At 46.7% G+C, this 144,179-nt stretch overlaps 1 long non-coding RNA gene across 2 annotated transcripts; it reads right to left on the bottom strand.

Annotated features, from left to right (window-relative positions):
* Nucleotides 1-24,652: 24,652 nt before the first annotated feature.
* On the bottom strand, nt 24,653-121,913 carry LOC144799017 (uncharacterized). 2 transcript variants are annotated; one of them, XR_013603728.1, is made up of 3 exons: nt 121,827-121,913; nt 121,690-121,736; nt 24,653-24,676 (listed from the first exon to the last, which is right to left on the bottom strand). It is a non-coding gene; the product is annotated as an uncharacterized LOC144799017 (long non-coding RNA). The 2 variants fall into 2 exon arrangements; XR_013603727.1 differs by lacking the exon at nt 24,653-24,676 and adding an exon at nt 121,574-121,604.
* Nucleotides 121,914-144,179: the final 22,266 nt, after the last annotated feature.

Here is a 144,179-nt window from a genome sequence, read left to right as displayed (position 1 = left end):
TAATTTTTGGAAAAATGTATGGTCTCAAATTAATTCAATTTTTGATTCCAGATGCCCTTTTTCTACTTCTCATGTGTTTTGGGTAGCTATCCCTATCTGGGCAGATTGTGATTCTAACACAAACATAATAGACTTATTGTTAGCAGTTGCTCTTCAACAAATAACCAAAAACTGGAACATTTTCCAAATTATCCTATCAAGCATGGCGGTACGCTGTTTGCTATAACCATAGATTAGATACAACTTTTGTATACCCTATTCACATGGCAACAAAATGTTCGAATTCATGGTTCCCTATTACATTGACCCAAGCACCGAAAGGAGAGCGAGCACAAGTTGCGCTGCGCATTCAAGCCAGCAGGTCAATAAGCCCGCCTGCACCCCGGGGAAGTTCGTAATTAAGGGCTCAAAGGTACTTTATGACCTTTATCTAATTAGGTGAGCCAATGTCGCACTCACTCATGCTTTGACAACTCCCAGCCTCCACATTTTAAGGTCCTGAAGAAGGCCGCCCGACCCTTGAGGGCAATTTTATGGGGCTGAAACATGTCATCCGTTCACATGGATAATTCAGTGTGTTAGACAAATAATTTGTCTTCCTACGCACAAAACTGTTTTTACTTGCCTCCATTCCGAACTGAATAAAGGTAGAGCTCAGGTAATGCGAGGTTTTCCTTTTTTAACTCAACTCACTTGAGCAATTCCACATTTTCATCACTGAGCACAACTGTAATATCCAGTGATTTTTTTCCTTCTGGTGGAGGAAAGCATACGAGAAAAGAAACCCAATGATGATGCTGTCACGTTTTTAACAAGGCGGAGAACCAAGATATATCGCCTCATGGACTGTGTACGTGAATAAGGGTTTTTATTGAAAGACGGCAAGTACATTGAACCCTGTTTACTCATATACAAGTGATCCACTCCTCTTTTGATATTTTTGTAATACAACAATGAAGTTGAATGGATCACAGCTCCTTCTTCCTCCCTGTTAGAACTGGGGGTCTCTAGTTGGCAATGGTGTACACCTTTGACCAAATAGGGACCCTTGCTTCTACGTCAGGAGAAGGGGATTACTCTACTAGATAACCCCTGCTCACCCCCTTGGTAGCTTGGCACGAGCAGACAGGCTTATCTCAGAGGCAGTGTGTTAAGCATTTGTGAATATACACAGTAATACAGTGAAATTACTACAGATGGACACCACACAGGTTTTATCAAATTAAGTATTCTTTATATGGACTTAATACAAGACCACAAACAACAAAAATCCACAATACTATACTTAAAGTTGACTTAAAGATGATAAAAGTTGCTTAGTTCAAGTTGATGATAAATGCGACACAGTTCTCAACAAAGTACCTGGATGCGTCACGCAAAACAAACATAAGGCTCGCAGAGTGGGAGATGCGTCGGTTCCATGATCCGGGGGAGAAGATGCGTCGGGCCTCACTGCTTGCGCAGAGTTGGGGATGTGTTGTGATCCTTACCAGTGCGGAGGTGATGCGTAGATTCTTATCCTACGGCCTGGTTGTGATGCGCAAGATAGCGCCTCGATGTGATGCAATACTCTGGGTGCGATGCGAGAAGATGGCGCCCTTGATGCGACAATGCGATGACGATGCGTTTACACCCTGGCAGCCTTGCGACGACTCTGTACTTTGGAGCCACGGCAGGTCCTGCAACACGTTCCTCCGCGGATGCGATGGCAACTCTCTCAATAGCGTCACGCTTCTCACGTGATGCAACAGCAGGCAGCTTTGAGGAAGACGCGCTTCCTGGGAGATGCGGCGGCGGCATGCTTCTCCGGCGATGCGATGACTTCAGCTGCGGCGGCGACACGCTTCTCCTCGTTTTGTCGTGCTCCCAGTTCCCAGCGACACGCAAATGTCTGTAGATAGAATTCCAGCAAGGAAATTCACAGGGGGAGCTGGTAGTGAAGTATTTTGTCCTTGAGACTTCAGCAGGAGACAAGAACAAGTTCAAGCCCTTGGAGAATATTCTGTAAGATGATGAAAGTCCTTAAAAAGTTCCTTCTCCTTTCCTTGGCAATGAAGAAACCACTGCAGGCCAACCCAGCAAACAGCACACTGGCAGAGGGGCAGTCAAACTCCTGCAGATTCTTTGGTTCTTCTCCTTGGCAAAAGGTTTGTCTTGTTCCCAGAAGTGTTCTAAGGTTCTTGGGTCTGAGTCCCAATATTTATACCCCAAAATGCTTTGTTCTCTGAAGGCAGAGAGGCCTCTGTCTAGTCCAAACCAGTTCCTGAGCACTTTGTTTACAGGATTCCTTCTTTCCTTTCACAGTGCAGGGCAGAAACATCAGACACCTCAAAGGAGGTGGAGCCAGCACAGCGGAGGGAAGGCACAGCCCTGGAGCACTTTGTTGACAAGATTCCTTCTCTCCTTTCACAGTGCAGGGCAGAGACATCAGACAAGCCACAGGAGGTGGAGCCAGCATTGTAGAGGGAAGGTCCAGCCCTATTCAGGTCCCAGGTGCAATTCCTTCCTCCCATCTAGATGCAGATCTATCTATTTACCACTGGGCTGCCCCAGCCTGGCTCCTGAAATCCCCCAGCCCTGTCACTCACAACGCCAGACAAGGAATACACAACCTAGCAGAGGCAGGCCTGGACAGTTAGACAAGAAAATACCTACTTTCTAAAAGTGGCATTTTCAAAACTCAGAATGTTAAAACCAACTTTACTAAAAGATGTATTTTATCATTCGGAGTTTAGGCATATTAAATTAAATTTCTACCATGTTCCCTGAGTCAGTTAGGATTATAAGATGTAATAATCTAACTGGCCATTCTGGCCCATGGAGAACAGGTAGCCTTGCAATAGTGGAAAACGGAAATGGCTGTAATTCACTATTAGGACATGCTACACACACGAGGGCATGTCCTACCTTATACTTACAATGCAACCTGCCCTTGGGCCTACCATAGGGGTGTCTGATATGAAGAAAAGGGAAGGTTTAGGGACTAGCAAGTGAGTGCACTTCCCAAATCGACATGGCAGTCACAGACTGCACACAGACCTTGGAATGGCATGCCTGAGACACACTTTACAAGCTGCCTCTGTGGGTGGCACAACCAGTGCTGCAAGCCCACCAGCAGCATTTGATTTACAAGCCCTGGGCACACATGGTGCACAGTTCTAGTGTCTGACAACTAAATTAAATAACCCAATCACGGAATCACTAATCAGTATATCAATTTAACCTAGGGAGCACTTGCACTGTGGCATTGAATAGCAGTGGCACAGTGCCCAAAGCATATAACCAGCAAAACATATCAAAAACAGAGGAGGCAATCAGTAAAAATGGAAGGGAGACTCACGCCAATGATGCCAAGTCTAACACTCCCCCTTTTTGATTAAATATACCTTTTACATTGTTCATTGATGCTAGTGCTAGGCACTTATTCTCCCTGAATCCAGTGCAACAAGAAGTCTCTAAACCTAAACCTCCTTGACTTTACTCATGTTGATATTATATTAACTGATTATTTTACATTTTGCATAAAGATTTTTACATGAATTTTAACCTTTTATTTGCACCGATCAATTTGCATACCGTTGTCATTTTCTCTTTAAAGTTATGCTAAACTTATGCATTCAATTACTTGGATTCTTAGTTTTAACTTATGTGATTATTTGTTGTTCTATTGTCCTTTGTACTGTTGCTTTGACGTCTCTCAATAAAGTTCTTTTTGAACTTAAAAAAGGAATTTGAAAATTAACTTGAAGATGAAGGTGCTGACAGAGTAAGACTTCAACAGTAAGGCTGACGGCCAGGTGGGCACCTTGAGGTGAAAGGCTAGTGTTGGGACGCGAATGTCCCTCCATGGCTCCGAGTGTGCAACGACGAATCCTATGGAATTTTTGATACATTTCATTTTGTCTCTGTGTACACAACATGAAGCGTGCACATGGATGGCCCAGTTTATGATGTAGCCGGGTTCATGCACACCCTCATTAATCGAGTGTGACTACAGTCAGCTCACTAGGGTGTGTCCAGGGAGAGGCAGTGCCTCTCACTGGGCAGACACTTGCGTTAATATGCTCTACTAGCCTACCCTTTTTTTCAGTCCACCAGCCAGCAGTACCTGGTTGCTTCGCAGCATACAGTTGTGTGTCACATATGTCACACGTGTGTACATGGTATGTGTGTAGCAGAATGCGTAAGCAATTTGTTGTGGACAATGAACATTTTGTATTTCATATTTTGAGCGGATATTGAAAATGGTGCATGAATAAAGTCTGCCAAATACGCAATGTATCTTTCTTTGTTCGTTCAATGTATTCCAGTAGTTGTTGTGATTAGACAGATTCTGTGGTGTGGGAGGACAGGAAACTATCTTTCACATGTAGTCTCTAGCCATGCTCTGTCTTTAGTTCCTCCTTCAGCGTACAGGAATTGCGATAGGACAGGGAGGCGTTTAAGGGAGGGGCTTAGTTTTGTTTTATTAAAGAGGGAAAACAGCTTGGTAGATTGTGCCTGAGGGGGATTCCAGAGGTAAACCTCAAGGTGTAACTACTGGGACAAGGAAGAGAGACACGGAGTAATGAAGATTACTACCGGTATGTAATCCAAGTAATATGGCAGCTTAAGAAGATGCGACCAGGCAGCCGCAGCAGCTGTGCACCTGCTCTGTGAACTGAGCCTTTGCAGAGAAATCAAGGTAAATGGGCCCACCGAAGCCAATAGCAAAATGAGACTGTCAATTTGCACATACGGTCCTCCCCTTTGGCATCTGCAATAACGAAAAAGGCACAGCCGGTGTAAGAGAACTAAAGGACTAAACCCTAGGATCATATCCAGAAGCTGAATCGCTCAAAAACCTGAAGCGTTGCATGTTTATTTCCTGTAATTGTTCGCATATCCCAATACTGTAGTGTAGCGTAAGGTAGTGCTATAGGTAGAATAAAGCAGTTTCTCTTATTGAAGATTTAGTACTGGCTTACTAATAGATGTATTAAAAGTTAGTTTGTAAATTACTGAATACACCAACTCCCCCAGAGTAAGCCCTGTATTGCTCACCTCACTACCGTGAGAGTCAAATGCTGAAGGGGTGACTTGGTGCGCTATTTTAGTTCACATAGTAAGTCAGCCCTACGACATCAGAGGTAACCAGATTCAATTCCTGGAATTCGGGCCCTGAAGCTCTCAAACTAGCTCCAACGCCAGGGACGCGTAAAGGATATCGAACCGCCCTGAACTGGTCAGACACGGTCGCTCCACCCGCTCCTAGCCATCCTTGTAGCGCTTCCACACTCTGTGCCTGACTGTGCCCCCGATCTCGCCTATGGTATCATATTTGCTGCTGATCGTATTTGCTGCTAAATTTAATTTGTGTGCCAGCCTGTGCATCGCGTATTTGCTGCTGATCGCATTTGCTGCTAAAAATAATTTGTGTGCCAGCCTGTGCATCGCGTATTTGCTGCTGATCGTATTTGCTGCTAAAATTAATCTGTGTGCCAGACTGTGCTTCACGTTTCTGCTGCTGATCGTATTTGCTGCCTGAATTAGTTTCTGTGCCCCGATCTCACCCTGCATCACCTTGTTGTTGTTTGGTGCCATTTTGTTGTCCCAGCCCGTCTCTCCTCCCCGCTCCCAGCCGCTGCTCCCCCGCGTCCCCACCCCCGCTCCCTACAGCACCTACAATCGATCCCCTCCCCACTCGCCACCCCGCTCCCGCCTCCCAGCTACTCTTCCCTCGCTCCGCCCCCTTCCACTCTCCACTTATGACAGATGCGGGTTCACACGCAGTGCGCGCGCCTTATGCGCGCCGAAGGCGCGCCAAAGGTAAGCCCGTCTACGCCCGTCCGCGCCTGGCCCGCGCCCAGAGCCAGACCCCCTGGCCCCCGTAAAAAACACTCCATCCGCCTTACGTACGATGCCACAACCCTCACTGCATTCAACACCGGCCGACTACCAGACTGCCACCAAGCCGCCCCAGGACGCGCCCATGGACCCTTCACCTGCCAATCCTGCAAGTTCAGCTGCATCAGGTCCCATACTACAACCAATAACGCCAAACAGAGCGCAAACAACAACCACCTGAAGTGCATCCTGCTCAAAACCCGCTCGATCCACAGACACGCCATTGAACTATGGAACCTACTTGACACCACAACTCCGGACGTCGCCTTTCTCACGGAAACCTGGATGAATGCCTCATCAGCGCCCGACATCGCCATAGCCATCCCGGACGGTTACAAGATCATCCGAAGGGACCGCATCAACCAAACAGGAAGAGGCATCGCCATCGTCCACAAGAACTCCATCCGCATCACGACCAGCGCTGATGACACCCTCACAGCCGCCGAACATCTCCACTACCAGATTCACACCGACCCCAAGACTACACTTAGAGGCACCCTCGTCTACAGACCCCCAGGACCCCGCACACAATTCAGCGAAGACATCACTGACTTTATCAGCCCACACGCCCTCTCCTCCGAGGACTACATTCTCCTAGGGGACCTCAACTTCCACATGGAAAAGAACAATGATAGCAACACCACTACCCTTCTGGACAACCTCGCCAATCTTGGACTCAAACAACTGGTAAACACCTCCACCCATTACGCCGGACACACGCTCGACGCAATCTTCTCCTCCAGCAAGCACATCTCTTTCAATCACGCCACAGAACTCCACTGGACGGACCACAGCTGCGTCCACTTCAACTTCAGAAAAACCACGACACACCACCACCCACAACAAGTCCCCCGCAGAAACTGGAACAAAATTATCACCGACCAGCTCACTACAGCGCTAAACCAAATCCCTCCCACCAGATCATCGAACCCAAACCATGCAGCTATCAATCTCGCACAATGGATCACCCGCTGCGCTGATGAATTAGCACCCATGAAAAACCACCACAACAAGCCAAGAAACAAAAAAGCCACCTGGTTCAATGACGACCTCAAAAACTCCCAAAAAAACTGCCGCACCCTCGAGAAAGCCTGGCGAAAAAATCCAACCACAAACAACATTACCGCCCTTAAGGACGCCACCCGCAAACACCACCAGCTGATCCGATCCACCAAGAAATCAGCATTCAAGGATCGACTCGACAACAACGCCCACAACAGCAAGGAACTCTTCAGCATCGGCAAAGAGCTTACCAACCCCAGCTCCGGCACCAACGACATCACCCCCTCTCAAGAACTCTGCGACTCTCTAGCCTCGTTCTTCCACAGCAAGATCGCTGACATACATATCAGCTTCGGCTAACAGTCCACCCCCCTCACCACCGAACTGAAGCCCCCCACCACCACCCTGTGCGCCTGGACCCCAATCAGCACCGAAGACACCATCCACTTGATGAATTCCATCCACTCCGGAGCACCAACCGATCCATGCCCCCACCACATCTTCAACAAGGCCGTCATCGCACCCCAACTCCGGGACATCATCAACTGCTCCTTCAACACCGCTACCTTCCCAGAAAGCTGAAAACATGCCGAACTCAGTGCCATCCTGAAGAAACCTACAGCAGACCCCACCGAACTTAAGAACTACCGCCCCATCTCGCTCCTCCCATTCCCTGCCAAAGTCATAGAGAAGACTGTCAACAACCAGCTCGCCGCCTTCCTCGAGTCTAACGGCTCCCTCGACCCCACACAATCCGGCTTCCGAGCAAAACACAGCACCGAGACCGTCCTCATCGCAGCCACAGACGACATCCGAACACTACTCGACAACGAGGAAACATCTGCCCTCATCCTCCTGGACCTCTCAGCAGCGTTTGACACGGTCTGCCATAGCACCCTCGTACAACGCCTCAGCAACGTCGGGATACAAGACAAAGCATTGGACTGGATCATCTCGTTCCTCGCCGGAAGAACCCAAAGAGTCCGCCTCCCCCCCTTCAGGTCAGAGGCCTCCGAAGTCATCTGTGGAGTACCACAAGGATCATCCCTCAGCCCCACCCTCTTCAACGTCAACATGAGCCCCCTCGCATCCATCGCACGCCAGCACAACCTTAACATTATCTCTTACGCTGACGACACACAGCTGATCCTCTCCCTCACCAAAGACCCAAACACCACCAAAACCAATCTACACAAAGGGATGAAAGACGTAGCTGAGTGGATGAAGAACCGCCGCCTAAAACTGAATTCAGACAAGACAGAAGTCCTCCTCCTTGGATCATCCCCCTCCGCGTGGGACGACTCATGGTGGCCTTCGGCCCTAGGCAGCGCGCCAAAACCTACGGACCATGCTCGCAACCTAGGATTCATACTAGACTCCTCCCTCTCAATGACCAGACAAGTCAACGCCGTCTCATCATCTTGCTTTAACATCTTACGCATGCTCCGAAAGATCTTCCGATGGATCCCCACCGAAACAAGAAAGACGGTCACCCAAGCACTTGTCACAAGCCGACTGGACTACGGAAACACCCTCTACGCCGGAACCACAGCCAAATTACAGAAAAAACTCCAACGCATTCAGAACGCCTCTGCCCGACTCATCCTAGACATACCACACCACAACCACATTTCCAGTCACTTGAGAGACCTTCACTGGCTCCCCGTCAACAAGAGAATCAAGTTCCGTCTCCTCACCCACGCACACAAGGCCCTCTACGACCTAGGACCCAGTTACCTCAACACGCGCCTAACCTTCTACACCCCCACCCGCCATCTACGATCGTCCAATCAAGCCCTCGCCGCGATCCCACACATCCGAAGAGCCACCATGGGAGGAAGATCATTCTCCTACTTAGCAGCCAAAACCTGGAATTCTCTTCCCACCCACCTCCGCCTTACACAGAACCACCTCTCATTCAGAAAACAACTCAAAACATGGCTGTTTGATAAATAGCGAACCCCCTCCCTCAAGCGCCTTGAGACCCTCTGGGTGAGTAGTGCGCTATACAAATTTTGACTTGACTTGACTTGAGACTGCTCTGCCCAAGCTGGCACTATGGGCCTCACACATCAGATGAACAATCTGATTGCATGAATTCTGTTGGGCACCATTACTATAGGAGGAATGAAAGTGTTTATTTTCATCACCAATAGCACCGAACAATCACATGTGCAACCCCAACTATTTGCCCTGAGCCTAGAAGGATTTACTGACTGACAGTCAATGAAGGGGATCACACATTTCTTCCTAGCCTTAGACCACTCATTTAATGAGGACATCACCAGCAAAACCAGGTGTGCATGCTATTTGCTTTCCCCCTTGAATAAAAGCTACAGAATGTTCAATATTATTCCACATCATTTGCTTTTTCTTGCCGCATAATAAACAAAACACCTCTCCACTTTTAAAGTTCACCAGCCACCACTGCCATGTGCTGCAGTGAGGGGCCTCAAAAGAGTGTAATTTTGCAAGACACAGGAAGGCGTGGTGCATCTTTATTGGGCTGTGTAGTACAGAAAAAGCATAGGTTAAATGCGAAGCTGTTATATGTTTCATGGTAATGTGGGCTACTTTGTACCGAGCTGCCAATTCTGAGGCCTGTGTCAACCAGAGGCTGATTATCCTTTAGGTGCAGAGTACTTTTTTGATACAGTTGGCTCCCAAGGGACCCTTAGCATGGCTGTCAGGGTTAAGATAGTAAGGGAAAGGTTACATAATTATTATTCTGGCCTGGCAGAGGGTGTAGATATATAGAGGTTGTGTCAGACATACCTGCATGGAAGACAAGCCCTCTCTTTGTACTTCTGACAGTGGTAGGACTTCTCATTAAAAGGATAAAGACTGGCCTAGGTACACTGGGTGCTCAGATTCCCTTCATCATACTATCCTTGTTGTAGTGAACTACACCACTAGCTAATCTTAGAAAGAACTAATGAATCTGAGATAGCAAGTCCTCAGTGCATCTTACTCTTGTTGAACTTTCCGTAAAGATAATTTCTTAGGAAACCAAAAAAATTCAGGTCCAACTATATGAAAGCCAAGAGTGTGGGGTGAATTAGACTAACCACATTGTAGCGCCCCTGGAGCACTTCAACAAAATGCCAAAGAGCAGAATGTATGCCCCAAGAAACCCTGGAGGAAGAAGTGAGAAATATCCAGGCCATGTAAGCTTTTCGTTTATTGGCAGGTACCACAAAATGGAGAGGATATCAACCCATTAAAACCTTTGAGCATTGGAGAAAGAAATCAGAGATTGCCACCAATGACCTGAAGGATAGCAATAACTAGAACACCTTACAGACAGCAACAGCAGGTGTGTGCCTGCCAGCAGCAGCAGCCTGGCGACAGATGTGGGAAAATCTCAGCAACACCAATGGCATTTGAGATGAGATGGTGACAGCTGCCACAACTCATTAGATAGTGTGCCCACTATCCCACGTGCCCATAGACTGGCAGGGTGCACGGCCAGAAATATAGACAGTGTCCGCCAGCCCCGCCTGAACACAGACAGGGAGTAAAAGACAGCGTGCATCAGCCAGGACGGTAGACAGTCTCTGCCATCCCCGCCTGAACACAGACAGAGTGTAAGGCAGCGTGCATTGCCAGGACGGTGGACAGAGTCCCCCAGCCCCACAGGAACACAGAGAGTGTAAGGCAGCGTGCATAGCCAGGAAGGTAGACAGTGTCCGCCGGCCCCACATGAACACAGACAAAGTGTAAGGCAGCGTGCATTGCCAGGACGGTGGACAGTGTCCACCAGCCCCGTGTGAACGCAGACAAAGAGTGTAAGGCAGCGTGCACAGCCAGGATGGTAGACCGTGTCCGCCAGCCCCGCATGAACACAGACAGAGTGTAAGACAGCATGCACAGCCAGGAAGGTAGACAGTGTCCGCCGGCCCCGCATGAACACAGACAAGGTGTAAGGCAGCGTGCATTGCCAGGACGGTGGACAGTGTCCACCAGCCCCATGTGAACGCAGACAGAGAGTGTAAGGCAAAATGCATAGCCAGGATGGTAGACAGTGTCCGCCAGCCCTGCATGAACACAGACAGAGTGTAAGGCAGCGTGCATTGCCAGGACGGTAGACAGTGTCTGCCATCCCCGCCTGAACACAGACAGAGTGTAAGGCAGCGTGCATTGCCAGGACGGTGGACAGTGTCCACCAGCCCCGTGTGAACGCAGACAGAGAGTGTAAGACAGCGTGCATAGCCAGGATGGTAGACAGTGTCCGCCAGCCCTGCATGAACACAGACAGAGTATAAGGCAACATGCATAGCCAGGATGGTAGACAGTGTCCGCCAGCCCTACGATCCCATAGCCAGGGGGTGTAAGGCAGAGTGTACAGCCATACTGCAGTTTTCACCAGCCAAGAATGCCCATTGCCACCACAGTGTAATCCTGGGACTGTACTCACACAGTAAAGTTGCGCACGAAAGCTGTTCTCGCCGCCCTCTCGCTTTCTCTGGTCTCACCTTAGGCTCCAACTTTCACTCCAGGAAAAAAAAAACAGCTTTCACGTGAAAAAGACTCCACAGGACAGCAAGTGACAATTTTTCCTAGGGGAAGTACTGTAGGCAAGGGGTTGAAAAACAAAGAGCTCCATGGGACCGGGCAGCCGCCTCCCAGCATGTAGTGGCACCGGGCCGCGCAGCACAGCCTCCCCGCTTCGGACACCACACCCCGAGGTGACTCAACCCGCCGTCCCAAACTGAAACATAACATCAGGCAGCAAACATATTACTCTGGCTTGAAATGCTCCTTCTGCCTGCTAAAAAGCAGTAGTATGGCACCGTGGTACAAGAGATGTTCCACTGTTGTGCTGCTGGGCTGTGCTGCTCCCGATGCCGTGGGAGATGCATCGCGAGCAGCCCTCCACCTGCCATGAGCAGCCCTCCACCTGCCGTGTAGCAGCCCTCCACCTGCCGCAAGCAGCCCTCTACCTGCCGCAAGCAGCACTCCCCTACCGCGAGCAGCACTCCACCTGCCGCGAGCAGCACTCCACCTGCCCTAAGGCCATGACAGATGCGTGAGGTCACAACTCTGTGCCACCCTTCTGCAGGGAAGGGCGGGCGAGACAACATAATCTGTATGTGCAGACAACAGGACAAACCTGACTCCCGAATCCCTTGTACCACAATGCTTTTTTCTTTTAAAATATTATGCCCCTACATTTTCCTTGCCTCCAGTGTTTCAGATGCCTTTTCAATGGGTTCCTATTCTAAAAGGACCATAGCTGCCAATGTCATGCGAAAAAATATTCTTATCCTAGTGAAGCTCTTCTTCTTTGCTTCCGCTCTGTATTCAAGTCTCATTCCTTTCCAAGACTGATGCACGTGTCCACAGGCTGCTCTGGGTCTTCCTTCTTCTCCTTTACCACTATTATCCATTTCAGCTGCTGAGAAGGATGGAACTCCGAGTTCTGACCTTGTGTAGGCTTGGATAATGAATGTACTTTTAGAATTATTCTCGCAGTTGAGCCTGTGATATCACCGCATCAGAAATACCATGTCTTGGTGAACAGCAGCTTGGAGGACCTCAACTGGACTCTAGGCTGGTTTTCTTTTTAGATATGGTTGATAAGGATGTGGAGGCTTGCATTTCTGTCCCACTCATGATGGCCATAACAGGTGCTGCAGATCAGATCTTAAGCGGGCGCACATTGGATACCCTCTGGTCCTTCTGTGGGTGACGTACCTTTAATGGTTTGAACTGAAGGAACTCAGCAGATGACTCAGGTGAGACTCAGTACTATCAGTATCACAAGGTACTTCCATATAATATACCTCTCACTTTCCAATTTGATGCATGGCTCTTGCTGACGACAGACTGAAGAGCTGTGCATGGCTGTGAAGGACCCCACAAGAACACGTGCATATTTGCAACTTTTCCCTGGACTATTTTCATGGTTGAGGGATGGGCAAACATGCTGGTAACCACTCTAGCTGGGATCTTCATGGAATTTGGAGTGGGCTAACTAGAGAACATGGAAGAATCCAGCAAGATTATTTCCTTAGAACACATTCAAATAGACATGGAAGTTGCCGACATGGTGGCATTCAGCAAGAGTGGATGCGCTACATAAGGGGCCACAATGAGTCAGCAGGATTTACCCATTTTCATCTCGAGATCTTCCCTGTCTGCGACAAATCTGCAAACACAACATATTCTGAAATCTCCCAATACAATTCAAAACTCCTGTGTGGAGCACTACTCTTTACTCTTTACGTACTTGGTTTCACCTACTGTCATCCTGAGGTCCTCAGGTTTGTGGTCTTTCCCTCTGATGTTTCAATAGGATGCTGTCTCAAGCACCTCATATACTACTGCTGCAGACACTACAAATTTAGGGACTGTGTGGAACTGCCACAAGGATCCTGCTGCTCTGGCCCCATCTAGGTACCGGCAGGCATCTGTGCATTCTGGCTCCCTTCTTCTGTTGTCTTTCCCACCCATTGTGTAGACCTTGGGATTGGTACGGAGAATTTACGAAAGCAGTTATATGAGAATTTGCCTGCATCCTACAAAGCCTGGTGGCCTCTTCTCTATCTCAGCAGTTATGGATGCTCTTTTAGGGTTTCCCCTATTAGGTGCCTGGGAGGGCAAAAGTGTATTAACATTTCATTTGGAAATCCCTCTCTGTTTCAACATCTATATCTCCCGGTACAGGTGCTCGTCTCTGTTCATCTGTCCCAGTATCTCAATGATCGGGTACTCTTCTCCCAGGCCTAGGACTCTCTGGTGCGGTTTATGCCACTGTGTCTGCAAGTGTGTATCTATCTCTCTCTGACCCAGTGTTGGCTTCCCTGTGTCTCACTGGGAGTTTTTTGTAATCCCTTTGTACTTTAGTTTGTCTCTTCTTTCCAGTGCATTTATGTCATAGTTTAGGATTGCCTGTCTCCCTGCCAGGTGAAACTATGTGGGAGTTATTGCAGACACTGTTTGTGTCAATGAAGTACCGGGTTTTTAAGAACCCCGCGGTGCCAGGGGACACACCCAAAGACTTCGAGTACTCCTGTCTCAGACTACAGAAACACAGAGTCTTCTTGGTGATGTCAAAGAACTTGTTTCTTGGCTGCAGCCAGTAACAGGCATCCTAGAAGTACAACACAGTGTATGTTCTCAGGAGACTGCTCCTCTTTACAAAGCTAGTCATCCCTTTTATACCAAATATTATGCTCAGGCAAACATTTCTTATTTACAGTTGACCATTCACATGTTTTCACGACAAAGAAAAAGCAGAATCATGATGACAAGCCCATATTTCAGTTTGTCCAGCCCACAATCAATTACCCGGCAAGGCCCAACACTTTTCATCAGATATCGGACGGACCCCTAATAAAAACGGGCACCTCCTCATCGTAAAGCAAACAGAGACAGGTGTGTGTAAGATTAGATATAGTTGTGTATAATAAAGAGTTTATGGCATGTTGTGGCTTGATCCCTAATCTCGTTCGGCCACTGGGAAAGAAACAGGCTGAGCGGGTTTGGCTTTAGGCGACGGAGTCAGCTTGCCCAGGTCACACAGGAGTCAGCAAAAGGTGTACGTGTCCATGGACTCGGTCGGCCTTAGTCATCGGCCTATGTGAGGGCAACCACAAAATAGCTGCCGTACACAAAATGGAACCTGAGGGTTAGGAACGGAATCCTTGATTTCAGGGTGATCTCGTTACTGGAATATGACGAAAAGACTTGTATATAGTATACTCGTCATTCTCGGTCTGCTGATACCAAAATCCTCATGATACGACGATGTTTATGACACGGGTCCAGAATTTCAGTACCACAGGCCCTCCTTTTGCCCTTAGATAGGCAATTAACCTACACTCACGCTAATCTGAGTCCAGGTCTATATTCATAAAATCATTGAGATGTTGCTGTAGCATCATCCTATTACTTAGTTCGTCCCTCGATACGGGTTTCCTTACACATGATGTAGCACAGAGACCACATACAGTAGGAGCACACTGTACGCACAGACAGAACAGAAAAAGAATGGCTAAGATCATCCCAATGACCATCAGAATCTTCCATCCCCAGCGGATATTAGTTCCCAGAACCACCCCTTTAACGACCAATCTCCTTTATCCACATGAATAGATTCGGAGATCTTATGCAGTTTGGAAATGGCCTGGTACACTGTTGGAGCATTATCTGGAATGAAAATACAGCAACTCGATTGGATCACTTTACATACCCCACCTCGGTCTGCAAGTATGATATCTAGCGCAACTCTGTTTTGAAGAGTCATAAGACGATCCGACTGGAGCTCAGCAGTCAAGTTACTAAGGGCACCGGCAGTTTCAACTACGGTGGACTCAACCACCCTCGTCAATTGCCTTATGTTCCTGCTGTTAACCATAGGTCCCCAAAACGGCAGAAAACCCTTCAGGAAATCTCCCAATTCTTGTCCTGCAGTGTCTTCCTTATTGAAGACACCTCTAACTACCCTTGTCTTGTGGTAATCTGCCGCAACTGTGTAAGTGGGAGGCAACAGGAACAAAACAAAACATGTGCCCGAGAAGTCAGGGGGCAACCATGTGTATGCTCTATCATAACAGATGAAATAGGTACCCTTAGCTGCTAGGAACAAAGGGGAAGTCTGGGATGCAAAGACGTATGTCTCATTGCAGATACTCTTCCCTAGCTGAGCGAGGGGATTCTTACCATCACCTTGCAGACAGTAGTGACCCTGATGGGGTACAACCCAAATCGGGGAGGATCTTTTTGCTCGCTGGTTCTCACTCAGACTAACTCCATATCCGGTTACGTTCCATCCAATATACGCTAGTGTCCCATCTCTCGGGATAGTCTCATAGGAAGTAGCTTCTCTAATCCTATCTACTATGCCCTTAACTAGAGCACTATTCCTTGGATTATCTTTTACAGACGTAGGGGGTGGACTTCACGAGCATAGATGAACATCGTTCTGTATGCCCATACAAAACCATTGTAGCCGAATGGCAGGACCAGATAAGGGATACCTTTATCAGTAGTATGAGACATAAGACCACACACCCAACAGTTAGTCGTGTTCACTACTAATTGGTGTTGGTGCAAAAGCTGAACGAAGGCGTTATTGATAAACTCTAATCTTCTAACGGACTCATGTTCAGGCAAAGGGTGAAAAGAATGTGAGGGAACAGTAGGAGGAGGTATGGGCTGTGTAGTGGGTGCAAATGTCACTCGAAAATAAAATAAAACATATCCTATTAAAAACATCATTACACTAAGCAACATGAAAATGCATAATATCAAAAAACTTTTCCTTGTCATCATTATACACATTTTGGCTTTAAAGTTCATCTCTTTGGCAGGTCTCTCCATCTCGAAAAACTCCATCCTCTAACCTTGCTGCTCGCGGAGGTAGGGTGTTCCGTGCTAAGGAATGCGCCTGTCAGTCCAAGGGAAACGCCCAAGAACCAACCAGAACCGTCGACCTTGTGTCTTCGGCTTGCACTCCAAAGACTTGTCGTCCGCGACCCTACAGCTGAACCCGGATGGTGGTTCGAAAAACAAAAATAAAAAAAGTTTCTCAGATGAGAGAGCTGCACTTTTCAAAAATAGCAAAGAAAAGGAATTTGTTTATTTGTCCATAATTCTTGGCCTCAGATTATAACGGCTTTTACTAGGTAACGTCTGTTCTTGGAACAAGAGTTCAGGCTCGGTAGTGTCCAATCGAACTGAAGATGGCACGGCGTCTTGCAAAAGATCGTAGCTTTCACGCTCAGAATTTGTCCCAATTAAACGTGCATCGCTGAAAGGCAGAAAACAAGGGAACAGTCTCAGTCTCAGAGTCAGCAATACCCTCCTGGACCCACCGGTCGTACGGCAGAGGCAAAGGGACCCTCTTGCAGTGTACGCCGTGGATCCAGTTCTTCTTTCCTTGCACTCGCACTGCCGATCTCGTTGACAACAGGACTAGGTAGGGGCCGATCCAACGGGGCTGGTCATTCTTTGTCCGCTGGAAGTTTTTAATTAGGACCCACGATCCAGGATCGATGATGTGTCCTGGGTCTTCAGAAACCTGAGGCAAAGTATTGTGAACCTGTTGGTGTAAAACACGCAATTTAGCCGTCAAATCATATAAGTAATCAAGCAGTACAGGGTGTTCAATCTCACTGAATTTTGTCGGCCTTGGCACTCCCCATATGTTGGCCGGGCGGCCAAACACAATCTCGTACGGACTAAGTCCCACTCGTGAATGCACAGTCATTCTTGTCGATAAAAGTGCTAATGGCAACGCATCAGGCCATTTAAGACCAGAGCTCGCTTGTATCTTGGCCAGTTTTAGTTTTAACGTGCCGTTGTAGCACTCTACTAGTCCAGCTGATTGGGAGTGATTTGCAGCATGAAACTTTTGGCGTATACCTAGCCCTTCACATACTCTCTTCATCACTCGACCCACAAATTCACTCCCATTATCACTCCAGACCATTCTCGGAAAGCCAAATCTCGGGAAAAATTCTTTGACAAGGGCTTTAGCTGTGGATAAGGCAGTATTGTCTTTCAGGGGATATGCTTCTACCCATCTCGAAAAGGCACAAACAACAACGAGTACGTATTTCAAGTTGTTGCACCTCTCCATGTGGATGAAATCTAGCTGCAAAACCTCGAACGGATACGTTGGAGGTGCAAAATGACCAGCTGGAGTTGGAGTTCACCTACCAGGATTGTATTTCAGTCAAACCATACAATTCTTGACCACATTCTCTGCACACTTAGGAATTCCAGCATTTTGCCATACTGGAGCCAACAACTTACAGATCCCTTTCACACTGATGTGAGCCATTCCATGCGCCATTTTAACCACTGCAAGCACGTATGCATCGGGTAGCAACCATCGCTGATGCTCTGACAATTCAACCCAACAACCATTCGAGTCTAATTTACCCGTACTCTCTCTCCACACACTCAACTCTTTCTCTGTAGCTTCAGCTTGAATGGACTTCACACTCTCTATCGTATCTTCACACATTCCAACGTCACCAATCCATCTTGCAGGGCCTTCAACATACATTTGACTCATCACATCTCTTGCTCTTTGTTTTGCAACCTCATCAGCAAACGCATTACCACGATCGACATCATCGGTAACCTTCTTGTGTGCACTGCATTTTACAATCGCGACTTGCAACGGCAAAGTAAGTGACTCGAGAAGCTCATTCACCAACTGACCATGTTGTATCTTGGCTCCATGCGAAGTCAGGAACCCACGCTCTTTCCACAATCGTCCAAAACTATGGGCCACACCAAACGCATACTGGCTGTCAGTATATATAGTCACTTTCATTCCTTTTGATAACGCACACGCTCTCGTAAGTACAATCAACTCTGCTGCTTGGGCTGAATTATGTGGGATGCGTGCAGCTTCAACAATCGTATGCAAAGTCGTAACAGCATATGCCGCAGTTGTATCACCATTCGGAAGCTTGAAGCATGAACCATCCACCCATAAGGTACCATCACACTTCACAAGAGGAGTGTCCCTAAGATCTACTCTCTCTTTCGTTTCTTCCTCTGTCTTAAGAAAGCAATCATGCTCTTCAGAACCATCGGTTTCTGCTACAATCGGCAACAACGTAGCTGGATTCAACGTGTTGCATCTTTTTATGTGCACATGACCCGCTAAAAGTGTCAACTCATAACCTGACAATCGAGCACTAGTTAAGTGCTGTGTCTTGGTCCTGTTTAGCAAAGTGTCCACTGCATGTGGAACCATTACGATCAATGTGTTGTTCATCACCAAACCAGCAGACTGCCGAATAGAAACAGCTGCTGCCGCTGTAGCTCTCAAACAACTCGGCAAAGCTCTAGCTACCGGATCCAAAGTCGACGAGAAATACGCGCATGGACGCTGCTTGTCCCCAAAAGACTGTGTCAACACTGACAACGCACAACCTTTTTTCTCATGGACATATAGTGCAAAAGGCCTACTGTAGTCGGGGAAACCCAACACAGGAGCCGAACACAACGCATTACGCAATTCGGAAAAACTTTTCTGACAATCTTTAGACCACGGAAGGGGATTTGGCGTATCTTTACAGGTCAATGCCACTAAAGGTTTGGCCAGCAGGGAAAAATTTGGTATCCATTGTCTGCAATATAACGTGATACCCAAGAAAGCACGCACTTCTCTCTGTGTAATTGGCACACTCATTTTTGCAATTGCCTGAATTCTTTCTGGGGTCAATCTTCTTCCCTCCTTCGATAAGAGATGACCTAAGTAGGTCACTTCTTGTCGACAATACTGTAATTTTGAAAGAGACACTTTGTGATGCAGATCAGACAAATGACGCAACAACGATAAGGTAGCTTCTTTACAAATCTCTTCAGCATCTACAGCGATTAACAAATCGTCGATATACTGAATAAGTGTAGCACCATCAGGTAAAACAATCGTATCAAGCTGTGTTTTTAAAGCCTGACTATAGATTGACGGACTCTCACAATAGCCTTGAGGAGCGCGCTTGAACCGGAAGCTTCGGCCTCCTAAACAGAAGCCGAAAATATCCCTACTCTCCTCGGCAATGGGAATGCTGAAGAAAGCATTTTTCAAATCAATGACCGAGAACCAAGTGGCTGAAGCTGGGATCATAGTTAATAAGGCAGTGATATCAGGAACAACCGGAAATTGTGGCACAACTATTTTATTCACCTCTCTAAGATCGATCACAAATCTGTAAACGAGTGGCTGAGAAGAGTCAGTTCGTTTTAGGACAGGCAAAACAGGGCTATTGCAAACATTACCTCTTGTTTCTTCAATCACATCCTTTTCAATCAAATCATAAATGATCGCTAACAACGCCTTTTCACCTTCATTAGAGATCTTGTATTGGGAAATGTGCGGCATGTTAACATTTGCCTTCAACGTCACAACATATGGCGGTATTTCCAGAAGACCCACGTCATTAGGACCAGTAGCCCAAATGGAATCAGGAAGAGATGACAATTCTGTCGGAAGTTTATCCTTCGAAAAATACATTGAGGAGACCACTTTCCTACCTAGTGTAAGTTGTACTCCCGAAGGAGAACAATACAATGTCGCGTACAATCTTTTTAACAGATCCAATCCTAACAAGTTCTCACCACAACCTGTCGTCAGAATAAGGGGTGCTTCGAATTCACAAGGTCCAACAGACAGAGACATAGGACTAGAAATCGGGTTCCTAACCGGGGCGCCATAAAAACCTACTGAAACATTCGTCTCGCCAGACAAAGGTGCGCCAGGGAGTTTAGAGTGCATAATAGAACTCTTCGTAGCACCAGTATCCAACAGAAAAGGCTCTGACACACCTGATGTAATCACCTCAACATAAGGTCCACTCTGATCTACTGGAACTGAAACAACTCCCTCTCTTTGTCTATGGCTGTCCTAGCAATCATCACCTTCCATATTCTCACTTTCTGCATAGTAGTCATCAGCATAGTACTGAGTCGTCCTACCAGAAGCTTTATTCTGCTGATCAAAACTATTCATTGAATTTTGTGGGGGAAAGGAACGTGCGTTCTGGGGGAACCCTCCACGTCCTCTACCTCTAAGAGCTTGTGGAACACCTCGACCTCTTGTACCAGACACACCATTCATATGCTGTAACAAAACAGGGCAGCTACTTTTAAAATGACCCTCTCCTTTGCAATATGCACACTGATTAGGACCTACGGGAAAACGTGGTTGAGAAAACTCGAACCTTTGCGAGTTCCTCTGAAACTGTGGAGGATGCTGATAATCACGCTGACCATTACGAGGCGGATACGCCTGCTGTAACAGAACCTTCGTCTTCAATTCTTTAGTTTTCTTGTCTGCTCTATCCTTCTCATCCTTATCCCTATTTTCATAATACTGTGCAGTAGCCAATATCTGCGCTGATGAGGAAACGGCCCAAGAATTCTCTGAATCTTTCAATTTCTTACATAATTCGGGGAGCAAATTGTGCACGAATTTGTCAACGAACAACCGCTGACCACCTTCTGTACTCATGTCTTGACCACTGTGGTCGATAAACGTTTCTTCAAACCTAGTGAAGAAATCGGACACGGTTTCCTCCTTCTTCTGCTTACATGCAGACAATTTATCCCAATTTACACGCATCGCAGGCATTAAAGTCTTCATGTAAGTAACGATCTTACCAGGGAGTTCTGCTACTAAAGGCTCAGGTTTAGCACTGCCTACTTGTCTGTCATTCGCAGCACTAATATTAGCCCATGTGTCACCTAACTCTTGCGTATGATCTGTATGGCGAATCAAACTCCATAATGGCTGTGGAACCACATTTCCAAACAACATGTCTACATCAGCTAAGTTCATAATACATGAGTCTGCAGTCTGTGATAATTCCTTATAGTACCCTGCAGGATTTTTACGGGGGTCAGGTAAAGTCTGCTTAAGAGCCAAAACTTCAGCTCGCTTCCACGGAACATGTACCCAAACACACTGAAAGTGAGCCGGTACAGCATCAATATTATGAGCGGCATCAGCCTGAACAGCTTCTTTCCATACCGGAGGAACCTCTCTCATTGGGTACTGTCTCGCTTTCCTCCTAACAGAGGGATCAGGCTCAAACAACGATCGAGAAATACCCTCATTCCAAAATGACAACAATGTCGCAACTGCCCTCTCAACATCGGAACCCACAATCGTGCCTATCGCAAACTCGAACCGTACACGGCACAGCTCAGGTGGATTGGGCTCCAAATCATTATCCTCCAAATCCTCACAAAGAAAAGCACACATTTTCTCGAAAACATATCTCTGCTTTGGTGCTTCCCACTGATGGAAGACATACATAACAGACTCTAGCTCATATCTTGTGGGGTCAGTAACCCATTTATGTGCCAAATAATCCAATGTTTCCTGCTCTCTAGAGTCGGGCAGTTGACTACGCAACTGTTTGTGCATTGAAACAGGGGTCATACTTGCTGCCCCAAAGAGAGGAGATAGAAGACTAGCAACAGTATCAGTCATTCTCTGTCGAACAGAAGGAGAAGTCGATAAAAGAACGGGGGGAAAAACAGAGTGAGGCAAGGCATACGCAGAGGCAGACGCAGAGGTAGTATCAGAAGGAATATCAGAAGAGGTAGTCGATACAGTAGGCAAAGTCATAGGAAGTAAAGGTGGAGCAGGTAGCACAGTCGGCGGCCCTTGAGGAGGCTGCGCCGTAGCAGTAGGAGCCAACTGATGAGGAGCTGGCGGCTGTGGAAGAACCTGAGGCAAAACAACCGGAGGTTGCACAACTAAAGGTTGTGGAGGTGCTGTAGCACTCTGCGCATAGGGGGGTGGCGAACTCAAAAAGTGAGACATTAAAGGGTCTTTCTCAAGTTCTTTTGCTACATCTTGCTGAAGAGGTGGCAAAACTGGGTAGCATTTATCGATCGCCATTTTACGTTGCCTGTGCAACTGTTCACTCGCTTGTTCTTCTTCATTATCTTTAAACTGTATAGCAGCTTGCATTATCGAGATACCCTTTTCTCTTTTATTTTTCTTTGCTAATTTAATTTCTTTCTGTTTGGCTTCCTTTCGCCATAGGCGGAAAGAGTCAAACATCGCCGGCCGGGCTTTCTTCTTAAAAAGTCTAACCTCTAAATTATCTAAAACTTCCGTGTCAAAACTACCATATTGGGGCCATTTTAGGACACCATCTTTCCTAGTGTACCTAACCCATACTTCATTATACGTGATAGGGTCCACGCCGTGCTTCACATAGAGCTCATAGGTTGGAGTTCCAATCGGAGGAACCGGACACGAGTCCTCCAATTGGGAATCCCTATCATAACTACAACAAAACAAATTTCCAAGTCTGCTAAGACCAGGCATCTTCGCTCACTAGTCTAGCATCAAACTTCAAGGGAATATCGAATACGATAGTCTCGTGAATACACAAGTCCCTCGGCTTTGGTACTTGCAAGTTCCAAATCAAAGATCCCAAGGGGATACCCAAAAACTAAGAACCAAAACTAAGGACTGGGAGACGCTCCACTCACACTTTACTGAGGTATCGATGACGTCACCAGCAGACTTGTCTATCGTCTCGCTCTACAAATCATCAAAGGGTCCAAGACAGGGCGATAGTCAGGGCAGCAGTCCTTCGTAGCCGTTGGGAAGCGGGGAACCTCGCAGCAAAGACTTTCGGACCACGACGACATACAGGGGTCGATGAAGTGGTTGGCCTTCCTCCAGAATTTCACACGAAGCTCCTCACGAACCTCAGGCTTGGACCGGTACCGCTGAAATCGCCCCACGTTGGGCGCTAAATGAAGTACCGGGTTTTTAAGAACCCAGCGGTGCCAGGGGACACACCCAAAGACTTCGAGTTCTCCTGTCTCAGACTACAGAAACACAGAGTCTTCTTGGTGATGTCAAAGATCTTGTTTATTGGCTGCAGCCAGTAACAGGCATCCTAGAAGTACAACACAGTGTATGTTCTCAGGAGACTGCTCCTCTTTACAAAGCTAGTCATCCCTTTTATACCAAATATTATGCTTCAGGCAAACATTCCTTATTTACAGTTGACCATTCACATGTTTTCACGACAAAGAAAAAGCAGAATCATGATGACAAGCCCATATTTCAGTTTGTCCAGCCCACAATCAATTACCCGGCAAGGCCCAACACTTTTCATCAGATATCGGACGGACCCCTAATAAAAACGGGCACCTCCTCATCGTAAAGCAGCCATAAAGAAAGGAACAGAGACAGGTGTGTGTAAGATTAGACATAGTTGTGTATAATAAAGATTTTATGGCATGTTGTGGCTTGATCCCTAATCTCGTTTGGCCACTGGGAAAGAAACAGGCTGAGCGGGTTTGGCTTCAGCTTTCCCAGGTCACACAGGAGTCAGCAAAAGGTGTACGTGTCCATGGACTCGGTCTGCCTTAGTCATCGCCCTATGTGAGGGCAACCACAAAATGGCTGCCGTACACAAAATGGAACCTGAGGGTTCAGAACGGAATCCTTGATTTCAGGGTGATCTCGTTACTCGAATATGACGAAAAGACTTGTATATAGTATACTCGTCATTCTCGGTCTGCTGATACCAAAATCGTCATGATACGACGATGTTTATGACACGGGTCCAGAATTTCAGTACCACATCTTCCTCCCCTGGTGTCAGTGTTCTCTTTATTCAGCTGCAGGCAAATGAATATGACAGACAAGGGACCAAATATACTAGGTGCCCCAGATGTGCAGCAGGTATTTGCACCCGCTTCTTGCACCACCAGGGCACTTTGGTATTAGAGAAGGGCCGCAGATGCTTTGGCAGCTCCTTCTTTCATAAAGTTCACAGTGGCATCATCACAGGAGGATGTTCCCTTATTTGCATGGGAGCTTGTCCCCACGCAAATGAGGAAAGACCATACCTTTGCGCTGTATTACAGATGTGTGGGTGTGTAGGAAAAAGAGCTGTCGGGAGAAGCCTGGACTTTGAGCCACATAGAGATGGTGCACAGTCAGTGCAATCTCTGAGGGTGTCCTTGTATGGGAGGTACGTAGGTGATTTGGGAACTCCCGAGCACCTCATGGTAGGTGGGTGTTTCACTCACTGCACCTGCCAACAGTGGAATCTCTGCTCCCTGAAACTTGCTCAGTTGAAGGTGGATCAACAGCTTCAAAGAGCCGGTCTGTCTTTCAATAATGCACTGCTCCACGGGAGGCATGGGTTGGCAGCTGAGCTAGGGCAACAATTTCACTGTAATAGGGCGGACTGCCCCAGCGGAGCCATGTGCACCCCGTTAAAGGTGCACCACAACGCAGGTCAGTGAAAGGGGCCGTCTTGACGCAGAAATGGAGCTGTGGAGAAAGGTCAGTGGGTGAAATCAAATCCACATTGAAGGTGACCAGACACACAACTGGTCTCACAATACAGGAGTAATAACCATCCTCCTGACTTCATACAATTCAATGGAGTCACTCAGTCCCCAATGCAGCCTGTAGAAGCTTCATGGGAGTGTCACTCAGTGCCCTTCACAGGCTGCAAATGCTTCATAGGAACCTGATCCATTTCCCATTACCAGGTGCTCAAGCTTCCTCTAAGCTGAACTCATTTCCCATCAATGGCTACGCACGATTTGTCTGAGCCTCACTCACCACCCCCTTTCCAGAGTCTCGCTCATGCTGGTTCAGTAGCTGAGAAGCTCTCGATATGGATTCCTTGGTGACAGGCTCACGATGTTAGCAGTGATCTATTATTTAGAAATATACTCACTTTCTGGGAGTCACTCGCACCTCAAATCTGTCCCCTTTAGAATGCACAGTCCATAAGTTGAGACTGACCAATGACCGTACTTTGTTATTGTTGCTTCTCTTTCACAAACAGCCAGAGTACTTCAGGTAGGAGATGGACCGCTCAAGGAGGACCTGAAGCTATTGGATCTAGAACATTTCAATCCGGAGCTGAAAATTTGGATCATGTTCATCTGAATGGGTAGTTACAGCTATTAGATCTAGTGCAACTTAGTGGTGAGCTGAAGCTACTGGATCTTGTGCAACTTAGTGGTGAGTTGAAACTACTGGATCTAGCACAGCTCAATGGGGAGTTGAAGCTAGTGCATCCCAATGGGGAGTTAAAGCTAGTGCATCCCAATGGGGAGTTGAAGCTAGTGCATCCCAATGGGGAGTTGAAGCTAGCGCATCCCAATGGGGAGTGGAAGTTAGTGCATCTCAATGGGGAGTTGAAGCTAGTGCATCCCAATGGGGAGTTGAAGTTAGTGCATCTCAATGGGGAGTTGAAGCTAGCGCACCTCAATGAGGGGGAGGGTTGAAGCTAGTGCATCTCAATGAGGGGGAGGGTTGAAGCTAGTGCATCTCAATGGGGAGTTGAAGTGCATCGCCATGGGGGTGTTGAAGCTAGTGCATCTCAATGGGAGGCTGAAGCTAGTGCATCTCAATGGGGGGTTTGAAGCTAGTGCATCTCAATGGGGTGGTTTGAAAGCTAGTGCATCTCAATGGGGTTGTTTTTAAGCTTGTGCATCTCAATAGGGGAGTTTGAAGCTAGAGCATCTCAATTGGGGGTTGAAGCTACTGAAGTGCACCTCAACGGGGGTGGGGTTGAAACTACTGGAGTGCACCTCAACAGGAATTGAGGTTATTGGATGTAGTGCAACTTGGTTTCGGAGGTGGACCTACTGCAGCCAGTATAGTAAATAGGGCAATACAAAAGGGGATGATGGACAGAGCGATTGAGCAAATCAAACACTCACCCCCAGTCAAATGATCTGGGTTTAATCCACCACCATTCTTTAACTCACTCAGCCACCCCAGTTCAGACATGGCCATATGCAAATCAGTCTGACCCTGTGCATCATGGGAACAGTCCAGCCCGAACTGCCAAGCCATGTCTTCCCTGGACCGGAAACAAGCAACCTGGGACCGGTTTCAGATTCATAATCCTCATCAGCCAGGCTATCTTGAATCCAGTGGCCAAGTGAGCAAGGGACTCACGTCTGAGCATACCCTGCCACACTTAGGGCGAACAAAGCGATACAAAAGGGGATGATGGACAGAGCGTTTGAGCAAATCAAACACTCACCCCCAGTCAAATGATCTGGGTTTAATCCACCACCATTCTTTAGCTCACTCAGCCACCCCAGTTCAGAAATGGCCATATGCAAATCAGTCTGACCCTGTGCCTCATGGGAACAGTCCAGCCCGAACTGCCAAGCCATGTCTTCCCTGGACCGGAAACAAGCATCCTGGGACCGGTTTCGGATTCATAATCCTCATCAGCCAGGCTATCTTGAGTCCAGTGGCCAAGTGAGCAAGGGACTCACGTCTGAGCATACCCTGCCACACTTAGGGCGAACAAAGCGATACAAAAAGGGATGATGGACGGAGCGTTTGAGCAAATCAAACACTCACCCACAGTCAAATGATCTGGGTTTAATCCACCACCATTCTTTAGCTCACTCAGCCACCCCAGTTCAGACATGGCCATATGCAAATCAGTCTGACCCTGTGCCTCATGAGAACAGTCCAGCCCGAACTGCCAAGCCATGTCTTCCCTGGACCGGAAACAAGCATCCTGGGACCTGTTTCGGTTTGGTGGCTGAGTGAGCTAAAGAATGGTGATGGATAAAACCCAGATCAGTTGACTGGGGGTGAGTGTTTGATTTGTTCAAACGCTCCGTCCATCATCCCCTTTTGTATCGCTTTGTTTGCCCTAAGTGTGGCAGGGTATGCTCAGACGTGAGTCCCTTGCTCACTTGGCCACTGGATTCAAGATAGCCTGGCTGATGAGGATTATGAATCCGAAACCGGTCCCAGGATGTTTGTTTCCGGACCAGGGAAGACATGGCTTGGCAGTTCGGGCTGGACTGTACCCATAAGGCACAGGGTCAGACTGATTTGCATATGGCCATGTCTGAACTGGGGTGGCTGAGTGAGCTAAAGAATGGTGATGGATTAAACCCAGATCAGTTGACTGGGGTTGAGTGTTTGATTTGCTCAAACTCTCCGTCCACCATCCCCTTTTGTATCGCTTTGTTCGCCCTAAGTGTCGCAGGGTATGCTCAGACGTGAGTCCCTTGCTCACTTGGCCACTGGATTCAAGATAGCCTAGCTGATGAGGATTAATAATCCGAAACCGGTTCCAGGATGCTTGTTTCCGGACCAGGGAAGACATGGCTTGGCAGTTCATGCTGGACTGTTCTCATAAGGCACAGGGTCAGACTGATTTGCATATGGCCATTTCTGAACTGGGGTGGCTGAGTGAGCTAAAGAATGGTGATGGCTTAAACCCAGATCAGTTGACTGGGGGTGAGTGTTTGATTTGGTCAAACGCTCCGTCCATCATCCCCTTTTGTATCGCTCAGAGAATAGTAAATAGGGGCTGGATCCACTACACCTGGTGGGATGAGTATTTGTTCAGCGCATTGCTAAAAGGAGGATTTATGGAAGAGCCCAAAATGTATGTTTTCTAGGACTTCAGTCAGATGAGATCTGAATAAAAACTACAGGTCGAAATGACACCAAACCATCCCTAAGTTTCATGCTACCTTTTCATGGTTTACGAAGCGATACTATATAAGTACAGATAATATGTCCACTTATGTCATGAAATTGCATTTTCTGCACTATTTTTGGAATGTAAGAAGTGTATATTGTTCCTTTATCAGAAATGTAAAAATGTTATCATACAAAATATTTTGTCCTGTACTCTTCTTGAAAATATTTAGGATGATATATGTTATTGAATTTCCACACCTCTAAAGCAGATGCACAAATGTTGATGAAAGAGACCCACAGGATAATTGTTTGGCTTTATTATATCAATCCATGTTCTTATGGGCAAACAAAGTTGCCCGTGTGTTCTTTCCATGCCACCATGAGACACTGTTACAGGCATTAGTTCAGTTACCGCATGTGAAGATGACAACTCCCTGAATACATAACTGTTAATTCATTATACTGATCATGCCATTTACAGCCGCACCTTACTAGGGAAGGGTGGACCATGACAAACTACCTCTGTAACTAGCATGTAGTCTCATATATTGTGTGACATGGTTCAACAGTCCAGGATTTTTAGGCAGAATCACTTTAAGGAGATTTTTAAGCCAATAGGCCAGTGTTAAAAACAAGAGCAACCGGCTGTTAGCTTGAACAAGCATTTGCAATGCAATAGGTCTCGCTTTTGCAAGAGTTAGTGCTATTGGTGTTGCAAATGACTATGTCTTTCACCTATGTGTTTTGGTTTGGAGTGTAATGGATGGTTGTAGTTTGTTGTGGAATTATGTGGGTTGTATTTCAATTATCAGTTGTGGTATGATATGTACATTTGTGGTGTTTTGGAGGCATATGGTGTGTTGTGGAATTGTGTTGTGTATTTGAAATAGATTTATGTGGAATTATGTGATGTTTTTGTAACACTGTAGAGATGTATTGTTCGCCATTCAGTGTAATTATGCGTATTGGAACTATGTGTTATGGTGTGGAGTGCATTTCTGTGAATTGCTGGTATGTGGCAAAGAGTGCATTGATGTGGGGTGTATTCATATTTTATTGAGTAGAGTGCAGTGAAGAGTAATTATGTGGAGCTGAGTGGTATTATGTAGAATGTAATTATATTGAGTGGTGCAGAGCTGTGTGGCATTGAATTGTGATGTGTGGAATTATGTGGCATGGTTTATAGTGGCACGATGTGGCAAGGTGTAGAGTAGTATTTTATGGTGTGGAATTATGTGGTTGAACATGGATCTCTAGTGGCATATCTAGAGAAGTGTGGCTCAATGGTTAGAGCAGCAGACCCTGATGCAGTAGTCTGGCTGGGACCAGGGTTCAATCACGCCTCGGCGGGTCTCGGGCTCAATTTCCTCGGACCTGATAATTCTCGCCTCGGTGCCTATTCTGATCATGAGCCCCACTCTGCACCTCTGGGCAATAGCTTGCTTAATCTCTACAAGGGCCCCAACAACGCTGAGGATGCCTGACTTCTCCTTGGGGGTGCCCAGGAGTGGGCTCCTCACAGGGAAAGGCCAGGAAGGGTTCCTCGGCGGTATTCGTACAAGCGCCGAGATGCCTCCGGGTAGTCGTGCGCTATATAAGTGCGTATTTATTAATATTATTATCTTGTGTGGTTCTAGAAATGGCTTAATGGCTCACACCAGCGACAAGAAACCCTGTGCGGGGATACATCTATTGTCACCAGTGTGGCTCTCTTCAAGAAGATTATGGGATCAATAGATGCCAAAGAATCCAACAAGTAGAGTTTCCCTGTGCTAATCCATGCAGTGGTGTAGCAAGGGGGGCGATCCGCACGATTTTTTTTTGGGGGGGAGAGCATCACCAGCACCCCCCTTCTCCCCACCCGTTCTTAGTCGCAGCCGTGGGGCATTAAAGGCAAGGAACCCCACAGGCAGCAATGTGCCTAGCTACCCCACTGGGTCCATGCCTTTTTGAGGCTTCAGCAGCTAATGTTGCCAGAGCCACCCTCAAACGCAGTCACAACTATTTGTAAAAGAACGGTTTCCTTTGGATAGTTAGTTCTTAGCTCGCCCTCCCATATGAAAATCCTCTGATGAGAATAAAAGTAAGCCTTCAATGTTCATGACTGCAAGGAGCCCCATGGGCTCCTGTCGAAGCTTACTGAGCAGGTGTCTTCTCTGCTGGGCTTCAGCAGTAGCACCAGAGAGCTCTATGCCAATAGGCAGATGAGGTAACCGACACCTGTTATCAAAGGGTGTAGGCGTACGCTCATAGCACTGTTTCATATACCCGTAATTACCAAACTGTAAGTGCATCTGAGGACGTATGAACTTGGAGCCGTGCTGGGCGCGCAGGCCAATGCTTTAAATGTGCCACAATACAGCACCCAGAAAAACATAAATGACAATTTACAACACAGTTAGCAGATCTGAAATTAAAGGGACTTGAAGTAGTTTTGGTAAGCGTGTAGATTTTCTTATACGTTGCTACCCAGAGCCTCACACCAGCTTCTGCATTTCTTAGCTTGGGATGAGCCTGGTTTAAGATACTTTCATCACCATCCAACTATAACATCGGTAAACCCGTCCGTACTAGTATAGAGGCTCAAATTCACTAGTCTAAAACGGTCTTGAACAGTGTGTGCAGATAAGAGAACATCAAAATAAATGTTATTTGGCTAGGTTCCTAAAGTTACGACAAGTATACTTGAGACCAGGTGGCGATTTAGAGGATACCCGCTGGAATTATGAGGCAAGTGAGGACCAAATTATGTGGCAGGGATTACCAAATTATGTAGAAGAAAAGACAAAATATGTGACATAATTCAGCACATTTGGCGATTGTATGACCTCATAATGTTGTCATTTTTACACGTTAACACTATCTGGAGAAAGGTTTTACTCCATTAGTACCAGCCCGACACCCAAACACTGCAATCTACAAAAGAAAGATTAACAATCAACCTTTGAGAAGGGCATTCTACTACCCCACAACACCTGTTGCTGCGTTTTTAGTAACTTTTGATCTGTTGGAACTAGAAACATTGTTCAAATCTGCAGATTACGCAGCAAAATGATGAATGATGTGGCAAATGCTGATAATCCATAATTATGAGGAAACATCGAGGCTGAAAAGTTGCATAATTCCAGTGGCCCATCAAGAGTGATGGCCATCTGAGGTGAAATTAAGCCTTAATAAACTCTTATTATATTTGCCTATATAGGGTTACATAGAGGCCCAGATGCATCAAGGTAAAATCCGCTCGCAAAGGGGCAGATTCTCAGAACCTGCCCCTTTGCGACCGGTATTTTTGCATTTGGGATGCATCATCCCAAATGCAAAAATCGCAAACTAAGAATTCGCTAAATTGCGATTACTTGCATTTAAGGAATCTCAAATTGAGATTCCTTAAATGCAATGCATCAAAGTTAAAAAAATTAGCGATTTCGCTAATAGGAGTAGCAAATTACCATGAAGTTCAACTTCATGGTAATTTGCAAAAACTTTGAAAAATGCACATTTGTGCATTTTTCTAAATTTTATGTTGCGCACACACATGCCCTAAGGGCATGTGTGTGCGCAACATATGTGCACAGATCAATTTCAGGGGTGCAACAGGGTGTCCTTTGGACACCCCTGCACCCTTGAAATCGCATTCTCAATTTGCGATTCGCTAATTGCGATTCGCAAATTGAGAATGTCTTCCCATTCATTCCGTGGGCCTCTAGGCCCATAGGAATGAATGGGGAGGTATTCCTTAATTGCGACTCGCAATTTGCGAGTGGCAATTAAGGAATTTTAAGAAATCGCTATTTTTTGAGCGAGTTCTTCTTGCATAGCATTTTGCTATTCCTTATTAGCGTTTCCTTATTTTTCGCTATTAAGGAATCGCAAAATGGATGCTTGATGCATCTGGGGGAGAGTCTATATTTCAGCTGTTAAATCCAGAAGTTGGCATTACACTACACTAGACCGAAGGGCTGGCAAAATCATGACATGTGCCCAGTAACCTGAGCATGAGGATGTGAAAGAACACAAGGAAACTGGCAGTTCTTTTGAAATTTAGTTTGAACCAAGTCTAATTACGTGCACAACCTTGGAGATGGCTTCTGGTAAGAAAAGCTGAAGGGGCAATTCTGGTGGGACCTGCTTCTGTGCAAGGCTTGTAAAGACCTGGTCGCACAGGGATGCAAACACCTAAAAGGACAATTCTGTCAGGAGTACACTGTTTAATCATATTTTTTAAACTACCACCATCATGTACAAAAATAATAGGTCTGCCCTGAGCAATTGTGAGGTCATTTTTGTTTATTTAATTTGAAAACCTGCAATATGGAAAAACAGTGTGATAAATATATAAAATAAAGGAACATTCCAGAGCCCAACAAAACAGCACATGCACTGAAGTGTACTCCTTCTCATGCTCCTGTGCACATCTGATCAAACAAAATGCTCTCATTCACAGCGCGGACAGCCGGTGAATGAAGTGGGATGACCAACTACCATGTAACCTGAAGTCACGGGGCAGTAGATGAGCTGTACAACGAATGGGAGATATGCAACTATACTTAGCAGAAACCTTGCTCAACCATTAAATGACAAAAATCAAGGAGCAGCTCCAGTGGAATTGCTAATGGTATATAAAGCAAGTTGGGCAAAAATGAACAGCTTTTCCATCCATAGATCGAAGTGAGCTTCTCCCGGTTTGCACACTGAAAGTCTTTAGACCTGAAGCGCTTTGCAATTTCTGGCTCCAAAGGTGGGGAAGGAGAGCACTGTGAGGTTTTGCTAGCTGTGGGGATGCCACAACACCTAATCAGCAAACTACATTTTTATAAGCACATAAGCTGGCACTGGAGATTAGAAAACAGTGAGGGAGGTTTAAAAGGGGGGCCAAGGAAGGTCGAACTATTGGTACTCCCAGCTCAGATCTTTTGGCCCTACTTACGGTTTGAGAAGGAAAGGGCTTTTACAGGTTATTTTGTAAGAAAATAAGTGCCGGGCTCTCGTCAGGAGGCAGCTTGCACAAGGCAATTTCTCCTGATAGCACCACCTAAAACAAAAAAGAAAGTGGTGCGAAAATGTGGTGCAATGGCCAGAGCTGCCGACCTCGGAGCTTGGGATTGAAGCTCGAGGTTCGGCCTCAGCTCAACATTAGCAGCTGAAATCAGTGGTTAATTTGTTTGTATGAGATGCTCTTTAACTTGAGTCAACCTATAATAGAAATGTCTGCCTGTTGCCTATTCCACTCGTCTGCAGCAAGCCAGCGTTGTCTTAGGGGCCAAAGCAGAGGAGTCTTGTATGCAACTCCGAGACCAGATGCCTTTAGTTGAGACAGTAACCGCCTTGCGGGTGTATGTGCAGTGGAGGGTAGAGGGCGGGGCGGACGGGGAGGAGGAGGTACGGAGCAGTTTCAAAGGTATACTGCGATGCTTCGAGAAAAAAACACAAAGCTACATGAAGAGCGTAGATGGGGGAGGGAGGGGAAACAAAGGAGGAAGCGTAATATATGTGAATGATTAAAAAAACAAAATTGATTGCGCCGCGCGCAACGCGACGCGTTGCTACCATTATTAAGTATGTGACATGATTTCTTTAATTAAGATAGAGCCTGTCTTGCGGGCGTCGGTGTAGCAGGGGAGAGAAGGGGGAACTGAGAATATTTTAAAGATGTGACGCGATGCTTCTGGTAAAACAAGCTCTCGGCATTGCGTGGCGGGGGCGGTGAGCGGCTTCTTTTGAAGTCTGATGCAGATGTGTGCGATGTGCACACGCCCGGCTCACATGCACTGTAGGCAATCCGCCTTTGGGTGCATTTTTTAGAGCCCTTACTTAAGTCTCGCTGAGAACATATGCGGATTCGATCAGTGAGACCTAAAAAGGACCAGATGCTGGTACCAGATGTAACACGGGTCCCTCCTGGTAGTTAAGGTTACCCGGACGCCCAAGGCCAGGATTTCTGGGCTCAATTCTGAGCAAAGATATTGCCACACCCCGAGAAGCAGTGACAGTCAACAGTAAACCAAAAAAGAGGTTTCTTTACTAGACCTGAACTAGACGCGGACATAAAATGTAATGAGATCATAGGAGACTAGTTGAAACCAGTTACTGGTACTGGCCAGCATCCCACAATAGGAATATGCGATACCAGCCAGACACCAATTGTTTGCATTCCAACCTGTATATTAGACCAAATTACTGTGTTAAACCTAGCAGCATCAGGTTTGTTTTCCCCAGACTTTTTGCCTTACTCCTCCTATTTTTGATGAATTTGACTTTAGAACTCTAGCACTGGTTAGCATTTGTAAAATACACAAACTGCTTGTTCTTTCTCCTTTAAACATGTTGAAATTGGCTAACACTCAATTGACACATTTAAATGTACTTGTAAATCTCTAATAATGTGGTACTACATGTATACAGGGCCTGTAATTTAAATTCTACTAGTGAAATGAAATGAAATGGAAAAGGGTTTTGTTAAGCGCAGCTGCTGCCCTGAGGCGTCCAGGCGCTAGAGAACTAGGTTAGTACCCTCCAATGAGATCGGCCCAGGGGTTGGCCTGATTTATTGAAAAGAAAAGTTTTGAGCCGTTTGCGGAAGGTCATCAAGTTAGGATTAGATCTTAAATGGAGAGGGAGTGAGTTCCATAACTTGGCTGCGTTGTAGGATAATGACCGACCTCCAGCTCTGGGTCCCCGGACCGGGGGAACTAACGCCAAAAAGGCGTGGAAGGAGCGAAGCTGTTTGCTGGGCCGATGAGGGGTAATCAGAGAGTGACTGATTGCTGGGCCAGATTTCCAGTATGCTTGATGGGAAATTCACATGGACTTGAACTAGTGCGCCTGCAGCACGAATTGTGCCATCCACATAAGTAGTCCTTAAAAGCAGTCTCAGGCCTCCTATTGCTGCCTGTGTGTAGATTTAAACTGCAATTTCAAATTGGCAAAATAAACCCATTGCCAGGGCTAAATCTCCCTTTTTAATACATACATATTTGTCACCCCTAAGGTAGGCCTTAAAAAAGCCCACAAGGCAGGGTATAGTTATCTTAAAAGGCTGTACATTTACTTTTTTTATGTTTTACATGTACTGGAATTAAAAAACTCCTACATTTGTATTTCACTATTGTGAGGCCTACTTCTCCCATAGGATAACATTGGGTCACCTCTTTGTATTTGTGCATACAAACTGATAACTTTTAACGGGGAGCTAGTAGGAAAGTCTAGTTTGTTCTCTAGAGAATTGTAATTTTCTTTTCCCAACCTTCAGGTGCCTGCAGCCTGTAACCTGGGTCACGTGACTAGGTGTTGCTGGAAGTGGGTCTTTGTTTATTACTCCAAGACAATGAGACAAATACATGTTAGCAGGATGGGCCGTCTGTCAGGATGAGTGGGAGAGGAGCTCTGGGAAAGTCAATGGCCGCCGTAATAAATCAGTCTCTCCTGGACTAAAATGAAATCACTATTTCTTAACAGAGAACAGAACCATGGGTGGAAAGGAGGCTACAACACTTCCTCACCTTGGAGAAGGAACTTACTAGTAACCCAAGGGTCTATGTTCTACTCTGTCAAAATGTTTAGAGGAATTGGTACATTTAGCAGCTGCAAAACACGAGATTGACTAAATCACAGAGGTTTGTATCGCTCCATTTTGAACTTTGGCAACAGTTTATAAATTCACACATGGGTCTATAAGAGTATACCTGACCACTATTTGGAAGGGGCATGCCTAGGGCTTCCTTTCCAAACAGCCATTTGGTATGGTATGTATCAATGTTTGTGACCAAAATCGGTTTGCAAAACACTGACATTTTGCCAACTCCCAGTATAGTGTGGTAAACCTTTGACAAAAGGCATAGGATCCCCTTGGTCGTGTTCCCCTTGTGAGAAGTTGGCCTGATATGCAGTGCTCACTATTCTAGTGATCACTATGTATCAGTCCAAACAACCCTTATTGATGATTGGTTGTAAGTCAACCTTATAGACCAGCTATCCTAGTAGCATGGATGCGAGCAGTCTAAGGCTAAGACTCTAGAGGGCGTGTTAAGCCAGCTGTTTTACCATCACATTACCCCTTGAACACCAAGTGAAAGGACACCACACAAGTTGTTATGAAAATAAATGTATATTTATTTCTAACAAGTCTACCCTGAACTCTTTATGAGTCAGGGAGCTAAGCACAATACAAAACTCTTACGAAAATACTTTAAGTCGCACAATTTACACAAATGCCCTAGGGGCACGAAAAACCATATACACAGTAAGTGGAATGCGAACTTGCCAGCAGGTAAGTAGTAATTTTCTAGACTCAGGAATCGCTAGGCCTACAATTCTAAACACTGGGATTAGATGCAGGAGGCCTGTGGACGTCGTATGCAGAGTGGGAACTCTCACGCGTAAGGCGGGAAAAAGTCTATGGAGGCTAGCAGTTGCAAAGTTACTGTTCTCGGGCGAACCCGACTAGGTGGGTCGAAAACAAGAGTGGATCCGAACACTTAGGGTGTTGGACTATGCTGGAGCACCGGAGTACTCAGGTTACCTAGCCCAGGGGCTGCGGCTGCATAGGGTTGAAGTTGCGTCAGAAACCCTCGTTGAAGATCCAGGAGCCTGAAGAAAGAGTTGCTGGCAGGCGGCCAGTGAAGAAAGTTCGGAGTGATCCAAGCCTGGATCAGGGAAGAAGAAACCTGTAAGCAGAGGGGACCAAGTTCTGAATCACTAGCCAGTGATTTGAGTGGGCACCAAGATGGCACCGGACGAAGTCACCTCAGCCAGGTGAGTGGGCGCTGCTGGGCTCTGCAGTCTCTCGGACCAGGAGGCGTTGTCGGCGACCAGGATGGAGGTGCGCGCTGTCCCACGAAGGTACTTGCTGTCGGCGTCGCTGGACCCAGGATTGGGCAACAAGTCTTGGCAAATGCAAGGCCCACGCGGTGGACCTAAAATGGCGTCTTGAGTGGACCAGGAGGGTCCAGGGTGCTCCTCTTTTGGAGGGGAGCAAGGGCTAGTCTGGAGCAACCAGACCAGCAGTAGTTGTCGTCGTGGAGCGTCGTGAGGGGGCCACTAGCCAACGGGCAAGCGACCTGGACAACGCGGTGAGCAGCAAAAAGCAGAAGGGCCCCACGCCGATCTCGTGGATGCAGGGGGGCTGAACTTCGGTGCTGGAGCTGCTCAGGGTCGGGGCTTCTCTTACCCCAAAGCACTCGGTCGAGGGTCACTCGGGAGTCGTGCTGGGCAAGCGTCGTGTAGTCTTGAAGATGGCTGGTCCCTCGAGGTCTCGTCACACCCAGTGAAGTAGTGTGGCTCACTGGTTAGAGGCGGCAGACCCGAGAGCAGAGGACGGCCCGGGACCAGGGTTCGATTCCCGGCGCGGCAGGTTTCTGGACCAGGGTCAGCGGACTTGATAATTCTCTCGCCTCAGTGCCCACTCTGATCAGCGATCACACTCGGCAACTCTGGGCATTAGCTTGCCTCATCTTCACTAACGGCCCCACCAGACCGCCGGGGATGCCTGGTCTCACCCTGGAGATACCCATTAAGGGACCATCTCTCAGGGAAGCCAGGAAGGGTTTCGCAGCGGTCGAAGCGCCTTGGGACCCTACGGGTAAGTAGTGCGCTATATAAATGCCTATACATTTACATTTACATTTACATTTACATTTACATTTACACCCACGAATCTCAGCGTGACTGATGATGCAGGTAGAGGTCAGAGGTGCCAGGGAAGCCGGTTCTCGTCGAGTTGGGCAGTCTTGATCCGGAGGAGAGACTGGCAACAAACCGCGATGCTTGGTTGGTGCCTGCTGCTGCAGGGTGACTACTCCTTAGTCACAAGGGAGAAATCTTGAGAAGAGTCTTGAGTTCCTTCTTGAAGAAAGTAGTTTCAGGATTCAAAGATGATCTGATTTGGAAGGGGGCCAGTTCCTACCTTTATCATGCAAAAAGGGGCTGGCACGCGACTAAGTCCTGCCCTATGGGTGGGACTAGGAGGGGGGTGGTTACACCCCTCTCCTTTGGCGGGCTTTCCCCAGGCCAGGGGCTGGAGTGCCCCTGGAACTGGCTCAAGCCGGCCTATGCACAGTGAGCACCGGGGTGCCACTTGCAGTCACCTTCCTCTAAAGCCCTGCCTACCTAGAATACACAAAATCCTGTCTGGGACGGTGCTGGCACCGCCCCTGGCAGGAAACCCTTTGTCCTTGCCTCCTGGGCTGGGAGGACTCCCAGCAGCAGGAGGGCAGACTTGTGTCTCGGTGGCAGCATCCATTTTGTGGAGCTAAGGCTCTGTTTGACTTTAACCGGGGTTACAGGCTACATACATGTCGTCCCTCTAGAAGGGTGGAATGCTAACCCCGTCGCCAGAATTGGCGAGGGGTTAGTATTCCAATTCGTATGACACCTTACTCGACATGTTTTGATAAAGCGATACCAGAGTTGGCATATAACCGCGAGGATTATAATGCACTTAAGAGTATATGGTATGCGATATCATGGAAACGGCTAAGGGATGGATCCCGAAAGCCGCAGACAGGCTCAGTTCATGCCATAGCACTATCTCACACGATTCCAAGCACTCTGCCTTCAGGATTGTCAAGGCCTGCCATAGGAGTGACTGATAGGAGATCTGTGTGTCCATTTTAGGGTTAGATATAGGTATACTATATCTAAAGCAAGGGGTGATTACACCACCTTGCCCCAGCTGTCAAGCAGCCAGTTGTGTCAGTTTTGGATGGCCAGCCAGGGGTGGCATAATACATGCTTCAGCCCCTGGTAGGCCCTGGGTACACCTATGCCCTGGATACCTAAGGTATACTGTACAGGGTCTGATAAGGTGACTCAGTATCCAATTGGATATGTACCTAGGGTACATGGAATCCATTTTAACAGAGAGAGCAGTGGGCCTGGGGTCCTGAATAGCAGGGCCCCAGGTCAACTAAGTCAGAAAACCAGCAACACCAGGCAAAAAGTTGGGGGCAACCATAGTCAGGGATCTACCTTCCTACATCCCTCTGTTAATGAGAAGAAGAAAACAAAAGTTTTTTGTGGAACAGGAAGTGATCCAGGGGACCGCTGTCTAACCTGAGAAAAACTTTCAAAATGTTTTTATTAATATACAGCCCCTTTTTCCTTTAAGGAAAACAGGCTGCATTTACAATTTATATTTTCACTGAAAAAACGAAGATTACAGGGACATTACAGTTAGGCTCACATTTACTCGTACAGCAGTACTCAGCAGTTATAGTTGTCCGAGTCATCTGTAACTTATGCCCTTGTAACACACTGCTTATGACCTCACATATTACATCACTCATGACAGGGTCAGTGACATCACTTATGACATCATCCACTGAACCATTCACACCCCCATACAACCTATCATACACATCTCACACTCACACACTGACAGACCCATACAACTACTGATAAACGGCCACTCGCTCAATCATAAAGCCACTCATATCGGCACTGACACGGCCATTTACTCACCTAAACAACAACTCAGATAACGACACGCTCACTCATACAACTACTCACACACCCAGTTCTTCAACTATACATCCACTCACAAGCCCATTTTAATCAGCACTGACACCTCTAGGGGTTTCTGGACGCTGTGGATGCAACGTCAGAATAAAGGTCAGAAACGAGCAAAAAGAGGCAAAATAGAGGGCAGAAGCGAGCAGAGAAGGAGAAATACGAGCAGAGGAGGAACCAAATGAAGGTAGCAACGGGTAGTGGACTGCAGGCAAGCTGGACAGGAGGTCCTTTGCAGGGGTGAGCTGGCCAGAGGACCTGGTCTTTGGGTTCCTGCTGCGTCCTCCATTATGTAGGTCCTGGTGGGGGAAATGAGCAGAATAAAATCAGGATCAAGCAACAAGCTGAAAGTGCCAGAATAAAGGGTAGGAATGAGCAGAAAGAGGTAGAATAAAGGGCAGGAACGAGAAGAAAGAGGCAGAAAAACTAGTAGAGTGGGCACAAAACCATAGTCAGCAGAGGGTAGCGGACTGCGGGCAAGCTGGACAGGAGGACCATTGCAGGGGGAACTGGCTGGAGGACCTGCCATTCACTCACCCATACAACCTCTGAACACAGCCTTACACTCACCCATACAACTACTCATATACCCACCCACATAACTATTTCATACCATTTCACACATCCATACAGCCATCTGTACACCCGGATACTCACCCATATAGAGACTCACACAGACACAGACTCTCCAATGCAGCCACTCACATCATAACTTACTTAACTAAACACCCTCTCAAACAGCCAAACACATCCATACAGCCACTATTCTGCCTTTCAGTCACACACACATAAAGGTACTCATACACCTAATCACCCACCCATAAAGCCACTCACTAATACAGCCACTCACTCACCCACCCAGCCATACAGTAGCTCACATACGCTTTATTCACCCATACACACACCTAGTTACACACCCATACAGCCACTCATACACAGATTCATAGTCTCATAGCCACTCAGATGACATATGTTAGAAATAGTATCACTCATTAGTAGTGATTTAACTTCTACAGTAGCTGACTACATATCAGAAGCATTAACAAAACAATTTCACTTACTGGATGAGGTCATCAGTGATATCACTGACCGTCACGTGCGAAGTAATATGTAAGGTCACAAGCAGTGCCTCACGGGGCGTACGTTATTGTTAGCTCAGGTAATTATGATTGCTGAATTTTAATGGTTTTATACGAGTGCAATATGAGCATAACTGTATAGTTCTTGTAACCTTTGGATTTTACAGTGAATTTTTATGTTTTTGTGTATTTTAATACCCAACTGTAACCTTTGAGAGTGGGTGTGTGAGTGGCTGTATGAGTCTGTGCGCCGGTACATGAGTGAGTGGGTTTATGAGTCTGAGAGGATCTGTGAGTGGGTGTATGAGTGACTGAGTGGGTCAGCGAATAGGTGCATGAGTCTCTGAGGGATGTGTGACTGGGTGCGTGAGTGTCTTTGTGAGTCTGTGAGTGGGTGCAAGAGTGTCTGAGTGGGTCTGTCAGTGTGTTCATGCAAGTCTGAGTGAATGTTTGAGTATAAAAAATGTTCTGCAGAATACGCTAATCTGCTGCGAAGAATTAACACAGGAAACACTTTTTTTACTTCCCCTTGTTCCTCAGCCCCAGCTTTATGGATTGCCCTGAAACTTTCCATGCACAACTAAATCATCTGCGCACTCTTTGGGAAAATGTTGTGAAGATTTGTCAAACAGCGCCAAAAATATAGGCAAGTCAAAAAATGCTTTTCGTATGGAAACATGGTCCTAACTATAACAGCCTACTGGCGATTGCCAGTAGGTAGTTATACATTTCCTCCTACTGGCAATAGCTTTTATGTAGTTATAGTTAAGACCAACTTTTCCCATAGACAAAGCACTTTTGTTTTGCCAATATCTTTGGTGCCGTTTGACAAATCCTCACGAAATGTTCAAACTAGTTCGCCACTAACTTTAGCTGGCGTGTGGAAAGTTTTGGGGTGATTCGTGAAGCAGGGGGTGAGAAAAATGGGGGTCCCAAAACAGTTTTCCCCCATGCAGTGTCTATGGGGATTTTGAATTTTTAGACACGGCTACTGTCCAACTGCTGAACGGAATTACACCAAATGCAGTCAGGTAGGCGTGCCACCTCCAGGCTAGCACCACCCCAAAGGTGGGCTACACTGAGGTGGATATGATTTTTCAGAAGTTGCAGTCTTTGAGATGGCATATTTAGGCATTCTGGGACTGGGTTATGCCCACTTCCCACAGGAATTAGCCATATAGGGGGCATAGTGTCCCCATTGGCTATTTTTTATTTTTATTTATTTTAAAGGTTTTATATAGCGCTGGCTAGACCCGGAGGTATCAGAGCGCTTTACATGAGCATCAGATCGTAGTTACAGGTTACATCGTTACAAAGGTTACACAGTTATTAGAGCATGGCAACATAGTTACTTGTAAGATCAAGATAAACAATAAGCACAAATACGAAAAGGGAAAAGCAAGCAAGGGGAAAGATTCAGGGGAGGGAGAGGGAGCTGGGGTAGTAGATAGGTAATGAAGGCGGGAAAGAGGAGGGGAGGGTGAAGGACATCACAAGGAAAGAGGAGGGGAAGGGCAACGGGGACACTAACCGGTAGACGAGTCAAAGCAACATCCAAAGTCCAGTAAGCTGTGACCACAGGGGAAGTGGTATCACTTCCCTATCTCTGTTGTGGGAGGCTCCCTTTATGCAGTGGACTCTCTCAGAGGGGTCGCTGAGACTCCAGGCCTACATACTGGAACCTTCCCCAAAAAGGGGAGAGGGAGTGCTTTGGCAAGGGGTGCCATACCATACCTCAGCTGCGTGTGGCTCCCTTGGCGCAGTGGAGTCTCTCAGTGGGTACGCTGAGACTCTAGAGTATAAATAGTGGATCTTTCCCCAACAAGGGGAGAAGGAGTGCTTAGTCAAAGGGCACAAAGGGCAGGGGGCTAGGCAGACTAGCAGGTAAGGTGAGAGATTCAGGGGAGAGAGGATAGGAGCTAGGGAGGTAGACAAAGGGAGAAAGAGTACTAAATGGGAACAAATTTAATTAATGAGTTATTATATAGCGCTGGCTAGACCCGATGGAATCAGAGAGCTGTACATGAGGGACAATAATGTTGCAAATGACATCAGTTAAAAGTTACATAAGTATCAAGAAAAGCATTTAAAGAACATAGGGGAACAAGGTGAATGGAGCAGGAGACTAAGGGGATAGGGTAAAGTGGTAGGAGGAAGGCAGGACGTAGAGACGAGGGGAAAATAGTTACAAAAGATACCAGAAAAAACTTTTTAGGAGCATAGAAGAAAAGGAAAATGGGGTGAGGAATGGAAAGGGGGTGAGGGCACAAGGGGTAGTGTATAGATACAGCGGAGAGACGAAGGGAAAGTTTGTCCAAGGTCCGGCTGGGTAGGTGACGGCTGAGGGGAATCCTCGGTCCATCTCCTCTTCAGCTTTCAGGTAGGTCCACCTGGCGTCGGTCAAATGGCTAGGTCTCAACAGAAAAACATTAAAGGGGAAGAGGGCGAGAAGAAGGGAGTGTAGAGGGGAAAGGGGGTGGGGTGAAAGGGTAGGAGGGGGAAACGACAGAAAGACGAGGGAAAGTCAGCCCAAAATCCGGCTGGGTAGGTGACGGCCGAGGGGGAATCTACAACCCATCTCCCCTTCAGCTAACAGGTAGATCCACCGGACATCGGACAAATAGTAGGGTCTGTATGGTCAAGGGAAGGTTCAGAGTACATGTCCAGGAGGGAGAGTAGGATCAAGGTCAGGTGAGGGATGTGGTTAAGCTCAGGACGCTGACCCTCACCCTCAGGAAAACTGTGGTGGGAGCTCTGGTTATTTCCAGGGTGGACTATTGTAACGCCCTGTACATAGGAGCCGGCGAAAGACAGCTCACCAGGCTCCAGTCAATCCAGGACACAGCGGCCAGAGTCCTGCTCGACCTTCCCAAAAGACATCCCACCTCTAAAGCCATTCGGGAACTTCATTGGCTCCCGATTAGGTGCAGAATTCAATTCAAGGCCATGTGCTTGGTTCATAAATCTCTTTACGGAAACTCCTCCAAGCAGCTCTCCGGCCTTCCTCCCGTTACGTGCCCGCACGCGCACTTAGATCTGGCTCCCTTGACTTAATTCAAATTCCCAGAATAAAAGGAGCCCGTTGGGGCAGTAGATCTTTCTCCTATCAAGCCCCTAAGCAATGGAACAGTTTGCCCACCACACTGCGCTCAGAAAAGAACTTAGCCAGGTTTAGAAGAGCCTTGAAGCCCTGGCTCTTCCTGTCGCCGTAAACTCTCTTTGCTCCACTTGTGTCCTATAGCGCCAAGACGCCTCGGCATAAGAGCGCTTTATAAATGCTTCAGTCAGTCAGTCAGACCGGTTCTATTGTCCGGGAGCATTAGAGCATTGTGGAGAGACCGACTGAGGCTGCCAACTTGAGGTCAGGCAGGGGGGTAGAGACCTTGGTGTTAAGTTCAGTCGGTACCCGAAATTCCCAAAGCATAGGGGGTGTAATCTATGGCATGAAGCGGCAGGAGGACGGGGCCAGTGTCCGTATATCTTCAGAGGGGGTGAGTGGCAAATCTGGCGTGGCGTCTCCAGAGTCATTCTGCAATAATCAGGGAGCCCTCCCGTTATGCAGCCCAATCGAGCATACAAGCTCCTCGCGTACATAATTACATCAAAGAACAGGCGCAGTAGCACATAGAGCGAGAATTCTATTCTGCACCAAATTCATAAGCCTAAATCTAGTAGGCCACAACTCCTAAACATTACTTGCATTAGGAAATAAACTTAAACCTAGTAACATAACCTACAGTAGGGAATAGATCAAACCTAGACCACAGTAGAAAACATAAGACAGTAGGTAAAACCTAGTAAGCATAAAAGCACATCTATAAACATAAATCAAGGTGCATAAATCACACTACAAACATTAAATTTCCTAGCGCCTTTAAAAAGTACACTAGGGTCTTGTGCCCTACAAACCTAATAGTTCCCTGGGCCAACTGGCCATCTATAAGGGGCTCAAATGCCCTCTGTCCAAAAAGTCAGGGCGTGCTGCCAATGCAGCGACAGTCAAGGGGGGTGCACTTGGCACAAACCTAAACGTGGCAGCTGCCCACTACTAGCTGGGCAGCTGGGAATCCTCAATGAAGGGCCTAAATGTTGCAGCTGGCACTAAGTGCTGCGCAGCTGTGCAGGCCAAGGTAGGGATGGGCAAAAGAGTGTGTCTCACTCCTGGAGTAAAAAGACATGTCCCCTGAAATAAAGAAGAACCTAAACGGTGCAGTCAGTATTTAAGGGAGTGTCTGGCACCAGAGAAGCAGCTTGTGACAACCTAAGAAGAGAGAGGATACTGAAGAGCCAGAAATGCAGAGAGGAGAGAAAAAACTGCTGACCTGGTAGCAACTCTGCCGGGTTGTCTGCATCTCTCGTCAAAATCTGCAACAAAGTGGACTAGAACTGCAGCTTTTGACTCCAGAAGCTTGGGAGGACTGCCTGCCTTTGATAAAGACCCAAGATCTCCCGTGAACAAAGGACCTGCTCTCCTGCACCCTGCAGGAATTCTGAAGCACAGACTCTGAGGCTTCCGAAACTGTCAAAAAGTGACACCTGAAGCAATCAATGCATCAGTCGCCCCCTGCAACAGCTGAAGTAGACCTACGGGGTCAACAAGGTCCCCCAACCCTCCAGAGCTCGAGAAAATTGTGAATTCACCTCTCATGGACACCCTGATGCCTTGATTTACCACTTATGTGCTCCTCAATGCTGCTTGCAGCCTCTGCACACAGCCCTCTCCCCCCTCGAATGTGACTGCTCTGTGTAAGAAAACCCGATGCCTAAAGCCACCTCTGCATCTGTTGCCACCGGGCTGTGGAGAAGAGGACCCAAGGTGACCCTACGTCCCAGTAGCATTGCAAAACTTCAAACCCCAACTTCAACCTGACTGGCCTCCCAGCCAGAGCATGGAGCCTCTTTTCGCAGTGACTAATCTCCATTGAAACCCATTGGCTCCCGACTCTTTTTTGCACCCTGCACCTGGCCGCCCCCATGCCTCTGGTGGTGTACTGCTGGTGCTGCCTTGGACCTTGCCCACCTCTCCTCATAACTCCTGGAGTTTGGTCCTGAAGTCGCTGTACTGTATCTGTTTGCAGAAACCTTTCTTCCTTCCATGGGATAACATTGCAGAACTCAAAAATTGCACTGTGCCCACTTTTTGAACTGAAAAAACTTATATTTAAAAACATGCTTACCTGAATTATTATCCTCTGATGTCTAAACATATATAAAGATACCTGCTATTTTTATAAATTGGTGTGAACTCCTTCTTGATTGGTATGGGTCATTATTTGATCATTGTGTGGATTTGCATAGGTCTTGTACTCCTCCGTGTTAATCCCAAGGCTGCTAGACCACACTACCCTCTAACAGAGCACTTTGGGATTGCATAGCAAGCCCCTGTCCACTCATATGGGAACCCCATGACTCTTTACACAGCATATCAGATTTCTGATATATCACACAAAGAGCCAGCTTCCTACACCTGTACTGTCCTGCGGTCAAATATCTTGCAGTTTTTAAACTTTTCCCGCTTGCTGTTTATCACAGACAGGCAACAGAAGCCCTGCTGTCAAAAAATATCCCCCTGGAGCCCTGCGGATTCTGCCAGTGTCCCTCGCCGAGGAAGCTGCTCAAGTGTAACGCAACAATACAAGTCCAAGGCTGCGATTTACAACATTCATCGCTAAGTTGTACAACGTTCTTTGCTCTGCGTGAAAGTACAGACCTAAACACCACCACTATTATCAATAAACTGGAATGGAGATGGATTCCCGCAGTATTTGGGTCCTGAAGCGGTTAGATCTTTATGCAGCAATCAAAACCTTCATCCAGACCATCCTGAGATGGCTGAACCAGATTACAAGGCCCTGCTCAGAGTTGGTTTCTTTCTTTAGTTTGTTTTGTTGTTTGGTAAAGCGCTTATTTGAGATAGAAAGCCGCTTCGTGGAGCTGTTAGTTAGACAGAGTTTTTTTTTTAGGTCTGGCTGCAGACAGCTTCCTTTGACAGAATGACCTCAGGCCATCAATTCTTCAAATAAGCACAATGAGAAGCAATACAGAAGAGTCTGCTTTGAGCCTGCCCCTTCCATCCACTGGTTTCCATGCCTTTTGCATGGTTACCATTGTTGAGTGCGGCTCTCCACCAGGCCACGGCATTTCGAAGAAGGTTGCATTGTCCCATTCGTGTTCCCATAGGGCTTGGCATCCAGTGTGCCTATTGTTAAACTGCAGATATGTTGTGTGTATTCTTTTATATATTAACTTTGCTGAAACAATGGCAGTTTAATTTCGATTTTTTTTATTTTACAGGGATATTCATTTATTGTACTTGCATGTTCACCAGCTTAGCGTTCCTATCTTAACATGTTGGATTTACTGCTATTTTTTGCTCACACAGTAAAGATGAGCATGCACGCGGGCTCTCTAAAGATGCATTGAAAATAGTGACTTTGTCAGAAGTTTCCATTAAGAAACATTTTGCCGTGTATGCCTTTTAAGTTTACACTCACAATGCAAACTTGCTCTTCTGACACCTTTTCGTAACAATCCTTTTTCAGAATCCAGTTTCACCCTAATAATAAAGAAAGTTAAGCGCCCCTACTCCCAGCTTTAAAATAGACCAAGATGTTGCTTGGTTATGGAGATTTTCCCCGTACAACAGCTGGTGGTAAGACAGTCACTGATCTGTTATCAAACACTTCCCCCAACAAAAAGCCAGACTAATTGGTTTTGCCAATGCCCTTTACTACTGCCGACCCCTTTGCAGGAGCTGAGGATGTCAATAAAGAAGCATAGACACCCCTGTGTCTGGCAGAACAAACAAGCACTAGTCGCTGCGAAGGGGACCCTCTGCCTTGGTGCTACTGCACTTGCTGCCAAATTTATAGCTACACCCCTGATGGCTCGGTCCCTTAGCAACAAAGTGGGTTCATGGAGAGATGTGAACCCCTCAGGGAAGGGAAGGCCTAGGGGTAGAGGCCCACAAACGTCGAGGAGCATTGGCACTCCCACCCCTGGGGGCATTGGCACACCCATTGGTATACATTTCCACCTATTCCTTTTCCCTTTTTCGGAAAAACATTGCACAGTGTTACTTCCTGGCTAAACACGTGCGTGGCATCGTTCCCATAGAATTTGTAAACTGAATTTGCACCTGCGGTTACCAGCTGAAGTGGATTACTACCCATCTCGTAACGAGGCCCAAAGAAGAAAGTTAGTCCAAATGTCCCGTGATAGGCGCGGGAAGTCTAACTCGTCACTTTTATTTACGGTATTGTGGTCCGTGCTTGAAATGAAAGTGCAGAAACTCACTCACCCATTCAACCCCACCACCCCACCCCACTATCTGTTTGCTGTTGATACATTCTGGGTGCTTCCCCCTTAAAAGTATGGCGCCCCGGCAGAGAAGTGAAAGCACTACCTCATTAAACATTTTTAGGTCTCGTCCTATTAATCGCGCAAGCGATAATAGGGTGAGAGTATAGAGGCTCATCCAAGCTCTGAAACCATCGCAGATTACGTCGAGTGCATGTGCACATGCACGCGCTTTTTAGGTTTCGACCTGGCGAAAAGCTGCACAAGCAGCGTTTTGCGCAGGCAAAAAACTTTTGTGAAGAGTATGTAGCTTGGTCACTGCCTCTCACTTCCATTGACTAGCTCCATAAATGGAGGCTAGCCATTGGAAGTGAGATCTGTCCGTCACGGTCCGAGGCGATTCGTGGGTGTTCCGGCGATCTTTTTCTCATCCTGCCCATTTTCGCACGTCATGCGGCTGTGGGCGTGTGTTTTTTGGGGGGTTTTTCGGCATCTTTTGGCCATTTTGGACGTGTCTTTGGAAGGGGTGGGCTGCGCACTGAGGCCGCTGGCCGATGTGAAACCCTAGGACATTGTCATGTGCGAGCCCGAATCTCAATAAAAGAATATTTTTTATAAGAAATAGAGTGGGGTTCTGACTGTGTTATGAGTGTGTGTGTTGGGGGGAGGAGGGTTGATTTATTCGTATCCCCCTGCTTCGTCGCAGCTGAGATTGAAGGCTTGTTTAATTGAGTTGTCAAAACAAAAGTTCTCCTCAGAGAGAAACAGTGATACACCGGTAGGTACCATTAGTATATTTTATAGCAGCAGAGCCGGCTTTTGGCATGTGCGAGCTAAGCCCCGGCACAGGGGCGCCTGTCTTCAGAGGGGCAGCGGAGCTGTCTGCATTAATGGCATGCAATTAGCAGCATCTGTCTGACTTGGCTGAGGCTCCAGTGATTCAGTTTGAAGTGCATTTATTCATTTGCTAAACCTGTAGCAGGTGACCCCCCCCCCCGCTTCCCTGTCCTTCCATCTCCCTTTCACATCCTGCCGCCACCCCCAACAAACAGCTTGGTACCAGTGTGAAGAAAGCTGAGCTTTGGGTGATTCGTGTGAACTCGAGGAGGTGCAGGGGTGTTTGTGTTTAGAGGCTAGACACCACCGTGATCCCATCAGTTAGGAGCTAACCTGTGAATATTGCGAGGGTGAGATAGGTCTTTCTGTATGGCCGGCTCTGCATAGCAGGCTAGGAAACCCCAGGTATTCCCATAACTGTGACTGCTCGAGCAAAACAGACAACCATGACCCACAGGAAACAAGAGCAAGCAGCAGCAGCTCTCTCTCTCACATAAACAGCGCTTACTTGGGGTTGGACGGTATCTGCTGAGTGACTCCATCTTATGTGACATCATCAGCCAAACCTATCTTTTCAGCCAGATAGTTCAGTGAGCTAAGTGCTCACGGTTCACACCCTTTGTGACGTCCAAGTAGCAGGTTTGGATCACGGCAGGGCTGACTCAGCGTGTTATCCTTCAGAGGTAGAAAAGTGGGTAATATAGTACCTGTGATATGTGGTAAATAAATAACTAATTACCGGTTCTATTTTTCAGGATACTCATATAAACAGATAGCTCAATAAATAAGAGTCAGGATTCGAGGTATCTTGAGTCACAGGCTTTAATCAGGCATAAAGGACAGGAACAGGACAGCCTGCATGGGAATAGGATGGCAGCTGCCGGGGGCAGGATCCGGGAATAATGCGCTAGCTTTTAGTAACAAAACATTAGTATATATACTTAAACAAATACATTACATTCAATACAGTAGGCGTAGCAGTAGGCGTGGCTCGTAGCAGTCGCGAAAGATAAGGGCAAAATGATGTAACAAGAAGGCATGTACAGGGCGTATACATAGACATGTGATGTAAACGTAACAGAATATGTCATAAATGGGGCGGGAACATGGAGGGGGCTACCTGAGCAGCTGGGACCTCTAACCTAGTGGTGCGCGCAAACGGGCAATGACGTGTTACCAGGGAGAACTGAGGGCTATGACTTCTGCGCTAGAAGAGGAGACTAAAGTCTGGAGTGTCAGAGCGACATGTACCCAGGGCCTATCTGGTATCTGGTGTTTAGAGTACATATTGATAGAATCCAAAAGTTATCAGGGCAAAGGCTAATAGACACTAAGACTGGTGCGTGCATAATTCTACATGTGTTGCGTGTGCTAGGAATATTCTATGAATATTAATACAGTATTTCTCTTACATGGAGACATAAAGGCTAGACCATGACGGAAACTATTGATGCGATTCAGTAGCTCAGGAATGCAGAGAAGGAGGGCTGGACTGATAACTGGAAGCATAACATACTCTTGGCAGACTGAGAGGCAGAGCCAGGCCGGGCCGGGCACTGCGAGGCATGAAGTAAGCGAAGGGTCAGGGATACAGGTGGGGGCTGTATCGCTCCTCGGAGAGGGTTCAGGAGACAGGAGCTGAATCTGAGTCCGGGCCCTTTTGAGGCCTAGAAACGGGGACAATTCAATGAATTAACGTGCACACTGTAAAATGTGGCAACGTAGGTTTACATAGGCCTAATATTCGTTGTTTTCACGAAGACTGGAAACTGGCATACTAGAGATGGACACAACTGTAATTGCGTCTTTAATCGATCATAGGGGAATACATGCATATCGATCATGCACATAAATCATAAGATGGGGAACACGTAGGCACATACAACATGGCAAAATTTACTTTTCCACATTCCCTCCTTGTGCCCTACGTTTCCATCAGGAAACATCAATATTCATGATACCATCTATCATTTCATATTGCATCATTTGCTCGTCTCGAATTGTCTTGGAACGGGATTTAGGACTAGGAATACAAGAGGTAGCACAAATGCCGCAAATCGCAGGGCCACATTGTATACAGAGGCAGCAACTGAATATGATCATTACTGCAATACCTAGGAATGACAATACTTTCCATCCCCAGGCAGATATGATACTCCAGAGCCAACCGGACCATGTCCAGGTGCCTGGATTCTGGTGTAACTGATGGGCAATTTTATGAAGTCTGGTTATAGCTGAATAAACAGACGGCGCGTTATTAGGAATGAAAATGCAGCAACTAGATCCGATGACTCTGCATGCTCCTCCTCTATCGGCCAGTATGACGTCAAGAACGAGACGATTTTGGAGCACGACAAATCTCATAGCAGATTGCTCTTCGGTTAAGTTACCTAGAGCAGAAGTAGTCTCATTCACTACTGCTTCAAGGGTTCTGGTTAACCTACGTATTAACTTACTATTCTGGATAGGTCCTATAAAGAAGAAGAAACCTTTATTGAAGTCTTGATACTGTTCTAGAGTAGTTTCAGTTTGATCGACAATTGGGGACTCGATCTCCCTTCTATGTCTGACGTGTACTAGATGTGTGTTTCTGTGATAATCAGATGGGGCTAGAAAAACTGGTGGCAGTAGGAAGGCAATGTAACATGTTCCATCCCAATCGAGGGGCAGACGAACATATGCGGTCTGACCACAAACAAAATAAGAATGACGTGAGGCTTTGAAAATAGATTTCCCACTGTCACTATACTCGACAGTAGTAGTACAATCACTATGTCCTACATGTGCGGAACCATTCTTTCTGACACATAATTCGCCTTTGACTGGTAGTACTGAAATAGCAGGTAAATCTGGAGTAGTATCAGACTGAACATTCAGGACCATGAAATTCGAAGAATAATTACCTAAATCATATACTTCATTTTCTAGATCTAACCCTGTTCTATGGGAGAGACCTTGCTTGTCTGGGAAACATGTTCTATTCAGAAGGGACATATCATTGGAGGATGATGTTAACGTGGACCATGCTCCACACGAACCATTATGTGAAAATGGATAAGGAAAGAGTGGCAGAACTCCCTTCGGTGTCTGGAAAGGGAGGAGTCGACCACACACCCAACAATTAGTGGCATTGCTGGTCTGGTGTGAATAGTGTAACATTCTGATAAATGTGTTATTTCGCATAGCAAGACGATAAGATAGCTCGTGAGGAGGCAGATCACTAAATGTGTGCTCTACTGTAACATTAGAACACTTATGTACATGTGAAACTGGAAAACATAAATGTAAAGCATAACTTGTGCAGGTAACCATAAGACTCACATATAATAAAAAACTTAGAACAATGATACATCGTATAGAGTTTTGACTAACTCTCTCACTATGGGGGTCTATCTCATACATGTCAGAAACCTGTCTAACCGTTTCACCCGAGAGGGACTTAGACAATTAAACTGGCTGACCTATTTTACTAGACCTGAGTTTCAATTTATACTCCTGTTGCGGAGTTTTCTCTAACAGAGGAACTTTAAGTTCAGAGTCTGTTTTTAGGCAGTCTGTAGGAATGAGGCAGTCCTTAGCAAAAGTCTTTTCTGATAGTCCATGGAACTTCTTGATGTGGGACAGATGGACCCATCCCTTCCTGCCCTCTAGTTTCACTGCGGTCCTTGTTGTAAGCAAAACGATCCGGGGCTCCTTCCAACGGGGCTCCAGTGGACTTGAACGATCAAAATTCCGCACCAACACCAGATCGCCTGGAATGACTTCATGCGGTTTAACCTCGGTGTTGTCTGGAAATGCGGCGGCAACCTGTGAATGACAAGAGTGTAGGGCAGACATCAAGGAAGCTAGGTAATCTGTCAGCATATTACTGGAAACATCTGTAATACTGCGGGGTCTAGGTGTACCCCACATGTTTGGGGGGCGGCCTAATACGACCTCATACGGGGACAGACCTGATCTGGAATGTGCAACCATCCTCATGTAAAATAAAGCAACTGGCAGGGCAACTAGCCAGTCTACACCTTTTTCTCTAGATACTTTTGCAATGCGGATTTTCAGAGTCTGAATATGTCTCTCTACGAGACCGGCTGCTTCAGGATGGCGCACACAATGGAACTTCCACTGGTACCCTAACAGAAGGGAAACATGTTTCATAAGCTCGGATGAGAATGGCTGGCCGTTATCTGAATACACGACCCTAGGGAGTCCATAGCGGGGAAAGAATTCACGAACCAACTGCCTGGCAGTGGTCGCGGCTGTGTAATCTGGAACTGGATAAGCTTCTGTCCACCTGGACAAAGCGCATACAACTACGAGGACATACTTGAAACCTCGACATCGCTCCATCTGAATATAATCCATCTGGAGGACTTCAAAAGGGTGGTCAGGAGGTTGGAATCCACCTTGTTCCACCGGGACACTTTTACCTGGATTGAACTGACAACATATCATACAGGTACGGACTTTCTGCTTGGCTGCAGCTCGTAAATGCTTGTTGAACCAAAGGTTCTGAATACTGTCTAACATAGCTTTTTCTCCTAGATGTGCTGGACTATGTGCGGTATTAATAATGACTTGAACCATAGAGTCGGGGAGAAACCATGTGGCTTTTCCCTTCGTCAACCATCCTTGATCTGTCTGGACCCCTCCTTGTTCGGACCATTTCTTGATTTCTTCGGGAGTAGCATGTAACTGTATGTCTATGACATCTTGTGTAGGGTCCTTGACTGTCATACAAGTAGTCTGATCTGGAGTGAGTGTCTGTGTCGTGTTAACTGGAATGTCTGGGGTCTGAGCTGTAAGCTTGGCTGTTCGATCTGCTAGATCGTTACCTTGGGAAATGATGTCAGTAACTTTCGTATGTGCCTTGCACTTCATGATAGCGATAGCTGTCGGTAAATGTATTGCATCTAACAGAGCTTGAATGAGGAGACCATGCTGAATCTTGGTTCCATGAGAAGTCATGAAACCTCTCTCCTGCCAGAGCACTCCAAAGTCGTGTACGACTCCGAATGCATAACGTGAATCTGTATATATGTTTACTTTCAGGTTCTTGGCACGTATGCAGGCTTGGGTCAGAGCAACTAGGTCTGCTGCTTGAGCAGACAGGGTGTCAATACGATGTGTTTCTATAACGTCGGTGTCAGTAGTCACTGCATACGCGGCTACTAGTTCTCCTGTACTTGTTCTCATACATGAACCATCCACATAAAGTGTCAGGTCGGGATTAGGTAATGCAATATCTGTCAGGTCTTGTCTTGGCTTAGTCATGGTGTTAACAACTTCCACACAGTCATGTGTGGCAGGATTTGAAGTAACTGACGGTAACAGTGTAGCAGGATTTAGAATGTTGCAGCGCCTGATTTCTATGTGTGGCTGGAACAGTGTCAGTTCATAACCTGTTAAACGTGCAATTGTCAAGTGCTGAGTCTGTGTTCGGTTTAAAAGAACTTCCACGGAGTGTGGAACTTGTACTGTCAGGGAGTGTCCTAACACTATGGAATCACTTTGTCTGATAGCTAGAACTGTGGCTGCAACTGACTTGAGGCACGCAGGCAGAGCCTGGGCCACTGGATCTAATGTGCTCGAGAAATAAGCACAGGGCTTGTATTGTCCTGCTTGATCTTGTGTGAGAACAGATAATGCAGTACCATCACGTTCTGTGACAAAAAGTGTAAAAGGCTTACTATAGTTCGGTATTGCTAGAACAGGTGCTTGACATAAGGCTTTCTTTAATTCATTGAAAACAAGTGTATGTTCCTGGGTCCAAGGGAGGACAGTCGATACGGCTGCCTCCTGTGTCGTTAACTGTATCAGTGCCTTGGCTACAAATGCATACTGAGGAATCCATTGTCTGCAATAAGAAGTGAGGCCAATAAAAGCTCGTACCTCCTTCTGTGTCTTGGGCTGCGGAAGACTCGCTATTAACTGGATACGGTCTGGTGTCAACTGCCTACCCCACTTGGACAGTAAGTGGCCTAAGTAGATCACTTGCTGGACACAGAATTGTAATTTGGAAGGGGACACCTTGTGCCCCTGCTCGGCCAGAAAATACAGAACTGTAAGCGACGCTCGCTCGCAGTCACGTTCAGAACGGGCTGTGATCAGTAGATCATCGACATACTGGAGCAGGGCAGTGTCAGTTGGCATGTGAATATTGTTGAGTTGTGTCTTAAGTGCTTGACTATAAATACTAGGGCTTTCTGTGAAACCTTGAGGAGCTCGTGTGAATTTATAGCTCCTTCCATTTAAACAGAAACCGAAAAGGAACTGGCTGTCTGGATGAATGGGGACACTGAAAAATGCGTTCTTGAGATCGATAACTGTGAAAAACGTAGCTTCAGAATCAATGGCTGTTAATAGGGATGAAATATCTGGGACTACTGGATACTGAGGTATGATACATTTATTAAGTTCTCGAAGGTCAATCACTAATCGATATACTGGAGGTACATTTGGATCAGTACGTTTCAAGACTGGAATGATAGGAGAATTACATACATTGGAGTCAGTTTCTACAACCACTCCTTGAGCAATAAGCTCGTCAATAATTTTGGATAAGGCTGCTACAGCCTCAGGTGGCAATCTGTACTGTCTGATTCGTGGCAAAACTATACCTTGCTTGAGAGTCACACGATGGGGTGTGATGTGTATATAACCAACATCAGTTGGACCTTGCGCCCATAAATGCTGTGGTACATTCAGTAATCTTGGATCAAAATCACGTAATACATAGTGACCTTTAAAGTCTCTGAGAAACAAACAGACTCCTTCTGGGGAACAACAAATTACTGCACCTAATTCTTTTAATGTCTTAATGCCTAACAAATTTTCTGGACATGATTTCGTAAGTAACAAATCAGTAGTTCGGGACAATGGACCAACTTCTAGAGTAACTGGTTTTGAAATTTCATTAACAATCGGCTTTCCTGAAAATCCAAGGGAAACATTTTTAGAGCCTGAGAGCGGAGCCCCTGGAACCTCGTCATGACTGATAGTAGTCCTACTTGCCCCTGTATCAATCAAAAACGTTCTGTCTTTCCCTAATACTTGACTGTGTACATAGGGACCCTCTTGATCTACAGGTATCTCGATGAGAGGCAAGCCTACCTCCCTCTCTAGGCTGTTTCATGAATACTGTTGATACTCTGGATACTCTGACTGGGCATACTGATACATCTGCTGTGTAACGTGCTGTGTTGCAGCGATAGGCTGCGGTGCTGGAACTGTCTGTTGTGCATTCTGTGGTGACTGAGAAGTCTGTGAAACTTGTTCTTGTCTAGGCGGACGTGGTCTTTCTTTAGTCTTACCAGTACCTATGTTGTGTTTCAGAACTGCACACTCGTTTATAAAATGACCTGGCTGTTTACAATAATTGCAAGTCCCTTTAACGGGAGCTGCAGGATGACTGGCTTGATTCGGACCCCTCTTCTGACTGTCTTGTGGAACAGATTGTGCAACTAATACTTTCATTTTTGTGTCTTTCATACGTCTTCTTTCGTGTTCTTGCTCTTCCCTGATTCTGTTCTGGTGATACTGGAGCATTTGTAGCATTTGGGACGGAGTATTAGCTTGCCAACTACTTTCGACTTTCAATACTCGATTTTTAACTTGTGGGCTTGAATTCTCGACTAATTTGGTAACAAAAAGATGAGGGTACGATTCGCTACCTGTTTTCAGACCACTGTTAATAATAAAACATTTTTCAAATCTAGAATAAAAATCACTAGTGTCTTCGTCTTGTTTCTGTTTACAAGCTGAAATTGCATCCCAATCTTCCTTTTTCGTGGCTAGTAATCTTGGCAAAACCTGTATCAATAACTCGGGCAATTCTTTAACTTTACCCCCTAGACCGGTACCTGGTACTCGTGAATTATCTTCAGCTTCTAGAGCTGTCCAATCTATCTTTTTCTCTCCCACCTCCCATTCTTTTTCCTTGAGTTTTTCATATACCCCTGCGGGCAACAGGACCTTTAGCATTTTAATGATATCAGGATACGTGTATTCTCCCATACGGAGCATGTCTTTTAATTCTCGATGGAACCCTGCTGGATCTTTGTCGTGACAGGGAATTAACTTTTTCATCTCTAAGAGTTCCATCTTGGTGATAGGGGTGTAAACAAATACTCGTTCTAGATCACCACCCGTCGTCCTAACTGGGTGTACTTCTCGTAACGGATGCTGTCTATCTATGTAAAATGATTTACTTTCTGGAGGTGAGACATGAACAAAATGCGGATTCAGAAACGTTCGGTATTTGTGACGTTGTTCTAGAATGATACGAATTAAATCGGTACCTAGACCTCTCCATCTGTACTGAAGTAACTCGTTCAGTACATCATGTAACGGACCTGGATCAGAATGTTGTCCCTCATACAGTGTAATGAGGTGCTGGATCATATACATACCCACCAGTCGTTGCTCGGCTGGGGGCAATTTCAGAAACATTTGTGCCACTATTTCGTCTGGAAAAGTGGTAGAATCAGTAGTCGGACTGCTGATCGGGCTAGTTCTTGTTCATGCATGGTACTAAGTTCACTATAACCGATTCGTGATTTCAGAATGTGATCGGTAGCTTGAAATACTTGCTCAAGAGAACCTGGTTCTGGTGCTGGAGAAGGGAAAACTTTCTTGTGTTCTAGGCGTGAATGTCGGTCGGGAAGTCTAGTTCTACCTACATACGCTATTCTGGAGGGATTATCGTCGGCTACCTCTTCATTAGAAGAGTCGTCTTCTTTCTCCGTTACTTGTGCTGCTTCTCGTTTCTCGTGTATCTTTATTATTTCCCTACGAATTTTCTTGTACATACTCTCTATACAGTTCTGTGTCTTGTGTCTTCCCTCGGCTATATGGTCACTCCACCTGGTCAGGACTTTCATTTCTTCCGGATCTTTATCCGGATAATCTTGTTCTCTTATTAAACAATTAATTAGAAACTGTTGGACCTGGGCCTCTTGGCAGGGTCACCCCTAAACTTTTTGCCTTCCTCCAATACTCTCTCTGACCTGTTTTTGTTGGTTTAATGACTCTGGGCACTTTGCCACTGCTGACCAGTGCTAAAGTGCATATGCTCTCCCTGTTGTAAAGTGTACATGTGATTGATGTCCATGATTGGTTCATTGGATTTACTGTTAGTCCCCAGTAAAGTGCACCAGGGGTGCCAGGGCTTGTAAATGCCAATACTGCTAGTGGGCCTGCAGCGCTGGTTGCGCCACCCACAGAAGCAGCCTTTAAAATGTGTCTAGGGTCTGCCATTGCAGAACCTGCGTGCAGTCTGGTACTGTCATGCTGGCTGGGCAAGTGCACACACTTGCCGGCCCCTAAACCTTCCCTTAACTTCATATTAGTCACCCCTATGGTAGGCCTGAGGGCAGGGTGCATTGTAAGTATAAGGTAGAACATGCCCTGATGTGTGTGGCATGTTCTAATAGTGAATTACTACCAAATTCGTTTTTCACTATTGTAAGGCTACCTGTTCCCTTCTAGGCCAGATGGGCTGCTGGAATTATTACACTCTATAATCCCAGCAGGCTCAGGGAACATGGTAGAAATTCATGTTTAGTATGCCTGAACTCAGAATAATAAAATACTTCTTTTAGTAAAGTTTATTTTAATATCCTGTGTTTGCAAATGCTACTTTTAGAAAGTTAGCATTTGCTTGCCTAACCATTTCAGCCCGCCTCTGCTTGGATGTGGATCTGACTGTCTGGTGTGTGTGAGTGACAGGGCTGGGAGTTGACAGGTAGTGAATAACCAGATGACACCTTAGTGGGTGGTGGGAGTTTCCCCTGAATGATGCATCAGGCTGTGCCCCTGCCACCACAATGCTGGCTCCGCCCTCCTGGGGAGCGACTGATGACTCAGCCTGCACCTGGCCCAGGAAGGACCGAAGCTTGTAAACAAAGTGCTCAGGCCACTCCTGCCCTCTCAATGCCGGCTCCGCCCCCCTGGGGAGCGGCTGATGTGCCTGCCCTCACACTGAATGCAGAAGTCATAAGTACCCACAACAAGTACTCAGAGACTGGAGCAGTTATGCAGAGGCCCCCCTGGCTTGCTAGAACAAAAGAAACTGGGTATAAAAGTAGGAGCCCTGCTCCTTGTAAATTAGATCCTGTTTGTGCTACAAGAGAAACTCTGCCCGAAGAGAAGGACCTGGAAGGACTACAAGGAGGAGTGCTGACTCTGGCCTGTGTCTGGTGCCTTGCTGCCAAAGGAGAGGAGAAGAAAAGACTACAAGAGACTTTTGCTTTATTTTGAACTTTGTGCCAAACTCTGCTAAAAGATCTCCAAGGGCTTGCTGCTGAACTTGCCCCCTGACCAGCGCTCCAGGAACAGTGAGCGCTAACCCCTGACCAAGGCATCTGCTGTGTGGGCTGCTTATCGCTGCAGCGCTGTCTGAGGAAGACGAGAGCATCAAGCCCCCTGCACACCGTGACCGTGGGTGAGCAGATCGCCATAACAACGTGAAGCCCAGCCCGCCGCTGGCCTGAACACCGTGACGGCATCTGCACCTGGCCCCACGAGAGCAAAGTAACGGAGGACCCGTCCGGTCCCAGCACCGGAGTCTACTGGGCACAAGCGCCGTAGATTCCCCCGCAAAGACGGACTGCCGCCCTTGTCCTCTCCCTCGCTATCAGCGCCTGGCCTGCTGCCCCGCTGAAGGGACATCACCGCGACCGGCACTTTGGCTGGGTACGTCCCGCACTTGGGGACCGTACTGCCACTGCGCCACACCCAGCCGCCGCCGTCAGGAAGACAGAGAAGACGGAGTAAAAGGACCTGAGCCCCCATCGAGCACCGCCGCCCTGGGTGACCCGTGACCTGCTGCCTCGAGCCGCAGCTCGCATCGCCCGTCAAGGAAGCAACGCGACGTGGGACAGCTCCCCCTTCAGCCGCCCTCTCCGAGGATCACCACAAGAAGTGAAAGGTACTGTCTTTGCCCCTCCGCGGCGCGAGCGTCCTGCAATCTGAGCTCGCACCGCGCGGTCTGATCTCAGGCACCCCGGGAGCCTCGCAGCTGCTGTTTGCTTGGCAGCGCGAGCCGCCCCAGAGTCAGAGGTGCGCTCTGCTCTTGGCCCCCGAGGCCCCGCCTGACGCTTTCCGAGGCCCGCGGCCCCCTCTCCCCGAGTCGAGCCCCGAAGGGTGACTCATTTCGAAAGCGGAGACAGCGGGAAGCGCCTTGAAGCGCTATAAGACACTGGAACCTTTCTAAAGCTGGGCAGAAGGCCCAAAAGACCGCATTTATTCAAGAACTGTGCCTTTTTCATAAAGAGTAACTGGAACCTGCATTTGAAGTAACCAAGACTGTATTTACAAGCCTGCTTGAGATTTATATAAAGAACATATATTTTTACAAATACAGTTTGGTGTCATTGTGTGGTGGGTTGGTGGTGTTGGTGTAATATTGCAAATGTTTAACCCTACATGCCCCAGAGATTAGCCTAAGACTGCTTAAGCCACACTACCTAGAGGGTAAGCAGAGGTTGTCTTGAAGGTAACCCTCAGCCCTGACGAGGAAGAGAGAGGCCCTGCTTGTCGCCAGTGTTGCACTGCGCCAACCAGAGACTCCCCCTTCCTACATTGGTGGCAGCGGTGGGATAGCGAATTTACATTTGCAGTGTTCATGCCTTAACTATTGACCATTGCACAGTGATGACAGTCCAGTAACTAAGCCACAGACTTTGTTTTTTTTTGGATTTATGATTTGCGAGAAGAGATCTCCATGTGTTTTTGAAGTCATGCCTGTGTCAGTGAAAATGGAAGAGGCAACATCCATTTCTTCTATTGACTGTGATTGGGAGAAACTAGAAAACTACACCAGGAAACAGCTCAAGAGGTTCTGCAAAAATTTGAACATTTCCATGACCGGACTCTCCAGAAGGGAGCAGTTCCAAAAGGCGCTGAGGGCCTGGGTCAAGGCAAGGAATGCCCCTGGAAAGGATTTTGAATTTGAGCATGCAGAACAGCAGCTGGAGGGACCCCTGACTCCAGAGTGGAGGGGTGCAACCTCCCCATTGGGTAGCAGTGTTTCTGGCCGAGGTCTGTCGCCAGAGGAGCTGGCGGACAGACAGGCAACCCGAGATCATGAAATGAAGTTGGCAGAGCTGAAATTGAGTTGCCAACTGGAGCTAGAATCTAGGAAGTTAGCCCTGGAAGAAATGAAAATGGAGCTTGCGCATGACTTAAGAATGAGGAAACTTGACTTGGAGCTCGAGGGGCTTGAGGCCAGGAGGGCTTCAGCCCAGCAACAAGAAATGTGTGTAGCTCAGAGATTGAGCTTTGCTGAGTTGGAGGTGGAGTCCAGCTCAGATGGTGGCAGCAACATTCAGGTATCTAGTGCAGACAGCATAGCGCGCGCACCTAGAGGTATGGCACCTGACTTGGAGGGGGTTAACATACACCAGGAGGTTCAAGGGCATGAGGTAGCTCCAGTAGTGCGCAGCGTCCCTGAAGGGAATAGGGTAGCTGGCGTAGGAGTTCATGGTCCTAGTGGTGGGAGGGATTCCCCCATGGTTGAGGTCCTGGTGGGTGAGTGTAAGGACCGCCCAGAAGAGTGTGGGTTGTGTGACAGAGACAGTTCGCTACTGTCTGGCCAGTCTCAGAAGAATGGTGTGGAGTATGTGTGTGAGGCGCTGGATGGTGAGGTGAAGGATAATTTGGTTAACCCTGCTAGGGGGCTGTGTAATCCAATTGTGGGAGAGCATATTGTAAGTCCCAGTTTTCCAGAGCTATGCCAACACCTGTTTGAGAGTGAGTTCTCTGACCCCAGGGAGCTCACATTGGAGGCAGACCTTGTGGTGGATTCCAGAGGGTCTGGAGAGGCATTGGGGTGTGATCCTGTGGAGAGTGTCTCAGGTATCTTCCAGCCCAGAGTGGTGGAAGTGGCGCAGAGTAGCCCAGCTAGGTCCTGTAGTAGTGAGATGGGTGTAGGGCCTCACGTCCTGTCCTTAAGGGGAAGGAGTGAGAATGGGTTTTGTCCCGGTAGTGCCCAACCTCAGTCTCAGAGCCTGGATGGTTCTTTAAGGGAACACCAGGTGGGGAGCCTAGGCTGTCCGGATGAGTCACCCGCTGAGGGGGATCCCCCAGTGGCTAGAGAACGTGGAGGCTCTGTAAACAGGGCTCCAGTAGTTCTGGTGACTGGCAGTACCACTCCAGTTGGGAGGGTGCAGAAGTCCAGAAAGAGGGGCGAGAGGGGGAAAGAGTCCCCAGTGGAAGAACCAGTGGGTCAGGGGCCAGCCAGCAGGGCTGCGTCCCCAGTGAATGACCAGGGGGACACCACTTCTGTCCTGGGGGATCTTCCCGCACTGTCAGAGGGACAGGGGTTGGGAGATCTGCGCCGGGCAGACTGTCGCACGACACATGAGCTATGTGCCACCCTCAGGGGGGGGCAGGCGTGCTCCCCGGAAAGTCCTGGTGCGCCAGGCAAGTGTTCAACTGCAGGGTTGGGTCCCTGAGTTGAGAAGCCAGGGTCAGGTGTTGTCTGACCTGGAGGGCAGGACCACTGTAATCAGTGTCCTGGCCCATGTCGCTTCTAGGGGTACCACTCCGGTTGGGAGTGGGCAGTACTCTGGAAAGGGGTGCAGAGGGAGGGAGTCCTCGCCTCTGACCCCGGGTCAACTTGAGGGTTTAGACCCTAGGTTTAAGGGCCAGGTGCAGGGTGTCCCCCCTGACCTGGTGCCCCAGTTGCAGGATAGCACCCCTGAACTGGTGGGCGAATTGTGCAGGTCACCTGCCACAGGTGCCCTGACAATTCTGGAAGGGGGTACCACTCCAGGTGGGAGGGTACAGAGCCCCAAGGAGGAGGACCGGGTGTGGGAAAGGCCACCCCAGTCTTTGGTACAGCCGCCTGGTACAGACCTGGGGCTGGTGGGTCAGTGCCAGGATGTCATACCTGACCTGACAGGAGGGAGAGTGGACAAAGGGTGCCAAGCACCTGGGGCTACCGCCCCCCGCTCTCTGAGGCCACAGAGGTTTGAGAGCCCTGAGAGGCATGAGGCCTGGGTCTCAGCCCTGACTACTGTCAGTGGCCACTGTGATTTGATGACTGCCTGTTGGGACACACCTGGGAGCGAGTTAAGGTTCAAGGCTGCACAGGTGGTGTCCCCAGGGGAAGAGAAGGGTGCCCCAGGGATTGGCTTGGTGGACCCTGAGAGTATGAACAGAGGATTTGAAGTAGGTGCAGATTGGCGTAGAACTGGAATGTGCCCCTGCTGTTGCGGGCCAGGTCCAGGTTCTATCGCCCAAAGCAGGGAAGCCCATCACAGTGGTGATTGGTCTACCCTGCGTTTTGGCTGGAAGGGGGTTGTGTTGGACCTGGGCCTCTTGGCAGGGTCACCCCTAAACTTTTTGCCTTCCTCCAATACTCTCTCTGACCTGTTTTTGTTGGTTTAATGACTCTGGGCACTTTGCCACTGCTGACCAGTGCTAAAGTGCATATGCTCTCCCTGTTGTAAAGTGTACATGTGATTGATGTCCATGATTGGTTCATTGGATTTACTGTTAGTCCCCAGTAAAGTGCACCAGGGGTGCCAGGGCTTGTAAATGCCAATACTGCTAGTGGGCCTGCAGCGCTGGTTGCGCCACCCACAGAAGCAGCCTTTAAAATGTGTCTAGGGTCTGCCATTGCAGAACCTGCGTGCAGTCTGGTACTGTCATGCTGGCTGGGCAAGTGCACACACTTGCCGGCCCCTAAACCTTCCCTTAACTTCATATTAGTCACCCCTATGGTAGGCCTGAGGGCAGGGTGCATTGTAAGTATAAGGTAGAACATGCCCTGATGTGTGTGGCATGTTCTAATAGTGAATTACTACCAAATTCGTTTTTCACTATTGTAAGGCTACCTGTTCCCTTCTAGGCCAGATGGGCTGCTGGAATTATTACACTCTATAATCCCAGCAGGCTCAGGGAACATGGTAGAAATTCATGTTTAGTATGCCTGAACCCAGAATAATAAAATACTTCTTTTAGTAAAGTTTATTTTAATATCCTGTGTTTGCAAATGCTACTTTTAGAAAGTTAGCATTTGCTTGCCTAACCATTTCAGCCCGCCTCTGCTTGGATGTGGATCTGACTGTCTGGTGTGTGTGAGTGACAGGGCTGGGAGTTGACAGGTAGTGAATAACCAGATGACACCTTAGTGGGTGGTGGGAGTTTCCCCTGAATGATGCATCAGGCTGTGCCCCTGCCACCACAATGCTGGCTCCGCCCTCCTGGGGAGCGACTGATGACTCAGCCTGCACCTGGCCCAGGAAGGACCGAAGCTTGTAAACAAAGTGCTCAGGCCACTCCTGCCCTCTCAATGCCGGCTCCGCCCCCCTGGGGAGCGGCTGATGTGCCTGCCCTCACACTGAATGCAGAAGTCATAAGTACCCACAACAAGTACTCAGAGACTGGAGCAGTTATGCAGAGGCCCCCCTGGCTTGCTAGAACAAAAGAAACTGGGTATAAAAGTAGGAGCCCTGCTCCTTGTAAATTAGATCCTGTTTGTGCTACAAGAGAAACTCTGCCCGAAGAGAAGGACCTGGAAGGACTACAAGGAGGAGTGCTGACTCTGGCCTGTGTCTGGTGCCTTGCTGCCAAAGGAGAGGAGAAGAAAAGACTACAAGAGACTTTTGCTTTATTTTGAACTTTGTGCCAAACTCTGCTAAAAGATCTCCAAGGGCTTGCTGCTGAACTTGCCCCCTGACCAGCGCTCCAGGAACAGTGAGCGCTAACCCCTGACCAAGGCATCTGCTGTGTGGGCTGCTTATCGCTGCAGCGCTGTCTGAGGAAGACGAGAGCATCAAGCCCCCTGCACACCGTGACCGTGGGTGAGCAGATCGCCATAACAACGTGAAGCCCAGCCCGCCGCTGGCCTGAACACCGTGACGGCATCTGCACCTGGCCCCACGAGAGCAAAGTAACGGAGGACCCGTCCGGTCCCAGCACCGGAGTCTACTGGGCACAAGCGCCGTAGATTCCCCCGCAAAGACGGACTGCCGCCCTTGTCCTCTCCCTCGCTATCAGCGCCTGGCCTGCTGCCCCGCTGAAGGGACATCACCGCGACCGGCACTTTGGCTGGGTACGTCCCGCACTTGGGGACCGTACTGCCACTGCGCCACACCCAGCCGCCGCCGTCAGGAAGACAGAGAAGACGGAGTAAAAGGACCTGAGCCCCCATCGAGCACCGCCGCCCTGGGTGACCCGTGACCTGCTGCCTCGAGCCGCAGCTCGCATCGCCCGTCAAGGAAGCAACGCGACGTGGGACAGCTCCCCCTTCAGCCGCCCTCTCCGAGGATCACCACAAGAAGTGAAAGGTACTGTCTTTGCCCCTCCGCGGCGCGAGCGTCCTGCAATCTGAGCTCGCACCGCGCGGTCTGATCTCAGGCACCCCGGGAGCCTCGCAGCTGCTGTTTGCTTGGCAGCGCGAGCCGCCCCAGAGTCAGAGGTGCGCTCTGCTCTTGGCCCCCGAGGCCCCGCCTGACGCTTTCCGAGGCCCGCGGCCCCCTCTCCCCGAGTCGAGCCCCGAAGGGTGACTCATTTCGAAAGCGGAGACAGCGGGAAGCGCCTTGAAGCGCTATAAGACACTGGAACCTTTCTAAAGCTGGGCAGAAGGCCCAAAAGACCGCATTTATTCAAGAACTGTGCCTTTTTCATAAAGAGTAACTGGAACCTGCATTTGAAGTAACCAAGACTGTATTTACAAGCCTGCTTGAGATTTATATAAAGAACATATATTTTTACAAATACAGTTTGGTGTCATTGTGTGGTGGGTTGGTGGTGTTGGTGTAATATTGCAAATGTTTAACCCTACATGCCCCAGAGATTAGCCTAAGACTGCTTAAGCCACACTACCTAGAGGGTAAGCAGAGGTTGTCTTGAAGGTAACCCTCAGCCCTGACGAGGAAGAGAGAGGCCCTGCTTGTCGCCAGTGTTGCACTGCGCCAACCAGAGACTCCCCCTTCCTACAGAAACTTTAAAAGCATGAGTTGAATCTCGACTTTTCTTTGAACCATGGCGTCGCCAATACTTCCTGGATCTGCTCCTGTACGGATGAAACGATATATTCTGTCTAGATATTCTTTCATATTTGGTAGGGTGTCCAAGTACTCGGTCACCCGTCTTACACGCAATGAATATATAACCATATTATCATCGCCTGGGACTGGATCATAACGGCATTCGGTAAGGGCTCGCTTGATATCTGCAATGGACTGGATTTTGGGCGAACGCTGTAACGCTCGTGCATGTAACTCGATTAATGTCAGACGTTTGTGTTGCGGCGGGGTTCCAGGAGGACTTCCCCCCGAGGCCCCTTGACTAGAATCGTCGACGGGTATCGTACGTGCTGGGAGAGTAACTGATGTAGCGGGTACATGTACTGTAGGCTGGACCGGGGGTACCGTAACAGGTACTGTAACGGGTGCCCCGGTGGCTGGAGAAACAGGAATTACATTATTTGCTGGAGCTGGCGGAACAGGATTTGCATATTCTGGGACTGTGTCGTCCAAATAGGACGAGAGAAAAATATCAGCTGCGGTCGGTTTGTGACGTAGCTTAATCGGAACTAATGATGGCGGAAAATTACTGGATGCTTCTGGGGTTGCTTTCGGCAAGCCCTCGGCAAGAAGAGGATACATACCCTCAATGAGGGCATTTCTCTGTCTGTCTGACTGTTCTGCTTTAACTCGTTCACTTACTTTGATTAATTCCCTTTCTTGGGCTCTTTCTGAGGATTCCCTACTTAATTCTGTTTTTCTGATTTCTTTTTCTGTTCTTTTATGAGATTCTTTGCGCCATAACTCGATGGCATCTTTCTGGGACTGTCTGGATTTCTTTTTCCATAATGCTTCTTCTACTCGCATGATGCACTCGGCATCCCATGTGCCTGATACAGGCCATCTATATTTCTCTTCTAATTCCTTGGTGTAATCCACCCACAAGTCTAGATATAATATGGCACTTAAGCCATGCTTGTGATACATAAAATGACCTGGACTGTCCCTAGGCGGGACAGGAACTGCTTCCTCGAGCAGACCTTTTCTGGTTTTTAACTGACGTAATTTCGAGAATAGAGGCATGACTTAGACTGGAATCTAGACACAAATACAATACACGATAAACACAATAATAACTGAAAAACAAATCACTCATACCACGACATTGAAAATACATGAAATAACATTTAAGATAACAGTTCGAACAGAATATTACCTGGAATACTGAGAACAGAACCACATGAATTTCTCGAGAACAGAACTTACTGGAATGACTAGATGCACTGGTAAAACAGTACGAAACATACCGGTCCCATGAAGAGACACGTCAGGACCCGCATCCACCTAGGTGGACACTTCGTGTTGGATCTGTGTACCCAAACCCACGGACCAGAGACAAATTAATTGACCCTGTCTAGATACTACCCCAGCAACGGTACTCACCGGGCAGCAAGAACGGAAGGCCTCGGACTGGACTGGACTGCTACGACGACGGACTACGAACTTCGGACTTCAGTTACAGGTGGGCCTCCGGATACCTCTGACCTTGGACTCTCGGCTTGGGCTCTGGTCGGGACTCGCCGCGTTCCTCCACCGCCTCGTCTGGACGCTGGACCGCAACCTCCGTCTCCTCCGTGGGCCTGAGGGATACTTGAAGCAGAAATATCTGCACGTGCACGGTATGGTTCCGTCACGGCTGCAGAGGATCAGGGGGCCTGCGTGACTTCTCCGGCGCGTGGGGAAAGGGCAAGTCCCTGTTCGGGCGCCATTATGTGGTAAATAAATAATTAATTACAGGTTCTATTTTTCAGGATACTCATATAAACAGATAGCTCAATAAATAAGAGTCAGGATTCGAGGTATCTTGAGTCACAGGCTTTAATCAGGCATAAAGGACAGGAACAGGACAGCCTGCATGGGAATAGGATGGCAGCTGCCGGGGGCAGGATCTGGGAATAATGCGCTAGCTTTTAGTAACAAAACATTAGTATATATACTTAAACAAATACATTACATTCAATACAGTAGGCGTAGCAGTAGGCGTGGCTCGTAGCAGTCGCGAAAGATAAGGGCAAAATGATGTAACAAGAAGGCGTGTACAGGGCGTATACATAGACATGTGATGTAAACGTAACAGAATATGTCATAAATGGGGCGGGAACATGGAGGGGGCTACCTGAGCAGCTGGGACCTCTAACCTAGTGGTGCGCGCAAACGGGCAATGACGTGTTACCAGGGAGAACTGGGGGCTATGACTTCTGCGCTAGAAGAGGAGACTAAAGTCTGGAGTGTCAGAGCGACATGTACCCAGGGCCTATCTGGTATCTGGTGTTTAGAGTACATATTGATAGAATCCAAAAGTTATCAGGGCAAAGGCTAATAGACACTAAGACTGGTGCGTGCATAATTCTACATGTGTTGCGTGTGCTAGGAATATTCTATGAATATTAATACAGTATTTCTCTTACATGGAGACATAAAGGCTAGACCATGACGGAAACTATTGATGCGATTCAGTAGCTCAGGAATGCAGAGAAGGAGGGCTGGACTGATAACTGGAAGCATAACATACTCTTGGCAGACTGAGAGGCAGAGCCAGGCCGGGCCGGGCACTGCGAGGCATGAAGTAAGCGAAGGGTCAGGGATACAGGTGGGGGCTGTATCGCTCCTCGGAGAGGGTTCAGGAGACAGGAGCTGAATCTGAGTCCGGGCCCTTTTGAGGCCTAGAAACGGGGACAATTCAATGAATTAACGTGCACACTGTAAAATGTGGCAACGTAGGTTTACATAGGCCTAATATTCGTTGTTTTCACGAAGACTGGAAACTGGCATACTAGAGATGGACACAACTGTAATTGCGTCTTTAATCGATCATAGGGGAATACATGCATATCGATCATGCACATAAATCATAAGATGGGGAACACGTAGGCACATACAACATGGCAAAATTTACTTTTCCACAGATACACGAAACTGCAACATGGTGGATGGAATCCAGCACTATAAAAATAAGTTATTGGTATTTGTCCTTATTATTGGCATACTCTTCCTTCGTGCTCCTAAACAGATCTCATCCACCATCTCTCTCGAGACATAAAAAGGGAAATTTACAACAACACCTCCAGAAGTAAACACGTCCAGTCCAGCCGGGGGAGGAGGGGACTCCCGACCGAAGTTTGTTCGGAGCATGAACCGCGACCCCCGCGCCGCCGGCCAGGTGAGCTGCCCCGGGCACCCATGGGCGTTCCGCAGGGACCCCTGACTTCAGTTCGCAAAAGGCACAAGGGGGGGGGGCTGGGGAGCCGACGGGTTGACCTTTTTAGCTCCCAGGTCGTCCTTGCTGCGGCCCACTGGGGCCTTTACCTCAGTCCCTCCTCGCCCTGGTCGTAGCCGATGAACCCAGCGTCAGTCCGCTGTCACCCGGGACCCGCTCCGGGGAAGGATCCGAGCAGCAGCCGGGCCGTGGGGGGTGGCTGGGACTAGGGCGCTGCGCTGCACGTGTGTCTTCTCTGCAGTCCATAGATGCTAGCAGTAGCTTCAGTCCGCGGGGTGCCCTGGCTGTACTCCGCAGGGTGTTCCTGATGTCCTGACTACTCCACAATGTCCCGACATCACCCCTCAGGGTGTTACGACTGCTCACCGCAGGATGTCCCGACTTGCAATCTGTAATGTGACTGACTGCATAGCACTGAGTGGCTGCCTTGGGAATCATGTCTACTTTCTGTCTTTTGGGGGGTCCTGACTGCACTTTTCATGGGGTGCTGATTGCTGTCTGCTGGGGGCTTGCATTAACTGTACTCTACGGGGGAGGGGTCGACTGCACTAGACGAGGCGTCCTGACTACACTATGGGAATCTCGACTGCGCCCCAAGGGGGCTGACTGAACTCCGGGAGGGGGGCTACTAGCACTGCACCGCACACAGAGAGGCTTGCCACACTTCCGGGACTGACTGCAGCTCTCAGGGGGCCCTGACCTCAGTCCATGTGAGGGGGGCGGCGGTTGCCACAATCTACAGTGGTGTAGCCGCAGTCCAGAGTAGGCAGCCCTGCACTGGTGAAGCCAGTGTGTGTCCAGGAGAGTAGGATGGAGGCAGGGGCGTAGCTTAGTCAAAGGTGTAGGGGGTTGCGAGTCTGAGAGTTCTCAATTAGCAACATCCTGGACCCAACTGAAAAGAGTAGCTACCGGCTGAGGTCACTGAACAGCAATAATGGACAAGCTCAGGGGCATTACTCAGTAGCTTTAAGATATTTAGTAAAGCAAGGACATTCTTGGTAGCAATAATATAATCTTAAACCACAACTCAATTAGCATAGAACTCAAAATGTCTATGTATTTGCAAACTGCAGTAAAATATAAATCATTTGTTTTAGTATGTGCTTAAAAGGCGCAATAGAACACTTATAATAGAACACCTATAGTTGGAAACAAACGGCTTTTACCAGAAAAAGTATTTTATTGATTCTTTTCCACGTGTCTGCAACTATCAAAACCTTTGTACTCTGTTTATAAGCATTCAACTAGTCTGTTATCATTCTATATTAGTTTGTGTCCATTGGAACTATTCAGTGGATCAGTTTCTCTTTACCATGATAAACCTTTAGGCCAGATAAACCCCAATTTACAAAAGAGCAGAGGAACAAAATCATAAAAGGTGGACTTTTACGAAAAAGAAAGCAAAATAAAGTTGGACTTTAAACTGAAACGTGTTTATCCTTTAAAATGATCCACTCTGAAGCAAATGATTTAAGCACTCATCTATCATTGCGGATGTAAGGTAATTCTTTACCAGTTTGCACACTTGTTAATTGCAAAAGTATATAGAACGCACTTTAGCTCTGCCTCAGAGTAGTAATTCTCGCTTGGTTATTTTTCTGTGAACCACGTGTTAGCCTTCATTGACAGAGGCGTTGCTTGATTAGTAAGATTAGGGGGAGTGGGTGAGCTTCAGATTTCCCCATAATCACGCTGGCATATAATGTTAAAATATATTACATGATGACAGGACTCAAAGAGGGGCATTAGGGGCAGTGGAAGGAGGGATGGATGCGGGTCTGTAGGGGGGCTAAGTAAGGTGAAATAATATTTTGTAAAATAACCAAATCATTTTAGGGCTTTCAAAACTGAGATGAGAATTTGTGTTTTTGTCTGTGTATGCATGCAAAAATCCCAAGTAAAATCTGATAGACACCTTACCATAGCCGACTGAAAGCACCTGTACCCAACTGCTAGGGCGTGCTAGGGAGTGCTAGGGAGTGCAGAGTGACTGCAGAGTGCTAGGGAGTGCAGAGTGACTGCAGAGTGCTAGGGAGTGCAGAGTGACTAGGGAGTGCTAGAGAGTGCAGAGTGACTAAGGAGTGCCAGGGAGTGCAGAGTGACTAGGGAGTGCAGAGTGACTAGGGACTGCTAGGGAGTGCAGAGTGCAAGGGAGTGCAGAGTGCAAGGGAGTGCAGAGTGCGAGGGAGTGCAGAGTGCAGAGTGCGAGGGAGGGCAGAGTGCGAGGGAGTGCAGAGTGCGAGGGAGTGCAGAGTGCGAGGGAGTGCAGAGTGCAAGGGAGTGCAGAGTGCGAGGGAGTGCAGAGTGCAAGGGAGTGCAGAGTGCAAGGGAGTGCAGAGTGCAAGGGAGTGCAAGGGAGTACGAGGGAGTGCAGAGTGACTAGGGAGTGCAGAGTGACTAGGGAGGGCTAGGGAGTGCTAGGGAGTGCAGAGTGACTAGGGAAGGCTAGGGAGTGCAGAGTGACTAGGGAGGGCTAGATAGTGCTAGGGAGTGCAGAGTGACTAGGGAGGGCTAGGGAGTGCTAGGGAGTGCAGAGTGACTAGGGAGGGCTAGGGAGTGCTAGGGACTGCAGAGTGACTAGTGAGGGCTAGGGAGTGCTAGGGACTGCAGAGTGACTAGGGAGGGCTAGGGAGTGCTAGGGACTGCAGAGTGACTAGGGAGTGCTATGGAGTGCTAGGGACTGCAGAGTGACTGCAGAGATTAAGCTAATGGCAATGTAAATGACAATGCCATGTATTTATCTGTTTTCAAAACCAACACATAAATACGAATTTTGTCATTTACAATGCCAATAGCTCTAACTTTTCCAAAGGCGAAACCATTGCATTGTAAATGCTTGTTCCTTGATCTTGCTAGCGCCTATATGCTTCCCCCCCCACAGTTCTGTCCCCCCTGTTACTTGGTAACACAGCTATGCGGACTGTACAGACCCCGATCCTACACCCTCGAGATGGGAATTCTCATGCCTTATGTTATTCTCTGTCTCCCTTACGGAGCACTCTCATTGTATCCCAACCTGATGACATATTTGATTGATCTGTACTGTTCAATGGAGGAAGTACCTACTTACATCTGTTAATGTACAGAAATGTTGCGAGCATGGCTGACCGTGGCTGAATGTTGATGCCACGCCAGCAGTTGATCCACTCTGTACCCATGATCTATGATGCAACAATAAAAACAATTTACAAAAAAAAAATTGTAAATGCTTGTTACCATTTGCTCCCGGAGCCGCCTGCCTCCGAGAGCTTCACTTCAAAGGGATCCGCTCCCCCGCCCACTGCTTCACACTTTTCACGGCCGCTAGGCCGTGTCTCGCATTTCTCCTCCCCCCCTCCCCACAGCAATGTCAAGAGCTTGTTTAAATGTCTCGGCGCACACTATGAGCTGATGCTGGCTATAATCTATCACAGTAATGTGTGAGCCGTCCTCCCGTAAGAAACCACTTTCCACAGCCTGGTCTGTAAACGCACCACCCTCCAAATGCTTGTTATATAAACCATCAAAACAGCATCCTTCAGAAACCTCTGGAAATGGTAGCCATCAAGCGTGCAATGAATGGGCATATTCTGCGTATCCAGGTTAATGGTGCGTCCACGCACCCAATTAAACTGCGTGTTCATTATAATGATTACAAACCTAATGCCTGTGTGTGGGAACCACACAGCAATCGCAACAGAAAGAGCGCGCTGCTCGTGAGTCACGTGCTGTGTATGTTTGCGCTCTGCGTGTGCATTGACTGCTTATCTCTCCAGCACATGTCACGGGCAGTGTTCCATATGTGAATAGAGCCGGTTCATTGACTGAAACAATCCTCCTTTATTGGGATGGTTTAGCAGCTCTTATCACCATAATCCTCCCAGCTGTTCCTTCCTACAGCGCACTCGCGTCCCCACAGCAAACATTCCGGAAATAAATCAATGCTCCATTGAGGGGCGCTCTCAAACTAGAGGACGCATAAACGGGACGCTGATAAGCAGCGCACATGGCAATTCACCAGTGGGCCAGCAGCATCACATGCCTATTGACGACAGTGATGACATCACAGAGTTGGTCCTTTCTCCCACCCTTAGCCTCTCCCAACCTTCTCTCCCGAGAGAGTAGGGCAGCCGAAGAGGGTCTACACAGAAAGCAATCAGGGATAGTACAGTTCTTCTGACTTCCTGTCCCTTTTGCGACCTCCTTAATTTGGGCCGGGACAGCTGAGGGACCACAGTGCTATTTAGGGTTGGTGTCAGCCACCGGTAATTTACGTTCATTTTGATAAGGGTGGGTTAATTAGTAGAAGCCCTTCAACTTGGTTTCAGAGGTCGTTATTAAATTAGTGGACCGGCAGTCACATGACGTAATTACCAGCAGCTATTTAGCCTCATGGGGCTTCCCCAGACAGGGTGCATTTAACAGTGGATGGGGCAGATCGCTTTCTTATTTGCGGTGCTCTCTTCTCGGCGAGGTGTCAACAGCTTCTACTGTAAACACAAAGCTCGCTGGGGCCTGCAAACGACTCAGGGCGGCGCTCGTTAGAGAAGTTTCAGTTGAGGCCCTTCTGAAAATCTGTTCGGCGCAGGTCTCGCCTATTACATATTACAAATATGTTCTCTCAGTGTTTCAAGCTTTATTACAAATCTCACAAAAAGATGTTAATATTTCACTTCTGTTCTTGGATTTTCGTCACAATAAAATACACTAAACATAATCTTCACAAAAGTTATTTACAAAAGTTTAAGATATTGCCATTATAAATTACAATAACTTTTTTTAAAGTATTAATTATTAAAAAACATTAAAAAAACATTGTTATTTGTATTATCAATACATCTAAGCCACGTAAATACAACACATATTGCATTACAAATGCTATAGGTGTCACATTTGCGAAAGTCAAAACTATTGGCATTGTAAATGACAAAAGTATTAATTTCGCTATTTTCAAAACCAACACATAAATAACAAATTTGTCATTTACAATACCAATAGCTCAAACTTTCCTAATGCGAGACCTATTGCATTGCAAATGCTTGTTTTTTAAAGTGTAGGTTACTCAGCAACTGAGAAGACGACCATTTTAGCTTTGCTTGTGATTTTGATACAAAATTCTTTGTAATAGCAGATACCACGTTTCTGCTTCCTGCAAAGCGTCACTTAGTGTGTCACGCAAGAGGAAGCGAGACATCATGGTTAGGCACAACAGACACGTCACAGACATGTAGGCTGAAAAAAGACTGTCAGCTGCGCCTGCTGGAAGTGCTTCTGAGGTGTGACTGACTGAACCCCAACCTTATTCTTTGAGAAGGACCAAAGTGCTAAACTCACTTAAGCCCCTGGTGGAGGCGGATGAAGTGCACCCCGCAGCTGCTGAGTCAAGACAGGTCTGGGCCACACTTTGGGGGTCACTGATGTCTTGAACAGGGCAGGAGCAGCAGCGTGTGTGGCACCCCCGATTGTGGTGAATGGCTGCTTGTCAAGGGATCTTAAAAGGAAAAGTGATGCATCTGCTGGGAATGTAGCAGCATTTGCCGAGCTCTCTAAACCAAATAACACAAGAGAACACTTACACGTCAGTAGCAGCAGAGATAGCTCTCAAGCTGGAGAGACTGCGCCGAAATTCGTCGACAGCACCGGGTCTCCAGGGTCCGCCGCTGCCTTCTCTGTGGTTGTTGATGTCCGGGGGAGGCCGACGCTCTGACACAGCTCCTTTCCGCCTCCTTCTTTTTAAAGCATCCCCCTCCCCCCCCCCTCCACAGGACCCCTTACTGCGCACCGTCTAATGATGGAGCCCTGGCGCTTTCTGCCAGAGCCGGAGGCCCTGGTGTGTTGACACACTCGGCCCCTGGCCCCGTGCGTGGTATACTGTCAAACCAGTGCACGAGCCGCGAACTGGCTTGAGTTAAATGACTGATATTACGTACCGTTTGTTCTTGTGTTTTGAGTGTCTGCCTTTTATTGCAGTATTATACCCCTACTTGTACTTTGTACGCTTTTGTATAATGCACACATGTCACTTTTTCCTCTTTTAACGTACCGTTTACTACCTCTTGTATTTTGTTCGCTCTTGATACATGCACAATTGTCACTATTGCCTCATGTAACGTAACGTTTGCTTTTGTAACATGCTCACCTGTAATTTTCTCCTCTTGTATCATTACTGTTCCTATTGTGAAGCGCTCTGACACCTTCGGGTAAAGTCCGCGCTTTATAAAAACGCATAAAATAAATAAAAAATAAAGAAACAACTGACGGGCTCCTTCTCTGCCGTCCCTGTTGTATTGCTTTACTGTATCTCTTTAAATGCTCGTGGAGTTAGAACTACACAATGTTAGGACATCTATTATTCTAGGTGAGTTAGTCAGTTAGTGAGTTGCCTGAAGACTGGATGCATCTTTTCACTGGTGCTCACCTGTTGTTATTATATCTTGATTCTTGACCAATAAAGGTATTTTTAATATAATTAACTGTGTGACTGCTCCACTACAAATTGGCGATGAGGGAATTAAAGATATGGATAAATATTTTGCGCCGAAGGTATGCATTGGTGTTATAAGGGATACATTCTTTCAAAGGAAACAGACAAAGGAAGAGATTGTTGATGAGTGGATTGATGATTTTAAAAAAACTGGCTATTGACTGCAAGATCGTCTGTGGGTAAACGGAGACGCACCATTAGATGATGTTGTAGCCATAATGAGAAAATCAGAGATATCTGATAGGTGTGCTACGGTTGTTAAAGAGACTGATAAGGATGTAACTAAAACATCTGGAACTATATGCAAAATTCAGGGTCCTGTGAGGAGTTATCGTCAACAGCAGCAAGGAAGATGGATCAGTCAACCGACAAAATTTCAGAATAGGAATGTGGAAGAAAGAAGATGTGATAGGTGTGACAGCTAGGAACATTTGGCTTTCAGTAAAACGTGTCCCGCACTGAAGAAGAAATGTGGCATATGTGGACTCATGGATCATTTTAGTAAAATGTGCCGTAGGCGTAGCAATGTAAAGTACATTTGCGATGAGGAAATTGATGATGTGGAAGAGGATATAGTGGATGATGAGTGTGTGAAGAATGTCAGAGGGAATTATGTCATAAATATCTCAGAGAATTCCTTGGAAGGCAAGCTCATATGCAAAATATCTTTGGGGGGGGGGGTAATTGTGAACGTTTATGCGGATTCTGGATCCCCTTACACCATCGTGAATGAGGAGGTCTGGAAACAAAAATTTGTAGGTAAGATTGGGGAACATTTGAATACATCGGATATCAGACCTGTTAGCTAAACGGGAGAAAAAATTGACAGGCCGGGTTTCAGGTGGCTTACCTTTTTATTCAAAGGAAGGTCCACTGGAGGGAAGTTGTATGCAGCAAAGGTGGGGCCATCTGTTTTGGGATGGTTTGATCAGAAGCATTTGAACATTATATTGGACCCCAATAGCAAAGAAAAAGTCCTGATTATGGATGAAAGTAGTAAACTGGGGGATGTGCTATGTGAAAGTTTTACGAAAGTCTTTAGTAAAGAGTTGGGTGCACTAAGAGGGTTTGAGCACACAATTATTCTAAAAGCAAATGCTCAACCCAAAGTACACAAGGAAAGACCGATTCCTATGCTGATCAGAGAGGAGGTTAAAAAAGAGATTCAAGGGTTGTTATTTAAAGGAGTAATTGAAGAAATTGAAACATCTGAATGGATTTCTCCAGTTATGGTTGCCCGGAAACCCAACGGAAAAATTTGTTTGTGCATTGATTTGCGGTGGAGTTAGATCCCGAGTCTAGGAAACTTATGGCGTTTATAACACCGTTTGGCTGTTACCAGTTCAAGGCGTAAGCCTTTTGGGCTGGCATCAGCCGCAGCTGTCTTCCAGTGTCTGATGCATAAACTTTTTGGGGACATGGATATGGTTTCCTTCTTTCAAGATGACATTCTGGTTGCAGCGGCTGACAAATTGAATCATGATTTGATTTTGCAGGTGTTAGGAACTTTACAATCAGCGGGTTTGACAGTAGAACTATCTAAATGTAAATTTGGTCAAAGGAGCGTGTCATATTTGGGCCACATTATTAGTGAAGAAGGTGTCAGACCTAAACCTGCATTGGTAGAAAATATTGTAAAATCCCCTGCACCGACCACAAAGGAAGAAGTGAGAGCGTTTCTTGGCATGGCTGAGTATTGCGCAAAATTTATAAGGAATTTTGCTTCAAACGGTTTTCAAACATTTGTGCCCTTCTCAAGAAAAACACAAAGTTTGAATGGACTAATGTGTGTGAAGAGGAATTTACAATGATCAAAGTTGATTTACAAAATGTGAGTGCACTTGCCAGCTTGACCCTAATGTAGAGTGCTTGTTAACAACGGATGCAAGTGATAAAGGCCTGGGAGCCGTGTTGTCACAAAGAGGGTTAGATGGGAAGGAAAGAATAATTCTGTTTGCCTCTAGAGCTCTCTCTCCTGCTGGGGGTAGGTATCCGATTATAGAAAGGGAGGCTTTGGCTTGCGCATGGGCCTTGGAACACTTTCGGGCCTTTGTGTGGGCCAAACCAGTTATTATTCCCACCGCTCATAGGCCGTTAGTGTGAAGGTAAATCTGGTGCGTCTGCAAGACTGGCAAAATTGTCAACGCGAATGAAAGAATACATCTATAAAATGGTCTACTTACCTGGAAGAGAAAATCGTATTGCTGATTGTTTATCCAGGTTACCATCTCCACTTGATGAGTGTGTTGATGATCCTTGGAATTATTTCTGTGTGGCGTTAGTACATGATTCTGATGCACATGCCATTAATAAAACTGAATGGATGGGTGAGCAAGAAAAAGTTACGTGTTGAGGGAAGTGATAGAATACATCTGCAAAGGTTGGCCTAGGAAGAGTGATATCAAAGGAGGTTTAAATGACTTTTGGCAAGTTTGCATGGAATTATCTAGTGATAATGGTGTACTTTTCAGAGGTGAAAGAATTGTTGCACCGGTGTCATTGAGGAATAAAGTACTACAATTATGTCATGAAGGTCATTTTGGGATTATGAGGACTAAATCTATTGTAAAGGAAATGTTTTGGTGGTCAGGTATTGATGGTGTTGGTGAGGATTGTGTTAGAAGATGTGTAGTCTGTAATTCCGCTGACAAGACACTTAGAACTTTGAAGCCTGCAATGAGTGATGGCTTAATTCCTGATCTTCCATGGGATACTGTTGCAGTTGACATTATTGGACCTACAGGAGAGTTAAAGGAGTTTGGATTGGTAGCTATTGATCTTTTTACGAAATGACCAATTGTCAAGTTTGTTGACAGGATTGATACACAAACTGTTCTCAAATTTTTAGATACAATCTTTATTATGGAAGGCTTGCCAGTGTGCATTCTAATGGATAATGGTGTTCAATTTATGTCTAAAATGGCAAAGGATTATTTTGATAGATGTGGTGTTAAAGATAAAACCATGTCATTATATAATCCCAGTGGCAATGGCACAGTGGAGAGATTTAACAGGGTGATTAAAGGCATCATACAGGCGTCAGTGAACAAACAAGCATTTACAATGCAATGGTCTCGGCATTATTAAAGGTAGAGCTATTGGCATTGCTCATGACTTTACTTTTTTTTAATCATAAATAAATGGCATTGTCATTTACAATGCCAATAGCTTAATCGCTCGCAAATGCATGACCTATTGCATTTACACCCACACAGAGCCACACACACAAAGCCACCCACACACACATAGAGCCACCCACACAGAGCCACCCACACAGAGCCACCCACACAGAGTCATTCACATAGAGCCACCTACACAGAGCCACCCTCACACAGACAGAGCCACCCACACCCAGAACTTGAAGAGGAACAGAAATGCAATTTACAAAGAGAATAGGTCTGGCTTGCAAATCCAATACCGACTCAAATACTTAAGACCTAAAACAGATCCCAAAGGTAAATAGAAGAGCCAGGGTACTTTGAGAGAGGGGGTTTCAGTTAGGGTTAAGAAAAGGGGGAGGGTGAAGAGTGTACTGCACCTGTCGGGAAGACAGAGTGCCAACTGCAGGTCTGAGGGGCGATGCTCATCACTGTGACAATTCTTTATATAGCGCCACCGCACACTCAACCGTCTCTCGGCGCTTTAAATAGTGGGAGTGGTTTCATGTATCCCGGGAAGGCGACCCTAGCCCTGTGCCCACAAACCAAACCTTTAACTGGAGACACAAACTGACAAGACTAGAGACAGACAGACACACGAGAGATCAGACTGACACACACACACACAGGAGCTGCACCAGAAAGGCAGACAGACACACGAGAGATGCTGACACACAGCGAGCGACTGACAAGCAAAAACACAAGCTGGCCAAAGATGCAAACATGCACAGTACGACAGAATGATAAAAATGAGTATGCTGCATTCGACTAAACTATTCTTTGAGCTAATTCATAGGCTAGTGCATCTCACCCAATACCCAATGAATAGTGACGAATCAAGCCATGCATCTAAACAGCATACACAAATGTGCAACCCTGCACCGTGGATGTTAGGGACAAACGAAATAGTAACATTGCAAATGCTACAAATATAATGCTGAAAAAATACGAAAGTAAGAAACAAATCGAGTAACTGTAATGCTCATAAGAACGACACTCACTGTACAGCGTTGATCAGAGTAAGAATTTGGAATGGAAAATAACTGTAGAACGAAGGTACATTTGCTTAACCACCGGTGCTTATGACATTCTAATTCAGCCCCAGTGTCTGCAAAACATTGATATCAAACTAGGTAAGAAAAGGGTAGCATATACAGAAAAAAATACATAGACAATTGTGGAAGCCTAACCTCGACTTTCAATAAAGAAAATGGAATAGTACATGATTTTATGGCAAGATAGGACTTCATTTCTTTCGTCACATGAGGGAAAACCTCGCACATCCCAAAAATAAAAAAAAAGGTTTGGGTGTAGGAGCTATCTCGTCTCGCATGTAAGCCTGGAAGGTTAGAATATTAAACCATCCAGTGGAGACAAGCACTGGCAAGTATGAATAGTGACGCATGAAACAGCAATTTAAGCATCTGGACAGACCGTGGCCCCTGGGTCTCGCCGCTGCCATCATTAACACAGTCTGGCGTTTTACAAGGAGCGTGGCAAAATAAGATCCGCCATCCTGGGACTCTTTTATTGGCCCAATGTAAGCAGCACCGAGCTAAGGCTACTGCCTCCGTATCTAGAATGATGTCAGATTACATCAGCTCTGGAGATCACACAGGCGGCCTGCTTCTCGCCTATAAATATTTACCACTGTACAGCCTGCTTAAAGACTTCTGTGGGATGCCAGAGAATGGCACAGGGTTAAGACCCACCAAAAGGCTGCTTAATTTGAGCTGGCGATTGTGAGAAGACGACAGAGGGGTAACCAGGAGGTTTGGATGGGGGAAATAGAGGTGGTTGTCAGGCCATGGGTAGAACATTGTGATGAAAATTTAAGGGCCAGTTAGAAAAAATAATTTTGGTTTGGAGGTCTGGTGGGTGGTTTTCTATAACATAGGGGGGAAGAGTTAAGGGAGGCCAATGCTTGTGGGGGGTCATAAAGGTTCTAGGCAAACTGGGGTGGGCACCATTGGAGGTAGAGAGTCAGGGTGGAAAGTCAAGCTTAGTCTTTAACTAAGTGGGGGTGAAGAGTAGTGGACATTTTTTTGCAAACCCAGATCCTACCACTGTAGTGGCACTGACCAGCCTTGTTCAAATGTAGGGGCAGGAGGAGGACAAGAGGCGGACAGTGGTTATGCATCAAAGGCCTGGAGTTAGAAACCAAGGGAAGTCATTGATTTGGGTGCATGCTAGGAACCTATGGGCTGGTTTCTGGTGTCAAGCTGGGGAAAGTGTACGTGGCACGTAGTATTTATATGGACCTGGAGCTCTTTGCGTCGTGGGTGAGAATCAGAACAGGCTCCGGGTGTCACCTCCTCTCCTGGTGAACTGGTTTTGGATGGGGGTGTTGAGGGCACTAGTCAACAGCGAGTACTAGTTTTGTCTAAGCAGAACACCAGTTGACAGGGGAGGCAACAACCCACATCCCTCCAGCACCCTCCCCTTCGTACTCACCGCTCTGCTCCCCCAGGAAGACCAGCTTGAACTTGCGCAGCGGATTCCCGAAGTCTCCTCCGGCGGACATGGCGCTGCGGCAGGTGGGGAGAGAAGGGGCGGGGTGAAAATAGACGGAAAATACACGGGGAAGGGAGCAGCCCCCCAGCGAGCCTTGCCCGTGAGTCCTGCGCGGCCTGGAGCTGTGTTCTCGGGTCCTGGGTGCTTGGCAGGGGGCGCTGCTCGGGCTCCTCTCTGCCGCTGCTGATGCTCGGGCGCCGTGTCTCTCACTGCAGCCTCAGCTGGGGCTCCAACGCCTGCTCCGACCTAAACCAATCACAGAGCGAAGACAGTGATGAGGCGAGGCGCCGCCCGACTATTTCCATGGCCATCCGGATACACCAAAAGGCGCATTCCGAGAGACGGTGACCGCCATCTCCAGGTCAGGAAAGCGTAACTCCGACATAATAGACTTAGCCAGATACAAGTAATGCATGCCTGCAAAGAGAAGAAGCGCACCACTGCGGACGTCATTAATAGGTCAAGTAAACATAGGAAAATTTTGAAGTAATTTTGGAAAGGAAAGGATCGGGAGGACTTGTTTGTGGGGCCACCAGAAGCATAACAAACCAACACGGAAATGCGCCAGAGCACAGTGCCAACAAGAGGGGAAACAAGAAAAAAAAACATGACGGCCACAAACATCCGAATATTTCGGATTCGGGGGCGTGTTTAGGCGTTCTGAGTGATGGGTGACGTCACTGGGCGAAAGAACGCAAAAAACACGCCCCTGAATCCGAAAGAGACGGGGCTTTATTGGAGTGACTCCCTTCTCCTCCAATGGCTGGCCTCCGTTTAGGAAGCCAGCCAATGGAGGAGAATGGAGGAGAGAGGCGGGTTCAAAGCCCCCTAACTCCAAAACATTAATTCTTCGGGACTCCGCCCTCACTGCTTCGCAGTGAGAGCTACGGTCCCTCGACCTAAAAATTAGAGTGGGAAGTACAAGTACAAAAGGCTGTGTGGTCCTATAGAATTACAGCTCAAACTAACACTGGATTGTCCCCGTTCATAATGATGAGGGGTAGGTCACCTAGATGTAAATTCAACCTTGGATGGCTTTTGGATGGCAAGGTAACTAATTGGTCTCCTGTGGAGGTTAAAAAAGAGTTGGAATCAATTCATGCGAAGAGCAAGGAGTTCTACGACAGGCATCATAACACCAAAGATGTGAAAATTAGGATAGGTGACTGGGTTAGGGTTAAGAAACCCTTTAAGGTACCTAAAGGAGAAAGTAGTTTTGAACCTCCCAGGAGAGTGGCAGAGGTGTTAAAGGACTCTTTAAGGCTTGATGATGGGAGGGTGTGGAATCTTAAGAGTGTTGCCATTAATCCTGATCAAGAGGAGGTTGTGGATTCTCTCAATCTAAGTGAAAGTGATTTTGGTTGGATTGAGGATGGCTTTGAGAATAGCCAATTACAGTCTCAACTGGCTACTGAATTTTGTAATGGCCCAGCGTCTGGACAGACTGATACCGTTCAGTCAAAATCGGATCCTTCTTCTTCTGATGGAAGGGGCAGGGTTGGAGGTTGTAATACCCAAGCAAATACTGAGATTATTGACAATGATGTTATTCACAATAAAGTCATTGACACTTTGCCAGATAAAAGAACAAGAGTATTGCCAGGCTGGCTAAAAGGATTTGTTATGTAAATTCCTTCATTTATTTTTATTATTGTTCTTTAGTTATAGTTTAGATATCGATTAGTTTATATTTTATAGTTTGTATTAATTTTCTTTTCTTGTTGTAACAGGGTGGGGGGGTGTTGTATTGCTTTACTGTATCTCTTTAAAATGTAAATGCTCCTGGTGTTAGAACTACAGAATGTTAGGACATCTATTATTCTAGGTTAGGTAGTCAGTTAGTGAGTTGCCTGAAGGCTGGATGCATCTTTTCCCTGGCGCTCACCTGTTGTTATTATATCTTGATTCTTCACCAATAAAGGTATTTTTAATATAATTAACTGTGTGACTCCTCCACTACAGTCCCGCCTCTGCAGAAACCAGCCTGCTTCATTGTTGACTCTACCCCAACCTCACAGCCTTTCAAGGGCGCAAGAATCGATTACTCCGCAGACGTAATAATTAAGTCTGTGAATCTTGACCGGACAGTCACGCCTCCACTCTCACTTATCGGGTGGGGGGGCACAGTCATTCTCTCGAGCATCTCGGTAGGTTAATTGTATCTGCGAGCACCTTTTGATGTAAAGCCCCCTGATACCAGGCCTGCGCGCTCTGGGACAGCAGGGCTCTGATTGGAGGGGAGAGTTTCTGAGATACGCCGAATTAAACAAATCAGGTGTTGTGCAAGAGCCTTTCCCCACCAACCATCAGTGGCGGGCCGGGCTGTAAAACCACAATACCAACTGCAAACCGGAAAGAACAACAAGGGCTGACAATGGGCGCCTCATACGCACGCACCTGGGGAATCACGCATCTTTCTGTAATTAACCCATCAATTTGTTATCACTAGCTCCGTCCGCTTCAGGGTGTCTCACTCTTTCATCATAGTCTTGGCTTAATAATTATGAGCGTTTGCTACGCGGCTAACATTTTACTCACATAGCCAGTAAAGAAATTGGGAAAATCAGCAAAATAAAGTATTCTGTTGACATCTTTGAAGTGCAAAATATTAATTTTAAATACAAGAAGATATTATATATTTAAGAGATGTCTAAGCGTGTCCCAAATGCTTCTCAAAGCACATAGAGGGTGTAGCCTTACGGGCAGAGCTGCTGACAAAGGAACAGTGGAGTCTCGGCGTCGGCTCAGTATCCTGTGATTCTGGGCAAATCACTTAATCTCCCCGTGCCTACCAAGAAATGAATGTGTCCTTGTGCAACGTAACTGGTGCTCATATAAAGCACTCCAATACCCTCGGGTAATATAAATACGTAATAAATATGAATTCAGGGGGCCCTATTCAACAAATAGTGTAAGAGGACATACACAGATTTACGTTTCCGCCTGAGCATCCTTTTATCAGTTTTTTTGCTATTCACAAGCTTTCCTTTTAGTACACCTGGCTAGAAGTGGGCGGGCCAACACATTACCAGGGAGGTCCGAGCCAAGGGTCAAGTCAGGCTCTAGGAGCCTATGCAGCAGTTGAGCGTCGAAAATATCTGGACTTTAAATCGGGCAACAAACATCATGCTAGAATATGATATAATGTCTTACAAATTCATAAAAAGTGTATTTCTTTAACAAGCAGAAGAGTTTCACTTTACTACATTAGATTATATCACTGCATTGTGAAGCATTAGTATTGTTTCTACATTAACTCAGTATAATGCATGCCCCCTGCCCTGACAACAATTTCGTTAGTGAACTAAGAGGCCAGTCAGTGTGTACCCTACATGTGGACTAAAATCTTATTATACATGGAGCAACCGTATAGCCTACTTAATGAAACAGAAGAGTTATATGTACAATGCAAATCCTGAATTCACATATTTGAATGTTCTCTTATATGTGATAACAAGCATTGGCATAGCCAATAGGTCTCACCTCTGGGACCTTATACGTATTTAGTTATGCAGCACAATATCCCTGGTGCAACAACATCAACTGTTGCATGGCTAAACACTTATAAGGGCCCAAAGGCGAGACCTATTGGCTATGCCGATGCTTGTTTGAGTTTTAGAGGGGTAGCCATTTTTACCTGCGTTCCCAAGCAATACATTTTATTAAACATCTTTTACAATAACAATTTCAGAGCTATAAATTATAGATGCTACTATTACCTACATTTTTTAAAAACGGATACCGGAAACGGATACCAGAATTCAAACTTGAGACCTCCACATCAACTCATTTGTCAGCGGAGATCGTTCACCTCACTGAGCTATCAAGACTGTGACCTCAGGGGCTTCTGCCAGACACAGGAACGGTGCAAGTAGGTTCTTCTCATCAGATCAAATAGTATTTTGCCACTAGAGTGTTCCTACCCACTAAAATACACAGTTTTTTCTGCTGGCTTCTAGTTGTAATATGGCACAACTGTGAAATGATACCCCAAGGCTGCTGCCTTACCCCACCATAAAATGTTAACTAGCCTATAGCGATCAACAAACGCTTGTCTAGGTGACAACATTTTTACCCACAATGCCACCCGTCAATATACTAGTGCCAAACAGAGGTTAATCTAGCTGCTTGGGTTTTCACAGCTGTAGAATGTAAACAGACAACTCAAGAAGGACATACGTTTTAAAACGTACATACTGTTCGGGTTAGTAAAACAATTTTATTAAACTGAGGCATTTAAGGGCACGCAGGTTCAACTAGTAGTTTAACAGGAACAAAACGGAGCCAGGTTTTCCAGAGCATCTGGTCTGAGGAGCATTGGGAGCGCATTCCTGTAGCAAGGCCACCCTACAAGAAGAACTTGTTTTGGGCAAAGTGAGAATTAGCTTAGGTATGATGGAAAAAGATGCATCAGCTGACCTTAATTTTATTTTCAGCTCTGAACAGTGAGGGGAGACTTAATTTCCAGCTGCAAGCACAGTCACCTATTGTAGTAAGCTGGCTCTATATATACTACACCAAAATAAGGTATTGTGTGAATAGAAACCAAGTGACCCAAAAGAAAGGCAGAGGTTAAAGTTAAATAGAACCAGTGCTTAATTTGTAAAATATTAAGTGAAAATGCTCAAATTTTTGTTGGAGGTCACACCCACGTCCCTGGATCCACCCACTTCCTCTCCTGGCTCCACCCACTTCCTCCACTGGCTCCACCCGCCTATTATTCTGATTCCAAAGTGGTCTTGGCTAACAATTAAAGGCTGGCAGAAGAAGCAGTTCAAGAAGACACTACCAGTTGGCAGCTCACCACTTCCAAAACCACTAACCCGCACTCAGTTAAGCACACTAATAGCTTTGAGCCTGCTCTGCAGGAAGGAATCTCCAGTGACTACTGCCTGTGCAGTCTATGTAGCAGCATTATGGTATGGCACGGTTGGTGAGCTGTCCTGAATAATGGCTTATTGGACCCATAATGTGTGGTACCTTTAGCCAGTACTAGGCTTTGAGGAACTAGCATAACAGAATGTGTTGTAGGACTTCTAGTTTAACTTCATACAATTGCAAACAAGTGTGCTGATGACAGAAAACAGGACTATTTGAATGTGCCACTCAAGGTAAAATACATCTTTTAAAAAAATTAAAAGCCAGCAGCAGTGGATGAATAACTGCAACCGTGGGTCCACATTATAAACATTTATTTAACATAATGAGCCATTTCGATGTATTACAGATAAATATAACACTGAACACTAGTACACAGCTGATGGCAGAAAAACAAGAAAAACAAGTCTACCTGAGTTTGCCACTCGACGCAAAATTGCCTCGAGTGGCACGTCCAGGTAATCTTGCTTTTCTGCCATCAGCTGTGTGCCAGTGTTCAGTGTTATATCTGTCTACAAAGCATTCAAATGGCTTAGTATGCTAAATAACGTTTTATAGTGTGTGGGGCTCACAGCTGCTGTTCTTCCGCCACTGCTACCTGCTTTTAACTTGAAAAAAAGAGTTATTTTGCCGTAAAAGTTAAAAGTCAGAAGAAGTGGAGGGAGAGCTGCAGCCCTGAGCTCCACATTCTATAAAATGTTATTTAGCATGATCAGCCACTTGAATGCTTCGTAGACAAATATAACACTGAACACTGGCACACAGCTGATTAGAGAAAATCAAGATTACCTGAACGTGCCACTCGCGGCAATTTTTTGTCGAGAGGCAGGGTTTAGATAGTCTTTTATTTCTGCCATCAGCTGTGTGCCAGTGTTCAGTGTTATATCTGTCTACAAATCATTCAAATTGCTTAGTAGGCTAAATAACATTTTGTAGTGTGGGGCCCACAGCTGCTGTTCTCCCGTCACTGCTGCTGGCTTTTAACTTTAAAAAAAGATTTTGCTGCAAAAGTTAAAAGCCAGCAGCAGTGAAGGAAGAGCTGCAACCACAGGCCCCACTCTATAAAACGTTATTTAGCATGAAAATACATTCAAAAGCTTACATTGCAGACAAATATAAAGGGTGAAAGGACTTACTTACTGGCACTGTGGGACAGCCTTTTTAGTTTTAAGTAATGTGTGAAGGAGCAGACCTGCGGCACGACACACTGATTGCCTCAGTCGTCAGATAATGATTAAGGCGGCAGGTGCACAGTATGCTGGGCGGGCCTAGGGTGAAAACACTTCTCATTGGTCCGATTTGGGCTACAAACTTGATGATTCGACAAGGAGGGATGGGGCCAGGCTACTAATATATTTTGCAATCGTTTATTGGTAGTGCACTATGCTAGCGAGCTACCAATGAATGACTGCAAAATTGAAATGGGGTGTGCCGGTGTTTGTGACCTAAGCCAAAGCTGGGACCCACCAGCTTCAGTTTCTGGCGGTAATGTCTAGTGTGTGGCTCATATTTAGGTGGGCGTCCGAGCAGCTGTATCTAATTTGAAATGTTTTCTACGCACGCATTAATGTGCGATATCAGCTCTTCATGGGGATGGGAGGAACTGTAACAGTGGCAGCTACTCTGAGAAGAGCGCGGCCAACAAAAGTATGTTTCATAATGCATGTGGACTCAACTAGCTGTAGACATAAGTGGCGGTGCTAAGCACCGGAAAACACCAGCACAAATTAAGCACTGCTTACGCGTGGGAACGAGCGGCGCATAACTTACGCATTGTTTAGGAGCATAGTGCCCACAGGCCGTAATGTACACAAAAAATACAAGAGCCATGCAAGTAAAACTTGAGGTTCAGTGCATGGGGGCTGCGTATTGGGAGGTTGGGGAGTGGTACGTCACCAGTTACCTTGGCGGGATGAAGCTCCGTTTAGAAACTCATATACTACATCTTCGACAATTCTATGTGTAAGAGCGGCATCAGGAGTGTTTTTCTTTTAGAAATGTTTGCTGGTGTAAACTGCTTTTGTAGTAAGTAATGCAAATTACTTTGAATTACAAGGTAATTATGATTAAGTTGGCATACATGAATGTGGGAATGGTGTGGTTGAACTTCCACTGATCAATGGTCAAGCAGGCAGCTGCATGCAGAGCCGTTTTTGGCCCGACATCTGAGAAACTATCAAAAAGGGTGTGTTCCTAGGGATGTTTGAGGATGTGGATTTCTGTCAGAGGTGCATCAAAATAGGAATGCCCACCAAGCAAGAGCTACAGTGCATCACTTGATAAACTCAAGCAGCACCAGTGATACATCTACCTCAGAGATATGTCCTCAGTTATGACATTTGTCAGTAAATTTAAAATTCCACCACAGCTCGCCCACTGCAGTCACCTCTCTTCGTGAAAAAAAAACCCTAGCGTGTCTATTTGGATCACTGCTGACCTCTGAATTCAGATTGTGCAATTAAATGTATTCTGTTGGCAGTTAATGCATGTTCTAGATTTTTCTGGGTATGGCCACAGTGTTTGGCTGATGCTGAAACTGTTATTAAAGATTTTCAAGTCTTTATCTGGACATATTTAATAGGAGCATTCCACTCAGACCAGGGACCAGCATTCAATTTTAAGCCTTACAGAGATACCATGGTCATCCTGGGTGTTGCTGTGCATTATTCCTCCCCGTATCATCCTGAGAGAAATTCGATAGTGGAAAGGAAAAACAGTGACTTTAGGTAGTCTTTAGCATCTAGAGTATTAGGTTCAGTTTGTAGTTGTATCCGTCACTTGTTTGGAGTTCAGAGAGCTTTAAATAATATGCCTAGACGATCCTAGGGTGGCCGGACCCCCTAAGAGGTCTCGTTTGGCATCCAACAACTCTGGCACAGTGGCAGCAGATGCGTGTTTTAATGTCTTACTGGAACTCCAATACTTCTGAGATAAGGGCTCAGATGAAAATTCCAAACGTTTGCCACTGACAAAGTGAAGGAGTAATAAGCAGCTTCTGTCTTGATTCCTAAACTTGGGGAACTAGTTCAAGAGAAGATACTGAAAAGAAAGAATAAGGCCCACCATACACAGCGCAAGTGCCAGTCCTTGGCATTCAAGGTACCAGGACTGTGATTTTTACAGCACTTCCTGTCTGTAAAAACAAACGCTTTGTTTCAATTTATTTGATCAAGCTACACCATGGGGCAAGTACCACACAGTAGGCCATAAGGGCTACTGAGTAGTTACCTTTCTCCTCTTACTACCATACAGGAATTCCCTATACAAGGATTAAATATTTCAAATATTACTACTCCCTGCTGCAGACATCAGATGCTGAAGTTTTACTACTGCCTGTAATTACTGCTTACACAGAATGCACATCAGATGTGTGTAGGAAAGTGGGTTTCTGTTGCAGTAACCCCCCCTTTTTGCCAGATTTCTGATGCACTTTGACGTTATGTGTCCTGGGTTCCTGCCAAGCAGGTGCCCAGGGACTGTGTTCTTTTTTAAAACTGTACCTTTTTACCCTCAAATTGCACCTCTCTGCTAATACACCAGCGGGATCGCCCCTAAGGACCATAGAAATTGTAGAACCGTTTTCTGCGATGCATCTTCTTTCAAATTCTCGCGTATCTTCAAATCTTCGCCATCCCTGTACACGTGTTTCGGGTTATTTACCCCTCGTCAGCAGGGATTAGGCTATCTTCTGGGGTTGCTGCTGCTGCCACATATTACCAGGTATAGTACCACACAAAGGCACGCAGGTGCGGGATCCCAAGCTCGTCAGCTCACGGCTCCAAGGAGCATAAACATTCACAAAATGGGGTCGCACACTGCTAATACACCAGCGGGATTGCCCCTAAGGACCATGGAAATTGTAGAACCGTTTTCTGCGATGCATCTTCTTTTGAATTCTCGCGTATCTTCAAATCTTCGCCATCCCTGTACACGTGTTTTGGGGTATTTACCCCTCGTCAGCAGGGATTAGGCTATCTTCTGGGGTTGCCGCGTGCTGCCACATATTACCACGTATAGTACCACACAAAGGCATGCAGGTGCGGGATCCCGAGCTCGTCAGCTCACGGCTCCAAGGAGCATAAACATTCACAAAATGGGGTCGCACACTGCTAATACACCAGCGGGATCGCCCCTAAGGACCATGGAAATTGTAGAACCGTTTTCTGCGATGCATCTTCTTTCGAATTCTCGTGTATCTTCAAATCTTCGCCATCCCTGTACACGTGTTTCGGGGTATTTACCCCTCGTCAGCAGGGATTAGGCTATCTTCTGGGGTTGCTGCGTGCTGCCACATATTACCAGGTATAGTACCACACAAAGGCACGCAGGTGCGGAATCCCGAGCTCCTCAGCTCACGGCTCCAAGGAGCATAAACATTCACAAAATGGGGTCTCACACTGCTAATACACCAGCGGGATCGCCCCTAAGGACCATGGAAATTGTAGAACCGTTTTCTGCGATGCATCTTCTTTCGAATTCTCGCGTATCTTCAAATCTTCGCCATCCCTGTACAAGTGTTTCGGGGTATTTACCCCTCGTCAGCAGGGATTAGGCTATCTTCCGGGGTTGCTGCGTGCTGCCACATATTACCAGGTATAGTACCACACAAAGGCATGCAGGTGCGGGATCCCGAGCTCGTCAGCTCACGGCTCCAAGGAGCATAAACATTCACAAAATGGGGTCGCACACTGCTAATACACCAGCGGGATCGCCCCTAAGGACCATGGAAATTGTAGAACCGTTTTCTGCGATGCATCTTCTTTCGAATTCTCGCGTATCTTCAAATCTTCACCATCCCTGTACACGTGTTTCGGGGTATTTACCCCTCGTCAGCAGGGATTAGGCTATCTTCTGGGGTTGCTGCGTGCTGCCACATATTACCAGGTATAGTACCACACAAAGGCACGCAGGTGCGGGATCCCGAGCTCGTCAGCTCACGGCCAGAGTCCTTAGGGGCGACACTGCCGGTGTGTGAGTAGTGTGCGACCCCACCCCCATTTGTAACTTTAAAGCTTCCGTGAGCAGTGGGCTGACGAGCCTGGGATCCCGCACTTGCGCCTGAGTGGTACTATACCTGCCAGATATTGGCAGCCATCGGCAACCCCAGTACACGGCCTATCCCTGCTGACGAGGGGTGATACCCCGAAACACGTGTCCAGGGATGGCGAAGACAGCGAAGATAGCAGAAGATCGAAAGATGATGCATCACGAACACTTTACTACATTGACCAGAGTCCTTAGGGGCGACACCGCCGGTGTGTGAGTAGTGTAAGACCCCACCCCCATTTGTAACTTTAAAGCTCCCGTGAGCAGTGGGCTGATGAGCCTGGGATCCCGCACCTACGTGCCTGAGTGGTACTATACCTGGCAGATATTGGCAGCCATCGGCAACCCCAGTACACGGCCTATCCCTGCTGACGAGGGGTGATACCCCGAAACACGTGTCCAGGGATGGCGAAGACAGCGAAGATAGCAGAAGATCGAAAGATGATGCATCGCGAACACTTTACTACATTGACCAGAGTCCTTAGGGGCGACACCGCCGGTGTGTGAGTAGTGTGCGACCCCACCCCCATTTGTAACTTATATAGTACTAGCTTACCCGTCACGCGTTGCTGCGAAACTCAAGGAAACTCGTTATGATAACATTCAATTTACATTGTGTCATTTTTATTGAAACTTATTCATTTAATATGAAAAACATCTCAAAGTGTCGTTTTAATTCTATTTATTTATTCGAGTGCTTGTGGATACACGATATTTTTAGTTTTTCCGTCTGGTGCGTACACGAATAAATCAGAATGTTTTCCGACGCGTGAGCTGGCCACATACAGTTGTCCATGTGAGAAGCACGGATTCTCTAAATCTAGTCCACACACTTGCAGCGATTGTCCTTGTGCTTTGTTGATGGTCATTGCAAAAGCGAGTTGCACCGGAAACTGTAAACGTTTGAATTCAAAAGGCATATCTGTTGGGATCATTGGAAGACTTGGCAACAGTACATCTTCCCCCTTAAATTTCCGATTGAAAATTGTAGCTTCCATGACATTGTTCATCGTGTTTTCACCGAAAGTCTTGTACCGTTGCAAAGACGTGGTGGATTGATGTTTCGGAGGAGAATGATAGGCACGCCAATTTTCAATGTTAAAATGTGCGGTGGCATACCTGGCAAATCCAGTGAATTCAAGAATTCCGTTGGGTAATTGACAACTTCGTCTTGATTCATCACAGAATCGATGGACTTATACGTTGTCGCTTCGCCTGGTATTCCGTAAATGGAAAAATTCAGTATTCGAAAGATTATGAGGGCTCTGGGGGGCCGATATTTTTAAAAAATGTATGCCAGAAACCGTTGCAGGAGTGTACTCAACAACTTCCCAAAGTTTCATGGCGATCGGATGAATGGTGTAGTAATGCATAAAGGACAAACAGACAGACAGACTGACATACATTCATTTTTATATATATATATAGATTCAAAACGGAAGATTTGTATTAAAATTTTGCTTATTATGGTAAAACATTTTGTTACCATCACAATGCTCACCACTATTTACACTGAGCTAGTATTCCACTGGCAGGTTTCAATGACACACACTGGGAATATTGCCCAACTCCACCAGCGGGTAGTTCAAAAACATATTTCAAAAAGTTTGCATATTTTTCTGGTCACAACCCTTTAGACCCAGTTTCTTGTTATTATAAGTGTACTGCTTCCCCAGCAAAGAAAAACATGCTGACCCAAATAAAATTAATTTATCTAGATGCATTTATTTCCCAGTGGGCCTTACAAGGCTATGAATATTGGAAGGAAAACTTGATTTGTATCAATTTGGGGAACTCAACACTGTCAAGTACAGGGCAATGATGCTTTATGTTGAGCTTGTCTAATCCTCAAACAGATGATCCTTCTGAACAAGACAGTGCAGCAAACTACTGTCTAGGCTTGGCTAAAATTGAAGACATGAACACACATAGCATTCCCTCTCTGGCACGTTTTGACAATTGGCAACATTTTGCAAATTTTACAGAAAAGCTCAATAATATGGTACAGAATGGTACATATAGTTATTCAATTTTAGGTTCAGACGGGTGGTTAGTATGGACAACCAAGACTAATGGTTTAAATGTATGTTTTTTAAACACCTTAACAGGATTCAAAACTAGCAGACACAGTCACAACATTCAGGGCTAGTTACTACCTATAGCATAGGAAAGGTAAGCCAGCAATAGTTAGGGCCTTCCACCATATCTGCATTTAAGGAACATCTATCTATCCTTCTGATGACATAGATTTACAAGACTTCTCATTGGGTCCTAGGTCACCACATTTTAACATTTTCATATATGCCATATACAATGAATTTTGGAAAGTCTCTCAGCATGGAGCTGCTGAATGTTTAAGAGAAATGGTTAGGGCAAATGTGTAAAAAAAACATTGGCTGTTACAGATAATGGCATAACTACATTATCAACTCAGATTTATTTTTGGAATAATATTGTATCATCTGCTTTCAATATAATACAGAAAGACATGTCTCTCGTACAGCATGGGCACAGTCAGCAGAGATCAATAATGCTATTGAGTTGGACATTGCAGGTTTTAAAATCAGGGGTACACTGAAGTATTTCTCAGTGGAAACAAATGTGAAACCTTGTCTCGCCATTCAATGCACCCATCAGAGAGCTGCTGACTTTGGAACTGTGGAACTGGGTTCGAGTCCTGACATTGGAGCCCTGGGCGTGTCTGAGCCTCTTCGCGTCAGAGAGCAGCAGAGAGCAGAGCGGGTTGGACGCTACAGCCACAGCACACAGCAAACGGCCGCTCCACGCTCCACGCCGCAGGTCCACGAGCAGCCGAAGTGGAGGAAAAGCTACGGCGGCGAGCGGCAAGAGGCTGTCAGCGGCGGTCAGCTGCAATTAGCTGCGGTGGTCAGCAAAAAGCAACGGAGGTGAGCAGCGAGCAGCCAGAGGCTGATGTGAGAGGATATGGGCTCTGGAGAGCTTCGGTGCCGTCTTGTCTTGGAGCCACGGAGCAGAGCAGAGCCGAGAGCCGCGGGGGGAGCCGCGGAGAAGGAGAGGAGGTGAGAGGCAGTACGGGGGAAGCTGAAAAGCTGTGTGACCGCCGGCTCTGAGCCTTGAGCTCTGAGCAAGGCAGGGAGAGGCAGAGGCAGCATCGATCCTGGCAGCACAGGGCACCATGGGATAAAAAACCTGGGGGAAAAAAAAAAGGCGAAATCTGCAAAAGACTGTGTAGCTGTGCAGCTGGCACGAGTGCAGGAGCTAATTGAACCAGGAACATTGTAAGCATTGGGAGGGCTGTGAGACCCCCGGCCCCTGCAGCGTGTTACCGTGTGTGTTACTGTGGGTGCCTCAAAAGCAGTGTGTCGGAGCTGCGTTTGGGGTAGAGAACAAAAGAGCCAGCAGCTCTGATAGCTGCAAGACGTTATTATCTTTGGAGGGTTGGAGAAAGCTTGGTGAAGTGGGGGTTTAAGGAAAAGCTACCGCACACCAAGGGATTGAGGTAGGGCTTGTAGAGAAGGCCCAGTGGTGGAAGAGCCGCGACAGACAGAGAACCCATGACAGGCACTGGGCAGCACTAGCACTACCAGGAGCACTACCAGGAGGCTTGCGGCAGGAACTTCGACCGCTGGAAGCCTCACCAGACCTGTTGGCTTCCATTAACCAGTCAAGTACCAGTCAGTGCGCCTGATTCCTGAGGCTGTGCAGGAAGGCACCATCCCAAAACTATATTTTCTAGGCCACTGGTCACTGGGCAATTGGGTGACAAAGAAAGTGACCCAGACACCCGGACTGCCCTGGGGATATGAGATCAGGACGTGTTCGGGGGTGCCCCACGAATAAAGGGGGGGCAAACAAACGTACAAACAAACGCAAAAGATCGCCGAAAGCTCTCGCAAGAGAAGAGCCACCGACCAAAACCAGGCAAACAACTCAAAGCGAAGGCTCGCTAATTGATATAACAAGCGATAAGTCCGACCTTAACAGCCTGAACAGAGAACAACCGACAAAATCAGTAAGGAGTAGCAAAACAAAAACCAGCCTCGCAATGATTCAACCAAAAATTTACACAAGTGTTAGAATTGGGGGTCTCTGGTTGGCGCAAGTATACACTTGTGACAAGCAGGGACCCTCTCCTCTAAGTCAGGGCAAAGGATGACCCCTTAGAATTACCCTTGCTCACCCTCTAGGTGCGTGGCGTGAGCAGCCAAGGCTAATCTTCAGGTGTTATTCAGTTAAGCATTTGTAATCACACACACAGTAAAATGTACCAATCCCCCCCACAAATGGACACCAGGCTGTGAATATATAAAAAATACGCTTCTTTATGTAAAAATATATATATGTATCTCAGCAGACTTATCACAAGACCAAACAACGCTTTTGTAGCATCACAGATTGTAAATAGGCACTTTTCTTCTTAGTTGCAGTTCACTGTGGATTTCTTTGTAAAATCACTTCTTTTCCCAGGTACAGTAAAAAGGGGTTCTTCTCAGTGTCTTTAGACTTCTGGGACTGGTCTAAGATCTCTTCATGTTTCTCATTAGTCTCTGTTACTGCTAAAGCACTTCTTGAGCAGTTTCTAGGAACTTCAGGCCAGTCTTGGGCCTTCTGGGCACTTCGTAGCGCTTCCGGGCACCTCAAACGGGAGAATTCACGGCACCCTACTAAGTCTCATGCATCTCGCGTGAGGAGCGTACACCGGGACCCTAGCAACACTCACGCATCTCGCGTGAGACGGGGTACGCGACGTACAGCTTTCCAGTGGAGATCGAAGCGTTTACAGCTAGCTCCGGCCCTACGATGCGCACAGCGGTGTGAATTACAGTTCCAATCTAGAGAGGCAATGTGAACAGTACGCCAGGCCCTACAATGCGCACACAGTTCCAAAAGCACCCTGTACCTGTCTAGATGCGAAGGTACGGTTCCCACAAGCAGCTTGGCAGAAGGGTGCGCACAGGTTTCTTTACACCAGATGGGGCGTACAGCGCAGCCTGATGGACATACGATGCGCACAGTTCACTTTCCCAGATACGGCGGACACCTCGGCCTCTAGACAGGGGTATGCAGTGTACAACGGCAGTGCACAGTTTCTCTGGGGAGGTACGGGACGTAGGGGAAACAAAACGTGGCGGGCCCCGAGCCCGGTGATGAATTAGATGAACACTTCTCTTGATGTCCCAGGGAAGCAGGGACGGCCCGCACTCTTCTAGTGCGCGGCGGGGGCACCTTCGGACTCGTAGGTGGCGGCGGCTTCAGGAGGCAGGTGCGGAACTGCTCCCAGCCCCTTAGCACTTGTGGTGGGTACTTCTGGCTTCTGCATTCAGTGTGAGGACAGGCACATCAGCCGCTCCCCAGGGAGGCGGAGCCAGCATTGTGTGGACAGGGGCAGCCAGGAGCACTTTGTTGACAAGCTTCGGTCCTTCCTGGGCCAGGTGCAGGCTGAGTCATCAGTTGCTCCCCAGGGGGGGGCGGAGCCAGCATTGTGGTGGCAGAGCACAGCCTGATGCATAGTTCAGGGAAACTCCCACCTCCCACTAAGGTGTCATCCTGCCATTCACCACCTGTCACCTCCCAGCCCTGTCACTCATACAACTCAGACAGTCAGATACACACAAAGCAGAGGCGGGCTGAACTGGTTAGGCAAGCAAATGCTATCTTTCTAAAAGTAGCATTTGCAAACACAGGATATTAAAATAAACTTTACTAAAAGAAGTATTTTATTATTCTGAGTTCAGGCATACTAAACATTAATTTCTACCATGTTCCCTGAGCCTGCTGGGATTATAGAGTGTAATAATTCCAGCAGCCCATCTGGCCTAAAAGGAACAGGTAGCCTTACAATAGTGAAAAACGAATTTGGTTGTAATTCACTATTAGGACATGCCACACACATCAGGGCATGTCCTACCTTACACTTACAATGCACCCTGCCCTTGGGCCTACCATAGGGGTGACTAATATGAAGTTAAGGGAAGGTTTAGGGGCTGGCAAGTGTGTGCACTTGCCCAGCCGGCATGACAGTACCAGACTGCACGCAGGTTCTGCAATGGCAGACCCTAGACACATTTTAAGGCTGCTTCTGTGGGTGGCGCAACCAGCGCTGCAGGCCCACTAGCAGTATTGGCATTTACAAGCCCTGGCACTCCGGGTGCACTTTACTGGGGAATGACAGTAAATCCAATGAACCAATCAGGTATACCAATCACAGCTACGCTTTTCATAGGGAGAGCATATGCACTTTAGCACTGGTCAGCAGTGGTAAAGTGCCCAGAGTCATTAAACCAACAAAAACAGGTCAGAGAGAGTATTGGAGGAAGGCAAAAAGTTTAGGGATGACCCTGCCAAGAGGGCCAGGTCCAACAACAAGGTTTCATTTTTTAAGAAATGCAGGGGACACATTACTCTCATACATCAATGATTCTTCAGGCTTACAGCAACCCATTGAACCATCTCAGCTATCCCAGCCTGTGCAGCAGACTGACTTACTGCCAGCAAGCAACAGCAAGGGAAGCCCCAGCCCTATGGCTATGGCTAGGGGATCATTACAAGTGACATCAACCCCTCAGCGCGACGAAAGCTCCATCTTAAGGTCCGTTACAACCAAAGAGATAAAGCAAGAAATGAAACTTGTCCTAGAAGCAAACCTTGTTCAAGTGCACAGGGCAAATATTAATACAAATAGCCTACCTATAAATATACCTCACAAAAGCTTCATAGGCCATGGCACTACTGCTAATGGGAATTTTTGTGAAGGTAATACACCCGGCAAGGGAGGCGAAGTCGACGGGTCTACGAACTGCATTGTAATAAGCCAGGAACAAACAAAGCATCTCAGCGTCAACAACGAAGTGAGTGTAAATACTGAAAAGGAGCGCTGGGAACAGAACGACTTAAATGTGGGAAATCAAACTTTAACCCATATTGAACAAATAATTGATTACAATAGCACGTTGAAACCTGGGAAGGAAACGGCACACACTGATAGGTCACCAACCTCGCCGCTAGAGGTAATAGAGATATCTTCATATCAAGGCAAGGAAGAATGGGAAGATCTCTCAGCTGCATACCTTCAAGAAAACAGTAAAAGTGAGACAAATACCAAGGTGCCGAATATGCCTATTACAATAAGCGACGCTTCTTGTGAACATTCAATGAAGAGTATGGGGGCCTCAGAGACGGGCCAAAAAAGCCCCACAACTGCAGAAAAACATGACGAACCCCCAAAGCAAGAAAGCGCTTGGTGCAGCTTACTCAAAACGACACAACTTCTGGTAGAAGCTCTCAACTATCAGTTGGATAAAATGGACACTCAATTGACGTTACTCGACACACTGGCTGTATTCGTGGTTGCTATTGATGGGAAGCTGGGCACGTTAAATACGCTTCTTCAAAGTAAACTGGCCCAGCCGAATCAAGGCTCGGGGAATTATAAAGAGGGATGCGGATGTGGCCCAATTATTGATAAATTGGCTACATTACCAACAATATTGAGTGACTTATGTACACAACTCAAAAGGCCACCTAAGTGCAATCAAAGCAATCCTTGTGAAAGCTTCTTCATGGCAGACATCGACAAACCAAAACCCAAAGAAGCGCAGGCGAGTAACAGACAAGGTAATTCCAAATCAAGGGCCCCACCATCTACAATACCAACAAGCCGAGGGGTGAGTGAAAACGGAACAATAGATCCTCCACTCTCTGAAAATACGGAGGATGATAATGCAAACTTAAAAATGAATGCCAAGCAAAGACGAGCAAAAAAACGCAAGGGCAGGAAATACAAAATCGACTCTCAACGGAAAGGTTTTCTGCACCTCTTTGGAAACATTCCAACAACGGAACAAAGTGCAGCACAACCGGAGGGGGCCACGTGTCTATCAGCACGCGAGGAAGCCATTAAAATATCTGAGACTCCTACGGTGGTAAAAACCATCAACGGGATAAGGTGCAACAGCAAAATCGAAACAAAAACCTTGGAAAAACATGGGATTTGTATACAAAAATCGCCCGAAGTAGAAACAAAAAACTCATGCCTCCCAAATGGTGAACTGAGCAAAACATCTCTGCACCCAACCGCAGAACAGGCACAAAAAAGCAGCAGGCAGCTCGGTCCTAATTCACGGGTTGTGAAGCCTGAGAACAACTCGGAATTAGATAACGTAGTAATTGGCAAAGGGCAGCCAGAAAGGAATCTACCTATAGATTCCCAAGGAACATCAACCACAAAGAGAGAAGATGAACCACCCACTACAGGGACAGCAGATCTCATATGCTTTATCCCCAGGCCTGGAGACAACCATCATCCGGCCAAGCAGCCAGTATGGATTCCGCACACCATCGGCAATGATTTAAGAATAACTGCACTTAATACAAACCAGCCTAAAACAACTGCAACACGACTAGTAGAGGGCTTGCGACCCAGAATTCCCAAAACAGAGGGAGGGCTGTCACTTGAACATATAAACGTTGAAGAGTCTGCACGAAATCAACAAATACCTAGCGGAGTGCTAAGAGTTACTGCACCTAACTCTATTCCAACGAAAACAACCGCAATAAGACTAGTAAAGGAAATGCGATCTAGCCAATCGAATACAGAGAGTGGGCAGACAAGCGAACAAAGAAATGCAACAGGTGTCATTTGGTTCAACCCGGACTATACCTCGCAAGGAAGACATGACACACTGAACAGAGGCAACATTCTACGGTTGCTATCCCACATTCCCTCTCTGGCAGAAATAAAAAGCACGGAACTAGCGTCTATTGAATTTATAGTCAATGAAGTCACAGGCAGAGAAAAAACAAAAGCAACATGGACATCGCTGGCAACCTCACAAAAAATATATGCCGAAGCTGAAACCTTCAAAAATTGGGGGATTACAATACAACCATATACAAAGCCAAGATATCCTGATATTCTTGTCCCGGCGGAAAATGAGGCAGAACAAGTGATAACTAAAAGACTCAGAAACTCGGTCCTGAGAGGAGCGGTAGGGCCAGGGGACAACAACGCCGAACAATATAATGAGATCACTCGATGTACAGTAGAAGAATATACACAATTATCTGGACAGCCCGACCCAAGATGGACAGCCAGAACTTTAAATAACATTGAATGACAAATTAGCCCCAAGCCAATGGTGAGCGCCCACGACTCATTGAGAATATGCTCTTGGAATATCAATGGACTGGCATCTAAAATAACGGACACAGAGTTTATGAACTACATCAGAAACTATGATGTCTTGGTATTCCAAGAAACATGGCTCGCAGATCCCCCGCACCTCCATGGTTACTTACGCCTTTATTCGCCTGCAGAAAGGATAGCTAAATATGGGCACTCTCAAGGCGGCCTAGCAACTTACATATCGGCTACAAGCACCTTGACTGCCAAAGAAGTCGGATCAACCTCTACAGCCCTGCTGGCTGTCAATATTCACCTGTCAAAACTTAAACCAAGTACCGTTGACACCGACTTTACATTAATTAATGTCTATATCCACCCTAGAAGGAAAAGGAAAGCAGCCAACGACCTTTGCAGCTTTATGGAGTCCTGCATAAGGGAAAGACCTATAACAAATGTCTTTCTCACTGGGGACTTCAACCTTAACCTCATGGGCACCACACAAGAAGACGAACTATTAACTCAAAATGCAATCTGGGACATCCCATTACAAGCGACTCCACAATTTTCTAAGCAAACAAAGCTAGGTAATAAGACCTTAAAAGATCTGGAATATTTTAACATCAGGGCACTAAACGGAAGGACCCCTGGAGACAACCCCTCAGCTGCAACTTTTCATTCAATAAGAACAAGCAGCACTCTAGATTATACCTTCATTTCATTACCATTATTCCAGTTCTTAAAATCATACCAGATAGGCCGCAGCGGAGACAGCGATCATTGCCCCCAAGAAATCATCTTTAAGATCGATAAACCCAATTTTGAGCAATCTAAAGACCTGAAAGAGTCAATCCACACCGTCAATTACAAAAAAATTAAATACTCAGCAGCCACAAACTAAACTCTAGTGGAAAGAGCAAAACAGCATTTTGAGACCCGCTCTGGACCTAGCGAAACTACGAAATGGGAACAATTTACACACACAATGTCTACATATGCAACAAGATCTAAGCCTCAGTCGCAAATAGGCAATGGAAGATCGGATAAATGGTCTCAAGAACAGAAAAGCAAAATCAGAGTCATAAAAAGCAGAATCTATCGTATAATGAGAGAGCTCCAACAGGTACCTAACGACACAGCAAAGCATGATGTATTACGGAAATTAAAATCAACATTAAAAAAATCAAAATGGGAAGCAAATAAATCTGCTGAGGATAAATTATGGGCAAGACTTCACGCTGACATTTAAACGGAACGATGGGGCAAGGTTCTGGAAATCAATAAACTTATTTATAAGACCGACGCACCATGGAATCTCATCTAATATCGCTGAGGACACATGGGCAAATTATCTTGGTACACATTTTAACCAGGCTGAGGGAACAAACCAGCTCCAGGAGCTTGCTACCATCGAAATACCTCCAACGAATAACGACATAAGCTCCATAGAATGGCACTCACTTAGCGAAGCAGGGAATTCGCCGAGCTTGAAAAACATCATTCGGCGCCAAATTAAGAAGGGAAGAAGAGAGGGAGCTCCAGGGCCGAATGGTATCCCGCCAATCCTTTACAAGCAAGATGCGGCAGGCTGGGCAGCAGCCCTGGAACCCCTTTTCTTAGAGATAAGACATTTTAACATCCTGCCAAACTCCTGGAAGGGTTCAATTATCTCCCCAATCTACAAGGCAGGAGACAAGGCTTCCCCTCAAAACTATCGATTGGTGGCTTTAATCGATAATGAGGCAAAATATTTCGCAGGCATCCTCTTGGATGAGCTGAGGGCCTGGGTAACAGAGAAATCCTTAATCCCGGTAAACCAGACGGGCTTTGCCAAATCAGTAGGCACAATGACTAATATTTTGTGCATGGGCATGCTCATAGACAAGGCAGAATCTAACAAAATGCACATTCATTTCTGCTTCATTGACTATAAGGCCGCCTTCGACCATATGAACCGGAACCTCTTATGGTCTAAATTGAACAATTGGGGAATATCGAGACAACTTCTAAACCTGCTAATCAACCTCCACACAGAGACCTGGGTACAGATAAAGGTGGGGGATGGATCTGCTCTGTCCAGGCGCATACAGACCAACAAGGGCCTGAAACAGGGCTGTGTTCTGGCCCCGATCCTATTTAACTTGTTCCTAAGCGACCTGGTTCCCGTTTTAAATGGTTGTAACTCCCCCGCTCCGAAGTTAGGGGGACTGCATCTACCTTGCCTACTATATGCTGATGATATCGTGCTTATAAGTCACACCAAGGTAGGACTTCAACATCTCCTGAATGCAACACAATGCTACTCAGACAAAAATGAGCTTACGATAAACCTTGGAAAAACACAAACAATGACCATCAGCAGGAGAAAAAGGAAACCAACATCACCCTGCCCTTGGGCCTACCATAGGGGTGACTAATATGAAGTTAAGGGAAGGTTTAGGGGCTGGCAAGTGTGTGCACTTGCCCAGCCGGCATGACAGTACCAGACTGCACGCAGGTTCTGCAATGGCAGACCCTAGACACATTTTAAGGCTGCTTCTGTGGGTGGCGCAACCAGCGCTGCAGGCCCACTAGCAGTATTGGCATTTACAAGCCCTGGCACTCCGGGTGCACTTTACTGGGGACTGACAGTAAATCCAATGAACCAATCAGGTATACCAATCACAGCTACACTTTTCATAGGGAGAGCATATGCACTTTAGCACTGGTCAGCAGTGGTAAAGTGCCCAGAGTCATTAAACCAACAAAAACAGGTCAGAGAGAGTATTGGAGGAAGGCAAAAAGTTTAGGGATGACCCTGCCAAGAGGGCCAGGTCCAACAACAAGGTTTCATTTTTTAAGAAATGCGGGGGACACATTACTCTCATACATCAATGATTCTTCAGGCTTACAGCAACCCATTGAACCATCTCAGCTATCCCAGCCTGTGCAGCAGACTGACTTACTGCCAGCAAGCAACAGCAAGGGAAGCCCCAGCCCTATGGCTATGGCTAGGGGATCATTACAAGTGACATCAACCCCTCAGCGCGACGAAAGCTCCATCTTAAGGTCCGTTACAACCAAAGAGATAAAGCAAGGAATGAAACTTGTCCTAGAAGCAAACCTTGTTCAAGTGCACAGGGCAAATATTAATACAAATAGCCTACCTATAAATATACCTCACAAAAGCTTCATAGGCCATGGCACTACTGCTAATGGGAATTTTTGTGAAGGTAATACACCCGGCAAGGGAGGCGAAGTCGACGGGTCTACGAACTGCATTGTAATAAGCCAGGAACAAACAAAGCATCTCAGCGTCAACAACGAAGTGAGTGTAAATACTGAAAAGGAGCGCTGGGAACAGAACGACTTAAATGTGGGAAATCAAACTTTAACCCATATTGAACAAATAATTGATTACAATAGCACGTTGAAACCTGGGAAGGAAACGGCACACACTGATAGGTCACCAACCTCGCCGCTAGAGGTAATAGAGATATCTTCATATCAAGGCAAGGAAGAATGGGAAGATCTCTCAGCTGCATACCTTCAAGAAAACAGTAAAAGTGAGACAAATACCAAGGTGCCGAATATGCCTATTACAATAAGCGACGCTTCTTGTGAACATTCAATGAAGAGTATGGGGGCCTCAGAGACGGGCCAAAAAAGCCCCACAACTGCAGAAAAACATGACGAACCCCCAAAGCTCACAAAGCAAGAAAGCGCTTGGTGCAGCTTACTCAAAACGACACAACTTCTGGTAGAAGCTCTCAACTATCAGTCGGATAAAATGGACACTCAATTGACGTTACTCGACACACTGGCTGTATTCGTGGTTGCTATTGATGGGAAGCTGGGCACGTTAAATACGCTTCTTCAAAGTAAACTGGCCCAGCCGAATCAAGGCTCGGGGAATTATAAAGAGGGATGCGGATGTGGCCCAATTATTGATAAATTGGCTACATTACCAACAATATTGAGTGACTTATGTACACAACTCAAAAGGCCACCTAAGTGCAATCAAAGCAATCCTTGTGAAAGCTTCTTCATGGCAGACATTGACAAACCAAAACCCAAAGAAGCGCAGGCGAGTAACAGACAAGGTAATTCCAAATCAAGGGCCCCACCATCTACAATATCAACAAGCCGAGGGGTGAGTGAAAACGGAACAATAGATCCTCCACTCTCTGAAAATGATAATGCAAACTTAAAAATGAATGCCAAGCAAAGACGAGCAAAAAAACGCAAGGGCAGGAAATACAAAATCGACTCTCAACGGAAAGGCTTTCTGCACCTCTTTGGAAACATTCCAACAACGGAACAAAGTGCAGCACAACCCGAGGGGGTCACGTGTCTATCAGCACGCGAGGAAGCTATTAAAATATCTGAGACTCCTACGGTGGTAAAAACCATCAACGGTATAAGGTGCAACAGCAAAATCGAAACAAAAACCTTGGAAAAACATGGGATTTGTATACAAAAATCTCCCGAAGTAGAAACAAAAAACTCATGCCTCCCAAATGGTGAACTGAGCAAAACATCTCTGCACCCAACCGCAGAACAGGCACAAAAAAGCAGCAGGCAGCTCGGTCCTAATTCACGGGTTGTGTAGCCTGAGAACAACTCGGAATTAGATAACGTAGTAATTGGCAAAGGGCAGCCAGAAAGGAATCTACCTATAGATTCCCAAGGAACATCAACCACAAAGGGAGAAGATGAACCACCCACTACAGGGACAGCAGATCTCATATGCTTTATCCCCAGGCCTGGAGACAACCATCATCCGGCCAAGCAGCCAGTATGGATTCCGCACACCATCGGCAATGATTTAAGAATAACTGCACTTAATACAAACCAGCCTAAAACAACTGCAACACGACTAGTAGAGGGCTTGCGACCCAGAATTCCCAAAACAGAGGGAGGGCTGTCACTTGAACATATAAACCTTGAAGAGTCTGCACGAAATCAACAAATACCTAGAGGAGTGCTAAGAGTTACTGCACCTAACTCTATTCCAACGAAAACAACCGCAATAAGACTAGTAAAGGAAATGCAATCTAGCCAATCGAATACAGAGAGTGGGCAGACAAGCGAACAAAGAAATGCAACAGGTGTCATTTGGTTCAACCCGGACTATACCTCGCAAGGAAGACATGACACACTGAACAGAGGCATTATTCTACGGTTGCTATCCCACATTCCCTCTCTGGTAGAAATAAAAAGCACGGAACTAGCGTCTATTGAATTTATAGTCGATGAAGTCACAGGCAGAGAAAAAACAAAAGCAACATGGACATCGCTGGCAACCTCACAAAAAATATATGCCAAAGCTGAAACCTTCAAAAATTGGGGGATTACAATACAACCATATACAAAGCCAAGATATCCTGATATTCTTGTCCCGGCGGAAAATGAGGCAGAACAAGTGATAACTAAAAGACTCAGAAACTCGGTCCTGAGAGGAGCGGTAGGGCCAGGGGACAACAACGCCGAACAATATAATGAGATCACTCGATGTACAGTAGAAGAATATACACAATTATCTGGACAGCCCGACCCAAGATGGACAGCCAGAACTTTAAATAACATTGAATGACAAATTAGCCCCAAGCCAATGGTGAGCGCCCACGACTCATTGAGAATATGCTCTTGGAATATCAATGGACTGGCATCTAAAATAACGGACACAGAGTTTATGAACTACATCAGAAACTATGATGTCTTGGTATTCCAAGAAACATGGCTCGCAGATCCCCCGCACCTCCATGGTTACTTACGCTTTTATTCGCCTGCAGAAAGGATAGCTAAATATGGTCACTCTCAAGGCGGCCTAGCAACTTACATATCGGCTACAAGCACCTTGACTACCAAAGAAGTCGGATCAACCTCTACAGCCCTGCTGGCTGTCAATATTCACCTGTCAAAACTTAAACCAAGTACCGTTGACACCGACTTTACATTAATTAATGTCTATATCCACCCTAGAAGGAAAAGGAAAGCAGCCAACGACCTTTGCAGCTTTATGGAGTCCTGCATAAGGGAAAGACCTATAACAAATGTCTTTCTCACTGGGGACTTCAACCTTAACCTCATGGGCACCACACAAGAAGACGAACTATTAACTCAAAATGCAATCTGGGACATCCCATTACAAGCGACTCCACAATTTTCTAAGCAAACAAAGCTAGGTAATAAGACCTTAAAAGATCTGGAATATTTTAACATCAGGGCCCTAAACGGAAGGACCCCTGGAGACAACCCCTCAGCTGCAACTTTTCATTCAATAAGAACAAGCAGCACTCTAGATTATACCTTCATTTCATTACCATTATTCCAGTTCTTAAAATCATACCAGATGGGCCGCAGCGGAGACAGCGATCATTGCCCCCAAGAAATCATCTTTAAGATCGATAAACCCAATTTTGAGCAATCTAAAGACCTGAAAGAGTCAATCCACACCGTCAATTTCAAAAAAATTAAATACTCAGCAGCCACAAACGAAACTCTAGTGGAAAGAGCAAAACAGCATTTTGAGACCCGCTCTGGACCTAGCGAAACTACGAAATGGGAACAATTTACACACACAATGTCTACATATGCAACAAGATCTAAGCCTCAGTCGCAAATAGGCAATGGAAGATCGGATAAATGGTCTCAAGAACAGAAAAGCAAAATCAGAGTCATAAAAAGCAGAATCTATCGTATAATGAGAGAGCTCCAACAGGTACCTAACGACACAGCAAAGCATGATGTATTACGGAAATTAAAATCAACATAAAAAAATCAAAATGGGAAGCAAATAAATCTGCTGAGGATAAATTATGGGCAAGACTTCACGCTGACATTTAAACGGAACGATGGGGCAAGGTTCTGGAAATCAATAAACTTATTTATAAGACCGGCGCACCATGGAATCTCATCTAATATCGCAGAGGACACCTGGGCAAATTATCTTGGTACACATTTTAACCAGGCTGAGGGAACAAACCAGCTCCAGGAGCTTGCTACCATCGAAATACCACCAACGAATAACGACATAAGCTCCATAGAATGGCACTCACTTAGCGAAGCAGGGAATTCGCCGAGCTTGAAAAACATCATTCGGCGCCAAATTAAGAAGGGAAGAAGAGAGGGAGCTCCAGGGCCGAATGGTATCCCGCCAATCCTTTACAAGCAAGATGCGGCAGGCTGGGCAGCAGCCCTGGAACCCCTTTTCTTAGAGATAAGACATTTTAACATCCTGCCAAACTCCTGGAAGGGTTCAATGATCTCCCCAATCTACAAGGCAGGAGACAAGGCTTCCCCTCAAAACTATCGATTGGTGACTTTAATCGATAATGAGGCAAAATATTTCGCAGGCATCCTCTTGGAAGAGCTGAGGGCCTGGGTAACAGAGAAATCCTTAATCCCGGTAAACCAGACGGGCTTTGCCAAATCAGTAGGCACAATGACTAATATTTTGTGCATGGGCATGCTCATAGACAAGGCAGAATCTAACAAAATGCACATTCATTTCTGCTTCATTGACTATAAGGCCGCCTTTGACCATATGAAACGGAACCTCTTATGGTCTAAATTGAACAATTGGGGAATATCGAGACAACTTCTAAACCTGCTAATCAACCTCCACACAGAGACCTGGGTACAGATAAAGGTGGGGGATGGATCTGCTCTGTCCAGGCGCATACAGACCAACAAGGGCCTGAAACAGGGCTGTGTTCTGGCCCCGATCCTATTTAACTTGTTCCTAAGCGACCTGGTTCCCGTTTTAAATGGTTGTAACTCCCACGCTCCGAAGTTAGGGGGACTGCATCTACCTTGCCTACTATATGCTGATGATATCGTGCTTATAAGTCACACCAAGGTAGGACTTCAACATCTCCTGAATGCAACACAATGCTACTCCGACAAAAATGAGCTTACGATAAACCTTGGAAAAACACAAACAGTGACCACCAGCAGGAAAAAAAGGAAACCAACATCATGGTATTGGAACAAGACAAGAATTGGAGATACCCCAACATATAAATACTTAGGAGTGAAAATTGACAACAGCGGGCAGTTCTCCGCACAGCGAACTAGTATACGAGGGAAAGGGTTATCTCTGGCAATTTCGCTGAAGTCCCTAAACCTCAAACTTTCTGGCCCCTCACTTCTGCCCCTGACGCAAGTAATCCGTGCTAAACTCCTCCCAACAATTACCTATGGGAGCGAAGCACTTAGAGGAAGGGATGCCAAGATCCTTGATAACACAATAACAGCCGCCTACAGGATCATCTTCAGCCTGCCCAAACAAACCTCACCAGCTCAAATCAGGCTAGAATTTGGCATCGAGCAACAGCTCCTAGCAAGGCAGGGAGCCTACATGATAGCCTGGGACAAAGTGAGGAAGTCAAAACAGGGAACATTACATGAATATTTGTGGAGTGAGCTAGTACAACACCCGTCCTCAGCAGCAGCCAGGTTCCTACTGGTCAGCCGGACGAACACAGGACTAGAGCAGCTCTGGGACACACCAGTAAATCATACAACTTTTAAAAAACTGGTCAAGAAATCGATCAAACAGCTATCATGGGTCGAAGACAAGGCAGCCCTCTCCAAAAGAACACATGGTTGGATGACTCTAAATACGTACAATACAATGGCACCACAGAGCTACCTTGGCGAGGGATACTCTAAATCTGTCAAAATGCGTTTTCTAAAGCATAGACTGGGCCTGCTACCATGTATTCAAAATTTCCCACGCTGGATTAAAATAAAAGCTGATCCCCTTTGTAGGCTATGTGGCTTGGGGCAAGAAGACATGCTGCACTTGATATGCTCTTGCGAGAAATTACATGATGAACGGAAACACTTGCTGAAACAACATTTCAACCGGCAAGGAATCCGCACACGAAGGAAGGCAGTCCTTGCTTGTTTCTCTTCCTATGACTCTCGCCTGAGCTGCAGCTTCGTAAAATTTATGAAGGCGGTGGAAAAAAAGATGCCGGAAATAAATTAATAACGGCCTCTACACTATTGACCTAATCGCGCACGCCGAATGGCATTATTGGCTGGAAGAGCTCATGGGGTCATTAGGAAAGCAGAAATATCTTATAATTACAAAGCTGAACTTAAAATTTATTTATTAACTGATTGGTCACAAAGTTGCTGCATGCACATCCGAACCAAGGAAACGTGAACGTTTTATTCTCTTATAACTGTACTTTTATAATTCTTTGTTTTTAACCTTTTCTTGTACTGCAATGGTTTTAAGTAACTATGCAAAATAAAATTATTACATATTATTACATATTGTCTCGCCATTCATTAGTTTGTAAAGAAGTGACACTGAATGTGGCATGCAATACTTCCATGGCCAATTTGGTGTGTGTTCTGGAGAGTGTCCTAATTTCCTTGATTCAGCCAATGTTCTGAATACTTTCAAATGGAAGTTATTTTATCCTGAATGACAAAGGTTTTTATGGGATGAAGACGGGAGTGCGGTATGTGGTAACGGTTTCCAGCATTGTGACTTGTTGTCATAATGTGTTATTTCCACCTACACACATGATTAGGCAAGTTACATTGTGGCCTTCAATTCCTATTTTTGACATTAACTTTGATAGGTTAAGCTGACTGAAAGCCTTATTGTTTCAAATGGATGTTGCCTTAACATCTGCTCGAGAAACTTTTGATCTTCAAGTTGCAAGGTTGGTATTGAGCACAAACTTGATGCAGCATTTTAGTGAAATTGTATGCTAAATATTTAATGTTGCAAACACTGCATGAGTGGTACACATTTTTAAACAATTTATTCTAGATTTGTTAGCACATTCCATAATGTATTTGTGGTGATCGTGTCCTTTTTACACTTATTGGTTTCCAGTCTATTTGGAGGCATACTGCTTATGTTAGTCATGGGTGTTGGGATGTTGGTCCTATTTTTGTTGCTCCACAATGGATGTTCCACCTCGAGGCCAAATGGTGAACGACTTATCACACACTCTGCTGTGTTGTGAGCACATGATACAGCACTTTGAAGTGTCTTTACTTCAGGAATTGAACGACAATTATTTTTGTCCTTTAGACCTGTGCGGTTACACTGTTTGTAGCCTGTGTTCCGCTGTCTGTGGTGCACTTTTGAGTGTGCACTGGATCTGTGTCTTGTGATGCAATTGGTTCAATCTACAGATGTGGATCTGTAGGAGCATCCATTTAGGGCTCATATTCAGTGCTGTCCTATGAGACTACCTTTGCTACAGGTTGCTTATTATGAGCCATTTCTGAATGCTTTGTCTCCTGGATTCTTGAAATCTGGATTTTCTACTGCAGTTACACTGCCGGCTGGCACACTATCAGCATCTGGTGATTGGGCTAGATATGACCATGTTTATTCTGTGGAACTTGCTGCTCATGCTTCTATGTATTAATCGTCTGTGGATGATGGTTCCTTCCTGGATCCCACTGAATTCCTGAATATGGGAAATATCTCAGGAACCTCCTAGTTTAAATTTGGCACTTTGTTTTTAAATCAAACTGACTTTCAATCATGTTTATTTAGTTGGATGCTTTTAATTGCCATTTTTTATGGCTTTCATTCGCTTTTATAATTAAAGTATATTTTATAATCATTTAGTTGACATTTTAGGTTGATATTTTTAGGCTAGCTTTTATGCTTTTATTTTGAGCTTAGTCTCCCGCCAGCCAAGGAGAGGGTGTTGTCAGGTACAACAGGGCCCTCACCAAGTCTCCATTTTAGCTACACGTTTTAGCTTGACATTGTTTTCCAATGGTGACTTTTTACACATTTAACATTTACACAACAGTGTACTAAAAATTATTCTGCATGCAGTTAATTTCACAGTAAGCATTATTATCATGTTGTTTATACACTCTATCCAAGGCTAGGCACATGAAAAGTGATGCCCTGGTATTTGGTTGCCTGATTGGAGATCGCTCTAAGGCTCCAGACTTACCATTGCATCAGCTGTGCACAATTGATGCAGTTCAATTGTAACAGTACTTTTATTATATAAACTGCCTCTGTGCACATTTGGCAGAGGAGCAATTCTGCTGGGATTATCCTGGAGCGATGTGCATTGTAACTGAGATGCAGCCTTGCTGACTTCTACCGTCATCCTACAAAGGAAAATAGCCAGGTCCATCCAGACAGGCTTCCTGGCACATCATACTTTCGCGAACGTTTAAAAACCTAGTTGTTCAACCAATAATTCATGATCCGTTTTTTACTTTTCTGTTTTTTCTTCTTTTCTGCTCCATCAGGCTTGGCACTGGGAAACCCTTGTTGGGTAGCTGTACGCCATACAAAATTAATTTAACATAACATACTCAGATATGGGGGAGGGCGGTTAGGCTGTCCCAATGGATCCGGCCGAGGGTACTTCTATGATGCTCTACCTATAATCTCAAGATTATAGGTAGTATTAGATAGGAGTATAAGTATGATCACATAAAAACATTATAATGGTTGAGCATTCTTGTAATGCTAGTTACAATGCTTTGTTTCATATTCCTAATAATTGCTGCTCACACTTTCTATACAAGATCACAATGGTTTGAAAAGCAAGATATTTATTGTGTTTACCTTTGACATGCAAAAGTAACAACGACAGGGTAGATCTGTTTTCACAATTTCCTTGGAGAATAAAGAGTGGTCATGTTCAAGGTTGCAGATACCATCTGGTACCCTGGTAAGGTTAAGGGTTCAGATAGGGACCAGTGACTACCTAGGAATTGGGCCAACATTTTCTGATATGTAGACTGAGTCCCCATATTCTGAAGTTTGTGTTGTCCAGGTGCACAGTCCTACTTAATTTGTAGGAACTGTATAACACTATGCAATTATTGCCAATCATAGTGAGTCAAAATATGCGAACTACCCCAACAATATTGATAAAGTAGGTCACATTGCGACACCTGTTTTTTTAAGAATATTAGTGCATAGGTCAGTTCGTAAAATACCAGTGTATTTGTTAGATGTCAGGGGGCAAATTGCATCCACTTTTACCAAATCAATTTTAGTACATTCAAAGTAAGAAATTGCAAATTGTGAATTGTTATTAGTTGCAATTTACAATTTCTTTTTTGGAATCGTTTGTACATCAGGTCCTTTGTCAATAGTTTCCATGGGGATCATTTAAAAAAAAAAAAAAAATTAAGAACTTTATTCACAGCTATCATATCTGCTTTATACGTACATCATATCCAACTGTGCAACAGACGTTTTTTTCCATTTTCACCCCTCATGCATTCCTCCCCAACATGTTCTAATATCATTCAAGAATTACAACCATAAGATGCCTATATCTTGTCATACAAATCTGTCATTTCTGCATTGTGGGGAGGTAACATAGCAATTACTAAAACAACCCAACACCCTCCCGCCTCCCCCCTCCCTCTCCCAACCTTGAACTGGTAGTCTCCTGGCTGTCCCGATGTAATAATCTGCTTAATGGGAAATCAATCATCGGGTCCCTCCGGTATCGTAGGCGCTGATGTGTGCTGACGCATGGGGTGTTCCTATATGTGGCGGTTGCCGTCGTGTGTGTGATTGGGCGTCCTGTTAACCCTCGCTTTCATTGCCCCCTGTTTGTGGTCGACCCTCCTCCTCCATTGCAAGGATCATTGTCTCCCATTCCAGGGATATTGGGAATTTCCGTAGGCCCCGTGCCTCCTCCCTCCTGAGGACTGTCCCTTCCGCCTTCCCCACTTCAGTACCTCAGCTTGCCAAAGGGGTATACCTGGTGGTGTGTGTGACTTCCATCTAATCGTAAGTGTCCTGATTGCTAAAAGCAGGGCCAGATCGAGCAGTTTCAGTTGAGCCTTCTGTGTTTTGGACCGTCTGCGCAACCCTAACAGACAGTACAGTGCCTCTAACGGCACTGGGAGTGTCGTGACCACTCTCAGCGACTGACATACTCCTGACCAGTACCCTTGGAGTCGTGGGCACGACCACAGCATATGAAGGAACCCAGCCTCATCCACCCCACAGCGTGGACAGGTATGGGGAGTGTTCGGGAACATTTTGTGCAACCGAGTGGGAGTCAGATAAGCTCTGTGCAGGACCATCCCTTGTATAAACCTAAATCGGACATTACACGATACTCACCTGGGGTGCTCTAGTATTGTGATCTAGTCCTTGTCCAATAGGACCTGAGCCGTGTCATGTGCCCAAGTGTGTTGAAGATATGTAAGTGAAACTGCAGCATGTGCCCTAACTCCCAAATATAGCCAGCGCACCAAGCGCCCACCTGAGCCCATAAGATGCAATAAGTGTACCAATTGGTGTTGTGGATGCTGTAGACGCTGTGGTGCCCACTTTTGTTGTATATAGCGTATGACTGTGGTGTGCAGCAGGTACATTCTGGGGGGAGCGCCAGTGGCCTGCAGGAAGGCTTCATGAGTCAGTAGATGGTCATCGCCGAATAGATCGCCCACCACTTCCGAACCTGAGTCCCGCCAAGGGCGCAGCACTCTAGTCGTAAGCCTGCCCTGTGGTGTTGGGCTGCCCAGCAGAGGAATATTGGCCGCGTACGTTTCCGTCGAAGCAGTATAGGCCGAGGCCTTACGCCAGATTCTCAGAGCTGTGCACAGAAGCGGGTGGCACTCCGCAGGAATGCGACTACCCGGTAGTAACAAGGCGTGTAATTCTCCTCTTCTCAGCCTGTCAGGCGTGTATTCTATTTTGTGAAGGTTCCGTCCTGCCGTCCAGTAGGAGAGCCACTGGAGCTGGCCAGCATAATAGTAGCCTCTAAAGTCCGGGGCTCCTATCCCACCAATTCTAGTTCCTAATTGCAGCTTGCGCAATCCTATTCTACGTCTTCCAGTTCCCCAGATCAGGGTGATTAGTGGAGAGTTGAGTGTGTCGAAGATAGATTGTGGTATGAGCACTGGGAGGTTAACAAAGAAATAGAGCAGGCGGGGGAGCATTACAATTTTGGAGAGCGCAATTCTGCCCATGATTGATAATGGCAATGACGTCCAGAACCCCACAGAGGCTCGGAGGCTCCCGATAGCTTTCTTAATGTTTCCCTCGATCTGATCTTCCTGCTGCCTATAGACCTGTATTCCAAGGTATTTAAATGTATCAGTTGCTACAGGGATATTGTGGGTGCCAAACGGTATCCCGCCTGGGTCTGGGGTTGCACGGAAGTAGAAACCGTTCGACTTCGCCGGGTTTATAGCTAAACCCGAGACGGCGGAGAATCTTTCAAAGATCCCATAGATGGGGCCGTGATCCGCTTCTAGGTCACGGAGGAACAGTAGGATATCGTCCGCGTAAATGGACAGTAAGTGGCAGGTGTCACCGCTCTGTATCCCTCTATGTCCCATTTCAGCTCGTAACGCTATGGCCAGAGGTTCCAGTGCGAGCATGAATAACAACGGGGACAATGGGCATCCCTGTCTGGTGCCAAGGTGAATCATGTATCTATCTGAGATGTGGCGCCCTGTGAGTGCCCTCGCCGAGGGGGCCGTGTAGAGCAGTCTAATCCATGCCAGGAGCGAGTCCGGAAGGCCGAACTTCGCGAAGGTCGGGAACATAAACGACCAGGTTAGGGAGTCGAAGGCCTGCCGCAGATCTAATGCTATGCAACCGGACCTTGGGAGGTCCGGTGGAACTGACGCCATGAGTGCATGTAGCCGGCGCGTGTTCATAGAGGTGTTCCTACCCGGAAGAAACCCACATTGGTCTCTATGAATCAGACCTGGGAGGTGTGTATGTAGTCGCAGAGCTATCACTTTACTAAGTATTTTGTACTCCGTGGAGAGCATTGATAGTGGCCTGTAATTTGCCAGGTCTAAGCTGTCCCTCCCGGGCTTTAGCAGTGAGACGACCAATGCTTGCATCGTGGACTCTGGTAGACAGCCTCTTGCTAATGCCTCCCAATACACCTTCTCTAAGACTGGTGCTAGGATGACCGAGTATGTCGCATAGAACTCCACCGGGAGTCCATCCATTCCCGGCGTTTTTTGGAAATTTAGGGATTTAATAGCTACTCGTATTTCCTGCTGGGTAATAGGGCCCTCTAGTGCCTGTGTAGCATCAGCAGTCAAGACTGGGAATGGGAGGTCAGTCAGGAAAGCGGCAATTTGCTCTGGGTCAACGTCTGTGGGTCGGGCATACAGGGTAGTCAGGTGGTCTCGAAAGGCTCGGTTGATCTCAGTTTGCGTACCCACTATTTGACCATCCTGTGTCCGTATCCTAGTTATTACCGGGATGTCCTGGTTTTCCCAAACCAGGCGAGCCAGTAGTGCCCCCGATTTGTCCGCCTCTGCGTGTTGTCGGCGCAGGTATTACCTATAGTCTATGACGCGTAGTGTTGCAAGAGCATCAGCATGGTCTATGTTCGCTAGTTGTAACTCCTCCCTTTTAGTAGGATCCAGCCCCACCTCGCTTTCCAGTTTCTGTAATTTATCCTCTATATCCCGCAGCTTCCTAGTGATTTCCTGCCGGGCTCCCACTAATTGTCCAATCGCTGCCCCACGTATAACTATCTTCATTGCATCCCACACCACCAGGTTCGTGGAGGCAGTGTCCCAGTTTTCCGTGAAGTACCTATCCAGTGTCTCGGACAAGGAGGTTCTGAAGGTGCCATCCTCCAGCAGGAGCGGGTCCAGGCGCCAAGTAGGAACCGGGGTAGGGACCCTGCCCCATCGGATGCTAAGCATCAGGGGCCTATGATCAGAGAAGGCTTTGGCTAGGTATTCAGGGCTTTCAATCCCCGCAATCAGGGCATCTGAACATAGAAATCTATCAATCCTCGTGTGCTGTGCATGTATGTGTGAATAATGGGAGTATTCCCTGTTCTCAGGGTGTATGGTCCGCCAGGCATCCTTCAGTTCCCCTCCAGCCGCCCATGCACAGAACACGTCAGTCAGTTGGGAGACCCAGGCCACTTGCAGGGGAGGGTGCGATCTGTCTTTGTCAATATCCATGATCATGTTCCAATCTCCCCCTAGCACCCAGGGGGTGGCCGACCAGTCTGCTAAAGCCAGTCCCAGTTTCCGCCGGAATTTGTCTTGATCTAAATTCGGGGCGTATATACTGCCAAGTACTACAGGCGTGTTGTCTAACGTCCCTCTCACTAAAATGTACCTTCCCTGATCATCCACCCTCCTTTCTACCTCAGAGAACGGTGTGCCATGTCTGATCCAGATGGTCGCCACTCTAGAGAAGGCTGAGTAGGTTTTGGTTAAGATTGTGCCCCTCCATTTCCTCCTCATTTTTATAGCTTCTGAGGCCGTTTGGTGTGATTCTTGAAGGAAGGCAATCTGGGCGTGGTGTCGCAGCAGAAAGGCGTGTATTCTATGCCGTTTTTGAACCGCCCCTAGCCCCCTCACGTTCCAGGTTGTAATCCTATACTTCCCCGCTGTGTCAGCCATAGTCATATATGTACCTGATGTGTGGCCTCACCCCTGAAACAAAAAAGAACCATTACGGCGCAGTTCAAAAAACAGACTGTGCCCAACAATTGAACAAAGCTTATTAACATTGAGTATCCAGTGCTTTCGCCATTGGGGGGTGGTCGAGCACCATTACGGTCTTTACTCTCAGCCCTTTGGGCTCCGCCGGCTCAACGGCAGCTATCACGGGGCAATATTACCAATAATTAGAGGGGAGCCAAAACCCAAGTTGCCCCTGCTTTACTTGTAGTTCAGGAGTGAACTTGCCCAAACATGTATAGCGGCAGGGTACAGTCCCAGGTAGCAATAACGTTTACTCGCGGTCCCTCTGCCTCCCTCCTCAGGACCTTTCTCTGCAACAGTGCAATACAGAATCAAACACATAGTTAATACAATACGGTTCGTGTGCCGGTCAGCCGCTTCCAGTCCGTTCTTCCTCCCCACAGTTGTCTAGTACATCATCTGCCGTGTTGGGCGTGATAGTGGGAAACAGCAACACACTGTGGTCTGAGTCTGAATGGACCGTGCTGTCCTCCGAGTCCGTCAATATCTTCTAGGAGTCCTCCCTGAACGTGCCTGCTACCGCTAAAGCGTCCAGTTGTTTCTCCATCTGCTGTGTTTTTGATGGTCCGCGTCCTCTGCCTCCTCGTCGCGATCTGGGGGTCCCCGCCCCGTGTCTGTCTCGGGTCCCGCTCAATCCCCCAGCCTCCGGGTCCAGCGAGGGGTCCTGACTTCCGTCTATACCCAGCACTTCTAGCCATTCCTCAGCATCGACAGGGCTCTCAAAGAAGTGCGTTTTCCAGTCGTGTATCACTTTTGAACGGGCCGGGAACAGCAGAGCATATTTGAGGTTGGACTTTTGCAGTTTCTTCTTTACCTCTATGTAGGAGGATCGTTGTTTTTGGACCAGGTTGGTATAGTCCGGGTAGAGAGAGATTTTGTGATTTTCATACTGAATGAGGGACTTCTCCCGGGCCTTTTGTAGCAGTACATCCCTGTCCCGGTAGTTCAAGAGTCGTACTATCAGCGGGCGGGGGGTCATCCAGGGTCTGGTCTGCCCGTTGGGATCCTATGCGCTCTCTCGACACAGAAGTTAGGTGATAGTCCCTCCTCCGCTACATGATCGCGGAACCATTGTTCCATGAAGTCCGCTGCCCGGGACCCCTCGCATCTCTCCGGAAGGCCTATAACGCGAATGTTATTCCGGCGGTTACGGCCTTCCGCGTCCTCCACCCGGTCCAGAAGAGAGGCTACCTGCGTTTGGAGTCGTTGAATGGAGACTGTGTGTTCCGCCACTGTCGGTTTGATCTCGTCGAGGGAGAGGCCTTGGTCTTTCGCTCTATCCGCTAATTTGCCATGGTCCGCCTTCAGCAGGGATAAGTTGGTCGTCAGGGTGCCCATCTGTAGTTCTAGTATCACCCTGGAGTCCCTGATCTCCTGCAGGATAATGTCTAATTTGTCCATTGGCGGTCCTTCCGTCTGACGCCCCGCCGCGGGCTGTTGAGATGCCCCATCCTCGGTGGCCGGCGCCATGGGGGTGGCCGTCGTTGGTCCCCCAGGGTTTTCCGTCATCTTCAACCCTTTGCGGACCATTGGAGCATTGTTTCCGGCCCCCGGCAGAAGTCTCGTCGTGACCCCAGTGTCCGGTCCCCGGGGCGACCCCCCCGTCGGGATAGCACCAGGGAGCAGGTGGGAAGGGCCCTGCAGTCCAGTTGTCCCCCGATTGGGGGGCGCCGCAGTCAGTCCACCGGCTCTATTTCGCCCCTTGTGGGTCGTCACGTGGTCGCGTGGCCTGTCTTCTCCACGTCCAACGAGCCCTCCAGGGATCAGCGCGGGGAAGGATGCGGGGTCCCACTCGGCATCCCCGTTGTCCTGGTATAGGATCGCCTGGGCTTCCCAGCCTCGTTCCCTCCCTCGGGGGGGCCTCGTGGGCCGTCCTCTCACCTCAAGTGAATTCAGGCCCCCTCGGGTCCACGGAGATCTCCGCTGCTCGGTCCACTGCCAGGGCCGGGCTCCAGCCCTTCAGAACAGAGCAACCCACCGGTGTAAATTTAGCCAAGTCCGTTTCGGGCCGGACCGGGAAGGGGCGCGACTGGTGGAGAAAGGCCCTCTACTCTCCGGGCTATTTTTGCGGCACTATGCAGCCGCCACTGTCCGCCTCGTGTGTGGCCGTTCCGTGACGCCTGCACAGAGGCGAGTTTTGCCGCTTGTCCTGTGCCTCTCCGTCTCCCAGCGCTCCCCCGCCTGCCCCAGGGGATCCTCCGGCAGGCTCCGGTCACAGCCCGGGGCCTCCAGCGCCGTCTGGTCGAGCCGGGGTCCGGGCCTTCGTTCACTTCCGGTGGTCTCGGCCACAGGACGATCAGCCTCGTTCCCTACCACAGGGCCCGGCTTCCGGCGTCCTCTCGCCTCAGTAGGCCGCGCCGCTCCTATCTTGGCAGTGCGGGCCGGTTACTTGCTCGCTCTTCTACCGCGGGACGGTAGGGTTCAGGGACACACCTCCGATCTTTTAATTCATTGCCTCAAGGGATTTTGAGGCAATTATTGCAGGATTCTGCCCCGATCAGCGCCGGAGCTCTAGCGGCGCACGTCCGTTCTCATGGCCTGCAAGCCACGCCCCCCCTTCCATGGGATCATAAAGGAGGACTCTCATAAAGGAGTAGAGCCCTGAGAGAGGAAGAGTTTCTTTCCAAGGAGGTCTTTGGACAGCAGGGAGAAACCTAAGTTGAGGAGTGTGTAGGAGGAGTGATCAAGAGAGAAGAATTTAAGGAAAGGATTCTTTCAAGAGAAAAGGATTCAGTTGAAAAAAGGTAAAATCTCTTGAAGTAGACATATTGACACTATGAGCAAGAGTGAGCAAGTGTAGGAAAGTGCACCTTTCTCATAAGGTCGCCCCTACTTTTTGCCTGCCATTGGATGCAATTTTGACTGGAAGTGCACTGGCTCATGCTAAGCAGGTCACCAGTGCCAGATCTCTTTCCCAAAACTTTACAATTGGTTCTCCAATTGGTAATACCTTTAGAACTCCCTGTAAGTCCTTAGCAAATGATACCCCTTGTACCTTGGGCAAGGAGGCAAAATAGTTCCTTAAGGGCTACAGCATGAATTGTGCCACACTAAGGGAGCACTAACAATGCCCATGCAAACTGCCATTGTAGGCTGTATGTCTTGGTGCAGACCAAAGTGAAAACATGACATGGCACACATCCTGTTTGCCATGCCAGCAAACACTTCAACCAATAGGCTTTTCACCCCTACAGCAGGCCTACAGCCCTAAGGCAGGGTGCACTATACTACATGTGTGGCCACTGGTCAAACACAATTTCCGCAGCTACATGATGGCTTCAGTGGAACAAGAGATGTTTGGTATCAGACATCTCATATTAATAAGCCCACACTGATTAAAGTGACTGATTTATTAATACATTCCCACCCAGAGGGCACCTAAGAGTTGTCCCCTGAAAACCTACCAACTACTAGTGTGCTGGTTCACTACTCCTAGCCAGCTTGTCACCACAGATGAGTTTCTGACCCCCAGGGGTGACGGCCTTTGCTCTTAGGAGGTCAGAAGCAAAGCCTGCTTGGGCAGAGGGTATTTACATCCCCTCACACAGGATGACCTGCAAATTAGCATTCCAAGGCAGGGAGCTTCAAAGATTCCACTGCCTTTGGTATGTGGATCGGGCTTCCCTCACAGGAGAGGATGTTGACCCCCACGTTGACCAGAACCCATTTGGCAGATGGTCAGACAGGAAAATTAGTAGTCAAAAAGGCATGTTCACCTTCAGGCTAGTTCCATGCTTAAGGTTTGCTATCTGAAGTGAATGGAAAGTTTTAGAGTCTGTCATCTTTGTGATTGCAGAATTAGGAACTCTTGGACAGGGTTGTGCCCACTTCCCACAGGAATCCGTCATATAGGGGGCAAGTGACCCCAGTGGTAAGTAGCCTATTGGCTACTACTCTAAACTCCCCTAACACTCCAAAATCTAGAATTTTGGGGAGCCCCTGGCACTAGTTAACCCAATCCTGCTGACCTAAAAGAAGAACTACAACTGAAGAGCTACGAAAATCAAGGACTGTGACTGGAGCACCAACGCTGATGGCCTGTGCATTGGTCCCAAAAGATTGCACCAAAGTCACTCAACCTGCAAGATGCTGTGCCTTCAAAAGCCTGTTAGGACTGCCATTTCAAAAAACAATGGTCCTTAGGCAGTCAGGGATAATCATGAGAAATAAATATAGATCAAAATTGAATTCTATATTATCTGCCCAGCCGGACAGGGTTTAATAACATATATATCGTTGTGTAGTCAGTTATCTGTACAATATCAATTGGGACACGGCCTGTGTCCTACTACCACATATAGACAGGTGTGACATACATCGAAGGTGGGTATCAGGCAAGAGGAGACAGCCTTCACACAATCATACAACTTTCGGCAGACTAATGATTCAAGAGTACACTATTGTGACTTTCCATGTGGTATAGTCAGAAGCATATAGTGTAGGGTGTCGACGATGTTTCGATCCCTATTTAAGGATCACCTTCAGAACATTGTAATCATGCCTTATTTACATTTCTACCACAAAATTCAAGCCCAAACATATTTGGAAGAAAAAAATGATTGCAAGAAAACATTACAGTGGGTGTGAAACAGGGGGAAAAACAGGGTGGGTAATGGGAGAAAGGGGGATATATATATATATACAAGGATTTAGTGCAGAATACAATACACATATAATTCAGACATGTCTAACTAGTGAGTTCTAGCAAAGAATGGAGTGAGTTGTTATATTTACTGGGCTATTAGTGTGGGCTGGTATGTAAGGTCGTACAATAAGGCGAAATGGTGATACACTCGTAGAGTTAAAATCGGCGGGAAATACAAGGACATTCTGTGTTGGTTCGGTGCAGTAATCGAGAAATTGCTTAGGAACAATCAGAAAAGATACTTGGCGGAGTTACTCAATGTGAAGGTGTGCTAGGCGGAAACAATAGTGGAATCTGGGAAGCGGTTTAAGAGGCAGAAGTTGACAATGTTCACGTGGGTGTGAACGATGTCTGTGCTTAGAAAATTGAGGCGGGCGCCGGTATAGGTAGAATACTGCGTGCTAACAGGTAAGTAGGTGTCTGAATTGTGGGAGAGGGAGACGTGCACCTACGCGGCGTAAAACCGCGGATTACATAGCTTACCTCGAAAGGTTACTTGGGAGGTGTCTGTCATGAAGGGAAACCGGTAAAATTAATTATAGTTAAAACCTGCGGGCGAAAGGGTGGAGTGAATTCAGTCTATGTGCGCTAAGGGACGCATTCAGTGAATAAATTAAACAGGCGGGGACCTTACCGCAATATGGATGATGCAGCGAGTAGAGTGGTGGAAGGATAAAGAACCTGCAAAAGGGGGAAGAGGCCGAAAGGGTTAGGCTCTACAACAGATGTATGGAACCAAGAGAAGAGTGAGGAGCCGGCGTTCGCGCTTACCAATTGTGATCGATGGCGGAGGTCCTCAATGGGAGTCCAAGCTTACAGTCGAGCCGATGCTCGTGAAGACTGTCTGGCGATGTGTCCTCCATTATGTGTAACATCCGGTCATGTGACTTGGCACATGTGACCGGGCGAGGCTCTAGCCAGTGCATTCAAGGAAGTGAGTTAATACAGCGGCCATTTTGGAAGGTGCATTTAAGTGAAAGGAAGCACTTGTTGGACTATAACGAGTAAAGTGCATGCACAGCGGTGCAGGTTGTATATCAGAGGGGATCATACATGTAAACTTGCATTACAGTGGAAATTGTACAAGCAATATTGATATTTAAAAGCATTATTTTTAGACAAAAGACGGGCGCACTACCGAAAACTCTGCCTGTGGGGAGTCATTGCCAAAGGGAGAAGAATTAGCTTTTTTCTGCACGCCGGACCTCGCCTGTGGAGGCAGAGGCTGCCAGACACATCGAGGGAGCTGTGACCTGCTGGTCTGTGGTAGAGGCAGGCAACGGGGCTGCAAGCGTTGCAGGGACTCCATCTCCCAGGAGTCCCTGCCTGACCGACAGCCATCTTCCGGTCCGCTCTCCCTGTTGCTCCGCCCGCTGCCCACCTGAGGGGATTTAAACTCCCAGCTTGTTATTATCCCGCGGGCGCACTACCGAAAACTCTGCCTGTGGGGAGTCATTGCCAAAGGGAGGAGAATTTGCTTTTTTCTGCACGCCGGACCTCGCCTGTGGAGGCAGAGGCTGCCAGACACATCGAGGGAGCTGTGACCTGCTGGTCCGTGGTAGAGGCAGGCAACGGGGCTGCGAGCGTTGCAGGGACTCCATCTCCCAGGAGTCCCTGCCTGACCGACAGCCATCTTCCGGTCCGCTCTCCCTGTTGCTCCGCCCACTGCCCACCTGAGGGGATTTAAACTCCCAGCTTGTTATTATCCCGCGGGCGCACTACCGAAAACTCTGCCTGTGGGGAGTCATTGCCAAAGGGAGGAGAATTTGCTTTTTTCTGCACGCCGGACCTCGCCTGTGGAGGCAGAGGCTGCCAGACACATCGAGGGAGCTGTGACCTGCTGGTCCGTGGTAGAGGCAGGCAACGGGGCTGCGAGCGTTGCAGGGACTCCATCTCCCAGGAGTCCCTGCCTGACCGACAGCCATCTTCTGGTCCGCTCTCCCTGTTGCTCTGCCCGCTGCCCACCTGAGGGGATTTGAACTCCCAGCTTGTTATTATCCCGCGGGCGCACTACCGAAAACTCTGCCTGTGGGGAGTCATTGCCAAAGGGAGGAGAATTTGCTTTTTCTGCACGCCGGACCTCGCCTGTGGAGGCAGAGGCTGCCAGACACATCGAGGGAGCTGTGACCTGCTGGTCCGTGGTAGAGGCAGGCAACGGGGCTGCGAGCGTTGCAGGGACTCCATCTCCCAGGAGTCCCTGCCTGACCGACAGCCATCTTCCGGTCCGCTCTCCCTGTTGCTCCGCCCACTGCCCACCTGAGGGGATTTAAACTCCCAGCTTGTTATTATCCCGCGGGCGCACTACCGAAAACTCTGCCTGTGGGGAGTCATTGCCAAAGGGAGGAGAATTTGCTTTTTTCTGCACGCCGGACCTCGCCTGTGGAGGCAGAGGCTGCCAGACACATCGAGGGAGCTGTGACCTGCTGGTCCGTGGTAGAGGCAGGCAACAGGGCTGCGAGCGTTGCAGGGACTCCATCTCCCAGGAGTCCCTGCCTGACCGACAGCCATCTTCCGGTCCGCTCTCCCTGTTGCTCCGCCCACAGCCCGTAACCACCCCTATATCTTGGGACTTGTGTCCCGCAGCGCGGGACGCAGCTCGGGGCGAAGACCGGGCAAAGAACGGGCCGTTTGAGGCCGTTCGAGGACGGTAAGGACTGGACTGGGCCATCCCCCTTGTTACTATCCTTGTTGCCCATTATACCTTGTTTGCACCCCGGTCAGAAAGAGACTATGTGTTCACGAGGAAGTCGCAGTAAGACCGCAAAGGGAGGGAAAATGTTGAACGGGACTCTCGACGATTTCATAACTAAGACCAACATGGCTATTGACAGTGAAATCACCAAAATGCAACACAGAGTTTCCATAGAGTTAGACGCGGCTAGAAGACTATCCCAGGACCTAGCCATGTCAAAAAAGTCATCCTTAGCTAATATTGCTTCTGCCAAAACTCCTGAGCGCCTGTCTGGCCCCCGGCCACTAATAACTAAGGCGGTCATTCATCACTCTACAGTCACTCCACCATCTGTGCAAGCTATTACCCCAGTGCCGGTCTCTCCTAAGTCTAACCAGAAGCTTTCGATAAATCCCACTGTATTAGATTTAAACATCTCCAAAAACTCTGAGATGAATAAGTCGATTCTGAGTGTTAACCATAGGGATGTTACTCAAAAAAGGAAACGCATTGCAAGATCAGCCTATGCTAGAAAGAAGGCCAAAATCGCTAGGGCACAATTCTTTAATAACAGAAGACCCCCTGTACTAAGCAGGGTGGGAGGAGATGTGCCCCAAGCTGATTCATGTTTAAGTGACGAGGAGTCTTGCACAAGCACAGACAAAGTTGAATTAGATATATTAGTTAATGAGACTCGTTCACATCTCGTCGCGGGGGTTAATGGGGGACCCGCGTGCGAGCTAGAGGGGAGTGATGAAGATTTTCTAAAAATAGTATGGGGGACCCTGAAAAAGCTCTTATCCCCCCTTGAACTCAGACTCTCACGCATAGAGAATCACCTGCTAGAGATGGACAAGACAATTGTTACACTAGCTAGCCTTAGCCTAAAGCAAATGGAACCAAAAATTTTACTGGGAGTAGAGAACACTGCGCAGGTACTAGTAGCAGCTACACCTGTTCAGTCCCCGCCCAAACCAATACCCAAACCACGTACAAAGGCTTACAACCCCATAGCCACCACTCCCCAAGCTATTGCCCCCACTCTCCGCCCTACACAATGTATGCCACTTACAAAACAGGTCGCTGCCCCGAGACTAAACAACACCGCGACTCACCGTAAATATCCACAGGGACCCCGAAATGCACATAACTTTCGCGGGGGGTTTATAGATCTACCCCCAGATGCTAGGCCCTATGTTGTGGTGTTAGCTGGAGTGCCTGTATTGGAGACACAATCCCAAGAGAACTTCTGATCATTAAAAAATAAGGTAATCCATTGGCTTAATACAAACAGGCAATTACCTAATCATTTAAGAAGTAAAGTCCTAATGGTACGAAGGGTGCCTTGGGTAGGCCCTACACCTAAATCCATCCCAGGCGACTGCATTGTTGTCTCCTTTGAAGACCCCCACACGGCACAACACCTATGCTCATGGGATGCACGAGGCGAAAACTCAACAATTGTTGTTAGGCCACTTACCTTCTTCTATCCCCCATGGCCAAGCCCAAATCCAGAGGGGAATTGGTCACTAGCTCAAAACTCTGTGCGGGGTGAGCGAAGGGATGGATGGCAAGGCCGCAATGGTCGGTGGGAAGGGGCCCCAACCTTTAATCGGTATGGATGTTTAGATGAGGTAGATTGACTCACGAGGATAAAGGCTTCTGCTTATGACCCTGAACACATTCCCCTTTCTGTGAGTACTGACTCTATTCCACTTGAACAATGTGAAGGCAGTGCTCGTTTGCCTGAAGTTCCCAGTCTGAGTTTGAGTCCTGTTCTTAAGATTACTGAGACCAGGGTGGTGGATGTTAGCTTACTAGAGGTTAATCCTACCTCTAGTCAAGTGGGGTTGCTCAAAGTGGTCTCCTGGAACATAGCAGGGTTAAGGGGTCGTTTGGATAACGAAGATTGGGCAGGATTCATCGACACCTTTGACATTGTTGTGCTTCAGGAGAGCTGGGCAACAGTCCCGTTATTTAGAGCAGGGTACTTAAACTACTATAAGCCTGCTATCCAGGGCCCAAAGGGAAGAGCCTCTGGAGGATTAGTGGTGTGGATTAGACATTCTTTGGGGTACCGACCCTCTGAAATTTTGGTGGGCAACCCAGACCTCTTATGTATTAAACTCAGTAGGGGTAATGATCAGAGCATCGTGTTAATAAATATTTATGCTCGGGGCTGCCAAGGAGGTCGTAAGCAACCAGTCTTGAACGACCTTGATTTGCTTTTGAGGGAATTAGGCAGTGACAATTTCATCCTAGTGGCAGGGGATTTAAATTGTTCATTTGAACCTATCCTTAGTTTAGTTGAGGATGTGGGAGCCGATGAGGATACTGTTTGGAACATCCCGCCATTGTCTATAAGTAAGGGTGTCAGGGGAACCGAGGCGGCATTGCTTTGGATGGGATTTTGTTTGGAGTGGGGGTTGCGGGCAGTGAATGGGCGTACACTTTCTGATAAGTCTGGTCAACCAACCTTTAATAATGGGATCAGTATGAGTCGGATTGACTATGTACTAGTTAAAGTAGATTTCTGGTCTTTTGTGGTTGATATGGAGGTTGTGGTACGGCCAGAGAGTGATCATAATCCTCTCTCATTGGGCCTTAGGGTACCCGGTGCGGGGGATGGACAATTTGCTACAGCATGTCCAACGTCTGGTGTCATTCTGTGTAATGACAGAAGACGGGTAAAAAGGCCCAAGGTCATTGCAGACCCTTCGCTTATCAAAGATATAGAGGAGGTAGTAATGAAAACAATGGGTGTCATGGCGGATTTTCCATCTCCCCCTGGTGTTAACTCCCAAATAATCGATTTACATGAGAAATGCTTCATGGAATTAAAAAGTTTGCTCACTAAGCCACTGAGATCAAAGAAAGATAATGCTCACAAAAGGTGGTATAATAAGAGTTGCAGGGCAGCACACAGTAAACTAATCTCAGTAGTCAAATCTAGGGACATTAATGACATTAAAATTGCCCGGATATCATATAAACAAGTATTGTGGGCAGCTAAGAGGGAGTGGGATGACCAATATTGGTCAGAACTCCTCTTGGCGTGTCAATCATCAAACCAAACGAAGTTTTGGGAGACCGTCAAGTGGGGCAGGAATTCGGATCCTCAAACGCCTGTGAACCATGTTTCTGCAGTGGACTGGGTGGTCTTTTACTCCGCTCAATTTAAAGATATGAGTGCAGCACATGAAACTCAGCAGGAGCCTGCAGCAGGTTTGACTTTTATTGATGGGGCCGTGCTTACCTTCTCACCTATTGATACAGAGCATGCCCTTGGTGCTGTACAGTCAGGGAAAGCACCTGGATTGGATGCAATCCCTGCTGACCTTTTTAAATTGAATCTTGATGTATGGGTTCCGTACATAACCAAGCTGGCCAATGCCATTGCAGCAGGGGCCAGGATCCCCGACTCTTGGAAAGGGGCAGAGATTTTACCTGTTTTTAAAAAAGGGGACCGCTCACTCCCAGGAAATTACCGCCCTATAAGTCTGATAGATTCACTTCAAAAAATAGCTGCTAGGATGGTACTTGCAAGAATACAGGGGTGGATAGAGCAGGAAAACATATTGTCCCCCATGCAAGCTGGGTTCAGACTAGGCACTAGCACCATAGATCAGGTCTTCAGACTCACTATGTTATATTGGAAGGTGGTTCTACTGGGTGGAGGGGTTATCTATGCCGCCTTTGTGGACCTTAAGTCGGCTTTCGACTTGGTCCCAAGAGCAAAACTGTGGGACTCACTGAGACTTATGGGCCTACCCGTAGAACTTCTGGACATAGTTATGAGATTACATGAGGATAACTTTGCCAGAGTGAGGTGGGGCAAACAAGGACAGGTGACTGACAGCTTCCCGGTAACACGTGGGGTGCGCCAGGGATGTGTGTTGGCCCCCACTCTTTTTCTCCTGTTCATCAACCAGGTAGTCAAATTGTTTTCCAAATCTCAGACCGATGCACCATCTTTGGGCGGGTCTAAGTACCCGATGTTAATTTTTGCTGATGAAACCCTGCTTCTCTCTAAAACTCGTAGTGGGTTGCAAACAGCCCTGAATAGGTTTGCAGAGTTTTGCCGGGTAAATGACCTACAGATTAATGTAGATAAAACCAAATTTATGGTCTTCAGTAATAAAAATCCAGTTACAAGCTCCGTCAGCTTAAATGGTGTTTTGATTGAACAGGTGAAGGTAATGACTTATCTGGGCGTGACTCTGGATTACCATCTAAGTTAGAAACCCCAGATTGAGGCATTATATCTCAAATTTGTACGTCTCACGGGTTGTTTGCTTCTGGAACAAAAGAAATCCCTGACTAAACGAATTGCCCCTGTGCTAAAAATCTATGAAGCTAAGATAAATGCAGCCACTTTGTATGGTGCGGATATTTGGGGTTTTAAGGACCTGTCCCTCCTGGTCAAAGCACAGAATAAGTTTTTGCGAAATTTGGTAGGTCTCCCCCAGTCCACACCTACCAAACCATTGTTGCTAGACCTAGGTTGTAAACCCCTAAATGAGATGGCCTGGTTTCGTTTGGTGGCATTATGGCGACGGATCTGGACGACTCCGGAGCTCAGCCTTTTTGCCAAAGAATTAGACGAGGTCAAATCATTGTGGGGAGCCTCTAGAATCCCATGGCTTAGGGAAGTCAAACAGGTTTTGTTAGAAATGGGTCTCCATCTGCTCTGGATCAATCCGGGGGCTTCCATCTTCCCCTCCAAACAAGATTTTAAAGACCAGTTTTGGGCATCTGTTAAGTTAACTGCAGTTACCCAATCGGAAGATATCAATTTAACAGGTCTCTTTCTGACTTACAAACTGACACCTTCCCTTGAGCCATATTGGGATGTGATTTGTAAAACCCTTGACCGGAAATTATATCATCAATTCCGTGTTGGGACGCTCCCTATTAATTCCTTTACTGTTAAGTGGGCTGGGAATTCAAATAACAGCTGTCCTTGGTGTCCGGATCATTTAGAGAGTATTGGTCACTTTTTCTTTGCCTGCCCAGCCTATCAAGCCCCACGCCTAAAATGGCTTAAACCCTTATGTTGTAGGTTGGATAGTAAGGGGTATCTTGAGGCCCTGAGGATTTTTCGTACTAACCTGTCCGAGTTTGTTGTGGTTGGTGTGGCCAAGTTCCTAGGCTGGGCATGGATCATCCGTACTAGGAATGCGAACATTTTATGATGGTTTTATATATTGATGCTGGTTTATAATTGATAATGTCCGAAGGCATTTTTATTGTAAAGTCTTTACCAATTGTTTAATAATTTTTTTAAATGTTCTTCTGATATGATGATTTTATTAATATTCCATGTACTGTATATTTGTCTTTTATGAATTTTATTTTGAAATAAAGACTTATTGAACTTGAACTTGACAAAAGACGGGTAAATGAAAAATTGAAAAAATGAAAAAATGTGTGGGCAGAAAGTCAAATAGTCATTAGCAACGGACAATTTAAAAACATAGATCTACGCAAGTTGAAATCAATATCAAGTCCATTGATGTCAAATCAATATAATTGTTCATAGTAAGGAGGTCCAGTATGTATACTTTTGGTTCTCAGTATCAATTTGAGTTCCTCTTTCTTCAAAAGTGCGCTTAAATCACCACCCCTTGGTGGGATTTTGATTGCGTCAATGATCGTCCATTTTAGGTCAAGTTCATTGTGGTCCTTTTCAACGAAATGTTCCACCAAAGGTGCATTGGGTGGTCTGCAGCAAATCCTGCTCTTGTGTTGACCAATCCTCATGCGGGCCTTTTGCGTAGTTTGTCCTATTTATATAAGGCGGCAGGGACAAAAGATTGCATATATAACATTCTTGCTATTGCAATTAGTGAAGTGCTTTCTCTGGAAGGTGGTTTGTTCAAAGATTAAGTCTTTTCCCTCAATAGTACAATCACATACACTACACGAGCCACACTTCACATGCCCTGTCAATCGTGGGAGCCCCCACAATTCATTTATGGTTCCTTTTGTGTTGTCAGTGCGCAAGGCAGCTCTCACTAGGTGATCTTATATGTTTTTAGATTTTTTTAAGGCAAATAGAGGTCGCTCTAGGTTTAGGGTGCCAGCATTAAGTGTTGCCCAATGGCTTGTGATACTTTTCTTGATGGCATTGGAAGCAGTTGAGAAAGTTGTCACACATACTAGTCAATTCTGAGTTTTTTTCTCCTTTGGTTCTAATAATACATCCCTGGGGCAGTACCAGGACCTTTTTAAGGAGCTGTGAATTAATTTTCAGGGGTAGCCTCTCACTTGAAGTTTGTTACTCAGAGTGCTTGCCTCCTGGAAGTAGTCATTTTGTCGAAAGCAATTTCTCGAATGAGGAGAAACTGTGAGTAGGGAAGAGAATCCCGTAGCGCCCTTGGATGGTGGCTTTGGTAGCTAAGTAGCGTGTTTTGTTCTGTGGGCTTCCTATATAGGCTTGTGAGTAATTTTCCTCCACTGTGTAGAATGTTACGGTCAAGGAATCGGATTGTTTGCTTATTGGTAGAAAGTGTAAAATTAAGTCTGCTGCAGTTATTATTTAACCAGTGTACAAACTGTAGTAGTAAGTCATGGGATTCCTGCCAAATGAGGAACATATCATCTATGTATCTCTTCCACAGGGCAATGCCACTGTGGAAGGGATTCATAGAGGACAGGATGTGATTGCATGACCTGGTGTGCAATCGCATCCTGTCCTCTATGAATCCCTTACTAACTGCATCGGACTTAATTACTGACTACACAAAGATATATATGTTATTAAACCTTGTCCGGCTGGACAGATAATATAGAATTCAATTTTGATCTATATTTATTTCTCATGATTATCCCTGACTGCCTAGGGACCATTGTTTTTTTAAATAGCATATGTACCCAAGGTCCCTGACCTATTGCTCTATTGGGTTTCCCTTGTACTCTGTAACACTGTTAGGACTGCCAGCACTTCTGCCAAGACTCAGGCGCTCCGGTGAAGCAGCAGAGCTGCTTCCCTTCACATACCAAAGAAAAAACTGTGAGGATTCCAGACAAAGTAAACCTAACACCAGCCAGCACTACTGCACCCGTCGCTCCAAACCCGAGTTGAAGTGGGCCAATGGTGCCAGCTTGGTCCCTCAGCCCTCCTGAGAAGAGACCCACCTTAGGTTTGCCATGAGGGGACTCCTCAAAGTCCCCTGCAGCCTCTTGATGCAGCCTCCCTGATGGCAAGGGACTCTCCTGTGAAAAACTCGACAAGACACACCCTCACCTGTCACCCCTGCCCTGTGTGGAAGTGGACCGAAGGTGTCCACACACCCATGAGCATCATGAGACCTGACATACTCTGTTGGATCAGTCTGACTGGTTTCGCAGTCTAAGCCTGCAACCTCTTTTCGACCAGACCAATCCCCTTGGAATAACAGTGTGCACCCATGCTGAAATGTACCTTTGGACCCAGCCACCCAACAGCCCCCCGAGGTGACCTGTTGTGCTGCCTTGGACCTTGCTGCACACTTACCTTAAGTGCAGGAGATTGGTCCTGTGAGTCGCTGTGAAGTACCTGAATGCAGTACATGTTTTTCCCCATTGGATAACAATGGGCAAGGCTGAAAAGCACCTCTGCACCTGGTTGCCCCTGTAGCGCTCGAGGTGACCTGTTGGTGTTACCTTGGACGTTGTGCTATACTTACCTTAGGTCCAGGAGATTGGATTCGTAGGTTGCTGTGAAGTAACTGTATGCAGTATACATCTTTGCTCCATAGGATAACATTACTACTTCAGAAATTGCACTAACTGTTGATTTTAGATAATGGCTAAAAATTTATAACCCGAAATGTACTTATCGGATTTTGAAAATGTTGGCACCAAAAGTTATATAAAGATACCTATTATTTTGGTAAATTAGTGTGGATGTCCTTATTGAGTAGTGTGCATCATTTATTGACTCTGTGTATTTGCATATGTCTAACACTCCTCTCTGATAAGTCTAAGGATTCTCTACCACACTACCCCCTAGAAGAGCACATTGGGACCACTAGAGCAAGCCCCTGTGCACTAGTAGGGATACCTGGACACTTTGCACACTAAACCTCTTTTTTGGTTTACAATATAAAGAGCAATCTTACTACATTGGTGGCAGCGGTGAGATACAAGACTTGACATTTGCTGTTCTACTTGGTTAATAGGTGATAACACTAACAAATCCAAAATCGTCTTTAGCTTAAAATATGTTATTGATTTTGATTGGTTCTAAATTGTTTAAAATAGCTAATAGGGCCTTGTGTTAAATCTTACAAATCCAAACTGTTTAGAATTTAAAACGTATTTTAATCAGTTAGGCCCTTTAGACCTTTTGCTAAGGATTACTTGTTAGATTCCTAAAAAGTTCACAACTACTTTAAAACTACCACTCAGGTAGCAGGTTCATCCTATGAGCTCAACCTGGGACCATACTGGAAACTTAAGTTAACTCAACTTAATGCCCACTGCCAAGCATGGAACCTGACCATGAGGAGTCAGGGGAAGGGGTGTTGAGGAGGATAAGGATTCCTTCAGCAATACTACTGATAGCAACACCACTGGGAGTATTTCAGGTAGTACCCCTACCTGAGGCACCTCCCCATCCGCTTGGGACGACTCTTGGTGGCCAGAGGCCCTTGGAAAAGCACCCATCCCGACGGACCACGCTCGAAACCTGGGCGTCATCCTGGACTCCTCTCTCTCGATGAACAGACAAGTCAACGCAGTCTCATCTTCATGCTTCAACATCCTTCGCATGCTCAAAAAAACATTTCGCTGGATCCCCACCGAAACCAGAAAGACAGTCACCCATGCACTGGTTACAAGTCGCCTGGACTACGGAAACACCCTATACGCCGGTATCACCGCAAAACTCCAAAAAAAACTACAACGCATCCAGAACGCATCAGCTAGACTCATACTTGACATCCCACGCAAAGACCATATCTCTAGCCACCTGAAAAACCTCCACTGGCTCCCCGTCAATAAGAGGATTACTTTCCGACTCCTAACCCACGCCCACAAAGCACTCTACGAACTTGGACCCGAATGCCTCAACACACGACTTTCCTTCTACACCCCTCCTCGCCAGCTTCGATCTTCCAACCAAGCCCTTGCTACCATTCCGCGCATCAACAAAACCACCATGGGAGGTAGATCCTTCTCCTACCTCGCGGCAAAAACCTGGAACTCACTCCCCACCCAACTACGTCTCACACAGAACCACCTAGCATTCAGAAAGCAACTTAAAACCTGGATATTCGACAAGTAACTCCCTTCCCCTCCTCAAGCGCCTTGAGACCCTCTGGGTATGTAGCGCGCTATATAAATTTATGACTTGACTTGACTTGACTTGACCCCGGAAGAAGCACAAACTAAAGATGCAGATTTTAAATAGGGAGAAAGATGAAGCATTTGCATCAAGATCCCAAAAGGGATTGTGCCCAAATATACAGAGGGTGGTGATATCACCATTTGGTTTGCAGACTTTGAGGGGGCTTCTAAAATGAGGAAAACTCAACAAAACGTAGCGGGGCTCTCGTCTCTAGGAGCTGTTATCAGGAAAGCAAAGGCTCCTGACACTGAATGAGACAGATGCTGAGTTCTATGACCTCGAAAAGGAACCAGGGTATGAACTGGAATACCAAGAAGGTTTGGTGCTTTCATTGCAAAGTCAATTGGCACCAAACTGTAGACCTTATCTGTCCTAAAAATAATCCCTCTAGTGAACCTGAAATACCTAATGCAGTGGTAAGTCTCTAGATGGGATCACAACTGAGCCCTGACCATGTCAGTGAGCTCTCTGAAGTAACTAGTCTCTAAGAGTAGGGTGGATGTAGCTTCCCTGTCTGTTTGGCCCAGTAACCTTGAGAAATACAGACAACAGCCACATATTAATGGAGTTAGAGTTGAAGCACTGAGGGATACAAATGCAAGTATCGCTATTATGACTGACAAAGTGATATCCCAAAGACAGTGTGTGACTGCTGAGACATTCACAGTCCTTAATGCTGACAATCAGCCTAAGGTCCATCCCATGGCAATGGTGTCCTTAGAATGTGGAGGGGTTACTGGCCAATAGAAGGAAGTGGTATCCGCTGCAATTGCTGTAGAAGGTCTCTTAGGAAATGATTTGAAATCCTCAGCATGGGCTGAGGATAAAAGAATGGCCCATGCTGCTATGCTGGGTATACCTGAATGGGGGTGTGTAAAAATGCAAAGCCCAAACGTAAAAAAGAGGAGTTAGAGCCTGGAATAATGGCCAAATCCTCCAAGAGAAAAGGTAAGAAGTCTGGGAAAACAGCTTCACAACGGACACAAGCTCAGTTCACTCTCCTCCGCAATAAGACATGTGACCGCCAGAGGGAACTGTGCCCCAGGATCTTGGGCCTTACAAGGCAGAGTTTTATGCCCAGGGGAGCCCTTTAGGAAAGATCTGTGTCAGGGATAGAGGACCTGTCCCACCAGGAAAGGTGAGATATCAGTCACTCCCACAGAAACTATTGGCAGGAGGGACTCATATACACTGCTGCTAGAGTCTTCATACCTGGTGCCACTAGCAGAGTGGTAGTGCCTCATACCTATAGAGAGTTCTTACTCACTTTGGCTCATGACATCCCCCCTTAGCCAGGCATCTTGCTAGAACAAAACCTGGAGTAGTGGCCAGGTATGTACCAGAAGGTGAGGGAGTGTTGCAACTCCTGTGCTATCTGCCAAGCCAGTGGCAAAGCAGATATCCACTCAAATGCCCCCTTAATTCCACTTCCTATGGTTGGGGTTCCCTTTGAAAGGCTAGGGGGTGACGTTGTTGGCCTCTTGGACCCTCCAACAGCATCAGGGAATGGATATGACCTGGTGGTAGTGGATTGTACCATCAGGTACCCTAAAACTATTCTCCATAGAATGTCACTGCTCCTTTAATTGGCAGGATCCTGCTGAATATCTTTACTAGAATGGGCTTCCCTAAGGAGGTGGTGTCAGACAGAGGGAGTAACTTCATGTCTGCCTACCTGAAAAGTATGTGGGCCGAATGTGGGTGACCTATGAGTTCACCACCCCTTACCACCCACAAACAAATGATTTAGTTGAGAAATTCAATAAAATAATGAAAGGAATGATAAATAGAATCCCTGAAAAAAAGAGGTGGGATGTCCAGTTGCCATGCTGTTTGTTTGGTCATCCAGCAAGGGAACCATTGTGTCGAAGGAAGGCTAGAATAGACCTCTCAATAAGCTTAAGCAAGACATAGTAGACTAGATACTTGGCCTACCTTCAAGGATGGCCGAGTACATGGAAAAAACTAAGCCTGGGAGGAGAACTACGCTCCGTTCGCGGAGTTTGCGAAGTTTCGGCAACTTCGCACTTCGCGGAGAGCGCGAAGCTGTCGCCTACTTCGCAATCTACAGCGTAGCGTAGTAGTTTTTCTTCCTCGCGCGCTCAATAGCATTCTCGCGTATGCGATAATGACTTACCGTGGTTCTGCGTTCGCTTTCTCGCTTTTCTCTCCTGGTCGCGTTCGCTACGATGTTTGGAATCCGGCCGCACAATCCTATGCGACTTTGAGCGCGTGAACATGTCATTGGGACGTGCGATCCTCCCATGTTGGTAAGATCGCGTTTCCGAACACGCAGAAACTGCATTCTGGCACAGAATATCTCCCGAGCATGTTAAAATCTTCTCAAAAATTTTCATTTAACCCCTCAGATTGTGATTTGGCTGTATTTTTTGGGGCTAGGAGTCCTCTTTTTTTCTACTCTTTTTTTCAAGAGAAAGGAAGTGCCCCTGAGTCTCCAACTTCCTGTTCCTGTCCACCAGGCTCCTCCCAGTGCTTTGTCCATGTGGTGTTCACTTTCATTTGGAATTGGAGCTGGAAGGATCACTCTTTGTGTTTGTCTGCTGCATCATAGCATTTAATTGGATTTATTGAGGAATTTTGGATTTGAACTTTTCTTTCACAAGTAAGTTTGAGAATTGAGAATTGGTGTACTGTATAAATGTTTTTTTTTTTTTTTTTAACTACAGTTTTCTGTGCTTCTTAATCTTTCCTAAATATTCTTTTTGGGGGGAGCCTGTACTGTTTTGGCATGTTTGCACAGTGCTGCAAAGCGACCTTACAGTTTTTGTCTTCTTCGCGCGCTCAATGTGCGTGCTCGGGCGCGCGATCACGACGTTTTGTACAGTTTGCGCTGCCGAACACGCCGAATTTGCATTCTCGCGAGCAATATCTCTCGAGTTGCCTAAAACGTTCCCGAAAATGTAGATGCTGGTTTTTTTGCTAAAAGAAACTCCTCAGGGTGTCATTTGCTTGTAGTTTTTGGAGCATGGACCACTTACTGTTTCTGTCCTCTATGTACCTTGTTGTTTGAGGGTGGCCTGACCATGTGGGCGGCTTGGTGGCGGCCATTTTGTCAAGCCAAGCATTGTCCTTTTGCCATAGGAATGTATTGTCTATTTGTCTGTCTTCTCTTTCTTTTCATGTTTTTGGGGGTGGCCAGGCCATGTGGGGGCGGCCATTTTCCATGTGGATGGTGGCCATTTTAATTCCTGGTACTAGTAGCAGCCTCTGTGTTTTTGCCATAGGCCTCCAAGCTACTAGAGTCCTCCTCATCATGGGTGCATGAAAGTTGTTCAATTGTTATAGGGGTGTTTAAGTTGTAAGTGTAACATCATGTAGGTCATGGATGGCTTTGGATTAATTAGCAAAATGTGTCTTTGGTGTTGAATTGCAGGTTTTGGTTGTGTTAAATAATATGGCTTTTTCCTGCGCACTAGGTAACCCTAGAATTCAGCTCGCGTAGTTTTGGTAAGTTTGCACAGTGCAGCAACGCGACCTTACAGTTTTTGTCGTCTTCGCGCGCTCAATGTGCGTGCTCGGGGGCGCGATCACGACGTTTTGTTCAGTTCGCGCCGCCGAACACGCTGAATTTGCATTCTCGTGAGCAATATCTCTCGAGTTGCCTAAAACGTTCCCGAAAATGTAGATGCTGTTCATTTTGCTAAAAGAAACTCCTCAGGTTGTCATTTGCTTGTAGTTTTTGGAGCATGGACCACTTACTGTTTCTGTCCTCTATGTACCTTGTTGTTTGAGGGTGACCTGACCATGTGGGCGGCTTGGTGGCGGCCATTTTGTCAAGCCAAGCATTGTCCTTTTGCCATAGGAATGTATTGTCTGTCTTCTCTTTCTTTTTAGGTTTTTGGGGGTGGCCAGGCCATGTGGGGGCGGCCATTTTAATTCCTGGTACTAGTAGCAGCCTCTGTGTTTTTGTCATAGGCCTCCAAGCTTGTGGCCTACTGTGCCAGTAGGTAGGCCCAAGGGTACTACTAGAGTCCTCCTCATCATGGGTGCATGAAAGTTGTTCAACTGTTATAGGGGTGTTTAAGTTGTAAGTGTAACATCATGTGGGTCATGGATGGCTTTGGATTAATTAGAAAAATGTGTTTTTGGTGTTGAATTGCAAGTTTTGGGTGTGTGTTGAATAATATAGCTTTGTCTTGCGCACTAGGTATCCCTAGAATTCAGCTCGTGTAGTTTTGGTAAGTTTGCACAGTGCAGCAACGCGACCTTACAGTTTTTGTCGTCTTTGCGCGCTCAATGTGCGTGCCCGGGGGCGCGATCACGACGTTTTGTTCAGTTCGTGCCGCCGAACACGCTGAATTTGCATTCTCGCGAGCAATATCTCTCGAGTTGCCTAAAACGTTCCCGAAAATGTAGATGCTGTTCATTTTGCTAATAGAAACTCCTCAGGTTGTCATTTGCTTGTAGTTTTTGGAGCATGGACCACTTACTGTTTCTGTCCTCTATGTACCTTGTTGTTAGACGGTGGCCTGACCATGTGGGCGGCTTGGTGGCGGCCATTTTGTCAAGCCAAGCATTGTCCTTTTGCCATAGGAATGTATTGTCTATCTTCTCTTCCTTCATGTTTTTGGGGGTTGCACATGCCAGGGATGTGGGGGCGGCCATTTTGTGTGACCTTCCATCCTGGTTGCCGGCTTGCCGCAGGCCTACAAAGTTATGTGATTTTTTTGCTGCCAGTAGGCCTAGAGTCCCAGAGATAGTCAGCGGGGATGCTTGATGTAGCGGTTTCTATTTTGTCTGTTGAATTTAACATCATTTAGGGCATGGGTGGCAATGCATTAAATTTTCAAATGTGGTGTTTGGGGTGTAGTTAACTGTTTGGGGGAAAACTCCAAATGCCCTTGTTGTTTGTGTTGTTGTGTAACTTTCAAACCTTGTAGCCATGGGGATTTTCTTTTTTGCATTAAGCTGTGATGTATGCATCCTCCTTTTTCTGGCCATATAGGGAGGGATATAGGCCTGGTTGAGTTTATTTTTTTCTGGCCTTTGCCCTTTACCCATGTACCTGTGATGAGTGCCCATGTGGAGCTGTGGTGGTAGTAGTAGTGTGCTGTTTTGTTTTTGACAAATTAGCCTGTGTCTTGCCATTGTTCCTGTTGGCTTACTACTGTTCACATCCCCATTGCTATCTGCTGCAGGTCACTGATGCTGCATCCATGATGCACAAATTATGGATAAACAAGTCCCACTTCCACTACATTTGCATTTTAATTCTTTGCTATTCTTACTCTTACTGGATGTACTAATACTTCTAGTAGTAATTAAAGCTAAAAAAAATCCATATTCGACTGATGTTGTTCTGTCTTCTTTGCTTGTAGGTGCACAAAAGACTCATCATTCATCGCCTGTTCTACTGCCAGACGGACGTCCTTCTGTACTACGTCACGTGTGGTGTGAGTGACTAACCTGACCAGACATCATTCTCAGGAACTGAGTGCTGCTGCTGCCATCTGAAGAAGATGGACCCAAAGAAAGCAGGTACCAGGTCCTCCAAGACCAAGAAAGTTGCTGAGAAGAAGGAAGAACAGAAGAAGGAACTGACACTTAAGTCTGGTGTTGACCCGAAAACCTTTTTTGGGAGAAAAAAAAGTACGCCTGCAGCATCAGTGACCGGGGTCCAAGCTGGGGCCAGCACCTCCGCATCAGTGGGCCCAAGCCAACAACCCAGGCCCAAGCCGATGAGTGGGGAAGAGGTAGCCAGCCTAATGGTGGAAAGCAGTGATACTGAGCCTGACCTGAACTTATCTCAATCTCAAAGTAGTACACATTCCACGCAAGAGGGAACACAGCAGAAAAGTGGTGAACAACAACCAGCGCCCGCAATAGAAGATGTTCAACAACCACCGCCCGCAATAGTAGATGCTCAACGAAAAGAACAACCACAACCACCACCTGTAATAGCAGTTGTTACACAACCACCGCCCGCAATAGTAGATGTTCAACAAAAACAACTACCACAACCACCGCCTGCAATAGTTGTTCAAGAACCACCACTGGCAATAGTAGTTGTTGTTCCTCCCGAAGTTGGGGCAGTTCAGGAAATTGAGCCTGATGCAGAGCAAGAAGAGGCAGCACATCATGCAGGAGATCTATTGGTTTCCAAATCCCCACCAAGGAAAAGGAGGGTTAGTCCAGTGAGTTCTTCGCCAAGCATCCCTTCTGATGATCTTGACTTCACTTGGGAGCCAGAACGATCTGAGCATGAGAGGGAGAGACATCCCAAGAAGACCAGGCTAGGGAAAAGGAAGGTTCCAGGAAGCCTACCACTTATGGAGTGCGATGTTCAGCAGCCGTATAATGATGGTGATGATGAGTCAGACCCAGTCATCACAAGCATTACTCCTGGCCCTGAGGACATGGAGTCCAACATTTTAACCCTATCAAGAATGGCTGCGACTAGGGATGTAGTAGCACGCATACCACCAACACAGGCCACACCAAAACTACCTCCAGCTTCCATTTTTACATTTGCACAAAGCCGGCAGCGTCCTACATCCAGCACAAGTTCCACCTCAGCAGAAGGAGGTAGTGGTACTACTGCAGAGCCACATAGTGCAGTTCACCACACAACCTCCAGTTCATCCGGCATTGGAAGTGGCACTTCTAGCAGGAGACAAAAGTTAAGCTCCCCAGTGTGGGACTTCTTTACAGTTAGCGCAAATGAGGACAACATTGCTATATGCTCCATTTGTCATTCCTCTGTTAGTCGTGGTAAGCTTGGCACAAACTATGGTACCGGAGGCCAAATGACCCATATGAAAAAACACCACCCAATTCAGTGGGAGGACCACCTAGGTAACATAAAAGTAGGAACCATTAATGTTGGTGGGGAAGCAGTAGAAGGTCCACGGGTAACCGGACAGGATGAAGAGGGAGAGATTCTATCTGGTAGTGGTACACTAAGTACCCCTGTCCCACTCCCCAGCACTGCAGTGGTAGAACCCAGATCCTCCGGATCAGCAACATCTCTGTGCCACCAGAGTAAGAGTAACCCGGAGACACCAAGGAGTACGGGTGCAAAGTCTGCGACACGAAGTACTGCATCGGGCATATCTGAAAGAAATAGCAAGCAGCGTACCATTCTTAGCATGTTTAGGCAGGAGGGGAAGTTTTATTTATTTATTTGGGCATTTGTAAAGCGCCTGGTTACGCCACTGGCGTGTCCCCGCGCTGTGATAAGTGAAGTGGCTGCCCCCCCCTCCCACAGAAGGCTACCTGCTGAAAAGGTGTGTTTTAAGTTTTTTCCTGAACAGAACTTCAGATCGTTCGAAGTACGAGCGCAACCACCCAATAGCACGTTTGTATAATGCTAAGCTTGCTAAAATGTTAGCTCTGGACCTTCTCCCTTTTTCTTTTGTTGAAGGGATGGGTTTCCTGGAATTTGTGTCAACCCTCTGCCCAAAATGGAATGTTCCCAGCCGCTAATATTTTGCCAGAGTTGCTGTTCCAGCACTACACCACGACGTGCTGGAATTGCTTGGAAAAGCCTTGCAGCAGAGTGCTGTGCATAGTATCCACCTCACAACAGACATGTGGAGCAGTAGTGAAGCCACAGATTACATGTGCATCACAGCACACTGGATCTCTTTTTCAGGTGTTAAAGACAAGATATCTACAGGCATTGACACTACTGAGATTTTTAATGATACTCGCAAACATGCTACTGTAGCCATGTTTGCTATGGAGAAATCGCATACTGCTGCAAACATTTTGGATGAGTTCAACAGCAAGGTCTTTGAATGGCTCCAACCAAGAGGCCTCAATATTGGTTTTGTTGCCACCGACAATGGCAGTAATGTAGTTAAGGCCATGGAAGATGGCCGCTATTTCAGGGTCCCGTGTTTGGCACACTGCATTAACATTGTGGTTCAAGACTTTCTGAAAAGTGAAAGCAAAGTCAGCAACTTACTGACCATTTGCAGAAGAATCTGCACGCATTTCAATCATTCTTTTAAAGCCCGGAAGCAGCTACGGGTCATTCAACGTGAGTGTAACATGCCAGTCAAAGCACTCATTCAGGAGGTACCAACACGTTGGAACTCTACGTATTACATGCTCAAACGGCTGTCTGAGCAGTACATACCACTTAATGCTTATGTCATGACAAGAAGATCAGCGTATAATGCTGTTAAAGCCATGACCGTTGAGATGTGGCAATGGGACCTCATTAAATGCCTGACTGAGATGCTACTTCCTTTTGAGGTCTTCACACGTGCAGTCAGCAGGGAGGACTGTACTATGAGCCAAGCAATCCCATTGTTGTACATGCTTGAGCAAGAGCTGAAGGAGGTGTCTGAAACGTACGAAGGTGTGGAAGGAAAACATGAAGCATGTAATTTAGCGAAGTCCTTAGCAAGCCGCTTATCTGAGAATACAAGGATTCAAAATAAGATTGTGTCACATCAACATTACATTACTGCCACAATTTTGGATCCACGGTACAAATTATTTGTGAACAGTAATGCAGTAATTCCTTTTTCAGAAGAGGATGTTTCCAAGTACAAAACTGTAATAGCCAAGGAAGCCACTGATTTAGAAAACGAACGGCTCTCAATTAGAGGCCTGCCAGTGCCAGCCCAGGACAGTGTAAGTACTACTGAGCATCCTACAGAGTCAAGTTCTTCTTCACAGCATGCGAGCAGTGCGTTTGCTTCCCAGCAGTCACCAACACCAACACAAACAATAACACCAACCGCACCAACAGGATCTGATTCATCAGACACAAGCAAAAAAATAGCTGCTTGGTTTCTACAGAAAGGGATGGGGAAGTCCGTTGCTGTCGCAAAGCAAAAAGAGGGCGAGCAAACCAGAGCACCAATGAAAATTGAGCGGATGGTCCAGGCCTATCTGGATGACACAACAGAGGTGTTCATGGAGCAAAGCCCATTGGTGTATTGGTATAGGACAAGAAGCCAATGGCCACTGCTCAGCAGGCTGGCGATAAAGTATCTAGCTTGCCCTGTTGCAAGTGTCTCTTCTGAGCGTGTGTTCAGTGCTGCTGGTGCCATTGTGACTGTGAGAAGGACCAGTCTCTCGCCCAAAAGCGTGGAGAGGTTAACCATGATAAAAATGAACCAGCACTTGATACCACCAGACTACCAAGTCCGTGAATCAGAGCTGGAAGAGGAGAGCGAGTCGGAAGAAATAAGTATTGGGTTACAGGACCTACTTCTGTCAGAAGAACCACCAGGGTTTGAGGATGAGCTCCTCTTCCCTGACAACTAGGCTTGGAAATTGTTACATTCTCCCTTCCTCTATTTCTCCCTTCCTTAGTTATTTGTGTGTATCTGTCTTTAAATTCTGACTCAAACTTGAAAACCAACTCCATCTTCCTTTCTATTTTAATTACCTATTGGAGTTGCACACCTGAGCATTTACTGTACACTCCACTCATCAGAGTCCTGCTCCATCTTCCTGACTCACCCTAAATACATTTCCATCTTGCCATACTTTGGATGGAGATGGACAATAGTGCAATAATGTAGCCTCTAACAGTCCCTCCATAACAATTGAAACGTACGTGACTACAGCCATCTTCTGTTTTGTTTCCAATCTGAAATGCATCACTGTCTTAAGGCTACACCTCTGTCTGCAGGCATACACAACTCTTCAATGTCAGAACTTGAACAGGGCTCCAAAATTAAAGTAAACTCGTCATCACTTTCAGAAGGCTCTGCTGCATCTGTGATCTGACTGTCACAAAGAAGAGAAAGACAGGTATATGAAATAAATGATGGCATACATTGCATTGACTGCTTGCTGACTCAGAGCAAATGTGCATGAAGTTGAAGTATACTAGTAGTTTCAAAGTGCTTGTGTCTCGAGTGATGGTCAATGTTTCCATGTTGTTTAATAATATGTATCCAATTGTACTCCTACTACTGCAGGTGGAGTCTGGACTTAATCGTAGTCACTCAATACATACTTAGTTGCTGTTTTTGGTCAGTTGGAGAACACGTACACGTGCCACACCGGATGATGATGATGACCACTATGATACCATCTTTGCACGCTGTCAGTCAGTTTGATCAGAGATGAATGATGGAATATGTTCAGGAAGTGGAATACAAGGTAAACACACAACCAATCAAGAAGAAGCACAGCAGACCTAGGCTACATGTGTGTGCAGTGGTGGAATGGAATAGTGGTATGATTGACATTGGCGCATTGATTTACAATTACATTAATCACTTGCTTTGGAAATACTAGGTTGATGTATGTACATGCCTTTTGTCAGAAACTCTGAAAAATGTAGGTAAATGGACTTTGGGCCTCAGACTCACGTCCCGGTGTTGTGGCCCTGTAACTGTTCTGTGCTGGCTCCTATCTTGTTGTTCTTTCTGATGAATGCTGTGCAACTAGAAGAGTAGAGTTAATCAATGTATCCAATTAGCCTCAGTCTGAAAATGTTCTCGCTCACGAGTCTTGTCTTTTTCGCACTACACCGTAATTGATTTCTATGTTTTCATTCTGTTAACTTATTTTGTAATACCCCATTTCTTCTTTCATCAACACTTACAGGCCGGCCTTTCACCCAGCGCTACTATATTATGCGTGGAGCAACAACTCACACTTACCTTACCAATCCTCCTCATCATTCTGCCAGAGGCGCCCATGGATGATATAATCAATCAATCAGTCACAACAGTGTCCATGGAAGGGAGGAAAAAATGAATGACGAGATACAACTACACATTTGGCCCTGGATAATACATTAACTTTAGTATCGTTTTCATATTTTTCTTTGATTCCTTTTTCCTCTTCATTTATTTTATGCTTGTGTTTGGTAATTGATTGTTCACTTAAAGTATCTCAATTTTGTTTGCTAGCTTTCAGCATGCTACAACAGGTATTACGGTTTCTCAGAGGGCATACAGCCTAAGCAAAAGTCATATCATTCATATCATAAGAAGTACTTCCTTTGAATTGTGTAGTAGTAGTTAAGTAATTACCACTTCTTATTAACCATCCAGTTAATGAAACCTTCATCGTGCATCCATTTCGTTGTTCTTAATTGACTTTACATTTATTGTGGAATTGTGGATCAGCAATCATCGTCTTCATTGTTTTGCTTGTTGTCTCCATGCGTACTGTTTTT

Source organism: Lissotriton helveticus, chromosome 12 (genome assembly GCF_964261635.1).
Source record: "Lissotriton helveticus chromosome 12, aLisHel1.1, whole genome shotgun sequence".
In the NCBI taxonomy this organism is placed as follows: Eukaryota; Metazoa; Chordata; class Amphibia; order Caudata; family Salamandridae; genus Lissotriton; species Lissotriton helveticus.
The sequence above is the reverse complement of the archived record's forward strand: the minus strand, read 5'-3'. Positions and strand labels throughout refer to the sequence as shown.